Here is a 121,896-nt window from a genome sequence, read left to right as displayed (position 1 = left end):
CACACCCTCATGGTCACGGCCAGCTGAGCACAAGTTTCCAGGCTGGAGCCGGAGTCAGCACTGGCCGAGAGAGGGGGAACCGTGTGTCACACGGCCAAGCCCCCCAGGAGGGGCTGGAGCACACCCCTGCCAAATCCATTCCCGTCAGGGCCGCAGGCTGCCAAGCCGCTCTCCGTCCCGCCTGGAGGTTGTCCCCCCTCGCTGAGGCCCCCCAGCTCCGCGCATGGATGTCCGCTGATCCCTCCCCGTCTCCCATCCCGGGACCACCCAGGGGACTCGGCTGGGGATGGGGGGGGTGCATCCTGCCGCAGGACCCGCCGGAGGCCGGAGGAGGGATGAGGGTGACGTGGGTGGCGGGTGTCCCCCGGTCAGCGGAGGAAATGGATCCCAAATGTGTGTGAGTGGAGAAGAGGGCCTGGGACACGCACGGCCCCACTCCGGGCCCCCACAGTCCCGCAGCCCCTCTGCTGGCGGTGTGGGGGTGTCCCAGACGCCTCCGGGCCGACTCAATTGGGGCGCTGCGGGGTCGGGGGGCCTTTGCCGCTCCCCTCCTCCCCCGGCCGGAGGGGCGGCGAGGGGCCGGGGTGGGGCGGGCGGGCGGAGCGAGGGGCCGGGGGGCTCGGCCGGCCGGGAACGAGCCGCGGGCAGCATGACCGGGTTGTGCCTCTCCTGCCTGCTCTGGGTACGACCCGCACCGGGGGGAGCAGCACGGCAGCGCCGCGGGGTCCCGGGGTCGCGGAGCGGGGCTGGTCCCGGGAGCGGGCGGTGGATGGGACTGGATGCGAGGGGAGCGGGACGGAGCGGGGGCGTTTGCACGGGGACGGGCTAACTGGGAGCAGGGGGAACTGGCGGGGCTGGACCGGCACCAGGACCGGCTCTGGAGGAACCGGGACAGAGCGGAGACCGCTAGGGACGGCCGGACATCGGCGTGGGGCTGGGGGGACCGGAGCGGGAGCGGGGCCGGGAGACCGCCGGGGACTGTGGCGAGCACAGCAGGACCCAGCCCGAGAGAGAAGTGGCGGTGGGCAGTAGGCTGGGGGGTACACGAAGAGGGGGGACAGGGATGGGATGCGGGACATATTGGGCTGTAGAAGGATTTGTGTGTGGAAGGGTTGTGGGCTTGAGGAGGGTGGGAGGCTGATCCCCCATGACGCCCAAGCCTGCATCACTGACTGGGGGCTCCACCATCCCCTGGGGCAGAGGATCTGCTACTCCACTGAAGGGCAGGGAGGAAAACTGGGGGGGATCCAGTTAGTTATGGGAGTTTGGGACTCTGCATTCTCCCCAGTCACTAAGCTGGGTCCTGGGGCCCAGTGGGCTGCAAAACTCGGGGTGGACCCAAGCCTAGAAGACCAGGTGTCGCTGTGCTCACTACCCACCCTGGCTTTGCAGCCTCAGGGAAACTGGGTGTCACAGGTTCCCCCCCACTGCCACTGCACTCTCTGCAGTGCTGGGCAGTGAACCCAGGTCTCCCAGCTCTTGATTAATTTGGCATCTCTGTCTGGTGCCTCTTCCAGCCCAGGACACCTGGGTCCCCTTCCAGCCTCCTTTGGTCTGTGTGTTGGCAGGCCCCACAGCTAGGGATGCCTTTGCACCCCTGCTCCTGCACCATGTGGGTGCTGGTCCCTGGAGGTGGGTACCCATGGGTGGGTACCCATGAGAGGTGTCCAAGAAGCCCTCCAGCCCGTGCCCTTGCATCCCCCCAACAGTTTCCAGCCTTGGGGGCAGGGAGGCTAATTGGGATGCTGCCAGTATGGAGCTGGGACTGGATTGTTTTGTGGAATGGGCTGGTTCCCTGGCTGGTAGAGTGGCACTGGGTGGGCAGAGTGCCCCTCCAGCAGCAGGGTGCTGGGGGGGGCATAAAGCTGGGTGCTGGGTTGGTCCCCCTCTGGCACAGTGATGGTGTTGGCAATGAGACAAACAGAAGAGACTCTGGGGGTGTGGGAATCAAAGGGACAGCTCTTTCACAAGTGAGGATAATTACTGTTAATGAAGCCATAGAGGACAGGGCAGACTGGGGGGTACGTGCATGGGAGATGTGTCGGCATCCCTGTGCATCCCAGTGGGTCCCTGGGAGCGGGGGGCAAGGCCTCTTCCCGGGGCATCCTGCAGCAATGATGCTGCTTTGCATATGCAAAGGAGCTCATGGCATCATTAGGTCTCACTGTCACCCAGCAACTGTGGCGTGGGAGCCCCTGTCCTGGGGGAGCTTTTCCCACGGCTGCCGGGTGGGTGACGCCACGTCTGAACACACACATGTGTGTGTACACACCCACCCAGCAGGGTGGCACCAGCTCTGGGGGCTGCCAAGGCACCACCCGTGAGTGGCCCTGTGGGAGCAGGTGCCCAGGGAAGAGGGGCTTGCACGCACATGAACAAACCTGTGTGAGTGTGGGCACGGTGGCACGTGGACCTGCATATGGGAACAATGAGCCCGTGCCACTGCTCTGCTGTGGCTGCTGGGGACATACGTGCCTGCAGGTGTGCATGTGCACGCAGTGCCATGACACAGACACTGCATGTTGCATGTGCAGCACCCTCACAGCCCCGGGGGTGTCTGCAAACACACACACATAAACACACAAACGTGCGTGCAGTGCACATGCATGGCCCATCTCCTGTCTCTGTCTGCACTGGGGAAACTGAGGCAGAGAATTTTGTGGGGAGGTACCCAGCCCCCTGACACTTTGGCATCATCCCTTTTGGCTCTGGTGCAGTGTGCTGGAGGAGAGTGGGGCGCCAAGGCAAGGGGGGCCGCCGGGCCTCTGCTTAATCTCATTAGTCTTGGCATGAAAAGACGGATTTACAGGGGCTCACGTCTTCATCTGGCAGCGGGTGGGTGGGCAGGGCTGGCATGCTGCCAAGGGTTGCCCCCCTCCAGAAACAGTCAACTGGGAGTTCGGCAGGATCACTGGCTGCCTGCAGCTGTGCCAAGACCCTTCCCTGTCCTCAACCCCCATGCATGAACATGCAGAGTTCACGCTTGCACAGTTTGGATCCATTCTGCACTCAGTCACACTCGTGGCATCAGCTTCCTCTTGCTGTGGGTTGTGCCAGATAGGGTGGGCACAGCTGCTCATGCTAAGGGGGCTCTGTGCCCCTTGTCACCCCTCCAAGACACACCTCAGCACACGCTGCCTGGCATGCACCCCAAAACACAGCATGACAGTGAGACACCCTCAGCACTGGCAGCACTCACACGTACTCGGGTGTGCACATAGGTTTTTGTGCACATATCTGTGTACCCACACACATGCAAATACATGCATGTATTATCTACACATTTATCTTTGTGCATTCACACGTCCTCATGTTCACATGAGTTTGTACACACACATGTGCATTCTAGCATCTTCACCCCCTGTGTGTGCAGACATACACAGCTGTGCCCACACACACGTGCTCACAGAGATGCTTGTGCATGGGCATGTCCCATGTATTCACAGGGATACACGGAGATGTACCCACACGCAGGGAGGCATGAGTGTGCACACATCTGTGCATACACATAATATGTGCTCACACACGCGCATGCACACAGCTGTGCACACCTGTGTATGTGCACACACAGCACATACAGCATGGACACACACATGCACATCTGTGCACACAATCTGTGCGTGCACACACACATGCACACGCACATATATGTGCACATGCACAAACGTGTCAACACACAAGTGTGTGCATGTACACACACACACCCCACAGAGGCACGCACCGCCAGGGGGCGGCAGAGACTATTTAAAGGGGTGGATGCAGTGGCACCCCCCCCCCCCCCCCCCCCCCCGTACCCCCATCCCCCCTCCATACTCCCCATCATCCCTTGCCCTGTACCCCATATCCTATATCCATACCCCGCACCGCAGCTGCAGAGTTCACATTCACAGCTACAGGTTAAGTCGTGTGGGGGACATGGGTGGAGGATGAACTGCCCAGGGGAAACAGGCAGGTCAGAGTTGAGTGTCTGGGACTTGGTGCCACCTTGTTCCTGCTGACAAAGCCCCGTGTTCCCCCCAGCCCCAGGACCTGGAGGCCCCTCCAGCACACTCCTTCAAGATGACGAGCTTCAAGAAGGTGAAGGCCTGCGGGATCTGCCGTCAGGCCATCACACGCCAGGGCAGCACCTGCAGAGGTGAGCTGGGGCTGTGGGAATGCGTGTGCACAGGGACGCGCCAGGCAGGTCAGGACATCGGGGATGTGTGTGTATGCCTGCATGCATGAGGATCTGAATGTGGGAACATGTGCCTATGCCAATCTGTGCACACACATGTGTGCCTGTGTGTTAGAGGGAGGGTTGTGGCTGTGAGAGAGTATGTGTGGTGCCTTTGAGGGTGGGAAGGTGGCTGGGAGGCCAGAGCGGCCCATGGAGACACTGAGGTGTCGCACGTGTATGTGGCTGTGTGTCAGCTCAGTGAGTGTGCAGTGGCCACCACGTATGTGCACATGGGCGGGGGTCTGTGCACACATGCGGGTGTCACCCCTGAGCCGTGCTTGCTGCCCATGGCACCCAGTGGGTCACAGGTGGGGCCGCCAGCCCTCGCACGTGTGCGGTGTCGCTGAGCCCCGTGCGAGGGGCGGACAGAGGAAATGGGAACAATGAGGCTTCCTGTGCTGCAGGAAGCAGGCCCAAGGGGAACAGGGACTCGGGTGCGGCCGTGGCCGTGCTGCGTGGGGGGGGACCCTTGTGTCCCCTTGGGATGGGACATGTGTCTTTGCGGGGCTACTGAGTCAGTGTAGTGGTGCCCTGTATAAGTGTGTGTCCCCGGCAGTGGCAAACAATCCTGCACTGCCCATGAGCACGTGCCCTCTGTGGGGCATGGGTGAAAATGTGCAGCAGCAGTGCACGGGAAGGAGGGAGGGAGCACAGGCAATGGCAGCACCCCTGTGGCGCACTCAGTCATGCCAGTGTCCATGAGACCCCATGAGAGGTCCCATGAGACCTGTGTGTGCATGGTCTGCCTCCACGTTGTTCACCCTGGCGCTGGGGCTTGCACTCACACACACTCACTGGTACGTGGGCAGCGTGTGTGCCCCAGAGCCACATTTGGAGTGCCTGCTGCTGTGCCATGCTGGTGCCACCTGGAATGTGTGCACACCGGTGTGAGGTGTGGGCGTCCCTGCACGCGTGTGCACGTCCTGGCAGTGCTCAGTGCCAAGGTGCTCTGCAGTGCCCTGCAGTGCTGGGTGCCCCTCCTTCCTGCCCTGCATGTGGGGTGCCTGCAGACTGCCCCCCGGCACTGCTCCCCCTCCTGCCTCCAATAACCCTCTCTCCTCTCTCTCCCACAGGCTGCAAGCTCTCCTGCCACACCAAGTGCCAAGCCAAGGTAAGGCCAGTGCTCTAAGGTGTCCCCAGCCCTGCCTGCAGGTGCTGGGAACTCAGAGGTGGATGCTACGGTCCATGCCAGCTGACCCCACTGGATGGGCTGGTGGCTCTGGGCTGGTCATGGTGGCACTGGTGTCACCACTGAGTGAGGGTGACAGTGCCACCCTGCTGCCTGGTCACTGACAGCATGTGCCTGGCTGTGTAATAGGCTGGGTTTTGGGGTGCAGCCCTTGTCAGAGCAGACCAGCAGGTATCTGTGCCCCAGTGCCTGGAGTGGGGTGCCCTTTGCCAGGGTGAGTGCTGCCGCACGTGGGTGCCATGCGCCGCGGCCAAGCGCTGCCAGCTGCGCGCACACAGGCTGAGCAGCTCTGCTGATGCCCAGCCAGGGGCGGATCTTGCTGGCAGGAGACAGTGGAACTGAGGATGCCCAGTGGTGTCTGTCTATCCAGCTGCTGCACCAGCAGAGGGGGACCCTACAGCAACCCAGGTTCTCCGAGGAGCTGGAGGTGGGCACGGTGCCCATTACTGTGCTGCCGGGGCAGGGGAGGCTTCGTGTTCTTAATCCCTGGGGAGGTGTGTATGCCAGCTACCTCTGGGGCTGGCATCCTGGGCGGGAAGAGCCTGGCATGCCCCAGGCAGACAGCGTAGGCTGGGACATGCCTGTTCCCGTGCCCATTGCCTGTACCCAGCTGGGCAGGGAGGGAGAAGGAAGGGGGGGTGCTGTGCCAGGGGCCAGGCACACGTTGGGCTTTGCAGGGTGCCGTGGTATGGGTGGTGGTGCAGGGCAGGCGCTGGCAGCAGCCCTGGCACCGAGCCCTGGCTGGGCTCTTGGGGGAAGTGGGGGTGTGGGGTACCCTGGGCCTTGAGTGGGCTGGGCAAAGGTGACTGGGAGGCTTAGTGGAGCTGTGCCAGCCCCAGGACCCTCTGTCAACTCTGGGCCACCCCAGGACCCGGTGTCACCCTGGGCAGCCTATGCCAGGAAGGCTGAGGCCAGGGAAGGTGGCCTTGCTGGGGTGCTGTGGGGAGAGCTGGGAGGGGCATGCAGGAGGGGATGCCTGTGGTATGGTGGCAGGGAGCATCTGCCAGTGGTTTCCAGGCAGGAGGGAGTGTCATGAAGTGTGTGTGTCTGGGTGTGAACCCAGTGGGGATTCTCTGATGTCTGATAGGGGGTTGTACACCAAGAGGGGGGTCATACCAGGCTCTCAGCATCTGGCTGGGCTGTGCGCATGGGCAGCCCAGGGCTCGCTCTCTCGGCCGGCTGCATTTCATTAGCCTCCATCACCCTTCCCACGCTTGCTGGAAGCTGGAGCCCCCTCGGTGGGGCCAGCTAGCCGAGGGGTTTGCTGCTGGGGGGAGTGTGCATGGGGCCAGGGCCAGGGGCCTTCCGCAGAGCTCCTTTGGGCCAGCGCCCAGGGAGGGGCTCCTCCGGTCGGGCAAATGGCCAGCTGACTCACACGCCAGCTTGTTATTGTAGGGTCTCCGAGGAGGGTGCACGTGGGGAGGGGGCTTGGCATGGAGCAAAAATGGCCTCTTGTTTACCTGAAGTCCCTCATGTTTAACCCCTGCACCTCCAGGATACTTTGGAGAGGGAAGATGAACACACCCCCAAAGTGCTGGCAGCTGCGCCCTGCAGTGCTTCCTCCTCCTGCCCTGGATATGCTGCCAAAGTCCTGGTGTCCTCTGGCTCTGGTGTCTCCTGGCCCTGGAATCTGCCCCACCATGCCACTGGCAGTGTCTGCTCTTTGGTCCCCATATTTACCTCTCTGGGACTTGCTCCACCTCTTTGTTCTGCCCCCTGGCATGGCCAGCTCCCAGCCAGCTGAGTCCTGGCCCAGCTGAGGGAATGCCCCCACTTACAAACCTCAGATGGACCAGGTGAAGGGAAGGGGGGTGTGGGTGGGGTGTAAAAGAGTTGTACTCCTGGTAATCAGTGTGGGGTGCCAGGGGGTTCCATGGGTGTGATGGGAATAATGGGAGGGGAGCACTGGAGTATATGTGGGGATGCCTGGGAGCTTTTGGGGTGCTAGTGAGTGCCCCCTCCATGAGAAGGCAGTGAGCAGGCAGAGCTGTAGCAGGGAGGGCAGGACCTGTGCCCTGGCAGTGACCTGCATCCCTCAAGTTTCCATCCTGCCTGAAAGCTAGTGAGACAATAGTGGTGGAACCCACTGCCCTGTGCTGGCAGTGATGCTGGTGGGATGCCTGGTGCCCGTGGGTGGCTGTGGAGGGGCCAGGGCAGCTGCACACTCATCAGCTGGGAAGCACAACACTGTTCCCATGCCCATGTAAGGCCCTTCTTGCGCCCTGTGCTTCTGCTCAGGGATTTTTCCTTGCTTAGCAAACTTCCCTCCCTCTCTCTGAGAGGGACGGTTGGATGGATGGACCCTGGTATGTATGTGACACACATAGCCTGCCCCTCCCTCCCTCCCTGCACCAAAACTGCCTGCCCAAAGCTGCGGGGGTGTATCTTCCTTTGAAAAGAGGGGAAACTGAGTCACCGAGCCCTGTGTGGGGGCAGCAGGAGGCAGGGAATATGGTGTGGGGTGCAGTACTGTGTCTGCATTCAGGCGTGGGTGAGCTTGTGTTGTGGGTGGCATGTGCTGGCAGTGGCACAGCCAGGATCAGTGGTGACACTGCTCTCTGATCGAGGACGCTCCGAGCAGTGGGGCCAAGCAGGCATGTCCCAAATCAATGGATATACTAGGAGTGTTTCCGTCCCCCGGGGTGCCTTCACTCTGACAGTGGCCAGATTTTGCCATGATGGTTGGAGAGGCTGAGAAAAGATGGGGGACTGTGCTGCTTCCCGTAGTGGGAGCTGGCCCCATGACGGATGGTTTGGCTGGGGGACAGGGAGCGCTGTGGCGTTTGGCTGCCGAATTGCTGGCGATTGCTGGTGCTTGGTTCTGGGAAATGGCGCCTGTGCCAGCCCCTGGGCCTGGCCAGGCTCCAGCCTGCCCTGCTCGCCACTGCCACACAGAGGCCCAGCAGTGCTGGGGGAGTGGGGGTGCTGGGCTGTGCCAAGAGGGGAAACTGAGGCACATCACATAGCATGGGGCAAGGGACCTAGGGGTTGTTCCCCCAGTGTCTCTTCCTAGGGAGGTGAAAAAGTGCATTGGAGCCATGCCACATACATGTGTGTGTGCCTGTGTATGTGAACATGGTGTGTGACCGTGTGTGTTCAGAGATGCATGCACGAGTGCACGAGCTGCAGGGAAATGCACGTGTGTGCAAGAACATACATCTGTGTGCGTGAGCACGCTCACACACAGGCAGGTGGTCACATGCATGTGCTCCCAGTTCACTGCCATCCATCCCCGCTGGCCTTGTGCCAGGCCTGGGTTGTTTTTCAAGTGCCCCCTGTGATGGGACTCCGGGGGGGGCAGGTTTGTCCATCATTAAACCGGGGGCTGGAGCAGGGCCAGGGCCGGGCAGCGAGGCATGTCCCGGCCAGAGCAATCGCTCCCAGTGCCCGTGGCGCTGAGGGGCCCTTGGATGGCTGTGTAGGACCCATGGCAGGGGGTGGTGGTGGGGGTGAGGGGATGTGCCACCCCTCAGCTGGTGCTGGGAATACCCCCTGCTTGTTAAGCTAGTCAGAACTAGGAAGGGAAACTGAGGCAAGGCATGGTTGGACACTTCCAGGAAGGCTTGACCCCTGGTGATTGCCACCCTCCAGCCATGCCATGGCCAGGGGCCCAGGCAGTGTTGGGGGATATGGCCAGACCATGTATTGCAGATTCCTGGGGGCTGCAAGGAGGGGATATCCATGTCCCAGCTGTGGAAGATTCTTGTTATGGGACTTGTGGCTGTGCGGTCCCTGCTCCCTGCCCGAGCCACTCCGCTTCCTCCCCGTGCTGTCGAGGGGATGACGTACTGGTCACAGTGGAGCTGCCCGTCAGGTCCTTGTCCCTGATGGCCCCGTTCAAAGCCACCTCCCCAGTGCTTTGGCACAGGTAATTAGCAACACCCCTGGTCTCCACAACAGAGGGGGTGGGGTGGGGGAGGGAAGGAATTGAGCAGGAATGTGTCCTCGACCCTGGCATGGGCCCATCTGGGGTGGAGGGATGGGGAGCTGTGGGGCTCAGCCCTGCCCCAGTGCTGTTCCAGGTTGTATTTGTGCAGCAGGTCCTGGAGGGAGTTTTTTTTTTTTTTTTCCCCTTGCCTCTTTCCTTTTTCCCCTTCTTTACGTCACTGCCCAAATATTCGGCCTCTCAGCTCTGGTGGGGGGCCGGCTCGGCTGCTTGGAGGACTTGGGGCCCTTCCCTGCACCCTCGGGGTGCTGCTCAGAGAGGATGGGCAGGGGAGAGGGGATGCTGAGACTGCTCATGCTCGCTGCACTGGTGAGGACTGGCCTGGGAGGTGTCACATGAGGCAGCGGGGACCACCAGCCTCCCTCCTTGGCAGCTCCTAGGGCTGCATCCATCTTCCCAGAGCCCTGTCATAGTGGGAAGCAGGGTGCAGGCCTGCCTTATTTCCCATTGGTTTTCTCCCTTCCCAGACCAGTTTGCATCCCCCACGGCCACTCCTCCTGATACCTGCCCTGGGAAGGGTGCCAGGTCCCTGGGAACTCCCAGGACCCTCCAAGAGGTGGCAGTGATCCCAAAATAGCTGAAAAGTCTGGCTCAAGAGGGGCTCTACAGACCCTGCACTGGGGCTTGTCTCCTGTGTTCTGTAATCTCTGGAGATGAACCACACCTGACTGCCTGGTCCCCAGGTCTTTCTTCCACTGACATCTGGGGTAATGATGCTCAAGGGTGTTTGTTTTGGGTCACAGAGGAGCTGTTTCATGTGAGGGGTGGTTTGTCTGGGGGCCTGGCAGTCACTGGAGCCACTTTGCAGACTGCTGGACTTGCTCCCACTGGCACTTTGACCCTATGGCTCCGGGAGATACTTTGACATCTGTAGTTCAGGGATGTTGTCAGGACTTCTCTGGCTGTGTCCTGTGAAAGGGACACGTCATGTCCCCAGGGGACAGTTCCTGTCACTGCCCCGGGGACCAGGACAGGGTTACTCTATCAGTGCTCTTCGCTCACCCACTCATTTCCATCCCATTTAGTTGCTGATACTTTCCCATCTGGCCCCAGCTCTTCCTCTGCTGATGTTTCCCAGGGCCTGGGAGCCATCCTGTGGTCTCCTTCTGAGGAGTTTAGGCTCTGGGGCCTGTGCAGGGGTCTGTGCTGGAGCTGGGCTGGGGTCCATGCTGTGCACTGCTGGTGCAGGATGTTCTTTGCCCTTCCATCCTTGTTGCAGCACTCCCATCTTTTTGGGATGCCTGGTTTTTGCGGGCTGTGGGGATGGTGGGACTTGTTTAGGGGTGTCAGTGGATCCCGGCCATGGGGTTTTTTCCCTAGAGTGGTGGCTGTTGGGATCTGACCCTGTGCTGTTGGGTGCTGGGGAGGGCAGAAGGGCTGGCTGGTGCTTGCCTGGGAGGGGGATGAGGAGATGCTCACCAGAGATGTTTGGCTCTGGTGCTTTGTCCTTGGCAGCAGGAAAGGTCCCCACAGTGCCTTTTGGTGCTCCCATCCCATGGCACTGTTGAAAGCTGAGGCATGGAGGGACTGGGAAAGATCTTGAATTGGAGTGTACTCACAGGTGTGATGTCCCTTAGGGGTACTTGGAGGTGGGCAATGGGACAGCCCCTTACCACAGACCCCTCCCTGGTGACTTTTGAAGGAGTGGTGAGGTAGGAGGGGTGTTGGGGTCCTGCACCGCTCCAGCAGAGCCAGTTCCAGCCTTTTGGCTGAGCCCACGGCTTCGGGACGGAAATGCAAACAGGAACGGGGAGGCGTTGGGTGAGAAAATGTCAACAGCACTGGGCTGCTGCTGGCTCACTGCCTCCCTGGCCAGCTCGCCACTCTCTGGGCTGTTGCTGGTGGGCTTCTCCTCTTTGGGGTCTCCTGCCACTGAGCACTTGCTTGTTCAGCAGGGCTGGGGCTGGGCTGCCCCAGGGGCAGCAAGGGAGGCTGGGGCTCCATCCATCGACATGCAGCCCCCCGAGGAGGAGAAGGAAGGAGGTGGAGGGGAGACAGGAGGAAGGCCAGGGGGATGCTGGGCACACTCCAGGTTTGGGACAGGCTAGCTGGGACTGGCATGACTTTAGGCGCTAAGGGACAGACCGGGCTTTTCCAGCATTTTGGCTTTGATTTTTAGCTGAGAGGCGGGCTGATAAATCTTCATATCCTCTCCAACGCTGGGGTAGTGGGACACCCAAGGACCATTAGTTGGGCATTTGGTCCCGCATATGGCACGGGGGCACCAAGTTGTGCCAGGGGTGCCAGGCAGGCCCCAAGCAGGGCCCCACACACCGGTCCCTGCCACCCCCCCGCCAAGGGCACAGGGACGCCGGTGGCGTCACGCGGGGCGATAAGGCCCCGACCCCGCTGCACCCCGCCGCCCGCCACGGCCCCTCGGCACCGGCTGCGAGGGGCTTTGAAGGCGGAGGTGGCGGAGGTGTGGGGGGGATAATTTTTTATTTTTTTGGGGGGGGGGGCTCTGCCCACCTGCCGGCACCCCTGCCCCAGGGCCAGCTGCTCGAGTCAGGCTCCCGGTTGCCTTTAAGGGCGTTTTTGGGGGAGGCGAGGGGAGCGGAGCGGGGCCGGACTTGGAGCGCGCCGTGCAGCTGGGGAGAGGGAAGAGGAGAAGAAAGAGGGAGAAGAAGCGAGAGAAGGGAGAGGAGCGGTGGAAAAAGTCGACCGGGACCCCATTCCTCCCCAGGGCAGGGGCCGGCGCCCCGGGCTCCCCAGCCCCCGGCCGCCCCGGGGGTGCGGAGGGGAGCGGGGAGCCGGCGGGACCTCCCCGCGCCCCTCCATCGCCGGGGTCCCGCTTCTGGGGAGCGAAACCCTTCGGCTCTCCCCTCCTTCCCTCCCCTCCCTCCTCCCTCCCTCCTTCCTTCCTTCCTTCTCCAGGCTTGGCCCGGGGAGGGAGGGGGGCTCTGCCTGCAGTCTGCCTTCACTCCTGCCCGCCCGGGCGACGCCGGGCTCCCGCCTGCCCCCCGCGGCCCCTCCGGCCGCCCCCCGCGCCCCCCGGGCCAGGTGAGGCTGCGGTGCCGTCCCTCTCGGATGTAGGCAGGCGAGACCCCGGATGGATTTCGGGAGCGTCATGAACCAGGTACGGGCGGGAGGTGAGGGCGCAGGGTCTCCAGGCCCCCCGGCAGGGAGGGTGCTACAGGGGGTGTCATCTCTCCAGGGGGCGGGGGCCACGCGTGACATTCGAGCGGTGATGGGGTGGTGCATGGAGGGGGGTGCTGCCTCCCGGTGTTGGGGGGGTCCGCAGCTGTCCGTCACTAGAAGGGGTCTCGGGGTGCGGGGGGGCTTGAAGAGGGCGATGCGGTGTTCGCAGAGAGGAGGACTTGGGCAGGGGTCGAGGGCAGGCTTGCTGCCGGCAGGGACCTGTGAGCGGCTCCGGGGGCCGCGTCCCCCGTGCCCCTCTCCCCGCCTAGCCAGGGCCGGTGACTCTCAGGGCGCTCCGGAGGGGGACACACAGGCTCTGGGGTTTGCGTCCCCCCCTCGCCTTCCCGAAGTGCGTAGGGACACGTCCCCGTGGAGCGAGGACTGCGCGGGAAAGCGGGGTCCGCCCCCGGCACCCCGCTCCCGCCCCGCAGCCGGGGGGGCGATGTCGGGCTCCTGTCACCCCGCGGGGAGGACACACTGGGGGGCTGCCCTGCGGCCGGGACACCCTGGCAGCCCACGGGTTAACCCCCCCTCCCCGGCGGGACCGTCAATGGTTAAACTCCGAGTTAATGAGTGGCGAGGCAGCCCCGGCGGGTGCCAGCCCCCCTTCCCCCCCCACCCCGGGCAGGGATCCCCGGCCCCTCGGCGCCGCCGGGCCCGCAGAGGGTTAACTCCGTCAGGGCAGGTCCCAGCGCAGATGTTTTTGGGCTGTGCTGCTGGGAGAGGAAACGACCGAGCGAGGGAGGCATCAGTCCGCTTGCGTTTAAGGGGAAAACAAGGGAAAAAAGAGAAGTGCTCCGTTCCCGGGCGCCTGAGCCCGCTCGGCGCTGGCGTCAGCCGTGGTGCGGTGGGTGATCCCAGTGCGTGTGCTGGGGGACAGCTGGCAGGGACACTGGGGTGACAGTGGCTGCACCCCCTGAGTGCTCATGGCACTTGAGTCTGTGCGTTCTGGGGTGGAACCAAGCAGGCACCTCTTGACCCTAACAGCACGATGGCACTGGGAAGACAACGTGTGTCCTGTCTGGAGTCTGAAGCCACCTCCAGGGAAGGTGTATCTGTGGGAAAGGAGGCTCCAGCTCTCACCCACTCTAACGAAGCCTCTTCTTAGTGATCCTGCTGGCCCCGGGCAAGGTGCTGGGCCTTGGAGCTGTGCTCACCCACGTGCCCTGTTGGGGTCTCGAGTTGCAGGGGGGTCCATTTCCTTATGCCCTGGGCAACCCTCCTTGCTTTGCTGCTGTCTGGTTCCTAGCCTTATGCAGCCTGTTCCCAGGGTGTCTGGTCACAGTGCCAGCAGACCCTGATCAGCATTGGAGCTTCCCTGATGGGTTTTGGGACACAAGAGAGAAAGCAGTCCCACAGCACAGCTCCTGGGTAGGGGGAGTGTATCTTTGTCTCCACTTCTCCCTCCAATTCCCTCATCTCCTCAAAACTATGGACTGGGGGGACACCAGTTTTGGAGGTGCTGCTCAGCATTTCAGGTCCCCTGCAGTGTTTTCAGCTCTGTCCTGCAGGGTGAGGACACAGCACTGACTCCAGTCTCCATTTGCCTTGGGCCTTTCCCGTTCTCACAAGTAGAGCTCTTGGGCTCAGTACTGGGGGCTAAGACCCCTCGGGGTAGCCAGGGCTTATTTTGACACCTTAACCACCCCTTGAGGTGGGTCCCAGGCCCATGGGCACTGGCAGATGCCCCTGATGCTGTGAGGCTGCCAAAAGTGTGCGGTGGGGTCTGAGTGCAAAGAAGGGGGCTTGCATGATGCTCCACCAGAGTGGATGTGTGGGAAGGATCCCGCCCTGGGCTCAGGGTGGGGCACAGCGTGCTACCAGGCTGGTGTGCTGACCAGTCCCACAGGAGTGCCCATGCTCTGTGTCAGAATCCATTTGTTGATCAGTTCCATGTGAGAATCCGAGCGCTGGCCAGTCCTGTGTGGGAATCACTGCTCTGACCAATCCTGCATGAGAGTCAGTGCTCCGACCAATCCCCTGTCAGAATCCAGGGCTTGACCAGTCCTATGGGACAGTCTGGGGAGTGATTAATCCCGTGTAAGAATCCATCTCCTGGCCAGTCCTGTGTGAGAGTCCACGCACAGACCAGCCCCAGATGAGAATCCAGTTGCTTCCCAATCTCATGTGAGAATCCATGCATTGACCAATCCAATGTATGAGCCTGTTCATGGACCAGTCCTGATGAAACCCCCTGCAGCAGAGTCTGTCCCAGCCAGTCCTGGTGTGACTCTGTTCCCAGCCTGTCCCTGGTGCAGAAGCTGCTCCCTGGCCCATCCTGGTGTCTGGTTTGGCTCTGGGGAGTTAGTGAGGGGCTGGGGTGATCTTCGTACTTTTTCTGGGGGAAGTCTGGTGCAGAGGGGGGCATGACCCCATGCTCTTCCTTAGGCTGGTTGTGGGGTCCCCATGGGCCTGGGCTGAGGCGTGTCCCCACAGTGGGGTGGCAGCACACTGCATGGTGCTGGGGGCAGAGCAGGGCAGGGCTGGGGCTGGGAGGCCAGAGCCAGGCAGGCGCGTGCTGGCCCGTGGGGCTGGATCCAGACCTGCTGCCTCCAGATGTTGCCTTTTTAGGCACTGGAGCACAGCATATCCCTGCCTGTGGCCGGCCCTGTGCCGAGCCAGCTCCTGCAAGCAAAGTAGGGACAGTCCCTGTCCTGGTCATGTGGAGGCATCTCTGTCCCCCTCCTGACCCCCAAAAACACCCTTCTCCCCCCACACAGGGTCAGGGATGCTACCTTCTCTCCCTTCCCCTCATCTGCACTTGGCAGCACTGAGGCTGATTGCTGAAACCGCCCTGGAGCCGGGACCTGCCCTTATTTGGGTTGAAACCAGGGCTATTTTGGAGCAGCTGCCTCCACTGCAACCCCTTGAAGCTTCTCTGTACATTGTTTTTCCTGTCCTGTCCCATACCCCTGTGCCAGGGCTGCTGGCCAGGCCAGCCATGGGCTGCTTTGGGCCGTTACTGTCCCAGTGTGCTGTGTGTCCCAGGGGGTCATGGGGTGCCAGTGGTGGCCCCCATGGCCACTGTGGGGTGGAATGACTGGTGTCCCCTGTGGCGTTTCATCCCTGATTTGCAGGGCCGTGTGTACTGGGTAACCTCTGTCCTGGTCCTGCTGCCGCCTTCCTGGCGGGGATGGGCCACAGGGCGGCTCCTCATCAACATACCAGGGGAGAGACAGGAGATACCGTTTGTCCCACTTCAGGGGACATCCCTGAGTGGCTCTTTGCCCTATGGTACTCTCCCTGGTGCCCCCAGCATCTTTTGGAGAATGCAGGGGCAGGGTAGACTTGATGGCCTCTGCCCTGGCATGAGTGCTGTCCAGGCATGGAGAGGATGGCACAGTGACAGTCTCTGACCCAGCTGCAGGGTGGGCTGGGGATGCTAGGAGGGAAGCCTGGGAGCAGTGGGACCTCTGTGCCCCAGCATCAGCCCAGTCTGACTCACCCTGAGCTGCTGGCCAAGCCGCTCCCTGCCCTTCGGCGCATCTGCCGGTTACCCCCACCCGATGGAAGAAGTCCCAAAAGCAGCACCCCTGGGTACTGGTAGGAGCAGACAGGGGCTGTGGGATGCACGGGGTGCTGCCTCCTCCCAGGCACCCCCATGCCGGCGGTCTGGGGTTCTCTGTGGCTGCCCTGTGCCTCACACACTGGGGCTGTGCTAGGCAGGGTGGAGCTGGAGAGGGGGGGAGCGGGTGTGCATGGAAACATGCCGTCCTCCTGCCGGGGACATGTTGCATAAACAGGAGTTTTGCCAGAGCTGCAAAAAATGTGAGGGCAGGAGCAGCCAGCCTGTGGTGTGGGCAGAGGGTACCTGACCCCTGTGCAGGGCAGGGGGGTGACCAGAGCACAGACACTATGGTCCCTTATGCCTGGCAGGGGAGAATGATGCTGCAGCTGGAATGGGGAGCAGGGGTGCTGGAGAGGGAAAAACCTTCCCCAACATGCCCAGTTTAATGGTGCCAACCTGTCCCCCAAAAGTGTCTTCTGCTGTGAGGTGCCTGATGGCAGCTCATACTGCCCCACACTGTGGCTAAGAGAGGGCTCGGCAGGGTTGGGTGGCTGTGGCTGGGCTGGAGGGACTGGTAAATAGGGGAAAGGCTCTGGGAATGGCTGGAGAAGTTGCTGTGGCCTATGGCTGTCCCTGGGATCCCCTTTACTTGAGGCAGGGTCTCGAGGTGAACAGAGAATCGTGGGCTGCATGGGGAAGTGATTCACAGCCCAGCTGGGATGTAAGCGGCACAAAGCTGAGATGAACTTGCTTGGGAGGAAGTGGTTCCTCATGGGGTGATGTGGGACCCCATGAGGTGGGATCACATGGGCTGAGCAGGCATTTATGCTGCCCAAGCATTGTCCTGTGGGACGCCAATGTGGCCACTGAGTCACATTCCTCTTTGACAACTGCATTTCCAGACCACAGGGTGGCTTGGGCAGGGGAACCACTTACAGGGCTGGAGGGAGTAGGGTGCCTTGATGCCCTCTCTTGGGGTCCACATTCCTTCTAAATAGTGGGGCCGTGAATCTGGCTTGCTTTGGGAGGGTCTGGGATGTCAATGTCCCTTTTGACAGCGTGTCTCCAGCTCCAACCACACCAGCTGGACTGGCTTGCCAACATCTCAGTGCCTGGCCATGGGAAGCATCTCTGGGGGGTCTGTGTGAGGGCTAGGGTGGCTGGTGCTGCGTCTGCTCCTGGCATAGTAAGGGTCAGCACCAGCCCGGATATCGTCCAGCTCCGGAATGTTTATCGGAGCTCCTGGGGAAGGGAAAAACAAAAACCGCCACCCAAAGGAAGGGATATGCGTCAGCGATGGGCCTGGATCACCCACCGGCAGCCGGCCGGGCCGTGCTGTGGGCTGTGGGCCAGTGCTCGCCTGGCTCCAGCAGCCCAGCTGGGGAGACCCCTGTGCTGCACTGATCCAGCCCGTTCCTGAATCGCAGCACCCCTCCATGGAGGTTTGTTTTCCCCCTGCCCTGCTGGCATCTTGCAGGCTGGGGCTACAACCCATGGTGATGCTCCGCTGGAGCAGGACCTGGCAGTGGCCCTGGGCACTTCCATGGGTGCAAGGGTTGTTTTACTGAGGGAGGAGGAGGGAGAGGAAGGAGGTGCTGAGGGAGGGAGGTGTGAGCAGTGGTTGCAGCATGAAGAAGGCTCTGAGGTGTCTCATCCCTGGATAGGAGGTGGACGTCTGGGATGTCTGCATTCCTCCAGCCTCGCTCAGTTCTTGTGAAATGGTGCTGAAGTCCTGTCGGGATCTGTGGTGCAGAGGTCAGTCCCTGAGCTGCAGCTGGAGGGGTTAGGTGGAAGAGGGGTCTCATGAGCTACCCTGCACTATGGTGGTGTGGCCAGGGACTGTCAGGGGTTTGCCAGCCAGGTGTTTATTTCTGGGCTTGGACGTGTCAAAGGTATCGAGTTTCTCTAGGTATAGTGACAGCTGGTGATGAGCGAGGGAGCCCATCATCGCTTTCCAGCGGAAGGCTGCAGGGTGTGCCCAACCCTTTATGAGACATCAGAGACTCCTATCACTCCTGACCACGGGACCTCATTTACTGGGAAAGTGATTTTTCTGCTTGGCAAAACTCGGGTCTCAAGGCAGCAACTCGTGGGATGTGGCTGCTGGGAGGGATGGGGCTGCGACCTGGGGGGCCGAATGGGCGGGTGGGGGACCATGGGGGGCTGGTGGGGTGGGCGGCAGCCCTGCTGCGCCTCGTTCCTCGCATTCCTGGGCAGGGCTGCTGGGCGGCGGGGTCGGCGGCGGGGGCCAGCCGGCAGGAATGCAAACACCGGTGAGGGGGAGAAGAAAGGCCGCTGTGTCTGCCACGGCAAAGCGAAGCCTGGACCAGGGGTGTGCGGATCTCCCTGCTTTTCCCACCCCTCCCTGCACCGACGGATGCAGGAATCCCTGAGGACAGAGGTGGTGGCTGTTCTGGGGGTCGCTGCAGGGCTGTACGGAGTGATACTATCACCGGTCCCGTGGGGCAGGAAGGGGTGCTCGTACACCTCTAGGTCAGGAACTGGACTTCCCTAGGGAGAGGTCCATTGTCTGGGACAGGGTCTTCCTCCTCCTCCTTGAACTGGGAGCATGTTTGAGCCAAACTTGAGAGTGGGAAACAGCTTTACATTCCTGCAGTCCTTGTAAAACTGCCTTTCTGGGATGCGAGAGTGCCATACAGCCTGAGCTGCTGTCTCCCGTGGATGGGAAGAGTGGTGTCGGGTGAGCACAAGCCCATATTACACATCAGAGAATCCTTAACGGCAGGGAAATAGAACCACAGGCACCCCAGTTTTTTCCCTTTTCCAGCCAGAGGTGCATTTGTAGCCTGCAAACTTCCTCATGCCGACAGCAGAGGAGGACTGAGCATGGACCCTACCTGGCTGTGGGACCCGTGTGTCCCATTGTGGGAGAGCTGTGCATTTTCCCCCATCCCTGGCCCTGTAGCTGGGGCTGGGCGGGGGTCAGGGGCGCTTGTTGAGCATCCCCGGGGGAAGAGCACGGCAGCGTGTGGGGCACGGTTCGGCACAGCTCTCGCCGGCTCGGTCCGCAGCAGCGGCTCGCTGCCGCTGCCGGAGAACATTCCAGGGAGGCTGGCGCGGGGCCAGCGCCGCGGGGCAGGGAAAAGGGCCTTTTATGGAAGCGTTTCTGCATTAGAATAAAATCATAATAATAATGCGCAGGGGAAGGGAACGGGAGGAGGAGGAACCCCTGAAGAAAACAGTGTGACGGGATGAGAACAGGCTGGTAGCTGGAGAGAGGAGCCGGCGCTGGGCATCGTGCTCTGGGAACCAGGATGGGATGGGATAGGGGTGCTCCAAGTGGAGTCCCTGGGGCAAATCCTTCTTTTTATGGCCAGGGGCAGGAGAGGCAGAGTGGGGTGCAGTGGGTCCCCATACTGCCATGGTAGGGGACCAGCCCCTGAGTGGTGTTTGCCATCTTGGCTCCATCCTGGGATGGGTCAGGGGATGGCTCACTGGGGATCACTGCTCCTGGTGGGATTTGTAGAGGACAAAATGCCCTGAATCACACCCTCCCACTACTGCTGGCACCTCTGGGCCAACACAGAGCTGGAGTGCCTGTGCCCGCTGCCCCAGCACCTACGAGGTGCTGCGTCTCCCACCCTGGCACGCTACTGCTTCCCTATGGACTGAGGTGCACACAAAACCCAAGGTTAATTGTCAGTAATTGCCGCTGGTAATTAAGGTAACAATAGCTGGGCTGTTCAGCTGGCGGCTGCAGGAGCTCACGAGGCTGGGCTGGGGTTTGTTCCAGGAGCTGCTCTTGGCACCAGGCGCCCGCCCTGCGCTGTGCCGTGCTGTGCTCGCCATGCCCACCCGGGCTGGGGCTGTCCTGGCTCCCTGGCCAAGGATGAATGGCATGAATGGCACAGCTGTCATGGCCCTGAGCCCACTCCCACTCCCAGGAAGCCAGCCTTGACTTTGGTATGATGCCTTTGCTCCTGCCTGGGGTGGCAAGGCCATGGATGCCCCTGTCATTTCCTTGGTTGGGTCTTGTATTCCCTGTGGCATAGGTGGGGGGTGAATGCTGCATTCCAGTCTCTACTTGTGCCCTGTGTTGGACAGGATGTTCAGGGACTAATCCTGGCTCTCTTCTACTTCCTTGCAGGCTGTGACCCCCTGCTCCCCAACTGTCAACTATGAGCTGGTAAGTGACCTCCACTGTGAGCCATGGGTGACAGCCAGGGCTCTGGGGATGCTGAAGCATCCTGCTATGGGTATGGGGCTTTCTCTGTCCTGGGGCTTCAGGATGTGGGTCCTGTGCTGAGGGTAAGGGCACCCCCATTTTGGATCTGTGCCCCCCACCATTGCTGGCTGAAGGGCATCCCACAGCTGAGCAACAAAAGTTGGAGCAGCCTAGCTATCACAGGCCTCCTGGAGCTGGAGCTGTCAGGGAAGAGAGGCTTGCAGGGTTGCTGAGAGGTACAGGCAGATAGGACGTGACCATCCAGGGCTCTGGGGTCCCCTGGCCTTCCCTCCCTGGCCAGATCTGGGGCGGTTTCTTGCACACCCGGAGATGGCCGTACCAGATGTGCCTTTGGCTTTGGGCGCCCAAGGCCGTGCATTTGAGCTCTTGTTATTGTCACTCTCTACTATTGTCTGTCCTACAGGCCTTCAGTAATCTGCTGGAGCCAGGGTGACACAGGCTGTTCCACCCTGTCCCCTCTTTACGCTAGCAGAACAGCTGGATGCATCATCTCCGTTCACCCTGTGCTGGGGAGGGCAGGTGTGGGGCAGACAGCCCCAGTCCTTTGCCACACATGGCTTCAGGCCATGGCTGGGCTCTGGGGACGCCAGGACACTGGGATGCCACCTGGAGCAGGGCCATGCCCAGCAAGAGGGTTGGGAATCATGACACAATGGTGCCTACCAGGCAGCATCTTGCCAGCAGAGCAGCTCCCCTGCCCCGTCCCCAGCCTGGTGGTGCTGTGGCAGCAGGCAGAGCAGGCACGTGGCAGCAGGGAAACTGGCATAGCCCGGGGCCAGTGCAGCAGCCCTTCCTTTTTGCTCCAGACGTGTGCCAAGGCTTGCTAGGGCAGGCGCCGGGGAGAGGAGGCCCTGGCAGGGTTTCAGCTCATGCTTGGCAGCCTGGCAGTGCCACAATATCTGTGCCTCACACGGGGCCCTGGGCTGGCAGCCCATGGCTGGGCAGGGGTCTCACCTGAAAAGTGAGTGTAGGGGATGACCACCTGCAAGCTCTGAGAGCAGTATGAGAGCCCAGTGAGCAAGGGCACGGGGTAGGAGTGGAACATGCTGCCTGCCCTGGGGCCCCATGGTGGTTATCTGCCCCGGGTTTAATCTCTGCCTGCACCCCTCACCCCTGCCAACCTCCTTGGGCACTTATCGACAGCAAAAATATGTTGGCTTCGAGCTGGGACCGTTACTGTGGCTTTGGTAGGAAATTGAAAGGGTTTGCCCTGCCTCATGGATGGAAATGTCTGCTCTGGCCCTGCTCCCAAGAGTAGAGCCACCTGGTTTTGGGGGTGACCTCCAACCTCCTGGTCCCAAGACTCCCATCGGGGGACCCACTCAGCTGGGTCCTCTTGCTGTGCCACCCCCAGGCACCACAACCACTATTCCCAGACAGAGGTATCTGTCTCCTGCTTCTTATATCTGGGATCCAGACACTTTCCCCCACCCCAGGAAGTTAATTCCTGTCCCCAGCCTCCTTTCAGAGCTCTCTCCAGTGGCATGTCACCAAATTTTCCCCTGTTTTAAGCATCTCAGACCCTGGCTCTGCTCCTGCTGGGGTCCTTCACTGGCCCTGTGGGATCAGGCTTATCTTGGGGAGCTGGTCCTGCTGGTGTGGTGGCCAGTTGCCAGGCTGGGTGTGGGACTGCATTGGGCTTGCCCTGTTGTTTACTTCCCAGCTGGAGGGTCTGACCATGGAGAATCCATCTGGAATCCCAGAGATGTGGGGGGCACCAGGTGCCCATCATGGAACAAGCTCAGGGTTCAGCCAGATGCTTCCCACTGGCAACAGTGGTCCAATGACAGTGGTGGTGGCTGAGAGGCAGAATGGCAGCATCCTTGGTACTTTAGTAACCAAGCTCTGCACTTGGGTTTTGGGGGATTCCCAGCCTTTAGGAAGAGAGGACATGTTGGCAGGCAGGGAAGGGAACGGAACCATGGTGCATTTCCTAGGAAGCACCAGAAATAGCCAGGGGGAACTTTTGACCCTGGCCCCGCTGTATGTGTGTGTTTGTGCGTCCCTCTCTCAATCTCTTCTCTCTCGCTTGCCTTTTTCTCACCCTCTCCTTGCTCCTGTCTGCAGCCATCCCTGGGGGAGAGCATCACCAAGCAGGTAGAAGTCCTGGTAAGTGCAACCAGTCATGGAGGCTGATCTCTGCCTCAGGTCCTCTTGGGGTCACTCGCACCTGTCCCATTGCTGTAAACACTCCCTGCAACCAAAATCGCTCAGCCTGGAGTGCTCCTGTAGTTTCCCAGTGTACCTGGGACCCTGAAGTCCTCTCTCCCAGCCAGCCAAGGTGATGGTGGCCATGCCAAAGGCCAAGCAAGATGCCCAGGGTTGGTGGCAGAGGCAGTGGTGGAGCCCAGCATACCGGGGGCTGAGGCTTTTGCTGCAAAGCTAACTTTCCTGTCTTGGAGCTGGGGATCTGTTATTTAATCTGTGGACATGAAATTGCTAAGACAGTGTAGACAAATGCACTGCCAAAGTCAACGAGGGCAGCTTCCCCCCCGCCTGCAGCCAGCTTGCTGGCCTGCTGTGTTTTGGGGCTGGGACCCAGGGGATGGAGGCATGATGGTTCCCATGAGGAAGAGGATGAAAGCCTTCCTCACCTGAGATCTGGTTTTGCCTAATCCCTTTGGTTGTCCAGGACATGTTTCCAGCCCTGAGAAAGAGCATCCTCAGAAAAATCCAGTTAGAAGCCTCCTTTGCTGGATTTGCTGTCTTTCAGGGAAATTCTTGATATTTCTGAAGCCTTTCTTGTGCCTTTCTTCACCCTTTCCAAGCAGAAGGGACCTGCAGGTTTTGGGTGCTGCCAGGAGCTTGGGGACATGCCAAGCTAGCTTGGGACTGGAAGGCACATTCTTGATGAGGTTGGCAGAGGGATCTTTAACCCAACAGGACTGGGACCAGCCTGTCCTGTGCTGGGCTGGACTGGGTTATACTGGTTTGGCTGGAGTCTCTCTCCAGCCAGGGGACGTTTGCAAGGTCTCCCAGCCCAGTGGCAGGCAGGAGTGTTTAATAACAGGAGCACAGCTCCTATCAGCTGATTGCAGGCTGACTCTTCCTCGTGCAGGGGCTGGCGGCAGAGACGCAGCGCTGCTGCGGTTTGGGGGTGGGGAGCATGGCAGAGCCCGGGGAGCAGGGCAGAGCTCAAGGGCTCTTGCCGGGACAGGGGACACTGGAGGGCCCTGGCTGTGGGCACCCGCTCTCCTGGATCTGGAGGGTGCCAGGAGTGGACCTGCCATGGCGTGGAAATGGATTAGCAAAGGGCTCACTGCTGTCCAGGTATGGGGAGGGAGAAGGACTCTGGTGTCCCCACCTTGCTTGCCCTCCTATGCCTCAGTTTACCCATGTGGGAGCTGGGGATGATTCCTGGTTTCCCCCTGTCAGCTCTCTGTTGGGAAAGGCTGTGGTTTTGGGAAGCTGCTACAGCTGGATGACATGACTTGGACTGATGGGGCTCCCCTGGCTGTGGGTGTGGGTGTGGGACCCCAGAGATCTCCGTAATGGAAGTTTGAGGCACTGCACAAGCCATGGTGGGGATCACATCCTGATCACTGGTGGGTGATGCAGGGATGAGCCCGTATTCAGGTTCAGGCTTGTTCCACGCACCTTGGCTCTCCCAGAAAAGGTTTTACCTCTCTTTTTGTTGCATTTTAACTCCTTATTTGCCCCCAGCAATGCTGGGGGTTTTATGGGGTGAGCAGGCATTTTGGGACATCCTGAGGAAATACTGGAGGGGGAATTGTCACTACTGTTCAAGCACCTCTGGGCACTGAGGCAAAGCTGCTGCCTTCTGGAACTGCTTTGGCTGGGAGGGGTGACATTGTCCCCAGGCCCCAGGGTTGCTGAGTGTGGCTCTGCTCTGCAGGACAACCTGACCTTGAGAGGGGCATGCAAGGCTGGTGGAGGGTGACACTGGCTGTGCATGGGAGCAGCTCTGGGACTGTGCTGGGTGGGCAGAAGGTGGCAGGTGAAGGATGTCAGGGAAACTGCTCTCCCACCTCGTCCTGTGCCCTTTGGTGTGCTGGTTGTGGGATGCTGCAGCCCTGAGGAGAGTAGCAGCAGTCTTGCAGCTCTGGGGACCAATGGGGCATCCCGAGAATCAGCTGCAGGATGCATCTCTTATTTCTGATCCTTCCAGGCATGTTGCCTGCGTGAGATGAGTCTTTAAATGACTTCTGCTTATTAGCTGGAGATACTAAAACTAATGAGGTGCAAGTGTGTTTTTCCTCAGCGGCTTTTTTTGGAAACCCTGCTTTGTTTTTCGGCTGAGGTCACAAAGTCACAGAACAAGCCGGCTGCAGATGAAATTTTCGAGGCCGGAGAACATGCATAAATAGAAGTTTCCTGCTCCAAGAGCTCAAACATTTCCTCCAGGCGTTTGGCTCGGTGGAGCTGGGGCCAAAGCAAACTGTCGTGCCTGGCTGGCTCCTCGATGCTGCTTGGGCAGTGAACCTGCCCCTGCTCCATGCAGGGCCAAAGCAAAGGAGCTCTGTCCCACCAGGTGTGCCCACAGCCTGATGGAGACAAGAGGGACTTGTGACATGCCTGAGACTGTGTCCACCTGCTCAGCATCTTCCCAAAAGGTCCTCTGAGACCCTTTGGCAAGGCACTGGCACCACAGTGGGCATGGCAGCTGGTCCCAGCAGCACTGGGGTTGTGAAAGTTTAGTTTTGCATGTGGGATGTGTCAAGCTGCTTGTGGCATTGGGATGCTTGGTGGGCTTTGGAGACAGTGATATTTTGGGAGTGTTAGGATGCTCAGTGCAGTGTGGTGGAAGTGGGATGCTTTGGCAGCACCATCACACCCAAGTCTAGCAAGACCCATGTGCTGGCTGTGGCTGGATCATGGCAGTAACTTGCTTTTCCTCTCTGGTTCTTTAGGAATCCACAAAATCCCCCAGGAGTGGGCAGTCACGCTGCAAAACATCCAGGTACTTGCCTCAGTTTCCCCTTCTGATGACTATCTCTGCTCTGCCTGAAGCTCCCTCCCACCAAGACCTTCTTCTCCAAAGGTGCTATACCTGGGAGATGCTCCAGTGAAGAATACACAGGAATTATGACCCACCATCCCCAACCTGGGTCCCCAAGATACCCCAAGAGGACTGGGACCAGGGGACAGGCTGCAGGCAGCTGTGTCCCCATGTGCTCCAGCCTGTCCTGCAGGGTGGGGAAGGGTCCCTGTGTCCCCTCCCCGTGCTGTGTCTTAACAGTAGTCCCCTTCCTTGCCCAGAAGCATGAGCCTGACTGCAGCCATGGAGAGCAGCTGTGAGCTGGACCTGGTGTACATCACGGAGCGCATCATCGCTGTCTCCTACCCCAGCGCAGCCGAGGAGCAGAGTTACTCCAGCAACCTCCGGGAAGTGGCCCACATGCTCAAGTCCAAGCATGGGAACAACTATGTGGTGAGGGGCACAGCCAGGTCCCTGTCAGGCTGCTGGAGGGGCTGGGGTGCTCAGCTGCTGGGGATGGATACTGCATCCCTGTCTCCATCTGGGCTCTGTTGAGGGAGGGTCTTTGCACCATGCTGGATAGATTTTTTCTTCATGGAAGATTACCAGTTCCTTCCTGGGAGTTTTTGGTCATTGTGTTGCCGTGTGGCAAAATGTTACTCAGGGTAACGTGTCTGGGGAAGCCTCTCATAGCAGGATTTGGGAAGGCCTTGGGGTGAGGGAGAGGTGAGGTGACAGCAAGGAAGATGTCCTCTCACTCTGTTTTTCATCTTCTCTCAAGCTTTTCAACCTCTCTGAGCGGAGACGTGATGTCAACAAACTTCACCCCAAGGTGGGTCGCAGCTGTGTGGAGCAGGGAGGTCTCAGGGGCAGGCCTGTCTGCAGGACCAGCTCCCTGCTGCAAGATGTCTAGGGGAAAACCAGGCACCTTTCTATTTTATCCAGCTGGGAAAAACCCTGAGAAAAACACTGAGACTTCACACTGAGTTCGTGATAGTTTAGCTTGACTCCCATTACCTTCCCAGCCCCCCTTCTCAGCCCAAAACTGGCTGTTTGGAATCTCGTGGAGACCTCCCTAAAGCGTTGTCCTCATCCCTCTGATAGTGGGGGAGCCCTCAGAAGCTGAGCCAAGTAACCTGGGGTGAGGGGCCTGAGACCTGGGACCATGGTGGCCTCCCTGGACCAGGGATCTGAGCAGTGGGGTTGGGAATGGGAGGGTGCATGTCAGAGTAGCACAGTAATGCCTACCCTGTGTATGGGCTTTGCCTGCTGGCAGGCTCCACATGGGCGTGCCTGTGACCCCAGGCTCTTTGTTCCCCTGTTCAGGTGCTGGATTTTGGATGGCCTGACATGCACACCCCTGCGCTGGAGAAGATCTGCAGCATTTGCAAAGCCATGGACACGTGGCTCAACGCAGCAGCACACAACGTGGTGGTGCTGCACAACAAGGTGGGCAGGACCCACCCCTGGGGCACAGCAGGGGGGCACTGGGGCTCTGTGGGGCTGCAGGGATTGGGCTGAGCAGCCTCAGAGGCTGAGAGATGTGGAGAATGCGGTGGTTTGTGGTTTGGGGTGTGGGTTGGTGTCAGCACATATGTGTAGATTGGTGTGTGTCTAATAAGGGTTGGGGCATTTGTGGGCTGGTGTATGCTTAGAGGGATCAGTGTGTGCCTCTGTGGGATGTCTGTGCCTGGGTGCTCACAGGCCCTGCTGCCCCTGTGACACCCCTTCTGCTGCGTGCCTGCAGGGGAACCGTGGCCGGCTGGGGGTGGTAGTGGCTGCCTACATGCACTACAGCAACATCTCAGCCAGGTGAGAGAGACATGAGATCCTGGGGTGGCCCTGGGGCTCACTGGTGGCCTCCATCCCAGTGGTGCTGGGGTGCTGGTGCCCATACTTTCCTTCAGCCACATCTGCCCTTTCATGCCCACAGTGCTGACCAGGCTCTGGACAGGTTTGCCATGAAGCGCTTCTATGAGGACAAGGTGGTACCTGTGGGACAGCCATCCCAGAAGAGGTGGGTCCTGGCACACCTTTGCAGGCTGGGTTTTTCCCCATAGGGTGGTTGGATGCAGGGCTCCAAGGTGGATGTTCCTCTGTGGGTTCTGCCCCTGAGCTGCCTGTCTGCCCTCCAGGTACATCCATTACTTCAGTGGGCTCCTCTCTGGCAGCATCAAGATGAACAACAAGCCCCTCTTCCTCCACCACGTCATCATGCACGGCATCCCCAACTTTGAGTCGAAAGGCGGTAGGTGCCCCCAGCTGCTTCCCCAGCCTGCTTCTTCCCACACCACCATCCCACACTGCCTGGTCAGGCTTGTCCTCCTTGGGGGATATTTTCCGCCATTTCCTTGGCAATTTGAATTTCCCTTTTCCTCTCAGAGACTGTTCACTCATAAAAGCAGGGTGCTACCCTTTTCTGGCAGAGATGCCCTCCTGACGCTGGGCACTAACCTGAGCTATGGGGTGACAATGTTTTTCTGACAGCTTTTCCAAGGATGGCTCCACACTGGTGATTGGGATGCAGTACCCTATCTGCTGCTGGTACCTCACCCAGATCATCATCCCACCCCTATCCCCAGCCCAGTACTTGCCCTAGGTCCTACAGGACCCAAACTGTGAGGGCTGTGCCCTTTCTCAGCTCATCCACAGCATCCTTTCTGCCCATTGCAGATGTTGCCCTTGGTCGGTGTGGGCTGGCTGGGGCAGGGAGCGGCTGTTTGCTTTGGCTCCCTCCCTGTTTGGATTTCTCCCCCGTGACTAATCCCTCCCCTGGCCCCTCCGCCCAGCCGGCTAACAGCAGTGCGCCTTTTCTCCCCGCCTTGATGTCTTCCAGGTTGTCGGCCCTTCCTGAAAATCTACCAGGCCATGCAGCCCGTCTACACTTCGGGAATCTAGTAACTATCTCCTCTCCATGGGGCTTTCCTCCTGCCCAGCATGGGGGACATGGCAAGCGGGGGGGGATGGAGTGGATCGAGGACAAGTCCCCTGCGCTCTTGTGCTCTGTGCTTAGTCTGTTTGGGGGCCAGGGAAAAAAAGGGGCTTCCTTTTTTTTGGAGGTGGTGACTGGCTGTACTGGGCCATACTGGACCCTTCTGCTGAGAGGGCTGTAGTGACTCCGTGTATCAGCAGAGGGAGCCTGGGGCTGCCGGAGCCTGGGGCTGGGTGTCCCCGGAGGGAGGGGGGGAAAGGGATGGAGACATCTGGGAGATGAAGGCACCCTGGGAGATGAAGGCATTTCTTCTCTCCCTGCTTACAGAACTGCTCTTCCTGCCTGGATTAGTCCTTGCAGATCACAGAGTATTCTTAGTTGGAAGGGACCCACAAAGATCATTGAGTCAAACTCTTAAGTAAAAGGCCCATATGGGGATTGAACCCACAACCTTGGTATAATTAGCACCGTGCTCTAAACAGCTGAGCTAATATCCTTTCTTTATCCAAAAAAAGATTTTCCCCTTGTTTTAATCTCCCCACAATTTTTTTCTGATGCTGATCTTGGGAGCAGGCACTGGCAGAAGGAAAGCAGAGTTGATTTCTCTGGCCTCCAAGGCACTCTGCCAGTGCCACATCCCAGTCTGGATGGGACCCCTGGCTCCTGGTCTCCCTGGAGGGACCAGAGCACCTCACCTCTGGGATATTCCCATCTCAACCCCCAGGACCAGGATCTCACTTCTATACAGCCGTGGGTCCCCGTTAGCTGAGATTTACTGCCATCCCAGCCTTGCCTTTCAGCTTTTAATAGACTGTTTATGGGATGCCTGTAATAAACTCCAGGTTTATCTTGCCTGTGAAATCCTACTCCTTTCTTCCCTTGTTCCTCGCTGCTGACGCCACCGCCCGTCGACAGCCTGTCGGCAGTGCACTGAGAGGGGAGGGCTTCCTGCAGGGAAACTGAGGCAGGGAGAAGAGTCTTCCCAGAGATTTCTCCCTCCTAAGCCCCAGTTGAGCCGTGGGAGCCAGGTGGATGGCTGATAGCCCAGCCTCGGCACTTGGAACCTGGGCAAACCCTCCCACCCAGCGGTTTTTGCACCCTTGCCGAGCTGTGCCTCAGTTTCCCCTCCCCATCCTCCTTCCACTGGGAATGGGTGCTCCTTTAGGTGGTGGATGGGACCCCTCTCAGTCACAGGGAGTGCAAGCTCTGTGCTTTGCACCTTTTCTGCCTGGATTTGGGTGGAAGGGCTGGTTGAGGTGGTGCTAGGAGTTCTCGGGGCAGGGGGGGCGTCTCTGCACCACAGCTCACATCCTCCTGCTCTTCCTCTCTGCAGCAATGTGCAAGGAGACAGCCAGACGGGCATCTGCATCACCATTGAGCCTGGCTTGCTGCTCAAGGGCGATATCTTGGTAAGGATCATCAGCTCAGCTCCTGGAGTAGGAAGCAGACAGGGGTTGTGTGCTTGCCTTGCCTCAGGACCCCCAGATTCCCCCTTGCTAAGACCTGGGGGCTTATCCTGATGGCCCAAACATGTTTCCCTCTGCAGCTGAAGTGCTACCACAAGAAGTTTCGCAGCCCTACCCGTGATGTGATTTTCCGTGTGCAGTTCCACACGTGTGCTGTGCATGATCTTGACGTCGTCTTTGGCAAGGAGGACCTGGATGAGGCCTTCAGAGGTAACTGCCCTGGCACTTCCCTGCTCCAAACTCCCTCATCCTTCTGCCCCTGTAACTCTGGTATCATCATGGGGACATCTGGGCACCCATCCCAGATCCACCCCCGCCAAAACAGGCACCCCTACTCCATCTGCAGGGTGTGGTGTTGCTTGGGAAGTGGTGGTACTGTCATCCTTTCAGTGCCAAAACCATTACTGCTGCAGAGGGGCTGCCTCGGGGTTGTTCTGGGGGCTAAGATGCACTGCCCCATGCAGGGATATCCCCTAGCAGCTCCCAGCCTCAAGCTGGTCTGCAGGCATGTTTGGGGTGGCTGGCTACTACTGGAGCTATGGATGGAAATAATTTGTCCCTTTATTCTGCTCTTTCCTTGCCAGATGACCGCTTCCCTGAGTATGGGAAGGTGGAGTTTGTGTTCTCCTATGGCCCTGAGAAGATCCAAGGTATGGCTGGCTCAGTGCCATGGGGGTTTGGAGGTGGATGCTGTTTCCTTTCCTTTTCCTCAGCTGTATATCCTGGTCCCTCCCTTGTGACCTCCACCTGCCCCATTGCAGTCCCTTTGTCACCAGGGTAGGGTGAGACATCCAGGCAGTAAGGCTGATCTAGGAGCACCTGTGGAAGCCCTATCTCTCTCGCTCTCTTCCCCAGGAGGCTGCTCTCCAAAGCCTTTGGTGGCCCAGGAGAGAGTGGAAGGAATGTTTGGGAATGAAGGACTCCCTTGCTCAGAAAGCCCAAACTCATGCACACTCACTGCCAGCCTGTGTGCTGGTCTCTAGGCAATCCCAAAAGCCCCAGGGAGTCTTGTACACCTTGTTTGTGAGTCTCGATGTCATCTTGTGCTCATCCATCTCTTGATGCTGCCTTTCCTACAGGAGCCTCCTGCCTTGCCCTATGGCTTCTGCACTTTTTTCTTGCATGCACTTTTCTCCACCTATTCCCTCATCCCATCCTTGCTGGTTCCATTGTCATCCTACCTGACCATCCTGCTTCTTTCCAGGCATGGAGCACCTGGAGAACGGGCCCAGTGTTTCTGTGGATTACAACACGTCCGACCCACTCATCCGGTGGGACTCCTACGAGAACTTCAACATCCAGCGCGAGGACAGCGCAGAGGGGGCCTGCGCTGAGCCACCCCTGCCCAGCAAGCACCTGGAGAAAGGTTAGGGCTCACAAGGTGGTCGGCCAAAGTGTCCACATGGAAATACCCCCTACCCCAGGACAGGGGACACTGCTGGGCAGTGGGAGCTGCTGATGGGAGCAGTGTGGCCATGGGATAGGAGAGCAAGATGTCGTGGACTTTGCCTTCTGCCACAGTGCCAGAGAGCTTAGGCTTTTCTTTTCAGCATTTAGCTGTCGAAGTACTGTTTGTGCAAGCAGAGTCCAGCCTTAGTTTATGCCGCAGAGCTTTAGGAAATCCAAATCCCATGTCTGCAGAGCCATTAGTTATCCCAGCTACTTCATCACGCTGCAAGCATGGCAGGATGTAGATGTACCTTAGTTGCTCCGAGGGGATGAGGATGTCTTCCTGACCTTTGAGGGTCTGCTGCATCTCTCAGAGCTGGGATAAGCCCTTTGAGCACCCATTATGTTGCAGCAAGTTGACTGCTGTCACCCACTTGGCAGGAATGGGCACTACTTGTATGTCAAAGGGTGGTAGGCCCCTGTCCTGGAGGCAAGGCCACCCGTGGCCAAGCAGATGCCTGGGCTTTCCTGGCCAGATCTGGAGAGATGTCCCTGGAGCAGGGACAGCTGCGGTCCCTGGTGTCCCTGAAGGTCACCGGCTGCTTTGAGTGGGAGCAGTGGATGGCGGTGCTCGCAGTGGAGGGTGGGGGTGCTGGGTGCCTGGGGCGGCGAGAGTGTCTGTGCTGTGGTGGTCACATGTAGCCAGACCTGGGGCAGCTCTGTGGAGCTGGCACGGGCACTTGCCTTGGCACAGGCCAGTAAACAGGCAACTCGTGATGTGCAGGCTCAGCTGTGGGCTATGTGCAAGCTGGGGAGCTGTGGGTCCAGCTCAAGCTGGCAAGACTGCATGGCAGTCCCCTCCTGCCTGCAGACCTGAGTGCCTCATTGCATGTTCCCCTCTGGACCCTGGGCCAAAGTTTCTGCACCCCAGCCCCTCACAGGGCTGCAGGGGTACCCTAGGACTCATCTCTGTACTCTCATGGGGGTCTTGGTGAATATTGGGGCTGCAGAAGTACCCTAGGGCTCCTCTCCATTCCCCCTTAGGGGTCTTAGCAGGTGTCAGGGCTGTGGAGGTCCCTCCATGCACGACTGGGCTGTCCTCTGTGCTGGGAAGGGTGGCAATAGGGAGTGAGGGCACCTTGAATTTGTAAACACTGTCCCAGTTTGGAGATGATCCGGGACTGTGCAAGGGTGAAGTCACAGGCAGAAGCCTGCCCTCTGACCTATGCCAGCAGAAGCAGCTGCAAGAAGCCCATCTATAAGGGGTCTTTCCCAGCTGTCCCATGGGGCACTTTGAGCAGTGGTGGTGGGAGTCAGTGTGGGTTCGAGGGGCTCCCATCTTTTTCCCTCTCTGTTGTCACTTTTCCTCTTTTCCAGCCTGTCCCAAGCCAGGATGGGGACTCTGGTGTCTGGCTGTGCAGGGGGGGTCCCTGTTTATGGTCGTTCTTGCCTTATTTGGTCAGGGAATTGCACGCTGCATTTTTGGCACCACCAGGCGTGAGCAAGCGGCGTCCGGGGGTGGAGGGGGGTGAGGTTGGCACCAGGACCCACGCCGGGCTGGGATCAGCCGCTGCTCCTTGTCCCCGCCACCGCCCGTCCTGCCACCCGCCGAAGGCTCCCCGCAGACAGCCGCTGCAGCCCGGGCCAACGGGATCGGGATCGCCTGCCACACGGTGGGTTCCCCCATGCCGCCTCTCCGCTGGCCACGGCCGCTCTCACTGGATGTGGATGCCCTTTCTCCAGCAGCTTTATCTCAGCATGGAGCACCCATAAGGGCTGGGGGGTGCCTGCCAGGGTGGGATGGTCCTGTGGGACCCCAGAGCTGGAGGGACAGGCGGGTGGCTGGGGATGGTGCCTGTCCTGGTGTTCCCCTCACCTCTGCTGTGCTTATCTCTGGGGACTTGGAGAAGGGGAATCTTATTTGCAGTGGGGTCATCTGTTGACTAAGTTCTTCCAGAGCAGGGGGCATGAGAGGGGGATCTGTACCATCACATCTTGCTCTCTGGCTGAGGGGACACAGCTGGATTCAACAGGCTCTCTGTGAGCCACTTTCAAGGGACAGGCTGGCCCCATCAGTGAACTCACCCTCCTGCTTTACTCAGGCAGGGTCTCTGCTGCTCACCGTGTTTGGGTTGCCTTGTGGCCCTTAGGGAGAGTGGGATGCCCCCACAGCCAGTCCTTCTGCCCCTCAGCCATGTCCACACAGCCTGGGGAAGGCAAGTGCTCTGCCTGCCCTCCTTCCTCCTCCTTGAAGGGGCTTTGGGGTCAGTGGTGGCTGCTTGGCAGGTGCTTGCTGCAGTCCCCATGGCCTTTAATTGGCTGAGGATGTTTGAAGGCTGAAGGGAGGTGATGGCATGCTTCATCCTCTGGCTGATTTTGCAGTTGCCAGCACTATGGTAGCTCTCCTTGGGGTGTCAGGCTGGCTCCAGAGAGGCAGGAGGAGGCTGGCAGCTGGATGTGGCACTGCTGGGCTTCCAGCTGGTTGGAAGATCACTGCAGAGAAATTTTGGGGTTCTGCAGGTGCTGTAACTCTGTCTGGAGATAATTTATGGCCTGGTTTGGTTTTGCTGAGAAAACCAGTGCTGATAGAGAACAGAGTGCTGAGGCTGGCATGGAGTCGGTGGACAGGTTGTCCTCAAGGTCTGGATGTGTGACTGTTTTGGGGGAACCCCAAGCTCTGCCATCCTGGGGTGGTGTGAGAAAATGTGAAATGGTTGCAGCAGCTCCCTGTAACCACTGGTCCTTGGACCCACCCTGGGCTGGCAGTGCCTGCCCTGTCTCTTTACCAGGTTGGGAAGAGAGTGACCAGGGCCTGGCCAGATCCAGCATCTGCGAGAGAGTTGCTAAATCCCCACCTGAGTCATGGTTCTGGCATAGGACTCCCCTGCAGCTCATCCCTGTCTTCCCACACATCCCCACTTGCAGGGCAGGGCGGGCTGGGGTGGAGACTGCAATGAGCATCTCACCCTTCTAATGAGGGGAGGTCACATCAGAGCCTCAGCCACGTGTGGCAAAGGTCAGGGGGTCCTGGAGCCCCACAAATGGAGCTGGATGCTGATCCTGTGCTTTTCCATGCAGGAGAAAGCCCCTTGATGGCATCGCTGTCATCTGTTTGTTCCCCAGGAGGGCCAGCATCTCATGGGGTACACCTTTCCTAGTGGGGTCAAATCCTGTCCCACTTATCAGGAGGGGCTGGGGCTGCCCAGGAGTGCAGGCCAGGCTGTGCAGAGGTGGAGAGCCAAATGGTCCAGGCCAGAGCTGTTAAATCCATTGCTGGAGCTGCTGGTGGGCTGCTGCTCTCCCCCGGCGGCTGGATCGGTCCCTAGGCCAGGCTTGGTGGGGAGGGGAACCACTGGCTCTCCTTTTGCCTTCACCAGCTGACTAAAGCTAAAGGAATTCACTTCCCTTTCCTTATTCTGCCCCTCTCCACTGCTCTCTGCTCCATCTGCTGCAAGGTAAGGGTGTGTTGAGGTGGGCATTTTGGAGGACAGTGGGAATCTGCATAGGAATTCACAGGGAGTGTCCCCCTTGCTACTGATTATTCCCCACGGGTGAAATGTTGAAGCATCTACAGGCTTGGCTACACATTTTGTGGCTATTCCCAGGCAGGATCTGTCCTCTGACCTGGTATTTGGGGTTGTCATGTAGGGTGGGGAGTGGGGTTTGTTCCCACTGGAACGGGAACCAGGCAGGGCTGGGATACAGGGAAAGAGAGACCAGCTGGTAGAAACTCAGCCCCTTCTCTTCCACCTTTAAACTGTCCTTGAAGTCAAAACTTGTAGCAGTTGTGTGCTTAGGGCTGGGGGTGTCCCACGGCAGGAGTGGGGAGCTCTGCCCTCCTGCAGCTGAGACAGCTGGGACAAAAAATAAGCAGGAGGTTTTGGAAGGACGCTGGCTTGGCGTGTGGGAGCATCTGGGAGCAAACAGGGCTGTGAGTCAGGGGGCCGGCTGGAAACACTGCTCTCATCCCCTGCCGTCATCCGTGGGGGTGTGGGAAACGTGGTTTGGGGGATTAGAGCAGGGGGAGCCTCACGTTTTGCTGAGTATATTGGATCAATTGAGGAGTGGAGTCCTGAGCATGGGTTCAGGCAGGGGCCTGGATGTGGGGCGGGCTTGCTGTCACCTGGACGAGCAAATTGTGAGCACCATTCCAGCACGGATTTTGCTTGGGGTGAAGCAGTTTGGTCTCAGAGAGCTCTGGAGTGGATAGGATCATGCCATACCTCCTGTCACAGAGCAGTGTGTACATCCCAAAAACAGGGCTGGAATGTCCGTGCTATGCTCGTGGTGCTGGCAGGGCAGGCAAGAGGATTGTGAAAATGGGTCGGCAGGGTCGGTGGCTTGTCCATGGCTGGTTTCCACCCCTCTTTAGCTGTGTAGCTATTTCAGATGGAGAAACTCAAGTCTCCAGCAAGACACTTGAATTTGCAGACCCATCTGGGTTTCAGCATCATGTGTGGCTTGGAAGGACATCCCCACCCTGAATGTGTCGCTGCTCTTTGGGGACAGGTGTGGTGAATGCACAGAGGGGCTGGGCAGGGCTGGTTGTCCCAAATGAGGGGGTCACCCAGCGGGGTGATGCTCAGTGGATGGTGCAAGGTGGGCAGGCTGTCCAGCTGTCCGGCTGTCTGTCCTGCCTAGGAAACAGTTAACGCGGCGGAGCCCTGCCCGTGGAGGAAGTAGTTAATATTCATAGCTGGAAGCTGTCTGTCTGGCTGTCCTCCCTCCATGGCTCCCACCCTCTCCGCACCTCACCGAGGTTAACTCGGGCTGGAGCTTGGGCCGCCCCGCCGCCCTCCCCGCGCCGCTCCCCTTCCCCTCCCGCTCCTCCCTGTGGTCCCTGTGTGGTCTGGGGCGGAGGGGAGCACAGCCGCACCTCCTCTCCTCCATCCCATCTCCGGCCTCTCCCACCTTCGGCTCCTCCATCCTCTCCTCCAGCTCCCCGTGTCCCGGGGTTCCCCGTATCCCACCCCTTCCGGCGCCCCGCCGCCGTCCCGGTACCCCTCTCGCGGCCCCGCGGGACACGGCGCTGGAAGGGAATAGCTCCCTCCGCGAGAGGGAAAGCAAAGCCAAAGGGACAAACGCCAGCCCAAGCCAGCTCCAGGCCGTCGGCTCCTGTCCTGGACGGACGCACGGGGCTGGCTGTGGACGCCGTTGGAGCTGCCACCACACCGGGTGCCCCTGGAAGGCTCTGGTGCTGGAAGGGGTGAAGGAAAGGGACTTTGCTGCCTGCTCCTTCCCTTCGTCGCGGATCTTTTAATCCCCGTCCCTTTTGGTAAGTCCTGACTTTGCTTCTCTTTGGACTCGGGGCTGGCTGGTGAATTCATGGTTGTGGTGACCCACGGCTTGGACTAGGGTTGCTCCGTGCCATCCTATCTGGTTACAGGATAAAACCGGAGAGGCTAAACTCTTCCCTGTGAGATTCTGCTCACACCCTACATCCTGCAAGGGGTCCCGCGACCCCAGGTCTTTCCTGCGGGCTGATGCTCCAGAAATGCATTGGGGCCAGAACTCTGAGTGGGGAGTGGAGGCAGCAGGTGGGATGCTGCTGGGGGCACGGCAGGGGGAGACACGGTGATGCTTCAGGCTGATCTTCTGCACCGGTGCAGAGCCGTGGACAGGATTTGGGATTTTGGGGTTGCAAGCTCACCCCCTCGGTACTGTCACACTTGTCTTGGACCAGTTTTTTTACTGGATGTAGTCACAGGGTGCTAGAGAGGGAGGACAGAGCATTTCTCCTCTAGGGCAGCGAGCCTGGCGGCAGGGCTGGGACCAGGCTGGGCTCGGTGCTTCCCGCAGCTGCCTCCGTACAGCTGGAGCAGATAGAGCCGTGGCAGAGCTGTGTACGGGGCTGAGCCCAGGGCAAACCCAGCCCACGATGGGATGGCACAGTCTGCCAGGCAGGAGCTACTCCGACCTTCAGGGATGAAATCTGACCTTGCTGGGAGCTGCAGATTCTTTGCAAATGGGGTGCTGAGAGCCTGCTGCTTTGAGGTGGCTGTTTTGGCTAAGGCGTTCTGTTGCTTTATCCCTCAGTTTTATTATTTTATTTTATTTTATTTTATTTTATTTTATTTTATTTTATTTTATTTTATTTTATTTTATTTTATTTTATTTTATTTTATTTTATTTTATTTTATTTTATTTTATTTTATTTTATTTTATTTTATATTCAACTTCTCAGGTGACAAAGTCATATAGTCATATGAGAGATAGTGTGGCCCAGGGATAGTGGAGGAGGCTTCGGAGTGGCAGCAATAGCAGGACTTCTCTCGTGTTATCAGAGCCCAGGAGGTACATGGGGTTGAGGACAGGATGAACAATCAGGTGTGGGGCAGAGCAGACTTAGGACAAGGGCTTGGCTGATGGCTGAGCTGTCACAGGCTGTTCCTTGCTTACTACCCTGCTACTGCTCTCGGCGGGGTGGGGGGGGGGCCTCCAGCCCCGCTGTGTCCCCTCCTCGTCAGAGGTTCTGGGGAAGGTGGGACGTAGCAGTTGGGGCTTTCTGTCTCTGCCATGAACTGCATTGTGCCCCATTCTCACCTCTCTTGGAGATATTTCTCCCAGCCGTGGGGTAGTACCCAGCCCAAAGAGTAATTAAAGCCTTTCCTGTCTATTTTCTCCCTTGGCACCACGTGGTTGCATTTATATTTATTTATTCCCTTTTCCTTTCTGTTCCTTTGCCGTTGTTCTCCCAGCCCCCATCCTGGCTTTTGCCCTGTTTCTTGAGACCAGCCAGCACCATCACTGCCTTCAGAAAGAGGGGCTGTGCCTTTCCCCCTGTCTCCAAGCAGTGTCTCAGCCTGTCCAGCATTGACACTGCCCCTGGATATGCTGCTTTTCTTTTTTTCCCTCCATGGAAAGGGTTTCCCTCCCTCTCTTACCCTTTTCCCCAGTATGGGAGGTGTTGTGGAGACAACTGCTGCTGGCTCCTGGCTTTACTGGCTGGATGAAGAAGCTCTGAGTCTCTGGGAGAAATTCTCACTCTTTCCCATACCAAGTGCTCAGAGAGGACCATACTGCGTGGTCCTGAGACATCTTCAAGTCAACGGGAGGCTTTGGGGCTCAGCTGCCTCCTTGGGATACTGCCAATAGGGATTCAGGAGTAGAAAATCAGCAACAAGGAGAGGGCCCTGACTTTGTAGGACCCGGGCTCAGTGTTATTGCCCTCCTGTGCTTTGTGGTGAGGGGGGTTGTTGGCATGGGAGCTGCTGGGGTGCGGGTGCGGCGGCGGGGGCCTGGTTAAGCTGTCCCGGCTCGGAAGTGTTTTGCTTGCAGATAGGACCGCTCTGATTTCACCCTATCGTGTTAGGGCCGTCTTCCGTCCCTGAGTCAGCTGCCTGGCCCCCTGCCAGGGAAGAGTCATTTTTTCCTCCAAAAGCAAGTGTTTAACACTGCTCGCAGGACCTTCCAGGAAACCTTGTCGGGGAGCTGGAAAAACAAAACTCTGCAGCCTGGTCCGTGCTGTGCAGCTCTGGCAGGGGGGGGATGTAGCTTGGGAACTATTCCCATTGCTGTCAGTGGCCAAGGTCCCTCTGTACCCCCAAAATCTCTCTGCCCCTCTTGGAAAGGTTTAAGGGGTGCAGCTGGTTGTGGTGTTGGTGCTGACGGTTGTGATGGAAGCTGAGGGGCTCAGAACTGAGTGCAGGATTACTGGTGATGATGCTGCCATGCCCTGGCTGCCCTCAGCCTTTTGGGGCTGTGGAGCAGAGCCAGCTGCCCACACTGGACTTCAATCATGCTGTCACGACCTTCCTGCAGAGGAGATGCTGCATGTTCAGGGTTGGGCTGTGGCAGTGTCGGTGCAGAAGCTCGAGGTCATCTTGACCTGGCCTGAGAGAGGGAAGGGAAAGAACAGAAAGGGTTCTGTTCTTTCCCTGTCTGTAGAGCCTGTCGGTAGTCAGGGAAGAAAAAGTCAGGGATGTCTGTGTGGCTGGATCCATGCATTATCTGGGAGGAGAGTGGGCAGGGGAAGGAAAGGTGGGTCTGTGGTTCATCTGTCCTTCACCTGTGGGCTGAGTACATCCATCCAGCTGGAGACACAAAGAGCTACGAGGCCACATACTGATTGCCTCCACCCGTAGGAGGACGGCATGTGGTGCATCTCCTCCACCCTCCCTTTTTGCCTCCGTGGTGCCACATGGCCCTTTGAGGCTGGATGAGCCCTGTGGAGCAGCGATCGCTGACTGTGTGGGCAGCCCCGGCCCCTGCCAGCCGTGGAGGAGAATTGCCAGGAATGATGCCTGGAAATAGTCCACGGGATATTTGGTGGATCCCAGTGGAGCGGGCAGTGCTTGCGTGTGAATCTGGGGGGCTGTGGGTGCATGGGGTTGGGGAGGACCTGGCTGCGATGTCTCTGCATGGTGGCGCCGGTGGGAGTGTGGAGGGTGCCGAGGAGACATCGATGCTGGTCGTTAAGTGTTCTGGCACACGGAAGAAATCGAAATCACCGGCTAATGGGACCCATTAGCTTCGTGCAGAAAGCCAGCAATTGATCTGGGGTCTCGTGTTCGTTTCTCCCCTTGCAGAGGTTGGGCACACACAAGGGCCCCTGGATGGGAGCCTCTACGCTAAAGTGAAGAAGAAGGACTCCCTCCACGGCAGCACCGGTGCCGTCAACGCTGCCCGACTCCCGCTCTCGGCAGCACCCAACCACGTCGAGCACACACTCTCAGTGAGCAGCGACTCGGGCAACTCCACCGCCTCCACCAAGACTGACCGGACCGATGAGCCGGGGGTGACTGGGGCACCCAGTGGCCAGGCGGTGCTGAGTCCTGAGGAGAAGCAGGAGCTGGATCGTCTCCTTGTTGGCTTTGGCTTGGAGAGCGTGCCGCCCATGCACAACCACGTGCCCGGCCCCGTGCCGGCACGCCTGCCCGCCATGCCAGGCCGCCACGTGGTGCCGGCTCAGGTGCACGTCAATGGGAACGCTGCGGCACTGGTGGCCGAGCGGGAGACGGATATCTTGGATGATGAGCTGCCCAACCAAGATGGGCACAGTGTGGGCAGCCTGGGCACGCTCTCCTCCTTGGATGGCACCACCACTGCCAGTGAGACCGGCTACCAGGAGGCACCTCGGGTGGGCAGCCTGTCCTCTCTGCCCAATGGCCCCTCGAGCTGCAATGGGGCTGAGAAGCTGCTGAAGGAGGGGCTGTACGATGGCGAGCCGCTCTCCAATGGTGGCTACCCCTACAACAACCAGAACACCCTGATGGGCCACCACCTCCGTGACACGCTGCCTTCCTTGCGGGCCTCGGCATCCGCTCAGGAGCACCTGGCTGGCTACCCACAGCGCCTACCGGGCTCCCACGCCCCAGGGTGGCTCCAGCCTCAGCCACTGCCCAGCTCCCAGCCCTATCTGTACGCCTACGACCACCCCGGAACCTACCGCTCCCGGTCCTTCCCGGCAGTGGACACTGCCAAGTACGACGTGAACCCGGCGCTGCCCCAGGCCCCAGCTCGCAGTACCAGCAGCCGGGAGGCTGTGCAGAGGGGCCTGAATTCCTGGCAACAGCAAGGAGGAAGCCGGCCACCTTCCCGGCTGCAGGAAGGTGGCATGGAGAGCCATAGCCCCAGCATCTCTAGCTGCAGCCCCCAGCCCAGCCCGCTGCAGACGGTGCCCCCACACAGCCACAGCATGCCTGAATTCCCCCGGGCTCCCTCTCGCCGGGAGATTGAGCAGTCCATTGAAGCATTGGATGTCCTCATGCTGGACCTCGCACCTGCCGTCCACAAGTCGCAGAGTGTGCCTGCCACCTCCCGTCAGGACAAGCCAGCCGGACCCCTGCCCTCCTCCCTCTCGACCCAGCCCATTGCTGGCCTCTACGCCCGGCCAACTCCACAGGTGGCCCAGCCGAGGTCCTTAGGCACGTCGGTGAGCCCCGTGGTCGCTGAGCCCGGGGGCAAAGCCTATTCTCCTGGAGAGCTGGACTACGGGGTGCATGATTATCGGGAAACCTATTCACCCTACAGCTACCAGCTGGCACCACTGCCAGAGCCCAGGAGCTACAGCCATGCCCCGGCCGGAGCACAGATGGGCACTGCCCCACTCACCACCTTGTGCTACAGCCCCGTGGGGTCTCAGCAGCAACTCACCTCCTCCCCACCTTCCCCCACCGTCCCAGCACAAAACCAGATGCCCTTGAAGGGACCGGAGAGCTATGAAGACCTGTCAAGGTCAGCAGAAGAGCCCTTGAATCTGGAGGGCCTGGTGGCCCACAGGGTGGCAGGTAGGATCCTTTGGTTCCTTGGGGGGATGGGGAGGATCGCATGTCCCGAGGTGCTGGAGCACATGGGGGTGGCATGCATGGTAGAGCTGGGGTTAAGTGATGCGGAGACTCCTTGTCCGTGCTGGATCTGGGCTTGGGACTGAGCCACCTGCCATGGAGACATGCAGGGCAGGGGAGCAGCCTGTGCTGCTCTTCTTTGCTGGGATCCTCGTTTGCAGCTTGCTGTCTGCAGCAGCATTCCCCACAGGTGGGAAGGGGTGGCTGAGAGTGTCAGATCCACTCTATCCTGTTAGGGTAACAGGGCTGGTCTGTCCCTGGTAGCTAGGCCAGTCACTGCATCTCATGGGAATATCTTTCTTTTGGTGAGAATATGGTGAGTTTGGGAAAATGTTTTCATCTCTGGCTGAGGTTGTCCTGCCTGGACCCCACTTGGATATGACGTTCTCCCTGCCTGGAGTGTGATCTGGTATAGGGTCCCAGCAGAGAACTTCACTTGCCTTGTGTTTGATATCTCTGTGCTCATCCCTGATTTCAGTCTCTTCTTTCCCCCCTGAATTTCTGGGTTTGGTGCTCAGACCTCCTCCTTGGGCAGCTGGGGTGCTGCTGGAGTGGGGACAAGGCTTTTGGGAACTAGGCTTTTGTCTGTCAGCTATAATTCTGCCCAGCTTGGCCCAGGGTGGTTTGAATCTGGACCTAGCTGTGGGGCAGTGGTCAGGGGCTGGGAAGACATTTCCCAGCCCTACCAGAGAGGTTTGGTGCTTGGCTGGATGCGCTGCTGAGTGTCAGTGCTGTGGCTGGATGGAGACATTAGCTCTGTGCTGTGGAGGGCAAGCTGCATCCACCAATCCCCTGCCCTCCTGCAGCTCTAGCTTAGGGGACACAAGAGTGTCCCAGCTGCCCAGAAAGAAGGTGCCATGGCGCTGTGGCAACTTGGTGCCCTCCCTTCCCACTGCTTCGGCTGCAGTTGTTCAATTGTGGAGTGACATTTGGGAAGGGTTTGGGGCTGTGGGCCAGCTCGTGATGCTGGGGCTTGGCAGCTCCGTCCCTTCCAACTCTGTGCTCAGTCCAGAAACTCGCCCGGCATTAGAGGGAGGGGAAAAAGGCTTGGCTGGAAAAATCCAACAGCATCAACCTCCCAGGAGTAGGGACTGAGTCACAGGGTGGGGGGCAGAAGGGGTACAAGTGGCAGGAGTGAGATTGAGGAGGGTCATAGAGTTGTTGGAGGAAGTTTGCATCCGTCTGGACCTGACCTCTGTGATCCAGATTAGATTCACAAAAGGTCATGGGGCTTTTGCAAAGAATTTAAACAAACCTAAGGACACTGGATGCCCAAACCGCGCTGTATGTCTGGATTTAATATTACAAACAGCACATGCCTGCCCTCCCCTGCCGCCCCATATGAAGAATTAAAACGGACTGGAAAAGTAGACAGTTCTAAGGAGAGGAGGAAGAGTATTTGCAGTGTGTGGGAAATGGATTTTTGATGGTGTCTACCAGAAACATCCATCCCCCGAACCTTCAGTCAGGTCCTCAGGGCTGGGCTGGGGTCACTGTCGTCCCCTTGTAGCCCCTGGGTTTCCCAGGGAGGAGAGAGGCATGTGGGGGATGGTCCCCAGCCTGTGGCCACCTGTCTCTGCTGGAGCTGGGCCTTCTGTGCTGAGGTGGGGACAGCGCAGGCGGGTGGCCTGACCTCTGGCGGGAACGAGGTGTCCTGAAGCCAGCGCTGGGAGGGGACAGCCAGCGGGGACCGTGGGGCATGGACATGTTTGTTTACATTCCCTGCTGCTATAAATTGCCTGTGTGTCCTGGCACAGAGATGAGGAGCATCTCACACCTCCTCCGTTCTTGGTGGGGGAATGCTCCCATTCCTTTTTCCCACTGATGATGGAGGGGAAGAGATGACACAGGGCAGCGCTGGCATGCCCAGCATCTCCCCACAGAGGGGAGGTGGTCCTGTCATCCTTTAAGACCCCTCTCATCTCCTAGCAAGGCATCTGGGGTCACCCCATCTTGTCCCAGCCCTGAGCATTCTGTGATGAAGGGGACCTGCATGGTGCCATCCCTGAGAGGATGGTGATGGGGCAATTGTGGTGTTACACAAGGCTATATGTGACCAGGAGCCACCACTGATTTCCCATATGGGTTTATGTGGTGCCTGGAGCCAGGCAGGTTGGCTGATGGAAAAGCAGCTCCAAGCAGAGACCGAGCTCCTTCAGACCCCAAATGACCCCAGACTCATCTGTTGGACCCCAGCTAATATTTTCTCTTCTTTCTCTCTCTCTCCCCCCATGTTGTATCTTGTGACATTTGTCCTGTCTGCCCCTTCCTCTCTCTGTGGGGGACTGTGTCTGTCCTCTGTGACCTCCCACCCTCCTTGCACTCCCTGTCCTGGTATGCTGGCAGAGTACAACGCCAAGCTCAGGGAACTGAACAAGAGCACCAAAGTCCCCCGTCCTCCTCTGAGCCAGCAGCGGTCCTTCTCTGGTTCGTTCATTCCACCTCCTTCCTTTTCCCTCCTTCCTTGTTCTCCAGCCTTCCCCATGCATTCTTCTCCTTCCCTCTCTTGCATTCTTTCCCCCCTCTCATCCTTCCTTCCTTTTCCCACCTTTTCTCTCTCCTTCCCCTTCATTGCTCCTTCCCTCTCATTCTTCCTTCCTCTTCTATGCATGCTGAGTGATCTGTGTGTTGCATGGATGCGGGATGGAGGGAGGCTCAAGAGACCATTTCCATGGAGGACTGATCCCTTTTCTCAGCAGAGTGATGGTCAGGGCTCCCATTGAGCTCCTCCAGTGATGGGGAGCCCCTGGCCCTGGGTACAGACTCCCCTGCCCACGCTTGGTTTTGCATCTCATCCAAGCCTGGCACTGCTTGCTGGTGGGGTTTTCATTGCTGGGCCAGTTCTGGACCCTTGCTGCATCCCCTCCAAGCTTTGCCCTGACCATAGCTGACCCCCTTGGGAAGCAAGGGCTGGTATGCAGCTCCACAGAACCCAGATATAGCCAGCTGTCAGCCCAGGAGGGTCTCTCCTATGTCAGTTTAGGGATCCCCATGTCTTGGTGTGCAGCTGGAGGGTGTGGGCTGCTGGGGCTGGATTTCATGCAGTGTGACTTTTGCTCCTTGAAGGTGAGTTTGCCCTGGGTGATGTGTGCTGGTGACGTGCTTGGTGCTTGTGCACCCACTTGTTGCAGGACAAGGAGAAGGTGGGAGATGGAGTGGGGAGTCACCATCTTTCTGTGTGACCTTTCTCTCCCCACTGGCACCTTGGGTTTCTTCCCAGGAGGACCAAAGAAGTTTGAACCCTCCCAGTCCTCAGCACAGAGTAAGGTATTTTATCATACCCATTTGGGGTAATCAGGCAGGATGTGGGGAGCAATCTGTGCCAGGATGGGGTGAGCTGGGCTCTGGTGAGGAGCAGCACAGGACAGCATCTGTTCCTCATGCAGGCAGGGAGTGAGTTTGCATCTTTCTTCCCTGGGTGCTGTGTGTCCCCTACCATATCCCAAGGGCCTTGGGATGCTTCTTTGTTCTCTCCTGTCCACTGTGGGGATATGACCTGGCTCTTGCCAGGCAGTAGTTCTAGAATCTCATGGCCTAGAAGCAGCTGCCTCCTGATTTGGTCTAAAACCTGGCTCCCCAGCTGCAAAATTACCTGGGTTTGCCATTGCTCCTGTTTCCTCCTTCCCCAGCTGTTGTGCTCCCTGCCCTTCCCCAGCCCTGGAGCTGTGCTGAATCTAAAGGCAGTGGGTTGGTACTAGGTTAGGCACTTAAATTAGCAGCAGGAGGAGTGACAGTGCCGCAGGTGTTGGGTGAGAGGGTGAGGAGTCGGGTGCAGGCTCCTGCTCCCCCTTTGTGAACAGGAATCTGCCATCCTGCAGCCAGCCACAGCGTCCTTGGGAGTCCAGTGACAGTACCATGGCTAAGGAGGCTGTGTGTCTGCTGAGGGGGCAAAGCAAGCTGGGGAAAGGAGAGTTTGTTTTTCAAGCATAGTTTCCATCCCATAAATCACCCAGGGGGTCGGGGGAGCTGTGCTCAGAGCCTGGGTTTCCTCCAGGCTTTGCTCCGGGCGGCCTGTGAAGTTTCCCACTCTCCGCTCCTGAACAATGAGTCCCTTTTTTCCCTTCTCCTCCCTCCCCTCCCTGTGGCCCCGGCCGCTTTCCATGTCTGGGGAGTGGAGCAGCCAGGGCTTGCTGAGCTCCTGGGTGTCCCAATGGGCCAGATCCAGCACCCTGTGGTTAGGTGACGTGAAGCCCTGGGGATGGATCAGGGGAGGGAGTCCCGTGCTGCAGATGTGTGATGTGCACTGATAGCCAGGCTCCATCCATCTGCCGTGTTTAGTGCTTCCCAAATGGAAACTGCAAAGCAAGGCAGGCGTGCACAGCTCGAGGGGCCAGTCCCTGCCTCTACGAAGTGCTTGGGCCCTGCAGCTCACTTTGGAATGGGCCAAGGGATCCTCCTGGTGATGCTCCTGCAGTGTTCAGGAGAAACCATAGTGCACAAACTGGAAGGATAAAAAGAAAATATGAGAGTTTGCTTCCCCCCCCCCCCCCCGCCCCATATCTTGTTTTTCCCTATGCTCGCAACTGTGAGCTTCAGTTTCTTCTTTTTTTTTCTTCCATTTAAGTGAAGAGCAGGACAAAAGATATGGGGTGGCCCTATGCAATGCTGCCCATACGTGCAAGACAGCTTCCCAGGGACCCTCCCTGTCCCCCTGTTCTCTCCACGGGTCTTTTTAATGGCCATCTCCCGTGCCGGTGAGCACCTGCAGAAAGGATCGGGAGTTGTGTTTCAAAGCTGCTCTTAGTGGAATTTTCCAGGCCGCCTCTGCGGCTGGAGCCAGCCCCGTTGGCTCGAGTCCCCCGCCTCGCAGCCTGGCCGCCTCTCCCCCCGAGCCGCGATTTTATTGTTGTTGCCATTCACTGGGCTGATTACTTAGAAATGCGCCCAGGCCACCTCCTTCCCCGCTGCCCTCCCAGCCCTTGCCCCGGGCCGGGAAAGCTCTGGTGTGTGTGCCGAGCAGGGAAGAGGGGAGGTCAGCGGGTGCGAGGGTGGGTCCCATGCGGAGCCCCGGGAGTGAGGGGAAGCAGCTGATGGCTGGTTTTCCTCCGCCAGCCCGTGGGAAAGGAGTTGGTGTTTGAAAAGTGCATTTCCTGGAGCGTGATGCTGGCCTTTCTCCTTTTTCTTTTTTTTTTTTTTTCCCTTTTTCTCCTTTTTCTCGTTTTTTGTTCCCTAATGTCCTGACCAAGGGGAGCATGAGTGCTAAACGATTGTGGGAAAAGTAGAAGGGACAGTGTTGTCACCTCTGCTAGTGGGCAGGAGTGTCAGTCTCATGGGGCTCTGAGCTGTGCCCATGGTACTCGGTGGGGTTGCTGTGCGCTGAACTCAGCAACATCACCCACGAGCCCAGATTAACCTCTTAACCAGGTGAGGTGGGATAGAAAGTGTGTTTGGGCACTGTCAGGTGCTGGGAGAGCTGCCCTGCCCTGTGCCAAGTTTGTGTTCCTCGACTTTATCCCAGCCAAGGGGATCTCCACAGCCCAAGAAACTCAATCTTCTGTGGTGACTTGGTCACTCTGTTCTTTCCCCCAGCCTGTGAACATTGGTGGCTTATACTGCTGGGATCTGGGAAAGATGTTTGGGGGGAGATGGAGGGGAGGTGCTGATCTCTCCTTTTAGAGAGGCTTTGGCACTGGGGACAGAGCAGCAGTGTTTTTTTAGGGTTCCCTGCACCATTCCTCTGATGAGATCTTTCTTCTTTATCCAGTGCTCCCTCTGCCTTGGGGATTCACAAAACCAGGCTTTTTCCACTGCTGTGATTGAAGCCACATCTGGCTGTGGGTGCAGGGATGCAGGCTGAATACAGCTGTCCTTGTGCTGGCTGATTTGGTCATTTCCCACTATGATGCTGTCGGGAGGCCCTGTTGGTTCCCTGCTCTGCAGGGATGGGCTGTCTGGACTAATCTCAGGATGCTCTTGCCCCTTGCACCCACTGCTGGAAGTTGTTGTCCCCAAAAATCTAATGGTGCTTGGGAGGGCTAGTGCAGCATTTCAGCCACTAGCTGCAACCCTGCCTTGCTCTATCACCTGGTCTGGGGTCACTGTTGTAGGGTAGATCTCCTCCAGCTACCCATGCTGGTCTGGGGGTTTGATGCAGGTGAGTGAGGAAGCTGAGACCTCTCAGGTCAGGCCTGAAGCATCTCCTGCTGGTCCCCATCTCAGCTGGCAGCTCCTCACCCCTCTGCCGCCCTGTGCTTGCCCTGCAGGGGTGCAGTCCCGGGAGAAGCCTCTGGAGGAGAGCGCTGTTCCCGCCCGCAAGCGGACTCCCAGCGACAGCCACTATGAGAAGAGCTCGCCAGAGCCCAGCTCGCCCCGCAGCCCCACCGTGCTCTCACCTGAGGTGGTCAGCACCATCGCAGCCAACCCTGGAGGGAGGCCCAAAGAGGTGGGCTGGAGTAGAGGACTGCTGGGCTTGGGGGGTGGCTGCCTGGGGAGATGTGTCTCCAGGGAGGGGGATGGCTTGGTCAGCATTCACAGCATCCACAGAGCTGGGGATCAGTGTTGCCTCTTGTGGTGCTGGTGATGGTGGTGGTGGTAGTTAGCAGGGAGAAGATGAAACCCTTCCCTTTGCCCCCTCTGCCCTCTCCTTGGGATGTCCTAGAGGTTTGTGCCCCTCGTAAGGATGGGACTGACTCTTTCTCCTGCTCTCCCCAGCCTCACCTCCACAGCTACAAGGAAGCCTTCGAGGAGATGGAGGGTGCCTCCCCCACCAGCCCACCCTCCAGCGGCGGTGAGATTTCTCCCCCCACCCCAGCCTTCCCTGTGTCACCACAAACCCCTTACTCCAACACCTGTAAGTGCCATGGCTCCGGGAGGCAGAGGGGCTCGGTGGGTGGCTCTGGGCAAGCCAGAAATTTGCCAAGGGTCAGACAGCTCCAGGTTCCAGACACCCACCTCCATTTTAACCATTCCTCCTCTCCATCCTCCTTTCTCTTCCACATCCTGCCACTCCATGCTGCTGTCAGCATTCCACTTACTTCAGCATCACATGCTTGGCACCCTCTTCTTGGCTTTTTCCCACCCTCCACTCACTGGGGTGTTATTTTGGTGGGATCCCGAGGTGGGATGAAGAGAGAGGCATGCTATGACCCCATCCCATCCTGCATCTCCCCATTTTTCCTACTGGCATGGCATGAAGAGAAGCAAAACTGCAGTGGCAGGCGAGTGGGAGGAAGGCAGGAGGGACTGAACATCAGGAGGGCAAACTCACACCACGTCACTTCTTGCTCACAGTTTCAAAGGCAGGAGGGGCAGAAGGCTGGGATGCTCTTTGCATGCAGCTTGTGTCCGCTCCTCCAGCGCAGCATCTCTGTTCTGACTTACCCTGTCTCAGTCACGGTGGGTTTGTGTGGACTGGGTTTGTGTGACCAGCTTGAGCAATGAGCCCAGAGGAGCAGCCACATGTGGGCACAGCACGACTCGGGCCGGAGCAGTGCAACGGAGCACCCAGTCAACTGGGAAACCCATTAAAAAGATGACAGCCCCGCCATCCCCTCTAAAACACTTCTGTAGGCTGAAGGCTGAGGGATGCTCTAGGGCTGGGGATGCTTGGGCTGAGCACAGCCCCTTCTGATGCCATGTTCTGATTGCAGTGAAGCAACCTGCCCCCCACAGCTCAGCCTATGGGGCTTGGAAAACTTAACCGTTTTCTTCTGTGCTTTTGCTCTTCCTTCCCTGCAGTCCTCTGATGTTTGAGTCCTGTCTCTCGGGATGAGGAGACAAGTGTGGGAGCATTGCCGGGGTGCTTGGCAGCTTGGAAATGGTCCTGTTGTTCCTGGGGACTGAGATCTTGGCCCTGGGGCAGCAGCAGCTCCTTTGGCAGTGGGTCAGTGGCTTTGGGAGATGACTCATTTGCAGAGGTGACGGGAACAGCCTGGCTGGGGTCGCGGCCCTGAGACAGTGCTGCTTATCCAGCACCAGCAAAGGAAGCATGGGAAGCTTGAAGTTGCAGCTTTCAGGCTTTGCCAAAGTGGCCTTGAGGGATACGAGAGCAACTCCCCTCTGTTGGGAGATGGTGGTCCCAGGAGAATTCCTGGCCCTGTGAGGGCCCTACTGCTCATCAGCCAGCTGAGGTGTGAGCTGACATTATGCATTGGGGTCAGCTGGATTTGAGGGAATCAAGACACCCACTGGGGAAGGTGCTGCTGTCTTAGTTTCCCAGGAACTTGGCTGCTCAGCTGCTCCAGCCCCAGGCTGCTGGGTGGACGTGGCCTCAGGATAAGGGTCTGGCTTTCCTCTGGACCTCCCACCACCCACTGCCTCCCAGCCTTGCCACAGGCCCTGTGCCTGTGCCACCAGTCAGAGACATTCAGACGCTGCTGGAGGCTCGTGCCCTTTGGTCTCTCTTGCTGAAGGTGATGCCCTGAGATCCCCTGATATGGGAAAATACAGCATCAGGGAGATGGGGCAAACTCAGTGGGGAGGAGGGGAGAGGAGGTGCAGTCTGCTTGGGGTGGTCTGCCCTGCCCAGTGAAACCCCACTGCCATCCATACCATAGCCATACACACATACACAGCTCCTCCTGGTGTGTATGTCAGGGCACAGGGGTGCAGAACTCACATGTGCATTGCCTCCCCTCTGTGTGAACATCCTCATGCACCCACTGAGCTGGTCTGGAGAGCAGGGTTTTTTTGGCAGTTCTTCTGTCCCTTTTGTGGGGTGATGAGCTGCTCTGGACAGCTGGGTTCCAGCTTGGCCAGATGTGGGGATTGGCAGAAAGGAGTTCAGTTGTGGGAGAGCTGGGTTGGGATGGCTGCTCACGTAGGGGAAATGAAAAGGGCTTCATGTCTTTATGGTGGGATGGTGCTGTGAGGTGGGGTCTGGGCCTGTCCTGATGGCAGTTGCCCCCTTTCTCCATCCTGCCAGCTTTGCAGTGGGACAGGGTGCTTGTTCCCAGTCACCTCCTGCCCTGTGTCCTCTCCCAAATGAAGAGGGGGATCAGCTTCCTTCTGCAGGGCGTTGCTTCATACGAGGGCATCTCATGTTCTCAGCAGCCCTTCCTTGCAGCCAGTGGGTGGGATGGGCTACAGGGTTCTGAACCTGTGGGCAGCTCCAGCCTTTCTGAGGCATCACCTCCCACCCCTCCGCTAACGTTCTTGTGTCCACTGTGCCAACAGTGCGTTCTCCCCCTGGCCTGGCCAAGACCCCGCTCTCAGCACTGGGGCTGAAACCCCACAACCCAGCTGAGATCCTGCTGCATCCAGTGGGAGGTGAGTGCGGACATGAGAGGGGACTACAGGCAGATCTTTTTGTGGGGGCATCTGTGGGGATACCCTGGAAGGGTTCCTGGTTTGGAGAGGGCACTTCCACCTCCCTTTTGGGCCCAGGTGGCTGTGGGGGTCCTTGTCGCCTTTTGTGGGGCCTCTGGGAGACTGTGTAAGTGTGGGGGATGTTGGTGCTGCTCTGGGGGGGCTCCACACAGTAGGGTCTTCAGCAGTGAAAGCTAGTAGATAACCCTGTGGGCCCTGTTTCCTGCCCAGCCCCATATTCTTCCCTCTCCCACCCCCTACATTCCTTCTCCTCGCTAGGACAGCTGGAGACAGTTTGCTCTCTGGGAGTTGAGCCTGTCAGCCAGAACAATATCCAGAGCTCTTTCCATCCTGGACAGCAGTCTTTTAAGTGCAAAGGCCCTGCTGTCCTGGGGATGTGTCCTAGAGTAGCCTGCCAAGCCAGACCTTACTGCTCCCCAGCACCAAGGGCCCCTTCCTGAGCCAGCTCAGGGCTGAGTGTGACCTCCTCAAACCCATCTGAGCCTGGGGGCCACAGGCTGATTGAGCTCACACTGCAAGACCCTTATCCCTCTGCCCTCAAGGGTGAGCTGATGCTTTTTTGGTGCTTGCTGGGCTTTTTGGAGCAACCCTTTGGTTTCTCTCTTCTGCACTGTTCCCTCTTTCCCATCTGAAGCCAGCCTCCTGGGTTCTGGACATAATTTCTGGGATGTTGATGTGATGTGGGGATGTCTGAGTCCAGGTTTCAGTTTGGAGCACTTCCAATGTTGGGAGGTGTGGGGCTCTCCTTTGTGCTCTGTGTGCCCCTGCCTGAGCAAGGCAGAGCTGCTTAACTCTGATTTCTCTTTCCATCTCGCACCTCCCTTCCTCCTCTTCCCACTCCCATCACTCCCCTGCCCCTCCATCTCTCAGAGCTAGAAGGGGAAGCAGGCGTTGACTCTGAAGAAGGTAAGAAAGGCTTTTCTTTCTCTGTATCTCTCTTCCTCATGCAGCCTCACTGTTGGGACCGTCCCTCAGAGCAGGCCCAGGTGTCTGTTCCAGCAGCCTTCCCTTGCGCTGTCCCTCAGGGATGTAGGAGCCTGAGTCTTGCCTGTGGTGCTCCCTTTAGAGGAGGGGCACAGCATGCCTTGTGTCGTGGTAGGATTTTCAGTGTCCAAGTTGGACCTGAAGGTCTGTCACACTGTGTGGCAGTCATCCCTTGGGACTGAGAGCTCTTTGTCAGTGAGTCGCACCCTTACTGGTGGCACGCTGGGGATGCTGGCACGCTACAGCCAGCTTTGGATGAGCCTGGCGGGGATCTGGGAGCAGCAGCCCCGGTTTTAGTCTCCTTCCCTCCCTTTTTGGCTTTGCTGTTGCCATTCAGAGTGAAAATAAACCAAAGTGCAGCACAAAAGGTCAGCAGGCGCAGAGGCCACCAGTGTGTTGCCAGCACAGCCAGCTGGGCAGTGGTGCAGCGCCAGCAGCTGGTGCACATCTTCTGCCCATCAGGCAGCTGCCCAAATTCCCCCCACCTCTCCTGTCTCTGGGTTGTGCCACTTTGGGGATGCCAAGGATGGGGCTGAGCTGGGACATCAGTTCAAGTGTGGCTGTGCTGATGGCGCAGGCGCTGTGGGTTCTGGGATGGCCCATCTCGTGTGGGGACAGAGGCTTTGGGAGTGGCTGTGATTCCTTGGCGTGCTGCCTGCTAGGTAACGGTTGTTGGGTGGTTTTGCTTCCTCCTTTAATGCATTTCTTTGCGCTGTGAGCTGGGATGAGGAACTGTATGTTCAGGATGGGTTTTGGGGAATGAGTGTCTCTTCTTGGTGGGTGTGGTGCTTCCTCTAGCCCTAGCAGCCATCAGCATTTCTCCTTGGAAGTTTCTCAAAATGCACACAACCAAAACCTGAACACTGTGTGATAGTGGAGAAAGTGTTTGCTTGAAAAAATGTTCTACTTTCAGAACTGATTTTTCAATTATGGCTTTTTGGATACGTTAAAGGAAGCAAAGCTGGGATAAAACCAGGCTTTAATCCCATAAGTTCCCCCAAGCTTTACCATTTCTGTGCAGCTCGAACATTGCCTCTTCTCTCCTTCCCACTAAACCCTCAGGAACTCAAGCTGTCCTGCATCTCTGTCCCCTTGCATGATGGTTGACCCCCAAGCAAGGATGTCCAGTGACCCTGCACTGCTCAGGCTGAGTGGCCACCATAGGCCTCTTGCCCTGCTTCATCCTCTGTAAAATTATATTTTTGGGCATTGAATTTACAGTTCTGAGAAGGGACTGTTGTTTTGGCTTACTGCTGGCTTAGGGCCCTCTGCACTTAGCCACACATTCCAGGAGCCACACTCCAGGAGGGGCAGTCCCTGCCCCTCTGTGCTCTGCCTAGCAGATCCCAGCTGGAATGGCTGCCCTCTGTATGGGGTTAGAAGATGCTTTGGCCGTGTGGGAGCTCAGAATGTGGCTGTCAGCTCTGAGGAGGCTTTAAAACAGGCTGACACAGTTGCAGCACTGGGGATTTCTGGCCAGCGTGCAGCCCTGCTTGGATTTGGGATTCCCAAACAAATGCCCGTCTCCTTGGTGACTCAGAGTTTCTCTATTTTCCCACCCATTTTCCCATCTCCAGAGTCCCTTCCAAGAAAACACAAGGAGGCAAGATCAGATTTTTCAGCCTAAAAAAATCCTGCCTGAAACTTCCTAACTTTTCTTTTCTCCTGTCCTGTATTGAGTACTGGAACCTGTGCCCATGGCCACACACTTCACTGTGGCACAGCCCACAAAGCCCCTTGCTCCTGCCTTTTTAGAAGGGACTGGCATTTTCACAGCCCTATGGTCTTAACCTCTTGCAGGCTGACTCATATGTACTGTCTGGCTAATTTTAGTCTGGGCTGGGAAGCTGGGAAGGGGAAAAGTGAGTAGCTGTGAAATTAATTTAATTACCTAAGCTGCAATGGATTTCTTGCAGCTGCCCTGGGTAGGGCCTCATCCCTGTCACTCAGGATGTCCTGCCTTAGATGCTGGTACCCAGCCTGTGTAGAGGTCCATGGTCTGGTTTTGGCTCACATCTTTTCCTAGGGTTGTTAGCCAGGGGCATCAGCCCAAGGGAGGGACTCCTCCTCCCCTCTCCACAGACAGATGGGGCACAGAGATGCTGTGGGGGAAGGAGTGGGACCTATGACAGTCTTTTTCCTTGCATGTCTGTGCTCCAGCTCGGAACGTGGAGCTGTGTATTGGCGTTACTGACTGTGAGCAGGCCAGTTTGCCAGCAGGCTGAGCCAGAGCCCAGCTGTCATGACTAATAATAACAATAATAATGTTTGTAATGCTAATTACTACTGCAGAGCTGCTTTGGGCATGGCCAGCCTGGAGCCAGGGACCAGCAAGGCTGCCTGGCCCATAGGATTTGATGCCAGTGGATCTTGTGTAGGGCAAGCTGAGGTGTGACATGGCTGCAGGGCTTGGGGGAATGGGACTGAAGCTGCAGCCCCTTCCTCTGGTGCAGCTTTTGGCAGGGCCTTTGGGGGCTGTCATAGGGATGGGGTCCAGCCTGGGTGGAACAGGAGGTAGGGGGCAAGGTATGAGAGAGGACTGGGTCTGGTGTCTGCCGTGGCTGGTAATGGCCAGCCCAGCCCGCTGCTCCTGGCACGGGACAGCTTGGCGGCTCTAAAGGAAAATTGCTTTTCTTGGTCGTGCTCAACGGCTCCGGTTTCAGGCTGGGCTGGGAGTGAAAGTGTTGGATGGTGCAGTGGAAATAGCTGGAGTTGCCCTCTGGTCTGCTGCTGGAGATGGCTGGCAGAGGTGGGCCACAGAGGGCAGGGACGACAGGGCATGTCATCAGTCCTGTGTGAGTCAGCGCAGGCTGGGCAGTCACTGGCTCTATTTTTAGGGGCTGTGGATGAACAGGGAGCAGGACGTGTTCTCTGTGGCATCCTGGGTGGGAGGGACGCTGACTCAGAGCAGGGTGAAGGGGCTGTGGCAGGCAAAGGGATCATGGTCCCATGTTCCAGTCCCCTCAGGGAAAGAGGTGACTCCCCTCCCTGTGTCCTGGCTGGGGTCTTCAGCATTCTTGAAGCAACTTCAAGGTCTTGAATGAGCCAGATGTGTTTTTGTACAACCCCTGGTGGAAGAGGTAGGGAGAAATGTTCAGCTGGCAGAGGTCAGCTCAAGCACCATCACTTATGTGAAATGTGGGTCCTGGCAAGGGTGTGGCCCCTTTCCCATGCAAGCTGTAGGCTCATCTGTTTTCACTTCTCTCTTGCTGCAGAGCCCAGGAGCTATGTTGAGTCAGTGGCACGCACGGCCACGACGGGCAGGGGAGGGACACTGCCCGCTGCCCAGCCCGCTGTCCAGCCCGCTGCCCAGCCTGGAGGCCCAGAGGTGCCCACCAGGAATGGCACTTTCTCCAACTCCTTCATCGCCCCCAGCCCTGTCTCCACCAGCAGCCCTATTCACAGCATGGATGGGTAAGGCAGTGGAAGAAGGTCCCAGGGACTGGTGGGGCTATGGCTGAACGCTGCCTGGTGCACAGGCTTAGAATCACAGTCACAGAGTCACAGAATCATTAGGGTTGGAAAAGACATCCAAGATCCTCAGAGTCCAGCCTTTGACTGAACACCACCAAGCCAACTAAATCAGAGCACTAAGTGCCATGTTCATTTGTTTCTTGAACATCTCCAGGGATGGTGCTTGTTCCCACATGGAAACTGCCTTTGCAAAGACCCACATCTCTCCATGCAGGGTTTGGGTATCCTGGCCAGCTGTACACTTTGGTGTCCTGAGAACAGAAATCTGGGTCACTTCCTGGTTACTTGGTGGTTACTGGACCTCAGAAACCTCTCACCTGGCCCCTGGAGTGGGAAGAGGGATGAGTTGTGCTAACCCCTAGCCCTGCGTTAGGCTGACCATAAGTCCTCTGGGGTGAAGGAGCCATTGTCCCTGTCCCCTATCTACCCTGCCCATGAGGTGTTCTACAACCACACAGGCTGGCAGGGCAGAATAAATCAGGTGTTTGCTGGGAGCAGAGCTGGAAAAAGGCTCTGTTCCCCAGAGAGTCATATTTTGAGATGAAACTGGGATTCATGGTGGGGCTAAAGCTGTTTGCTTCCATGAAGCTGGCTGGGCTCATCCCACAGTTGACTCTGAACAACCAAGTAGCTGACTGGCTCTGTGCCTCAGTTTCCCTGTGTGCCACAAGCAGAAAGGTGGCAGTACCAGTCAGCAGCAGGAATGAGCGGTGGAGCTGAATTCTGCCTTTCTTTGTCTCTCCCTAGGGCCTCCCTGCGCAGCTACCCATCAGAAGGCAGCCCCCATGGCACGGTTACGCCTCCCCATGCCTCAGCCGAGCCCTTGTACCGGTCGCCTGTTGCCTCACAGATGCCCTCTGCTCACAGCAGCTACCAAAACTCGTCTCCATCTTCATTTGCAATGGTCCAAGGAGGGGTCCCGAGCTCGGCGTACAGCAGCCCTGATTACCTTGATGGCCGAGCTGGCCTCCAGCCAGAACCCCAAGCTCGGCCACAGCCACAGGTTAATGTGGTGGGGGTCCACACTCTGCCAGGGAGCCCCCGCAGCCTGCACCGGACAGTGGCTACGAATACACCGCCCAGCCCTGGCTTCGGGCGAAGAGCCATCAACCCCAGCATGAGCAGCGGTCCTGGCAGCCCCAGCCTGGGCAGGCATGCTGTGGTGGCCCATGGCAACCTGGTGGCCCCACCAGGGAGCCCCAGCCTGTCCAGGCACCAAGCAGCGGCAGCCACATCCCCTGGCAGCCCCCTTTATGGCTACTCCAGCCCAGAGGAAAGGCACCTGACACTGTCTCGGCAGAGCAGCTCCTCTGGCTACCAGCCTCCCTCCACGCCGTCCTTCCCCGTCTCCCCGGCGTACTACCCTGGCACGAGCACGCCGCACTCCTCCTCCCCGGACTCGGCTGCCTACCGCCAGGGCAGCCCCACCTCGCAGCCTGCTCTGCCTGAGAAGCGGCGCATGTCAGCTGGGGACCGCTCCAACAGCCTCCCCAACTATGCCACTGTCAACGGCAAGGTGTCCTCACCCCTCTCCAGTGGCATGTCCAGCCCCAGCGGTGGGAGCGCTGTCGCCTTCTCCCACACTCTGCCGGACTTCTCCAAGTTCTCCATGCCAGGTAAGGGATGCTCTTGGAGGTTCCTGCTTCCCCCTGCCCTACTCAGGGCTCTCCCCTCCTCCTCCTTGCTGGCTGTCAGGAAAGGGATTGCAGCCATGTCCTGATTTACCCCTCCTGTCCATCCGCAAACCAAAGGCACCGCTGGGGCTGGGGCCATTTCCTGCGCTTTCTGACAAATCCAAACAGGAAAAACACCGACTAGCATCTCTGCCATAAACAGCTTCCAGAGATGTGTATGAGGAGATCAAAGCTCCTGGAGGCGATTTTTCTCTGCCGTGGGGATGCACTGACCTCTTGGCCCCGTTCCCAGAGGGCTTTACCCCACTGGGACCCTGCTGCAGCGCTGCCTCCTCATTTCCAATGGTGCCATGCCCCGGGTGCCATCCTGCCTGGAACGCTTTTGCCAGCTCTGGTTACAGACACCTTGGTGACGTCAAGATTGGGCTGATAGGAGCAAGGGAATAAAGCTGTGGGGCAGCGGTGGCTCCGGCTGCTGGGCCAGTTTCTCTGCTGAGCAGGCAGCCCTTTGTGGGCACTCTGGCACTTGTCCTGGCCCTGTGACTCCCGTGGCCAAGGACCTTTCCCAGCGGGGAAGCATGATCAATTAAAACCCGTAACAACTAACAAGCAGCTTGGAGAGCGGAGGGAGCCCCCTGCCTCTCTGAAGGAGACCAGATTGCTGAGGGCTGATAACATGTCTCCAACAGAGATGCTATCCAATCCTCTTAGTTGTTTGCCTGGTTGTTTTTGGAAAGCAGGTGGTTGTAAATGTTGCCTGAGTAAATGACAGCTTCACAGCCAGAGGACCAGCTCCCATTGGGGCTGTGCCTCTGGCGGGCACTGAACAAGGCACAGGCAGGCTGGGGCTGCTTTGCCTAGGGTAGATTGACCTGTCTAGTTCCTTTTCACAGAGCAAAGATAAGGGAAGACATTTATTTTTATGAAGTGTGATCTAAATCTTGAACATTAGAGAGCAGTGAAGGTCCTCTGAAGTCAGGATCTCTCTCGCACCTCCAGACATACCTCTTTCCTCCAGCAGTTTTTTTTTCACCTGGCCAGCTTCTTTTAAATGAAGAATTTCCATTTTGTCTCTGGCTAAGTGCCATGGGGGCTCATCTGACACACAGCCCTTCAAGGCCCCTTGAGCTTGGATTTAACTTTAGATGCCCAGCAGCCCCATAAGCTCCAGGTAGTGATCAACCTGTCTGGGTATGGGAAACTGGGTTGAGGTTAGTGCAGTGTGCTGGATCTGAAAGGAGGTGGACGTATTAATGCTTTGGCTGGATGTAGAGTTTCAGATACAGCAGCTTTTAACTTTTTTCTTGTATTTTCTTCCCTTTCCTGCAGACATCAGTCCTGAGACTCGTGCCAATGTCAAGTTTGTGCAGGATACTTCCAAGTACTGGTACAAACCAGACATCTCCAGGGAGCAGGGTAAGTAGATGACACAGGGGTGGGAGTTGGGATGTGTCTGGGATCACAGGGATTACCAAGGATTTCCTTTAGGGATTGGGTTGAGAGTGAAGGCGAATAGTGACTACTCAGGCTGCTGCAGATGCGGGATCAAAACCCCATTCAGCTGCAGGTTTGTGTGCTGTGGGCTCTTCAAACCTTCCTCTTGGTAGAAGAGCTCCAGTCCCTGCAGTGTGCAGTGGATCTATCTTTGCAGTTCAGGGTGCAAAACACCTGGATCTTGAGCTAATAATGCTCAGAGGTGCCTTGGAAACATGGCTAAAAAGGAAACAAGGAGGCAGCAGGATACCTTCAGAGGCATGGTCCCAGCATTTGGGCCTTGGCTTTGCTTGCTCTCCAGTACTTGGTTGCTCAGACATAGGGTGGGAACTGGAGATGCCCACACAAGGGCAGTGGAGATGGGGGAGTTGAGCCTGTGCCTGGCAGCCCACTCAGACATGCAGGAGGCATGGTAACATTGTGGTGCCTGGCTATGAGATGTGGAGCTGGGGCACCCCATCCAACCCACACCTGCTGGTGTCCTCAGGGTGTGTTGGTTCTCACTATGCCTCTCTGAGCTCTGCCATTCTCTCCTGCAGCCATTGCCCTGCTGAAGGACAGGGAGCCGGGGGCTTTCATCATCCGAGACAGCCACTCCTTCCGGGGAGCCTATGGCCTCGCCATGAAAGTTGCTTCTCCGCCTCCCACGGTCATGCAGCAGAACAAGAAAGGTATTGTGTGCCCTTCTCCTTCCCACGCTGAGATGCTTTCCATCGTTCAGCCAGGGCAAGCGGGCAGCTGGGGCTGCTGAGCCAGTCGTGCCCTTGGGTATGTGCTGATTTGGCAGGATCCCTGCCTCCCAGGGCACAGGGAAGCGCCAGACATCCTCTGCCCTGAGCTGTGGAGGGCTCAGGCGTACCTACATCTTGGACTTCAGTATAATGAAATGGGTACAGCCTCTCCAGCCCACCAGCACTCTGGGGGAGCTTGGCTTGGGGTTGACATGTGCAAAGGGACAGATTTGAGAAGGGTGTGTGTGGTGTTAGGGACCTGTCTCTTGAGCTGGAGGACTGGTTCCTTAATGGTACTGCACAGTAATAGGAGGAGGGTGGCTCTGGTGTGAGAACCTCTCATCTCTTCCCAGGAGACTTGACCAATGAGCTGGTGAGGCACTTCCTCATTGAGACTAGCTCACGAGGTGTGAAACTAAAAGGATGTCCCAACGAGCCTAATTTTGGTAAGTGTCCTCAGCGTGCTTTCCACATGTGGGGTTGGGTTGGGAGAGCCTTGCCTTCGCCATAGTGTCAAAGCAGAACTGTCTGGGAGAGCCTGTTACTGCCTCTTGTCCCTGTGTAACTGAATCCTCTGGGCTTTCGGAGCCTCTGTGTTCATGCACACTCATGAGAGCACACAAATGTGCCTGTATGCATAGGTACATACCTTTCTACACACACATAGGACAGCTGATGCTGCTGGGAGGGTGGAGAACAGGGGCTCCCCTTGTTTCATTTTTTCCATGACTAATGTCTGAGGAGCTGCATGAAGACCTTTGCTGCATTTTTTGTTCCTAAAGTGGCCCTGGCACCTCTGTCCCCTCCCTGAGCCATCTGTGCAGGGCTACATGGTGGTTTCAGTGAGAGGAATTGCCACATGTGGCATTAGGACCATTAGTGAAGAAACCCACCTAAAAGCCTGTTTCCATCTGCCCAGAGCAATGTTGACCTAATCAGGGAAAGCTGGAGTTTCTTGTTCCTTTCTTTGGTTAATGGTTATCATGCTTTGGATTGTGCAGTTCCATAGCCCAATGATTTTGCAAAAGGATCATTGTATTAACCCAGCAGGTGCAAAAAATTCTTCATCTGGCAACACTGGCCCTGTGCTGACCATCTTCCCTCTCTCCTCAGGCTGTCTCTCAGCACTGGTGTACCAGCACTCCATCACACCCTTGGCCCTGCCCTGCAAGCTGGTCATTCCTGACCGAGGTAAGAGCATTGCATCTGTCCTCACAGCCTGCAGGGAGGGGTTGGTTTCCAAGCAGGGAGCACCAGTAACCATCCCATATCTTCTAGATCCCATGGAGGAAAAGAAAGACTCTGCTTCAGCCACCAACTCAGCCACGGACCTCCTCAAACAGGGTGCAGGTGAGTTCAGAGGGGTTGTCATGGGGTGAACTTGGCTTGGAGAACTGCTTGACTCCATGTCTGCTGTCTCCCTTTCCAGCCTGCAACGTCCTCTTCATCAACTCAGTGGAGATGGAGTCTCTGACGGGCCCCCAGGCCATCTCGAAGGCTGTTGCTGAGACGCTGGTGGCTGACCCCACGCCCACAGCTACCATTGTTCACTTCAAAGTCTCTGCACAAGGCATCACCTTAACGGACAACCAGAGGAAGTAAGAGCCTCCATGGCCACATCTCTGGCCAAAAGCCAGTGTTGGCTCATTCCAAAGCCAACAGAGCTGTGATTCAGGAAGTGTGTTGGTGAAGGATGTCCCTGGTCTGGCATCAACCTGGTCATGGACATGGCTGGGCTCTGTCCATGACTCTTGGAACATCCGATGGGGTACCTATGGCAGTGTCCCCTGGGCTGATGGAGCTGGGTTGTGGTCGGCCAGTGGTGGAGCTTCCCCGGCCCTGATATTCCGCACTTTGTGTTTCAGATTGTTCTTCCGAAGACACTACCCCCTCAATACTGTCACCTTCTGTGACTTGGACCCCCAGGAACGAAAGTGAGTGCCCTAACCTGGGGGGAGCCCATGACCCCCTGCCTTTCACCCCTCTAGCCTCCTGGGATGCTTGGAGCAGGGTCTTTGCTTGCTCTCTCTCCTCTGCTCTTGCAGAGAGCAGGAATGCAGGGTCCTCTTGGATACTGTGGTGCAGTCCCAGCTTCTTCTGGTGACTTTTTGGTGTCTCCAAGCACCTTCATGCTGAGGGAGAGGTGCTTCATTTTTCCATAAAGCCAAGCCTGTGCAAAGCCAAGCCTGTGCAAAGCCAGGCTGGCCTTCCAGCATTGGTATGGTGGCCCCCGTCATGGGCCTGTCTCTCTGTGGAGTGCAGGAGGGCTCATCTCTCACATCTTCTCTTCTCCTTGCAGGTGGACTAAAACTGATGGCAGCGGCCCAGCCAAGTAAGTACTTTCTGTGCTTCCCAGCAGATTCCTCCCAGCTGCTGTCGAGGTGGCTTCTTCCTGTGTTTAGGCATTGGCTGGGAGATGCCCTGTGCAGGGCATCCTGGCTGTGTTTGAGGTGGGCTCGGCTCCTCACTGCAGGAGTGTTTCACCCAAGCATGAGATCATAGTCTTGGGAACTCTGGATGCATCTTTTAGTCCCAAATTCCTGGTCAGAGCAGGCATGGCTCTTGCTGAACTGACCAAACTGGAAACTCTACCAACACTGGGAGAGTTGGGGAGTCGTTGGGAACCAGCTTATGGAGCAGAGCTGGAGTTATGCTGATGGCATGTGATCTACTGGTCATCTCTTCCCTTTCTTCCTGTCCTGACCCATGGGAGCACAGAGCTGTTGGCTGAGCCCATTTGCAGGGGCCAGCTCCCACTAATTTTAGCCATTGTGTGAGCGAAGGGGTTTTTATTAGGATGTCCAGCTGCTGGGATATTTCCCCTCCCCAATTAGAAATGCCGTAGCCTGGGCCTGTCTCACATTCTGTTCCCCCTGTATTTATAACTTGAGTTTGCACATTCTAATTAAAAAAAAAATAAGGGACATTTTATTCATCAGGGGAGAGACAGACAGAAATAACCACATGGTCTCATTCAGCTTCCTGTGTCCTTGCATGGCCTTCATCTCTTAGAGGGTCTGCCCCAAAGGCCAGCGCATCTCACCTCTGGCTTCAAGAGGCCAAACCAAGGCAATGCTGTGCTCATCTGGAAGATCCCTTCTTTGGGACGGACTTGGGAAGGGTGGCAGAGATGTTTAGAGCAAGGGCAGTTGGGCCAAGAAATGATTGAAACTTGGCCTTCAAAGAAACTGAGCAAAGGGAAGAGGAGATGGGCCTTCATGCAGGCTGGTTTGGGATGTATCCTTCTGTGTTGTGGGAGATGGATGTTAAAGGGGGAAAGTGGGACAAAACCATGTTGGGAGAGGGTAGTGGTAATCTGTGCAGGAGCAATATTGAGGCTCTTTTCTTCTCCCCACACAGGCTCTTCGGCTTTGTGGCCCGGAAGCAAGGGAGCACCACAGACAACATCTGCCACCTCTTTGCTGAGCTGGACCCCGACCAGCCAGCTGCAGCCATCGTCAACTTTGTGTCCAGGGTCATGCTTGGCTCCGGCCAGAAGAGATGAGCTGGCACTTGCGGGTGATTCTTGAATTTTGGAGAAGGACTTGGAGCTGATCCGAGAAGGAGTGTGAGGAAGTGCATTGTGGGAGAGGGAAGTGAATTGGGGGGGGGGGAAGGGTTGGAATTTTGGAGGAAAGCAGCAAACAACAAAAAAACACCAACAAAAGCCCTAAAAACTCAACACAAGCCAAACACACACGTAGAGGAACCAAAGCCACGCACCTACGGAGAGCCACAAAGTCACGCCAGACAGGACGCATGTCCCATTGCAGGGAAGGTGACCAAAGCAAAGGCGGCAGTGAGGGGTGTGTTTCCAGCTTTCAGCATCATGGCCTCAAGTGGTGACATCCATTTGGGACTGAATGTGGGACCATGACTGGTGTTTTCCATCTGGAAAAAAAAGAGGCAACTGGCAAAACCCATGGAAGAAGCTTCATCCCAGCAGCTCCATCTGCTGTGTGTTTGAACTGACATGTAGGAGATAATGGCATACACTGGGTCTGTGGGACACCAGAGGAGATGCTTTCAGAAACCTTCTCTTGTCCAGCTGCAGAGGAGGGTCCTCACTGGTCCCTGTGCATCCCCTAAAACCTGCTCATGACCTGGTAACTTGCTGGGGACATGGGGAAATTGGTCCTGAACCTTCCACTCCCTGGGAAACTTGGCCATGGGCTGACCTTTGCTGACCCAGAGGCCAGCACCAGTCACAGGTGAGATGCTGTGAGTACACCCGGAGAGGGGGGTCAAGCTGTTTCTCCACTTCCCCAGAGGTTCTTGTTCCCCCAGCCTGTGAGGAGGTGTGGGGGTTCCTGCCACCCAGCACCTGGGAAAGGTGGATACTCCCCAAGAACCTGGAGGATGCAGAAAGTCGCCTCCTCTCCCATCTTTCCCTTTTCCCTCCCATCACTAGTCCTCTTTGACAGTTTTCTCCTGCGGCCTGTCACATTCTCTTAACACAAAAAAAGCAAAACAGAAAGGAAAAGAATAGTTGTAATAATAATAATGATTATAATAATAGCGGATGCTGGCACAGGTGGGTTCCCTGTTCAAAGCAGCAGACCCGTGGCTACCCTTATCTAGCTCTTCGGAGACACGCAAGCGGTTTTTAAATTGCATGGACATTCAAGTTGCACGAAAGGCAAATGAATACAAGTAACTCAGGCGCTTTTTTTCTCCTTTTGTTTTTGAGGCCACGTTAAAAAAACAAAGAAGAAAGAAAATTAAAAAAAAAAAAAAAGTAAGGGGCCTGCAGTGGCTGGGCAGCTTTGGCTCAGTGGGGAGGTAACAGGTCCTCTGAGAGTCACCCTGGTTGATGCATGTGTTGTACCCCCTAAACCATCTGGTTCGAGGCTTGTGCCCCTGAAATGCACCATAGTTTTGCAGTGATTTCAGTGCTGTTGGCTTTTCCCTTAGCTTTGGTAGGTGAGGAGGGCAAGTTGGGTGGAGAGAGGGGCAGAGGGCCTCTGTGCCACTGCAGGGGGAGAGATCATGGTGGGGGTGCAGCAGGTGGAGGTCCCGGCCCTATGGTGCTGGGGAGGGGTCAGAGGATGTTTTGGTCACATGTACAGGTTTAGGGCAGGGGGAATGGTCCAGCTGGAGCTGCGGGGTCATTGCTGAGCCCTCTGCTGCAAATATTCCCCCTGAGAGCTTTTTTGGAGAAAGTTTTCAGTGCAAAGTGGCCCAGATAGTCTTTTGGAGACAAAAATTAGACACATAGCACTGCAGTCCCCTGGAGAGCTTGTCTCCCGTGGACCACCCTTGCCTTGATAGCTATAATATATATACAAGCTATACTGACAAAATACTGTAAGCTAATGAAATGTTAAGGAGGAAAAAAAAAGGTTAAATTTACGCTCCAAAAATATTTATTTTTGCCATATCGCTTTCTGCGCATCATATCTCCCCCACTATATCCCCCCCTTCCCCTGCCCTGGGGAAACACCTGCATGTTAAAAGAAAATCCAGAGCAAGGCAAAATACAGATGGGGGAAGAGGCGGGGGCCCCTGTGTGGGGTGGCTGTGTGTGAGCGGTGCGTGTGTGCGGGGTGTGCGTGTGTGTGTGTGTGTGTGCGCGGGGGAGCGAGCGGCGTGCGCGGCCGCACAGGGCTGCCAGGGCCACGGGCTCTGCTGATGTACTGAGGTGTGAAAGGAGGGGCAGCGAGGAGTTGGTTGTGAGATGGTGGTGGGACAGGAGGTTCTGGGAGGGCTTTCCCCTCCCCGGCTCCCTGGCTGCACGGATGCAGAGATCTTTTAATTTTTGACATTTCTAAAAAGTGATTCCCTCCTTCTGCGAAATTCAAGCAAGACATGAGATGATCTCACCCGTAATCTCCTCACCCTGCCATTCACCCATCAGAGAAAACACTGTGTTTATAGATATATAAAGATATATTTTTGAAAGCCTCTATTTTTCAGACTTGGTTTTCTCACTGCTAAGAAAAGAGATTATAATAATGTAATTTTATTTTAATCTGCTGCCTTGGAAACTGGTGCTTGGAACTCCTATTTCTCTTTTTCTCCCCATACAAATGAAGCAGATCTAAGCACCCCAGAGATGTTACATAGAAGCCAACCCCAGCAGATACCTGCCAATAGCATCACACTTGCTTCGGGCCCTGAGCCTCTCCCGGCTTCCACACTAATCCACTAGCTGAAAATTTAGACTGTATCCAAATCTCAAACACTAACAAAATCATCTGATGATTGTATTATTTTTTTAACACACAGCTAATCACCTTCCAATGATGTAGCCGGGTGTTTATCAGCTCCCTTTAAAGGCACTTTTTTTCCCTTTAGCTCCCTTTTTAAAGAAGGTTTTAAGGTGTAACACCCTTTCTGTCCCCGGGAGAGACCATCAGCAGCATTTAGGATTGCCCAGGTCCTGGGGCTGGCGGGGACCTAGTGTTGATATTTTTTCCTTATGAAAGGGACAGAAAATACCCTTTGGGGTTTTTTTTCCGTTTTTTTTTTTTTTTAAGTGCAGTCTTGCTATTTGAGATTCGAGCTTGCACGAGTTAAGCCCAGCATATGTTTCATTGTAATCACACTGCCATTGTCAGCAGCCGGATGGTATCTCTCTCTCGTTCACACACACACACACACACACACAAACACACACATCCCTCTTTCCTACACAAAGAACTGCATATATTCTTGCCAAAGATATCCTTAAAAACGCACTTTTCCCCACATATATATAGATAGATATATATTATTTTTTTTTTGTGTGTGTGTAAATTTATTGTACGTGCCCTTTCTTGTGTCAGTTTGTTCTTTGGAGAAGCCCGTCCTGCCTTTGCTGTCGATATTGCTGTCTATTGGGAAATGCTCCCTGGGGAGGTAATTTGCTGTCTGTCCTGCTCAGTGGCACCTGCAGTGCACAAAATGTGGGGTTCCCATTCAATGGGGCTGCCTCTGGCTCTGCCCCTGGGAGCTCTTCTGGGAGATGATCCATGTCATCAGCTGGTGATGGGATGTACCATTGCATGGTCTTCACCAGTCCCTCCTCACCGGTGGAGACAGCAGGGCTCATGGTTTTGAGCAGAGTTTGGGGTTGCTCTGAATGCAACATTTGCTGGCTGCCTCCTGGTCAAATTACACATGGAAAACAAACCAGGTAGGGAGAAAAACCCAACCCAGCCTCTGGGCATTGATTTTTTCAGTGAATTCAACCGCCTGAACCAAAGCGCAAAGTAAATCCCCACCCAGCAGGTCGGGCAGGTAAAGAAACCAGTTGCCCCAAAAACCCCAGACAACAGCATCAACAAAAGGCAACCCTTCCCATTGGAGCAGGCAGGATGATCAGACAGCAAAGGAGCCCGCAGGGGCTTGTTTCATTTTGTTCGTTTGTTTTGCAAATTGCGAGGTTGGTTTGGGGTTACTATATTTTTTTCTTTTCCTTAAAAAGGAAAAAAAAAAGAAAGAAAAAAGGAAGCAATATGACGTTACTGTTGGCGGATCCTGTGCCGCCGTGTTATGCGTGGGGTTTTTTTTTGTTGTTGTTGTTGTTGTCTTTGTTACTTTGGGAATGTTACAGATTTTTTTGCTAATCAGTGTTAACAAACAGTTTCAAACTTTTAGACTCGCCCATTTCTGTGTATTTATATAGATGGAAAAAAAATACATTATATTTTGTATCTTTATGCCCATAATGTTGTCGTGCGTGTAAGGATGGCTTCGGTCGCACCATGTCCGTGTGTGAATGTCACTCCGCTGTTGTCTTCCCATTGTACAGATGTCGGATTCTCTGCAGTTCATTGTATTGCTTTATAAAGTGATAAAAACAACAAAAAAAAGGAACCAGTTATATAAAATATACTGTTGCTTGGAATGCCAGCTTGGTGTTTGGATTGCTGGAAATGTATCTTGAAATTTAAGGGAGCATAGCAATAAATGCTCTGGTGTTTTCGCCCAGGGGGAAAAAACCCCAAAACACAAACCCATATGAAGAGTTGGTGGGTGCTGTTTTCTCCGGGCTGTCGTTCCCCCCGTTCCTCGATGGCAGACTGGGGCCCCCGGACAGACGCCGGGCGGTGGGTGTGGGAAGAAGGAGGGGCTGCGCTGCTGCTTGTCAGCCTCCAGCCGCAGCTTGTGTTCACCAGATGCTGGCTAACCAGACAGCCCCCAAACTTCCGACACGGCTCCAGCTCCAGCCTGGGCTTTTGTTTAGCATCAGGGATCTCTCTCTCCAGCTTGCCCTGCAGGCACTGGGTGCTATTCAAATCCTGTTGCTTTTTTCCAGGTTGCCTTTAGGTGCTGTCTGTTCAGCCTTGGGCAACCCTTTTGGGTCCATCTCCAGCAACAGAGAAGGTTGATGCTTGTGTGGGGTCTTTGCCTTTGCCGAGGTGGCAGTTTGGGCTCCGCTCCCATTAAATCCCACTCCCTATGCCTTTCAGAGCCGTCCTGGTCCCTTGTGCCTGGCAAAACTTCCCCCAAAGTCTCAGGCCAGGCTTTTCCAGCATTTGCGGAGCATTTCCCAGCATCTGTCAGAGCACTCAGCCCCTGGCTCTCTGGCTCCTCTCCTTCCCCTCCTTGCTGAGTTGGTGGCCAAGACCCAGCCCCCTGGATGGATTGAGTTTAATTATACAAGAAATGTCAGCCAGAGCAGCGGCAGTTTCTCTGGCGCCAGCACTGCTGTGGCTCAGAGGCTCAGAGTTTCTCCCGGGGGCCGGCAGCACTAAAAATACCTCCTGCCTTTCTCTAAAATAGCTGCAGGGCGAGGGGCGGATTGCGGGGACTGCTTGAGTGGGGACCCCGTGCTGTGGGGCTTGTGCCTGGAGGCAAAGGCAAGAGAGGTAAAAAAAGAAAGGGGTGGAGATGGAATGGTTTCTCTGAAATAGCCGTGGGGCTGTGTGTGGGCACCCAAGCGACCAAGTGCCTTCCAAGCCAGGCTGCACCAAGGAACCTCTGAGGTACCTGGCATCCACCAGCCTTGGCCTCAGTTGTCCCTTATCTACCTGCAGGCAAGACAGGACGTGCAGCCTCCTCGCCCTTTCTGACACTGCAGGGATGGTATTTTCTTTCCAGCTTCTCTTAGTTTTGTTTCTTCCCTTATTCCTACTGGAATCCCCAGGACCCAGCAGCAGCCTCTTTCTGATTCCCGCTGTTCCTGGCTGGCTGGGATGGCCACTGCTGAGTATCCCTGGGCAGGGAGGAGAGGCAGTGAGTGCCTGGCGAGGTGGCGCACACAGGCTATTTGTTGCAAGCCATAAACTGCCTCTCATTCCCCCCCGCCTTTTCTGCAGTTAATTCCCCATTTCCTTTCCAAAATTCCTCCGGAACTTCTGGTTTGTGTTTTTCCTCAACATGTTCTTATCTGCCACTCATTTCCCCTCGCCAGCTCTGACAGCACAGGCTTTCCAGGGTCTCTCTCTCTGCAGATTGCTGCTGTACCCAGGCCAGGCTTGTGGTTCTGGTATGACCACTGGGAAAGGCAGGTCCCACCAGCTTCGTGCTGGGAAACCTTGCCCCCTGTTGCATCTCCCCTTGTCTATTGAGTTCTCACCTTCAGGTTCCTAAATCAGTGTTTTTTTCTCATTACTGCCCCAGCTCTGGGGACCCAGGGCCATCCAGGGAGTGTTTCTTGTGGGTCTGTGAAAGGTGGCAAAGTTTCTTTCTCCTCTCTACCTGCTGTTTTAAGAGAAAAGGGTATGGTGTCAGACAGTCAGGAAACCCTGAGCTGAGAAACCCTGGTGGTGGGTTTGCTCTTCTCTCCCCCCATTTTTTTTGGTTGTCTAAGCTATAAGCAACCCTCAGATCTGGAGCAAAACCAAGGTCACGGTGGTGGGGATGGAGAGGTTTGATCTCCCTTCACTTCTTTTATTCTTTCCCAGGCTTCTCAGCAGTGCGGGGTACCCTTCAGAAGCGTCCTCAAGGGAAACAAGAAAGTATGACACAATATGGCTTTTCCTGAGTATCATGTCTGGGCAAAGGCCAGCAGCCAGACAAATTCCACAGGATGGGAAGGGTGGAGCAGACCTGATGTGGGCAAAAGCCACCCTGGGGCTGGTGTTACCTGTGCTCATGCTATGCCCTTGGGAACAGAAGTGAGCTGCAAACCCTGCAGTGGTGTCCAGGATGCTGCTGCTGCTGAGTTACTGCTTCCCTGGGTGGCTCAGCCAATGCAATGGGGACACTGAGACCAATTGATAGAAAGGCAAAGGGCCCCTTGCCAACTGTCTGGGGTTCCTCTGGCCACACAGACTGGGGCTGAGCAGCACCAGACCAGGAAGAGGGCTGCCATCCAAACCAACAGGGTCTGGAGAAGTCCATCATAAGAAAAGGAAGTAAGAAAAGACAGCCCAGAAATGACTCTTGGGGCATCATCATCATCCCAGGAGGATGTTACTGCTCAGAGAAGGGCATCAACATGCAGCCTGTGGTGCAGGAATTACCCACTCTCCGTGGCTGTGGCGGACAGGAAAAGACAACAGAAAGGAATTTGGGTTAAAGATGGAAGAAAAAGGGACATGTGACGCTCAGGAATGGTTGATCTGGAGAGGGAGGGAAGACAAAACCCTGGATGTGCTGGAGGGAGGGAGGGAGGGAGGAAAGAAGAGAGGGAGGGAGGAGAGGGGCTGGGCTAGTCTGTCTTCAGAGCACAGCGATTGGAGAAGGGTGATTGGTAGGACTGGGCTGTCCTTCTGCTTTGTGAGGTTCTGGCTCCATCTACAGGGATGTGTCTCCAAGTGATGGAGCCTTGGATAGCTGCATGCCCAAAGCCGGGCAGGAAGTGATGTCTCCTGGCCTGCAGCCAGTTTCTTCTGTGGCTCCTCTCCTGAGCACACCTCTGAATTGTGCTCCTGCTGCTCTGCTCTTATCTCACCTGTATGAACCCAGGACACTTGGGTTTGTACAGGTGAGATAAGGAGATGTCCTGAGATGGAGAGATGCTCATAGGCAGATGGGTTTGTACATCCCTGAGATAAAAAGGGCTGGGAGCCAGCCCGGTGGCTGCAGGATGCAAATGCAGTCAGGGCACTTTGAGCTGGCTGCAGGGCACTCACTCTCAGCACTGCTGGTCCCAGACTTGTGTGCTTTGCACAGCCTCTGCCACAGCCTGCTTGCCTTTCACATGAGTGAAGCCCAAAGACTGTCCCTGTGCAGGGCTTCAGTGCCAGAAACTCTTCCCACCCCATAGCAGTACCAGGCAGCCTTGGCTCCCATAGGACCATGTAGTCCAAGCAAATCAGGCAGGCAGCCTAATTCAAAAGCTTAGATGAGTCAAAGTAGCACTAGACAGGTCTCTTCTCCCTGGTTAGCTGATGCTCACCATGTCCAGTGGCATGCCCAGAGAAGGGCAATGAAGCTGGTGAAAGGTCTGGAGCACCAGTCCTATGAGGACCAGCTGAGGGAGCTGGGGGTCTTTAGCCCGGAAAAAAGGAGGCTGAGGGAGGATCTCACCACTCTACAACTACCTGAAAGGAGGTTATAGCCAGGTGGGGAGAAGTCTCCTACCCAGTTACAAGTGACAGGATAAGAGGAAATGGCCTCTAGTTGCCCCAGGGGAAGTTTAGATTGGATGTTGTGGAAAATTTCCTCACCGAAACAGTGGTCAGGCATTGGAACAGGCAGCCCAGGGCAGTGGTTGAGTCACCATCCAGTGAGATATTTAACAGGTGTGTAGATATGGCACTTAGGGACATGGTTACGTGGTGGACTTGGCAGTTCTGGGTTAATGATTGGACTCAATGATCTAAGGATTTTAGGATCTTAGGATCATTTAGGATCCAACCTAAATGATTCTATGATTTTATATCACTGTTCTTCCTTGGATGCCCCTTGTGCTGGCAGTTTTAGGCAGACATGAAGTAGTGACAAAGAAGAGTCTAGGCAGTCCCAACATGCTACAGCCAGGCTAAAGAAAGCAAAGTGAGTAATGCAGGGATATGAAGCAATTTGTTCACAACCCTTGTGCCCCAGCACAGGGCAAGAGGTTTTTTCTAACATGCTCAGTGGTTCTTCATTTGCCACCTCACTCATGCTTTGCCTCATGTCTGCTTCCAGCTACCTCCCAGATGGCCTCTAGCTGGCTGTACCCACAAGTTCTTGGAACTGTCCTCTGCCTCCTCATGCCTTGATGGTCACAGGGTGAGTCACACCCTCCTGCCTCTTGGCTGCCACCCCAAATTTGCCCTGTTCCATTGCTTTAACCGTCCCATCCTTACATAGAGCTCAGGCAGAAACAGGCATGAAGTTTGTCTCCAGTCAAACCCATTCTTCCTCACACATCACATCACCTGGGGCTTGGGGCATCAACGTGTCTTAATGGCAGCTGCTCCCAGCAGAAGTTTCCCAGTTGAAGGCAGGGAAGAAAGCATTCAGTCACAAAATGGGGGTTGTCCTTTTGGATGCCAGGCTCCCTCCTCTCCATGTCTGGGCCTGCCAGGGTGAAAGCACAGCGGAATGTGCCTCTGTCCTGATGACACTGTGACAGCTGTGTGGCTTTAGCATGGGGCATCTTTCTAGTGGTGGTGACAAGGGGTCCTGCTCTGAGCTTTCCTGCCTGTGTCAGGGCAATAAACATGTGCAGTTTGTGATGGTGCTGGACAGCTGGGAGAGTGCAGGTGTGAAACACACACAAGTGTGCTCACATGCATGTGCATTGGCAACAGGAAAGAAAACACCCTTCTGATCTATTTTCCCTCATCCCTCCTAATCCCAAGATCCAGTGCTATCTCCTATGTACCTCTCCTCTCTCATCTAAAAAAAAAAAAAAAAAGAGAGAGAGAGAAGGAAAAGAGAGTAAGAAGCAAGCAAGAGTGCGGGGGAGGAATGAAATATTTGCAAGCTCATTGTTTTAAGCCTCCAACAACTGGATAAAACAAGTCACTAGTGAGCAGCTTCTCATGACTGTGCACAGTGCCCTTGCCAGAAGATCCAGGCTCTAATGAAAACAGCATGTGGGAGGGGACATTGTGTTGAATCAAAGCAGAGAGCAGCAGCGACCTCGGCCCTGGCAGAGCGCAGCTCTACTGGGATGCACTGCACTCACTCCAGAGGGCTGGAGGGGGAGAGAAGAGTGGTTTATTGCTGAGGCACCTCGCTGTCTTGGCTGTCTGTGGGGCAGCTGTGTGAGAGCACTCTCCTAACAGGAGTTGCTTAGCAAACGCCTTTGGCTTTGCTGAGATCTCAGTTTTTCCAGTGCTGCTGGGTATCTTTGTTGAATCAATCTTGCCTGTTCCTCCAGCTGGGAGAGCAGGGGGAAAACACTCATCCACTAGCCTTGGGGTAATCTTGAAAGGCTTCTGCTCTTGTGGGCTCCCTCTCTGGGCTTGGATTTTGCAAGTGCACTAGGTTGAAAAGGGCAAAAACAAGGAGGAAAGCCTGGGTGGAATGGGAGAAAATCGTTATGGCTATTCTCCCTTTGAGACGGCTTGGATTGATCTCAGGACATGAGGGAGGTCTCTGTGGTCCCTCTAGGGTTTTACTGTGGTACTCTGCAGGGTCTCTAGGAGATGCCTCACTTGTGCTCACTCAGGGTGGGTGGGAAAAAATGAGTCCCTGCAATTGTCCCTGTGGACAATTTGCTTAATGCTGTTTTTAGAGACCTTTTAATGTATGTTCTCAGCTCTTGTTTGTGGCACTCCAGGGAAGACGCTCCTCTTGCTCCTCAGATGGGGAAATGGTGCTCAGGGGCCACTGGGACCCTCCACAGCTGTGAGAAGAGGCTTTTTGTGGAGGCAGCGATCTCCCTGGCAGCACCGGAAAGGTTTGTAGGACATGCCTGGGATATCTGGGACATGTGGAGTAGCCAAGCTGACATTTTGGCAGAGTGCCGCTCAGTAAGACGTGAGGAGAAGCAGGAACCTGTGCCAAGGTCCTATTTTAAAGCAGCCCCCTTGAAATCTTTGATATGGATAGCACTGGAGATAGGGTTTCACACGTCTTTATGGCTCACACTTCCACGTGAGAGAAACCTCAGCCTTGCCCCGTCAGGCTGCTCTCTGCCTCAGCCAAGCAAGGGCTGTCCTTCATTCCCAAAGACCCCCAGCTCCAGCCTCAGCCCCTCTCAGAGGGAGATCCTAAATACCTTCCAGACAGGAGAAAATGTTTGGCTGTGAGGTTTCTCAGAGCTCTGGTGCTCATTCCTGGCTTCCTTCCTCTTCACACTGATGAGAGCTAGGAGACGCCCCCTCTTCAGAAACTGCTACATGAAGGAAAGAAAAGTGATTATACAGAGCAAGGGATGTGAACTCAGGGACCCTAAATATAATCATCCTGGTCTCACAAGCCCCCTGCGAAGTCAGCATCCTGCTGTCCCATTTCTGTTCTCTCTCTCAACTTCCTTTTAACTAAATGTCCTCTCAGAGCCACTAGTCCTTGGGGAACATCTGTGGTGGAGATGCTGAAGGGTTTGGTTACACAAGTCCCAAGGTGACACTGGAAATCTGAGCTTTTGTGGCTGCTTTCCTCTGGTCTCCCGGATGCTCCCCCACCCTTTTTGGTTTCTCCAGTTCTGTGGGATTTTTTATAACTCAGGGACGGAACCCATGCACGCAGAATGCGGTGGGTGTGCTGGAGGCAGGCTCCTTCCCTGCTCCTCCTTGCCGGCACCGTGGGCTCGCACCACTAGAGGTCGGCCGGTCCCCACCGATGGGATCGCTGGCAGCAGGAGAAGGGAGCAGCCACCCAAAGATGACTGCAAACAGCGTGGCTAATGGAGCTTTGTGTGGGTGCGTGTCTATGTGACAAACACTTCCTCTCCTGTAGGCACTTCTTCTGGCCTGCGCCAGCTTTCCAGGCTTGGTGCTGCTCCTCTTATACATTGGTGTATTTATTGGACACACTAGAAAAAATGTCGGGTCTTTAAGGGCAGGAGCGGGCTGGAATAGCCAGAGTGCCATCTTCTCCTGGGGGGGGGGGGGGGATGGGAACCCAAAAACCCAGCAGGCAGCTGGTCACACAGAGCTCTGGCAGCCTCAGAGGCAGCCCAGCCATCGCAAATGCAAAGACTGTCGCCCCATGGAAAAGGGTGTGCTCCTCCCCGCCCAGTGACCTGCAGGAGCTCAGGACCTGGTCATGCCCTCAGGACATTTCATTGAGCATGAAACCCTTATAACCACCGGCTCTGGGTCCCACCTCCTGTCAGTGCCATTAGGATTAGGAATTCAGAGCAGGGGAACAGCCAGGGGCTCTAATGAAGACACAGCTCCTCCTATGCTCAGTTCTATGGAGCATCTCTATGTAATATTTGTAGTCCTTACCCAGTTCCACAAAACTGTGAACAGCCAGCAACAGGTTTGTTGTGAATGTTGCATTAACTGGATAGTGAAGGAGGGGAGCTTTGCAACATCAACTACTCCCTGAAATCATCTCTTGTACTACCCTCCTCATCCTCCTGTCTAGCTGGCTTGTGTGATTCCTGCTCTTTTTTCTTGGCACTTTATCTAAATAACATGTGAGACATGACCACAGAGCTGCACTGCTCTGTTAGAGCCAGAAATTTAAGTACAACGAGGCAGAAAACACCAGCAAGAGTGGAAGTGACTTCTTGGGTCAGCACCCAACCACCTTCCAACCTGGATGGAGATGGGCTACTGCCACAGGCAGCCTAGACCCACACTGCTTTATTTATGTGAACTCCACAATGATCTTCCTCACCAGTTCTTAAAATTCAAGATCTCTCTCCTCTTTATAGAACATTTTACCCCCAGCTGTCTGCGCAGGAGCTTTCCTATACTGTCTGCCCACAGCTAGACTCAGTTTAAAGAGTCTGGTTTTACTTTTGTTTCTCTATAGGCTGCTTGTTTGGTTGCATGTCTGGGGTTGTATCTACTAGACTCATAGGTTTCTCAGTGGCCTTGCAGGATGCTGTACTCCAGCAGTGTTGATGAACCACAATTCCATGATTTTTCACCAGATTTTCACGTCTCAGTGAGTTTTTGGAAGGGGGATGTAGTTCCCTTATTTACCTGTCTATGTTTTAGGTCACTGCATGAGTGAACCACCAGGAGGATGTGACTCAGCCTCCCTCAGCCACAATGACTCCCTCTCTAAATGCCTCTCAGATGTCTCTCCTTTAGGAGAAGAGCTTGGTACCTCACACCCAGTTTGAAGTGTGGCTCAGACAGGCTGATCCCTGTCCAGTGCTTCCAAGAAGTCAGCAATCCAGAGGCTTCCTCCAGTTGCTGGGCATTCAGTCCTGCCAAGCCTTCTCTGAAGAGATGGTGATGACACAGCTCACTTCACTGAAGGGGAGAAGCCAGCCTAGCTCCAAATGTCATCCCTGCTAGCCACAGGGAAGTGGGTGAAAGAAGCTGCAAAGCACTGGAGAATTGGACCTCTCCCCTTGTCATTACTGTCCCAGAAGTGGAGGGCATCTCAGGGGATGGAAGTCAACATTCTGCTGCTGGACTTGGCTCTTAACTTCCACAGGGGCTGAGCCTTAGCTGGTTTGAACTCAGTGTCTCAATTCTTCCATTTGTTACCTAAACCAGGCCAATGTTTGTCATTTTTGGAAACTCATTTAATATAATCATAACTCCACGGTACAAAGAAAAAATACGTTAAATAAATACCAGCATGTTTTGTGACACAAAAACCAGATACACTGTATGGAAAATATAACTTCCTTCCATCTGGAAATGGCTTGGGATTATCTACTTTTTCTTGTAACTCATTTTCTATGTCTCTCGACTTTGAGAGTGATTTACTGCAAACATCTCTGTATTTCTTTGCTGTATTGATTCATAAGAAATCCTTTCACAATGAAATCACATTTTCCATGCACCAGAAAAAAGTCAGATAGAAAATGAAGAATATTATTGTAACAGGAAAATGGTTTGGACAAAGAAAGCTTATAATTTTGTAAACAGAGGTTGGGAGGAGGCTTTTGGGATTGAGTTTCTGGGCAGTGATTCAGAGGGTTTTTCTTTTCTTATTCTAAAGACTTTACTGGCAAGATCTACAGCCCTGAAAAAAAACCCCAAAACATAAACAACTGTCCCCTCCAACACGAATTTGATAGCTTAATTAGCAGAACTGAGAATTTGATGAAGGATGTGCTGAGGAACCTTGGCCATCTTGGAGAAGTGTTACAAACTTAGTGGTCTTGTCTCACCACTCCCAGTTTGCCACTGGGGACTTAGACACTATCTTCTACTTTTGTAGAATGTTTAAGTGACCAAAGCCAAGGGATTTCGTGCTGCAGACAGGATGGTGTCACCCATCCTGGGGGGGCAAAGAGGAGGCGAGGAGAGTGTGTTCCAACTGAAATGAAAGTTTTTTGGTTAAAATCCACTGGGGAGAAAAAAGGACAACAATCTCTTTTCCCTCCCATTAGTCACAGTGAGTAACTGGGAGAAGGGAGTGATGGTTGTGGAAGGGAATGACATTTGGCTAAGAAAAGCAGCTTATGTTATTTACAAACACTTAGCAAAGCAGGTGATTACTGATGTTTTGCTTGTTTAAGCCATTCTTCTCTTTTGGATAACCCAACAGTTTTTTTGTGGAACAATTGGGAAAAATATGCAGGAAATTGTGAAATTTTTTTTCTGCTATTTTTGTCTGTTTCTACAATTGCCAGCAATGACCAATTTGGTTTCTAAACACTGCCACTCTGCTTATTGGGAAGGCATGTGTGGAATGACTCCTCCTGAGGGAACCATTCTGTGCTGCCTGTGAATCTTCACTTCAATGCATTTTGGCAACAGGGAATGGAGAGAGAGAGAGAGAGAGAGAAACCGGCAAACAGCTTCTGGGCAGCTCCACACAGCTCACCTGGAATTGATTTTCAAGAGACCCATCTTCATCTGATATAAATCAGTACAGCTCCATCGTCTTTGCTTGGTTGCGTCTTTTCCAGAAGTCTCGTGTCCGTGAAGGCAAAAGGTTTGCATGTCAGAGGTGGTCTGTGTGCCCCAGTGTCCTGCCTTTACCCCCTGAAGCTGTGTCCTCCAGCATGGCTGGAGATGCTTCTGAGTTCTAAGCATCTGTTTCAACTTTCCACACCAGTGGGTGACAAGTACTTTTCTGGGAGATTTTATTTGTCTGTTTGGGCAGAACCAGGGAAATTCCTTTCTGGGGAATACGGCCCTTCTGGGTTCATTGCCAGTGACACATTTGAAGCTGCTGATCTGGGGCCTTCTAAGCTCTGGCTCTCGTTTCACAGCTTTTGTGAGCTGTCTTAGAAATGTCTCCAACCCTCTTGTCTAGGTTCACCACCTCCTTTCCCAGCTGTAAAAATAACCCAGGGGGGGCTGGAGAGCTCCACCCTCTCCCCTTCCCATGGACATCAGCAGATGTCATGATGGATGGTGTAAGTCAACTTTGTGGAGGTGTCATGGAATTTGGCTGCAGAAAGAACTTGGTTATTTCTGTCATTCATCAGTGCTGTGATTGCTGCCTGACAACTGGCAAAATCAGCTCATTTTATTCAACCAACAGTGAAACTCAAGATCTCTCCCTGAGCTCTGCTTGGATGTCTTTCCAACTGTCTGCATGCCCCTGTTCTGCAGACAGCTCCAGCCACCCAGGCATGGCCAGTAAGTAAGATTTCAAACTGATGATGAGGTTTTAGTTCTGACCTAGCAGATGTAGAGACAATTTGCCTCAGATCAGTTTGGCAAAATTCAGAAATCAAATTATTCCTTATGTTTTGCCTCCCTCCCTGCATCTGCAGGGAGGATATTTGTTGCTGTCAGCTGTGATCCAGAAGGATGCAAGTATTTCTGACTGGAGAAAGACTTGGGCCAATAGAAGTCCATGCATTCTTGGACCATGTGTCTGCTGTTAAACTACAGAGCAGCAATGGGGATTCACCCCAGACATTGAGGCAGCAGCGAGGTCTTGAAGTCACTGGTCATTTGGAAATATGGGACAGAGAGAGCTCCCTACACATTTGGGATGAATCTGAGAAAAATTGTGTTTTCTCTAAAACTCTCTCTAGTTTCCTTTGCTGGTTTTCTGATCTTCCCACATGTGCAGGCAGGAATGAGGAAGAATGTCTCAAGAGTGAGACACAGGGGACAGGTTCCACATCACAGCATCATTTTATCTTCTTTGGAAGACTCTTTGGGATAATCTGGGATCTCTCTCTTTCATTTCCAGTGCAGAATCCATGCTCAGGAAGAGGAGTGGAAATCCTAAACAGTGGTAAGAGCAGTAAGTTCCCTCTAGCATGGATCTCATTGCCAGCTGCAATATGAAACAGTACTTCCCATGGTCACTTGCCAGCACTCTCTGAGACAGATTCTTGTCAGATTCCTCTGCCCTGCTCTTCCATCTCAAATCACAGTTGATACACCTGATTTTGACTTGATGAGACAGCTGTATTTGCAGTGGGCAGTATATCAGAGAGCCTGAGGAAGTTGCCTAAGTCCTGTGGATTGACAATCTTCATGGATTTCACTCTTCAGCTCCTTTTCCAGTTGTACTCCCTCTCCCTGCCATGGGCAAGTTTCTACATGCCATCCTAATCCCAGACAGAGCACTGAACAAAACACAGCGTTGCAAGGGTTTACAATTCCTCAGCTCACCCCAGCACCTTAAAATCTTTCACTTTGTGCATCCTGGGAAATGGTGATATTTTGCTCTGTGAGACCAGGCTGCCTAGCCCAATTCCCAAAGCTTGCAGTCTCAAGCGCCAATCTTCAAGCTCCAAGGGCTCCTTGTCCCTTCTCCTGCCATCATTTGTGACCAGCACCTGGGGTTTCTGAGAGAGGGATAGAAATACCATGATGCATAGAAATGAGCAGCACAATACTATGGGAATAGGGGAATCCTCTGATGATGCATCTTGTGCCCAGGATGGTGGTTTGGAAAAGGTTCATCAACTTTGGATGGTTTTCAGGGTCTGAACAGCTAATAACATCCCTGTTCATGTCAGAAGACGTGTCTTTTGGTGGATGTGACAGGCAATGTGTGCCTGTGGTCAGAGCACTTCCTCCTAATTGCCCTGACTCAATCCATGACCCCATCTAGACTTGAGCCACCCACTGAACTTCATTATTTTCTCAAGTATCTCCTTGTTTCAGCTGCCTTCAGCTCTGAAAAATGGGGCTGCTTGAGCAGTGTGGTTTCTTTGACTGCAGGGCAAGGCCTTACATGACCTGACAGTAAGCAATGAAGAGAGAGGTTTCAGTTGTGCTCTCCATTATTGACACAAGGCTGGGGTGGAGGAAGATGAGGGCTCATGTGCTAGCTGGATAGTTTTGCCAAAGCTGCATGTGCACCACAGCTGTAAAGTCTTGATGGACTTTGCTTTCTGAAATGGTTCACCTAAATTCCCAGTCCCTCCAGTCCTGCTCTCCCTCTGTTTCCCATCCCACCATGTGCCTGTCAGTCTCACTGTCTGCACAGATGTTGCTGGGCATCTGAGCAAGCAGTGTGTTCCTGCCTGCAAAATGCAGCCCCACAGCTGTGTTGAGAAGAGCTGGGTGGATGACAGTGCCTGACCAGGGGATTTCTCCCTGTGCTGAACCACATTTCAAAGACAGACCCTTCTCCTGACCTGAGGTAGGACTGAGCTAGGCAAAACCAGTCAGATATGAGGGATTTGTACAGGTGATATGTGAGAACCTTCAGGCCCTGGACACAAAAATGTCTCTTCTCATGGGACTGAAAATGCCAGCCTACATGACGTCAAACTGGTGTTCTTGAGCTTCCCCAAAAACAGGGTCTAAGTGAGCAATCAAGAGATTTTGCCAGGGCTTCAGTGGGACCAGGATTTCACTGACATTGATTGCCTCATTCTGCCAGCACTGCTTTCTGTTTCCTCTCCCAAGCACTTGTGTGTTCCTTTCTCTTGAGCACAGTTCCTGCCCTTTACCTAAGCCTAGGGGCCATTGCTTAGTGTGTGTTGTGTCATTAACTATTAGCACACTTGCTAAAATGTGTCAAATAGCTTTTTGGAGGTCTTCATTAATTCAGGCCTGATTTTGACTCTAGACACAAACTCCCTGCAGAAAGCCCTGAAAACATGACATGGAAGAACGAGCCCCTTACGAGAGGATCTCTTGGACACTGAGATGTGTCCTTAACCCTCTAACCCCCCTGAAGGTAGCAGCTGTGTTCAGGGAGGAGGAGTAGACAGAATCTGCACTCCTACAGCCAATACTGGGGGAAATGGCAGCAACTGGATTGGAAGATCTTCATTCTCCTCTGGGGATGCTTGAGATGGTGGAGATAGCACATTCTTATGACCTCTTTGCTTTCAGACCCCATCTCCACACAGGGGGAAGTGGAACCTGCTGGCCCTCAGGTGCAGAGAGGGGCACTCTGGCCAAGGAGCACCCAGGAAGATGGTGTTGCCACGGGCAGGGGAATGTCTCCCAGCAGCAGATGACTTTAAAAAAAAAAGTCAACCAAAATACTACGTGTTGGAGGAGGAAAGCAGAGAAGTCCCTCAGCTGTTGAAATTGCCTTGTCAGCATCTGTGAGCGGTTGGCTGGCTTGCTGGCTCTGACAAAAATTGATGGGGACCATGTGGCAGTCAACACGGGAGAGGGTGGGAGGGTGCCAAGTTTTCCTACGTATTTGTGTGTGTATATATGTGAGTGTGTGTTTATTATCCCATCTCTTCTGCAGTTGCCTGTGTGACTTGTGCCAGCAAGCTGTGGAGATGTGGCCTTTCCCTGGAATGAGGAATGCGTCAAGGAAAGTGTGGTTGCATATACTTATGAACATATGGAGGCCCTGGAGTCACGCCACACGGTTTGCCACTAATTGAAATAGGCTGACTAACCTCTTATTGTGGCCACCAGGGGCAACCCTGGGGAGGGGCTGGCGGAGCGGGAGGGGACTGCCGTGCATGGGAACAATGCAGCTTCCAAAGCATGACTGGGAGAAACAAACATCTCCCCCTTCTCCTCCGCTCTCCCGGGATGGAGAGAGGAAGCTGCAGGGATGCAGTGAGCAGGTTGCCTGCGCACAGCAAGAGTAGCACAGACACGGATAACTTCTGGCTGCTCCTACACAGCTGAATTTCCAGGGTATGCTCATGTATGGCCAAATGCTGACTGTCCTCCTTGCACCCACACAATGTCCAAAGTGAGCTTGCAAGAATAAGCTGGGTCTAGGCTGAGGGACTTGTAAACTCTAGTGGTGTGGAAGAAGAGTGCTTGTCTCTTCCTCCAGGTACTCTTCCTTCAGATTGCAATGCACCTGAACATTTTTCATTGCTGCACTTTTGTTAAACAGCTTTCTGCTGCTAGATTCCTCCTGCAGGTGCTCACATGGCTCCTGAGTGCTCAGACACATCCAGGCTGAGGTGCTCCAGTGGCTGTTAGAAAGTCATCTGCTTTGTTTTTTGCATGTATTACAAGAAGTGGCATTTGAAGTGGTGGAGGTTTAGCATCACCTGTCCTTGGGTCATATTGGTGATGTGAAATCTTGATGTGAAGACAGCCAGAGATAAATACCTCTGTATATTTTAATCCAGATGTCTCTGGATTGTCCTGGATCCAGCATCACACTCTGTTCAGTTTTTCCCAGCTATGGAGTGGAATATCTACTTGGACAGCTATTACCATCTCCTGACTGCAGACTTCCCATAAAAGTGTCTTGCACCTCAGCCCTCAGAGGTTCAGTCTACATTTCTTGGCCATAGGGGATCTGGGCATGCCAGAAGACTGGCTGCCTTGGGAAAAAGTCTTCCAGCTTTAGGTGGTATGTCAAGCAGAGTGAAAGATGCAGCTCACATCACCCCAACTTCTTCATAACTCTATTGGCAGGTGAATCCCTACCAGCTCCTCTGATCTTTTCCCCCATTGCTTTGTTCATTTCAGAAGAATTTTGTCAGTCCTTCAGGAACAACTGTGGGAAAACATGGATGAGAGGACTATCAGCACCCTTGTGATTTTGTCAGATCCTTTGCTTCAAAGCTCTTATGAACACCTCAGCCAGCTAAGCCTGTCCAGGTTCAAAGCACCTCCAAACCCAAGTCCAGGATTTTTTTCCTGTAGAAATGGAATAGAGAAAGTAAGCTAAAATTGAGACAACTTCTGAATTACCTGTGCAGTGAGGATATAACCTGCAAAGAAGCAAAGAAAGATATAAGGCCTTCTAGGATCAAAATTCACAGGAACATAGGGAACTAACTTAGGGAATTTTCATCAATAAAATGGGATGCCACTGTTACCACTGCTATTAAAGGAAACTAGAATTTTAAGAAAAATCAGACAAAAATTGTTTACAAGGTATCATCAAGAATATATTGCACTTGTGTAATCATTTTTTCAAATGGAAGCAATCATAACATCTCCCAATTTGTTGTTTGATTCTAAAGGGAAATAATATGAAATATGCTTTTCTACTTTTTTTATAGTTTTCATAACAGGCTAAATGAGTATTTTCTTTGAGTTGCTCTAGGAGTTTGCTTAACTGGTTTTGATGTATAATGTTGTAAGAATACTTTAACAAAGGTTCAGAGGGTTTCTGAAATGGATCTTCAGGCTGATCCATTCATCATCAGACTCTGGATGGGCCCAGAATATCTCAGGGTACCTCACTGCCTGTGGTGTGAATCTGTACTTTACAGCTCCTTAAATCCATTTTCCTAGGGCTGCTGAATCTTGGGTGGATCTCTGACTTTCTGCTTATGTAAATCAACATAAAAAGTCAAGTTTGACAATGCCTTTGAATGGAAATGAGCACGCAAACACTATTACAACTATGTATATTAGGAGGCAGCTGAAGGCTCATACATGGCTATAATCATCTTAATTGGATCTCCATGTCCGATCTAAAAGACGAGAGACAGCAGCTGGACAATGGGTAAATAGAAAGGGGGAGGTGACAGAATATGTGTGACCAATAAATATGATAGGAGATGTGCAATTCCCAGCTGGCCAGGGACAGTGACCACAACTCGCCGTCTGTTCACAGCTAGCCCCACACTACACCACTGACAGCACACACTGACAGAGCATCTTTCACCACGGAAATCTTTAGATGACACAAAAAAAAAAAAAAAAAAAACAAAGAAAAGGAAAAAGAAAACTAGTATCTCATATCCTCCCCTCTCTTTCCACATATTTGTGCCAGGTCCAGAAGGAGATCAGGGAAGGAAAAGGCTTTTTGTGCCTGGCATAGCTGGGCAAGGAAGCCCAGGATAAAGTAGCAGAGGTGGCATTCCAGACGTTAACACATGAAGAGTATCGGGTGTGTGATGAGGCACAGCAGGTGGGACTGAGTAATCCTCACTGGCTGCGCCTGTGCGCTGACTCTGGTGGATCTCCTCTTGCATCAGCCTCTGGAGTGAACTGCAGACACCTGTCCTCCAAACCACTGATGTGACCAGTGAAAAGAGAGCTCTTGGGAAGGGGAGAGCCTTGAGGCCCTTTTAAAAACAAGCAAGGAATTCTGTTTGGCATAAGTGCTCTGGTACCTCCCCAGGCATGTGGTGGCGCCAGGTGCTGCCAGGAGAGTTGTGCTTTAGTGTTCCTGTGTTAGCTACAGAAATTGACACCGTGCTGATCCCTTGGGCACTGGGGTTTGCAGCTTCCATTCACTTGCTATGTGTCTTTCCTCACTATTCAAACACAATCTATACCAACGAGCACATACATATGTGAAAATAGTATGATAAAGGAGGCAAGGACACCCAGTTATGGAAAACTTGAAGCCTAAAGTTGTCCTAAATAATTGCGTGAGTGGGAAAACTGAGGAAGCTTTGTTTCTAATGCAGCTTTAAGGTGAGCATCTCTGTGGATTCTCTGAAGCCCTGTAAAGAGCTGAGCTCATGCACCAATAGGTGTTTTTATTAGACCTATACTTTTCTCTTTTTTTTCTTCCACTTGGTCAATCATTTTCATAAAACTCAGAGGAAGTTTCTATTTTGGAGACTTATACTCCTCTGTTATATTTTCTTAAAACTGACTTGAGAGTTAAAAAGCTATTAGGAAGGACCCAGACAAATGTATTGGCAGACTAAAAGACAATGTGATCTCACATGCCTGGTTTCCTAAGTAAACCTGTCTAAAAGCTCCAAGGATCATTAGTACATCATCTGTTACTTCCATCAGCATTTTTTGAATGCAGGAGTGTGATTTCTCCCAGAGCAGATGGGACCTGGCATCTCGTTAGAAAGATTTCTTTGTAGTGATCTGTGCAATATTCGTTCATCCCAAGGGATACACTGAACAGGAAAGGCAGCTCTATTTTCCACATGTCCAACTACTCTGAAACCAATGACATGGTCAGCTGAGGTGGCTTGCAGACCCAGCCTGCATGAAAACTGCAGCTCACCACAGCTCCTATGGCTTTGTGATAGCTCAGCAGCCTCAGAGCATGTTTCTTTGGCTGTTGTGACAGCAATGAGCCAGCCCTCTGGCTCTCCCTTCTGTCTGGAGATTTCCCCATCAGGCGTATTTTGGAGCTCTGGGGGTATCTTTGTGGGAAAAGTCCCTGCAGAAATGGCCCAACAAGTGGCAGAGGTAAGGCTGGCTGACAGGTGCTCCTGTAGGGAATTTTAATTGCCTTGGATGCAACTCCAAGAGAAAACCACATCCAAGATCTCTGAGATGTTAGGCTGCATTAGCATCTCTCAGTCTCTCTCAAAGCAGGGGGTTCCCAGTGTTCCAGGCTAAAGTAGGCTGCTTCCCACTGATCTCAATGGGAGCCAGAGTAGTGCCTGTCACATAAAACACACAAGGAGGCCCAATAGTGACAGAAAATTGAAATGAAAATATTTTCAATGGCTTTTGCTGAGGTTTGAGCTGTGTTGTGGGCAAAGCTTGTTTCTGATTTTCTGATTGTTTTTGTCCCTGCCTGATGAGCACATTACATAGCAAAGCCAAATCCTTAGCCCTCTGGCCTCATACGTCTCCTCTTCACCTCTTGTTTCTTCATGCGCAGATCTCCTCAGTTCCCAGCCAAAGCACACCCTGATCCAAGCTTGCTCAGGAGGTGCTTTCTGCCAGAAACTTCCCCTGGGAGATTTCAGAAACAAACAAACAAACCAAGCAGCCTTCACAACATCCCAATGACAAACAAACAAACAAACAAACAAACAAACAAACATACACACATGTTCCTGTGTTCCTTAAACAGCATCTGACCCTGCTCTCCAGAGCCTGGGGACAGGAGGTGTACCTTGGTGGTAAACACAGAGCACAGTGTCAGGGTGAATACTTGGAGCAAGCTGCAAATAACTGACTTCTTCCCTGTGGAGGCAAGATGAAAACTCCAGAAAAACCTGTTTTGTGTGTCCAAAAAAGCATGGAATCAGGATGTTGTTCCTACAAAAATCTCCTACTTGACAAGCGTCTGTTTCCATCCTTCTCCTTTCCACTGTAAGAAAGACAAGAGCATTGTTGGGTCTCTCTTGGAAACCTGCCTTTCCACCACTGCTGGTAGGATTTGCCCTAGTGTTTCCTAGGGCTTCCAAGCTCACACGCCATGTCTCTGGACTACCTGCATGTTCCTCCTGATCAGAACTGCCTGTGCTTTGGATAGAAAGTGCTGAGTCTGGCAAATGGCTCCTCTGAACCTTGCCTCTCAGAGAAAGCCCCATCCTTGGGTCTGGAAAGATGGATTAGACATTGAAAGTGGCCATGTCTCTGCTTCCTGAGTCCAAGGTCCATGAAAGGAAGAGTCCCTGTTGGTTTGATCCTGTGTGTGCTGGATGGACTAATGTGCTGCACCATGGAAGTGTGTTCCCACTCCTCAGCTTAGCACAGCATGCTAGCTGTGTTCTGTGGGGAGGGTCAGACAAAGCACATTAATGACAAGTCAGGCAAGTGGTTGTCTCTTACAGGTCTAGCTGGAGGGCTTGCTTATTATACTGAAATGATTTTGTGAGTTGTTCCAGTGCAGACTTTAGTCCTTTGCTGAAATCACTCCTCCACTCACAATACCCCTGCCTCTGGCCTCTCTTGGTACAGAAGCTCTTCTGGCATCTCCCTCAGTGTACTAATGGACACTAATTACCCTAACTCCTCCTGGGACCTCCACCCACACCCTCGGGCCGCGCCCCAGGAGCCCAATTTCAGCTTGTCCCAGGGTGTTTAGTCCTTTTCTGTGTTGTGAGTGTGCTTGGCTGTAGTCTTGCTTCTGATCCTGACTTCTGGACAGAATGAACTTGTTCTCCAGGTAACTTTTATCCCATATCTGTCTTCTGATGTGGATTGTAGCTCATCTTTTGCCTCTTAATTGTTCCTGACTGAATTCTTTGTATGAACTTGGGACTGATTAATTGGTTGCCTTCTCTGGGATTGTTCAGTCAACTGGTCAGTATGTGGCCCTGCTCCTGGACATAGTCCAGAGGACTAGCTTCTCTGGGGACACCTTCCGTGGGTGGAAAGTCCTTCAGCTGTTCCTACAAAGCTCCTTCACCCTAAACTCTGCCAATAACAAGCACAAAGCCTGGTCATATATGGGTATTTTTGGTGATTTTTTCTTTTGGTGTTGATTATTTTTGTTTTCTGTGTAGAAAGTATTAACATACTTGTAGGATTTCCTGTGTTAAAGTAGGATTTCCTGCAATATTTTTGACAAAAACTCTTGATAGTTCTACATGCAGGTTTGGTATGTTATTCCAGCAGAGCTGTCTTGGGACAAGGAATGTCTGGTGAGGTCTGTCTTGTTCTCTAAACACCACGTCAGAGTGCAACACCTCCAGGAAATGTTGGACTTATCAGTCTAGCACTAACTGGAGGTGGGTTCTGGTCTTTCATGTTCCTCTTCTGATGCTGACCCACTCCGTGCTTTTGTGGTGTGGAGCTGCAGCACAGGGCATGGGTCCTAGGATCATGCTGTTGTGGCTGGGGTGAAAGAACCCAGAGTTCCTGGTCGAATGGGGCTCACTAACTGAGTGTGCTTTATGTCTGCTGTGGGCACCGGCCAAAGCTGAAAGTGGGGTGAGATAGAAACCTGGGTGGTTCACACTGGGAGACAGAAAAAAAATGTGGATACTGCCACAGAAATACCATGCAAGGATGGATAGAAGAGAAGAAAAATAACATAATAAGGAGTGCATGGACAGACCTGTAATGTGGGAAGAGCTGATCACTATCACCTAGAAATCCTACACCAGCGTAGACCCCCTCCATCTCCCCCAGATCATGCTCCTTCCAGACTCTCAGTCTCAGCCCATGTTGCCCTTTTAGGGGCAGGCAGGGAGAGCAGAGATAAGCAGATGTGGAGCACACAGTGGATTTTATAATAACATGGTGGTTATAGACAATTGCCTAATGAGGACCAGATGGTCAGTTTTATTTTAAGTTGCCCTTTAACAACATTCCTATCTAAGCTGTGTTTTTTAAGTAATAGGTTTTTAATGAGATGCCCATAAGATCTTACAACACATCAGGTTTTAATCATGCCGACCTATTTAAATGGCAGTGTGTGTCTTTAGCACTCCTTTTACGTTTTTATGGTGTTTAATTCCTTCCCACTGCTGTTCCTCACCCCAAACCTCAAATGGGCTGTGTCAAAGGGATCGTTCCTCTCAGCACTGGATGCTGCCCCTGCTGAACTCATCCATGCTATTCCAGACTGAGACTGGGAACAGACCTCCTTCCAGGAGAGAGAAAGCATCTTCCTCCTTCCCTCTGAGGTCAGGGTGTAGCTCTGCTTTGCAAAATAAAAGCTCTGATTATAAATGCTGTTCTTGGATGGGGAAGGCAGGGAGCGGTGTGATTTATCTTGCAAAGATACTGTTATGAAGCCAAGCAAGTGTTTGCTTTGGAATGGTGCCCCTAAATCCCCTGGGCAGCAGCACCATGTGGTGATACAGCAGAGGATGTCTGAGAGCCCAGACACATGGCAGACATTTTGATGGTGATAAGCTGTGGGGAATCACTGAGGGAATATCTAAACCCCTTGCTGTGTTTGCACATCAGGAGGGGGATGTAGCTGCAGATTATCTGCAATTCTTTTAGCACCAAGGTGAGTTACCTGCCCAAGTGAGAACAGGGCAGAAACCTGGATTTCACACTTCTTTACTTGTTTACCAGGCTAGGTCCTGGATAGCACAGGTAGCTCATCTCATTTCTGAGAGCTAAGTTATGATAACCCCATGTACAATTCCTCACTCATCTGAGCAGGGAGAGAATGTGTGAAGAGGGGATTAGGAAACACGGCCTGATAACAACCCCAGGTGAACAGAACTCTCCTGCTTCATATCTCAGTGTGGGGCCAGTGGGTTCCTGTGTTCACCTTTATGATCTGTGTCAGCCCTCCAGCCAGCCAAGCACTCATTCCATGGCCTTCCCGGTAAAGATCAACATGAATTGTGTTTCCCATTGCTGGTGCTCAGTCCAATAAAGAAAAAACACCCTCTTGTAAAAAAGTCTGCTGTCAGGACTCAAAATGGTGGGGTTTTTCTGTCCTGCTCTTAGAGGCTTCAGCAAAAACTGGACAAAACAATGCAGGGCTTTCACCTCTCGCCTGTTTGGGGATTTCATTTTTGCTTCTAATGTTAGAGGCTCTGTGAAATTGCAGATGAGAGCAAGCTCTGCTTTCCTTTCCAGATTCTTGGTTGCCCTTTGGTGGAGCTTACACTGAGACTGTGACTGTGCTGGCTAAATTACATCATGTTTCAAAATTTTATTTGCTTAGTTGTTTTTTTTTTTGCAGTGGTATTTTGTATGTTTACCCAGTCACCTTCAAGCAGCTGCAAACTTGGACAGGTTCCACTCATGGAGTGGAGGGGAAGGCATGCTGGTAAATGACATTGAGATCTGGGGGGCATTCACAGCCTTTCCTGTATTTGAAGTAGTTCACTCAGGCAACTCCAGCAAAATAAATCTTCCCCTTGCACTAGAGTCCATCCTGTTTTCATTGCAGTTCTGTACTTAAGATTCCTCACTGGTAGGCACTGGGAGGGACCAAGAAGCCCATCTTGTGTAGGGCATAAACCAAAAGAAGCCCAGAAGAATCCCTGTAAGGGAGTTTATTTGAGAGTTTAAGTTCAAATGTGACCTTGGTCACACAAAGAAGTGTGCTTCAGGTGGTCACTGTGTATTCACTTCTCAAGTCTCAGCATAGAGCCCAAGTTGCAAGCTGCTTTCCTGGAGAAACCCAGGCTTTGCTGATTTAGCTCTGAGCAATGGCCATGCTGGAGCAAGAACAACTGTGGAAGACACAACAATGCAGGTAGGAAAAGCTGGGGTGTGCATCCAGCTGGCAAAGGGCTGCTTAACACTAGTCTTGACCATCCTGGGCTAGACTTGGTAGCAATATGTGTATATAAAAGGTTTCGGTGGTTTGGGGGGAGACACCAGATTTTGCATTTTGTCTATTTTGAAGGAGGCTGTGAGCACTTTAAAAACAGATCTGTTGAGAGCTTCCCTAGCTGTGTCTCACTCAGTGGCAAGATATTTTACCTTGTCCTTCCTAGGAGGGAGGAGGATGTGGAGTCACTGGTGCTGCTCAGTTTTAGTCTGTCAAGTAGGATAACCACCACAGTTCTTCCCAGTTAACCTCTGGAAGCATCGTGGGCACAGTGTTTCTCTGTAATATGAGTTGAAGGCTAATGGTTATTTTGTCTTTCCAGGGGTCCCAGCTGAAGCATCTGCCCTCAGCCTCAATTCCGGTGCCATTTTTTTAGGAGACCAGAGAGGAGCAAAGCTCCAAGTAGTGAATCTTTTCACAGCTCTTTGGTGAAATAGGAGCAAAAAACTGGTCTTCTCCATCTTAGAGAGGCCAACAGGTACCTGAAGTTCCAGGAAAGGGCTGATGGGTTTCAGCAGGCTGCTGAAAGTTCTTCCAAGGAAGAAAAGAAAATGTAAATACTGTTGTTGATTGAAAATTGTTCTGCAACAAGAGTGGGGAGGTAAAGTGGCTGCAGATAGAGGTTTGTTCTTGAAGTTGCACCATCAGGAAGATAGTGAGAGGTGCCTCCTGTGTTTGTCAGGCAGTGCTGCTCCTTGCTGAGAGGGATGCTCAGGCCAGGGGCTGCCTGCCCTCGAGTCTTCTTCCTTCCTGGCCTTGCCTTTGGAGGTTTGCTGACTCCTGCAGCCTGGCCTCTGGTTAGCTGAGCAGCATCTGTGTGAAGTGGAAAGTGTGTGTGAGTGCAGGGGCTGGGGCACAGAGCCACAGCTGGGCTTAGGGCCCTGAAGCTGTTGTTTGAGCCAGTAGCTGCTCTGTGGGTTCAGGGAGCTTTCCTTGGAGCCGTGGCAGCCTTGCAGGGAAAAGAATCAGAGTTGGAGAGTGTGTGTGTTTGTCACAGAGCTGAAGACCTCTTCTCACCCACCCCCCAGTGATGGGGCATGTTTCTGCAGACACTGGGGGTCAGCAATCTGTGGTGAGCTCCACTGCCTGGTAGTGGATGGAGGAGCCTCAGTGCAGCTGGGAATGAGAAGACACATGACAAAGTGACAGCTAGGGAGATGGAGTCTGGCTGGCAGAGAGGCAGGAGTGGGGCAAACATTGGGATGCCACCTGACTGGGGGTACCCTTTGCCAGGAAGTTGGCTCTCTGAACCACAGAGTTGCTTCATGCCCACAGCACCCACTCCTTGGTGGGTGTGGAGAAAAGGGCAGGGGTGCTCAGCTCCCTTGGTAGTGTGAGGGAGCTGATGGTCTCAGCCCCTTCCTTGAAGCCAAGGCTTGTTCATTTGGTTTCTTGCTGCTGCAATAGGGGGTGGCAGCCTGAGAAACTTGGTCTCTGCTGGTGATTCTGTTTGGGAACATCAATAATGTCCCCCAGGGAAATGAGAGTGCCTGAAACAGTCTTGCAAAATGAGGGAGGCTGCAACAAATCTACTGGTGTCAATCCCAGTGTTTCTGGGATCTGAGCATTGCAGCTGCAGGAGCAATAGGATTCAGAGGGCTCTGCTGGGAAAATGAGGCATGGAGGGGATGGCAAATTGTTGCTAACAGTGTAAGACCTCTGGCCGAGTGGCTCTGAGTCCGACCATGCCATAGATCCATGGGGAAGCTTCTTGTTTTCCCCTTCTGTGATGATGGAAACATTATTGCATAATCACGTCTTCCTTCTGGGAAGAGAGGGGAACTGTCACCCCATCAAAGAGACAGAGACCACCAGACACAGCCCCGAGGTACAAGAACATTAAACCAGGCTGTGAGGAACATTTCTATGAACTGTTTCCTAGGGGCCAGGTCAGAAACTCAGTGAAGAGTCTTTACTTCTGTTCTCCAGGGATTTGTACTAGAGACACACCCCAGAGCACAGCACCCATACAAAGCTTTGTAATGCCTTTGATTCTGCTCTGCTGGAGATGCTCTTCTCTCAAAGAGTGAGGCCACCCAAAAGCATTTACCAGCTTCTGCCAGACTCTTTGTAAGGAGGCATAGGTCCCTTTCTGTCCCCAGTGGGGAACACAGAGACAGCCCTAGCAGAGCAGTTGGGATGCTTAAGATGAAGTCCCACAGGCTGTGGCTTCTTTGGCACTGAGTTTACATTCTGCCTGTGGCTGTTGGTGAGGCTCTGTTAGCTGTTTTACTCCAGCAAAGCTTTCTTGCTTTCTGGTGTTCCCATGGGTAATCCAGAGGCATCTCCAAGCCCAACAGCATCTGGGCTTAGAGAGGTGCAGCACCTCAGGTGCTGTGGGAAGTGGGGTTTGATATTGGCTTGGTGGATAATTAGCTCCTGATCAAGCCTGTGACCCTTGGGCAGCCTGGCCTGAGAGCCTAAATGTAGTGTAGTAAATGAAGGTGCTCCTGTATAGGGATTGATATGGCTGAGTTAATCTCTCACCCTCCTGTGAGATCCCTGATACACCCAGATCCCTAATACAGACTGCATCCTCTCTCTGAATCCTTTTCACATGTCTGACAGTAGCTTCCTATCCTTGAGACCTCTTCCCTTTGAGCCAACTCAGTGGAAAGGGCCTGTGGGTGTCAGAGCTGCTAAGGGGAGGGGCAGATGGAGAATGAGTGAGATTGCATAAGCCTGTTCATTTGGGGAATAATGTTAAAAATAAAAGGCACTTTGTAAAATAGGAGGGATGAGAAGGTGGGGTTTGCAGGCAGTCTGGCGGCCCTCTGGGTTCTCGATTGGTTGGTTTCAGAAATACAAAGCAAAGCTGTCGGCAAACAATAGACTATGAGCCCTCGCCACCCATCCCTCTGTTTATCCTGAGAACAGGGTCATGGAAACTTTCCCTTTCTGTTATTGTTTCAATGGAAACACTTTGCCCTCTTCAATGTTCCTCAGAAAGGACGCATCATGCGTGTAATTAAGCCTCCACACAAAAGATTTTTCCTTTCCTAGCCAAAGCTTTTCCACTGCAGCTCGACTTCCCTGTAAGGAGGCTTTCTGTCCTTCCTCTACATGGCCCTGGGGATGAGCCACTGGAGGGCAGGCTGTGTCTTCCCATGCATGGCTCTTCTTTCATGCAGTTTGAATATGCTCTGGTGCTACTGCTTCCACCGCTCTACCTCATCCTTCTTCCTTCTAAGAGGTCACTCTGCTCTGTGTTGGAAGGAGACAGGGCAGGATAATGGGTACCAGAGTGCCTGCAAAGCTTTGTCTTACATCTGGCTCATGTTACTTTCTCAGAAGGTTCTTGTTGAAACTAGTCCCATGGCTGAGGCCCTTCAAGGAGCATGCGGTGTCTCATGAAGATGCTCTGGTGGCTAATCACATTTCTCTTATAAGAGTAGGATTCAATTTTAGACCCACAGTCCCCAATGTCAGTGTGTGGCTATCACCCTGAGCTCCCATTATGGAAGGGGGTTGAAAGAAACCAACTGGGTTAAAAATTACACGTGGCAGAGCAGACATGCATCACACCAGTTGTGTTTCTCAGGAAGTCCTGGCTATGGCCTGTGACTGCATGGCACAAAGTGAGCATCACCCTCTGAGATGACTGTACAGTCCTCCTGTGGGCTTGGAGGTGATGTGGTTGTTGTCCAAGCAGAGCAAAGCCATGGAGATTTTTGTTTAATCTGTGTCCTCATAGACACATGACATGCTTGTTTCTCCACCTCAGTGATTACACAAGGGGTTTGGCTGGTGCAGCAGATCGTGGCAGCAGGGATCATTGCATGCAGGATGGAGAGCAGACTCCAGAAATTTCAGAAGCGGGGTGGCTTGCAACACAGTGAAGTGCAGATGCAGATGTGCTTGCAGTCATGCAAGAGAAGGAGGGAAGTAATGAGATCTCAGACATCAGCAAAGAGATCATCCTGGAAGCCAGGAAGGAAATAGCCCAATCCTCTGCTTCTTTTAGCCACACAGAATTGGCCCGGTGTGCTGTGGCCGTTTATTGCTTTCCTCTGAGGCATTAAGTTTTGGCTGTTGTCAGAAAAAGGATCTTACATTGGTTTGGGATGGAAATCTTCATTCCTGTGAGTGGAAGTGCCAATATTTCATTGGATGAGAGTGTGCTGGGGCCAGAAAAACTTTTGCCTCAATGAATTTGCTTTTCCTGGGAAAAGTCAGTCTGAAGGGAACACCCATTTGCATCCCATAACTTCCTACCTGCCTTGCTGCTGGATGAGTAACTGTAGAGCGTAGGGACAAGCAACCTCAAACCTCAGTCCTCATCTGATCCTAGTTAGCCACCTTAGCAATGAAACTGATCCCCTTTGGCTCCTGGTGGGGGCTGTATGGGCAGAATTAGGCTCAACTGCCAAAGTTCCCAATGCTTTGAAATACCTTTTTTGCAATGAAAAATGTCTGTGCTTACGTTGTGGGTTCAGGGTTCAGGCCTGTGAGAAGTCCAGGACATGAGGAAAACCACTGACTGGGTTTCCCATTCCTCTCCTCTCCCTTTCTTTGGCTGTTTGACCTTTTTGGAGTTACTTTGTTTGTTTTCTTCTGTTCCGTGAATCAGATTCAGACTTAATGTGACTGTGTAGGAGCTGATGGAGTTGCTCCCAGGCTGAACATTTATTTCTTTAGTCTTATCTGGAGAAAGCAGTTCATATGCTTGTAAATTGAGGCTGTGTATCTTCTTCTCATGCATTGTAGTTTAGCTCTTAAAAAAAAAAAAAAGGGTTTTGTTGGAAAAATGCAAGATGAGACAAATGAGTGCTCAGATGATTCCTTTTCACTGCAAAATTTACAGCTCCCGACTTTTCCTCCTGACTGCATGCTTACCCTGTGAAGCTGCAGATTGTGCTGGTTTCCTCACTGAATAGTGATGGTTCCTCAGCTGAGAAAGAAGAGAGAGAATGGTAGAAATCAGGTGCTGCAGGTGGTTCCTGTTCAGCCTCAATTCCATCAGCCAGCTGACCCATTGAAGCAGGACAGGTCCCACCTCTGCAAGGTCAAGGGGTGGCCAGTTCCCTGTCACTTCTTTCTTTTAATTAAAGAACAGGTCCCCAACACCCATTGCAGTGGGACTGGAAATAAAAATTCCCATTGAAAGTGGTGATGTCCTTCTGCACAGCTGGAACCAACACTATGCTACCACTATGATGGTGGCATGAAGTGAGCTTGTCTTCTGTCACCTCCCAGGTGTCACTGCACCAGAAATTCCTTGCATAGCAAGTCTGAAAATAGCCTGCATCCTGGGTCTGGTCCCACTTAGCCTGGATAGCAAACTCATCCAAAGTGTTGGTTGTTGTTGATTGGGCAGACCCCCCATCTGCTTCCAGTTCCAGGCCCACTGGAGTGGGAGGGCACAGCCCTTCAGGCTGTCCAGGCCACAAGTCACTAAAACTCCTGTCTGGGCTTTGTCCTGCTCAGGTACTGGTCTCAGGCATAACTAGAGCAGAACTTGGGACGCAGAGATCAATGTGAGATTCCTGCCTAGATCTGGCTCTTGGCTCCTTGGATTTTGGGGGCCAAAACTCTCCTGTTATAGGAGGGCACAGGGACCTACTGCAGCAAGGCTCTAAGTAAGTGCATATCACTGAAGATTGGCAATGAGCAGGTTAAAAGTCAAAATGCCAGTGCAGCCTTGACTGTGCCTCCTTTTGAGTTCACAAGCTGGTGGAGTTAAAATATCTACAGACCATATTGGAGCATAGCATCATGTCATACAATCTTGGAGCAAAAGAAAGTAAAAAGGATAGAAAAAAAAGTTGGGTAATGATGAAGTGTAGAGGTCTGAAAGGGAGAAAGAATGGAGAATAGGCATAAAATAGAGCAAAAGTGTGGTTTGGAGGAAGAAGAGTTGGCTTGCCAGGTAATGAGTTTTTTTTTTTCTGCTCCAGTTACTCCCCAGCTCTAATTTATGCAATATAAATAATTAAAAGCTGTGCAGGCCCAGTGCTAATCCTTGTGGTATTCCATAAGCAACTTCCTTCCCCCTTAGAAAGAATTCCATTGAGAATTATCTGTCAGTTCTTGCTCTGCAGCCAATTTTCCACTCCTGTCAGTGCATGGAGTCTGAGCTCTCCTTTTTCTCAGTTCAGCCTTCCCCAAATTGCATGGCAGAAAAAACCCATAATGTCAGGTCTGCTTCCTCTCGTCCTGGACTTATCTCTTCTGCTAAAATCTCACTGCAGACCTCGAGGGGAGAGGAGGAGGTCTTGTGGAAAAGCTGTGATTTCTGAAGGCAAATTCAACCACACCACATCCATTTGGTCACATAAATCAGTTCTACAATGGCCGTGCCTTGGCACGGCAGCCCAGGTTTGACAATCTAAATTGTCATGGTGCTGTGGTATTATCTCAGCAGCACAGGGTGCTAGTGGAGGTCAATTTAACCTGCTCAAATGCATTCTGTGGTAGCAGCAGTAACAGGAGGAAGACCCTCAATAAAGAAGTTGTTGTTTTTTCTTCCCTTCACTGTACTAAATGGAATGGATCTGCCTTGCTGTCACCAGGAAGGGCTTAGAGGAAATTACAGAGAAATAGTAAAACTCAGTGGCATGTATCCTGTGCATAAGATAGAAGATTTCTACGGTGCTTTGGGCAAGATTGATTATTTGTGGCCTGTAAAAGTTGGGATGTAACTCTGAAAAATGCTTCTTAGCTGCAATCCCTCCTTAGCACTGTGGGACAGATCAGCTCTGGGCAGTTTTCCCCCAGTGAGGGAGCCAAGCCTAAAAAGCTATCAGCCATGTGTTCCTGGAATGGCACACATCTAGTCTGGATGCTAACATTTTGCAATGGAGAAGGGAGAAAATAAGAGTGTATTTGGGGATATGGGTTGTAAAAGCTGAAAGAGACTTTTCAAGCAAGAAATTACTTGACTGTGAGCAAAGGTGTAAGATTATCACACATTTAGAAATTGCAGAGCTACTATGCTCAGGCTTTCTAAGAGGAAGTGAGTGAATTCCTAGTCGCTGAGTTGGAGGTTAGTACTCAAGAAATTGATATGAACTGGCTCAACTGCAAGAAGTGTTTTCAATAGCAGGTTTGAAAACCAAGTATGATTTCAACAGCCAGTTCTACACAACTACACCAACCAGCATTACCCTCTGCCCTTACTTACTGTCCTTTAAAGTGCCAGAGCAGAAGAGCCAAGGAGCTTGCTTCTCCATCTGGGCTGACAGGCTGTGGTGGTGTCCCTACAGGTACAAACAATGAAACACATACTTAACCTACAGACCCTCCATAAGGCAGTGGTAGTGTCTGCATTTCATCTGACCTCAGACAGATGGTCAGGTCACCATATCATCCCTGCAGTTGTAGGTTTTTTGGCAGAGGGATGTGAATATTTTAATTTCTTGCCCAGTGTGAAGGATGCACAATTTAAAGGGGAATCATGGGTGCATGTTTTCATTTGACATTTGAGACTCTATTGTTTGATGTGCCACTAACAGACCATGACCCGTTGGTCCAGCCTTGCCTTTGGTATTTCCCATCCTTGAGATGCTGAGCAAAGCAAATTTAGGGGCAAGGCAAGATCTTCCAAGTGAAGATTCAGTAAGGACAGCAGTGAGGCAGCTACGAGGTGAGATTCATAGCAGTGTTTGTGCAGTGAGGACAATATTCTGCTACTGACACAGTGCTCCCATAAAAGCCCAGGACATGTGCTGCTGCTGTGTGCTCTGGCCAGTGGCCGCTAATGAGTCATCCAGCTCCTGGATCACTCCCACAAAGGGGATGGAAAATGGATCCAATCCAGAGAGATCTTGGAGTTCACTGCAATGTGATAACCCTGTTTACAACTTTAAGAACTCCAGCAATTCAGGAGGTGCTGGCAGAACATCTGCTCATTGTAGGATCTTGCCAGCTGCTCTTTGGAATACTAGATCTGTGCTTCATTTGTCCACTTGAGATGCCTCAGAAACAGCACATGGGTCTGGCCTAAGACTAATGGGTCTAGAAAGAAGCAACTCCATTTCCCAGTGGAAACTGAAAGCTCTGATAAACATTCAGCAAGATTTAGCTCAAGTAAATATCCCAGGCCAGAGCAGCTGGGAGTCAGGTGCTATACTGCCACAAGGATTCCTCTTTTATATAATTTTTCTTTTCTTGCTGATCTACCTGGAGAGACTCTGAAATTACTGGAGGAAAACATATCTGAGGAAGGTTTATGATCAGGCCTGAAAAGCTTTCCCAAGCATGTGTATTAAGCTGTTGGTGCACATTTTCTGCAGGAAACAGCTATGGAGAGGGGGTGAATAAGGATGAAAATAATCCTGGGGCTCACCAAAAAAAGATACTGTAGATGCTTTGGGAAGAAATTAAAACCTTGGCTGTACAAGTTGCTGTTATAGAGTTACCCAAGGGCAGATGACCAGCCCACATTTCTGCTGTGCTGGAAAACTCTTGAAGTTCTCAGGCTTTCATCTCTGAGTAAGAGTTGAGTGGCACAGGCAGGACTCTGACAGGGGACCAGCCTGAGGGTGGTCTGGTGAGCTGTGTTGTCTCTTGCAGCCATTCAGTGGCCAGAGAGAGACTTCAATGTGCTTGTAGGGGGAGGCTGGTGCAGAAGAAAAGCTGGAATTTGAAATGGAGCTGCCTGCCTGCCCTCACGCTGCTCCTGACCACTGTTTATTCCCGAGGGATGGTGGGGGTAGGCTGTGCCCACAAAAGGAGGAGAACTGCAAGAAGGCACACCATGTTCCACCAGTAATGCCCGCCCTGTTGCCCATGGCTGAGCTCCTGACTGCTCCCAGGCTGCTGAGGATCTGGTCTCCTGTCAGCCACAAGGGCAAAGCCAATCTGATGTCTGTGGGCAGTTTTCCTCTCTCAGGGAGCTGCTGGTGGCAGGGAGGGCCCCAGAGGGGAGCCCCACAGAATTCAGGGTGACACAGCCAGGAGCGCCCCCCTCCCTGTTCCACGGACCAGGAATGGGATGCTGGAAGCACTGGACCTCTGTGGTCATTTTGGGGAGCTAACATATCATTTAAGGTCAGCCCCAGTGCCATTTGGAGAGGAGCTAGTATTTCCTTGACTGAAACAGTGAGTTCTGAATGTAATTACAGGATTAAAGCCGTGTTCTGGGGCTGTACTCGTGATTTATAGGCAAAGGTTACACTTTTAGTCTGTTTTCAAGGTGCTCTTGGCCCTGCTTAACCCCTTCTTTGCTGAATACAAATGGTGATTGGGTTATTCCTATCATGGTGTTCGTGCATGGAGTGGAGGGATGGTCACCATTGGGGACAGATTAGGAAGTTGTTGGATATGTTCATCCCAAAGAAGGGGGAAGTGACATTCTGATTTTCTCCTTTACTCTGTCCTAGCTGACAAAAACCCCAAAGCTATTGCTCTAGCACAAAGTCCCCTAACAAACTTTTAGCTGATTGCCATTTATCTAGTTGAAAATCCCTCCTTTATCCAAGAACCCTGGTTCTTCCCAAAGGCTATTTGAGTAGTGGTCCCTGTACAATAAGGGTGGAAAAGACAGTTATGAAGATAAATCCTGACACGTGGCAGATAAACTAAACCCTGTAGAAATTTCTCTGCTGATTAATTTGCTGAATTCACTGGTTTGAGGTAAAGCCAAAACCTGTCATGGAGAAAGGCTGCCACAACAAAATGCAGGCCAGCAGTTCCAGGAAACTGACTTCATGTCATGACTCCCTCTCTTCCCTGACTGCATAGGTATCCAATGATCTTATGGCCCTGGAGACAAGACAACAAGAATTTTTTGCCTTTTTTTCCCCCCCTTTTGTGCACAATGTGTGCAGTGACTAAATGAAGCATCTAGGTGATCTGAATATGGGTTCAGTCTTCCTCTGAAGACCTCAAAGGATGGAAAATCTGCTGCAGTTCCAGTGACATTATTCCAAAACTGAGTGTACAGTTTTTTAAATTTGCATTTTATATCCACAGAGGTGTCAAATTTAATTTCCTGCTGTTAGCTCTAAGAATGACTGTCCCACTTTGCTGCTTTTACCATAGCATTTCCTTGAGGCCTCTGGTTGAATTAGAGCTGCTCACAGTCTACGTCACTGCTGCTTTAGATGGAGGTGCACTTGTTGGAGACCTATGGGTTCTATTTTACCAAGAGTATGCACAGAGTAGAATGGACACCAATCTTTTAATCCAGTTTGCAATTTGCTGTTTCCAGTTGGAACAAGATGCCAAAACAAATCAAGAATTTTTCTGCAGGTGCAGGGCTGTGAGTTCAAATTTTCTTTCAGCAAAAGCTTCCTACCAAACTGTGAGTAAAGAGCTACCTTGTGGCTCTGACTGGGCAGGTCAGAAGTGGTGGGGATTATATATCTCTTGTCTTTGGAGGAGCAGCAAATCTACTAGGCAAAGAAGGTCTGAAAATAAATATTATCTACAGTTTACAAGTGGAAATGGGTTTTATTTATATTCCTCAAAATGGTTGGTGGCTCACTGAGGAATGGACCTGCTAAACCTCAGTCTTGTGTCCCCAGAAGCAGGGGAACCATCATCTATGAATACAGCCCATGGTGTGGACAGACAGGCAAGGAAACATTTCTGCAGGAAAGTCCTGCCTAGGCTGGGTAGGCTGGACACTGGTGTCAAACAAAGAACAGCCATGGCAGGTTTTTCCCAGAGCAATTGTGATCTTTCTTTCTTTCTTCCCACTTGAACAAACTTTCCCACTCGAGCAAACTTTCCCACTCTATATTACTACTCTGGAGCTGCCTCAAGCTCGGGGAAGAAACACTCCTGTCCTTGCTTTTGTTTCCACTGCAGTTTTTGAGGAATGAGGAAAATGTGGGTTTTTCTGTAAGCAACAACCCAAGAAGCAAAAAGGAGAGGAGAAATGCAGGCCTGGGAATTCATGTGACCAATGGGCTAAATTGATGTCATGCTCCAAATGTGTGAATTTTTGTGTGGAATCAGTGCCTAGAGCAGTGATTAATGTGTCCTTGCAAACAGAAAGGATTTATGGAGCTGGGAAGCCTTGATGTTTTTTATCCAAGATGAAGAGCATTGTCACATGAGAGAGGAAGCTGTATCTCATGTTCACTTTCTCTGTTTAGATTGTTTAGGGTTAACAAACAGACAACCCAAAAGCTGGATGCAGGTCCCAGTACCCAGGTCACAGGAGTGGTTTTTTTGGGAGCAATATAGACCCATGCTGGGTCTGGTAGGGTAGATTGAAAAAGTTGCAACATTAAGCTGCTTTTACCTGGTCCTTGAACACCTGTCAGGCAGTATAAGAGTTTCTTAAAAAATTAGGAGTTACCCATTCTTGGCTTAAACTGTGGTATTGCTCAGCTATTTTTGTTGGCTGGGCAAGTCTCCAACTATCTAGACACCCATCTATTTGCCTTCTGTAGTACCAATGCCCAAAGTAGCCTAAAGCACTGTGTTCCAATCTGGAAGACCTAGACTTCTAGGGAATGATGAAGCAGAGGACGTTAGAAACCCTATCATTTGTGTGTCAGGGCAATGTTGTCATTACCACAAGTGTGCAGTGGTGTGTCCATCTGGCTCAGTCCCTTTGCTGCTAATAACCAGCTGAACAGTGATAGTTGGTTGCACATGAAAGTGGGTTTTAACAGGGCTACATGCATGTATCCATGACCAAATTATCTCTGAACAAAAAGGAAAGGCAAAAAAAGAAGCTTTCTCCCAAAGATGGTGACTATGCAAAAGACAGAGTTTATGGTGAATGTCCAGCTGAACACACATTCCTAGTGCAATGATGTGGTTAGAAGAGCTGACACAATCCTTTGAGTAATAGAGACGTGAAGGAATTCTGCTCATATTACACCAAATAAATTGAAATTAATAGAGTGCTCTGCTCGCAAACTCAAGGTCAGGAGATCAGAAATATTTGGAAATAGTTTTCCTGTGCACCATTCATTTAGACATGGCGATATGTGTTTTTTTTTCTCCTGTGAGGTTCCTGAATGAGTTGGGGCACAGTGGACATTGCTCATTGGTACATTTGAAATCCATCTCCACTTGAGTTCAGTCACAGAATGAGCACTTGCCATTGCACCTGGGTGCTTCAGCTGGGCTGTTGGGAGCCAAAGAGAGCACATGTGACTGCTGCTGGAAGCTCTTTTTGCTGGACTGGCCCAGCTTGATGCTTTCCTATCCAGGGCACTGTGCATTTCAGCTTCCCATTGCACCTCCTGAACTCTGACACTGACACCCTGATGGGCTGGTATGCTCCTTCTCTTACTGTGCAGATGAAATGGGATGGTTGCGTTTTTTAGTGGTGTGGGAAGAATATTTGTACAGGGTGAAGGAAACTGGACTGCCTGAGTCTCTAAAATCTGAGAAAGAAAGCTGATACTTGGAAGGCTGAAGTACCTGTGGCTTCCTTGGGCTCTGCCAGCAAGCGTGGCACAGAGAGTGTCTCGGGTGGCAGTGAGGGCACATTCTGTGCCGCAGGCACAAGCCCCAGCATTGCTTCAGTCTTTCTGGCAGGTATGCTTTGGAAGTCTACTGTGCCTGTGGGGTTCTGGTATGGCAGGGAACTTGTAGGCCCTCATCTGGGGCAAGTGCAGGAAGGGAAGAGGAATGATCCTGTGGCTCAGCCACCAGTATGGGTATTGGGGGCCATGGGTTTAGTTCTTGGCTCTGCTGCTGTCTCCCAGTGGGCAGGGCTTGGAGTGGCACTCTCTCTAACTCTGTTTCCCAACTGCTCATTGCACAGTATCTTATTATTTTAAAACCCCAACCCATCTGCAGTAGAATTCTTCATATTGCATGACAGCCCACAGCTTTGCTTGTATCTTCAATGGGTAATTTGCAAGGGGACGTCGGCCCCAACCAAAATCCTGAAGCCCCAGGCCCCCCAGCATTGGAGTCTGGATCCTGCAGCTTTGGTGAAATTGAAAATGAGGTGTTGCAGCAGCTGAGTCAGCGATCTCTGATAATGTTGCTGTGGTGAAACTTCCTTCTCAGCATGGAGTTTTCATAAAGCCTGCTCAGTACTTAACTGTCATTTAATGCCACAAAGTATAGCTTGAGTCAGACTTCATGTGAAGCTTAGACCCTGCTGGGATGGGGTACCCAAGTCTGGGCTGGTGGGGTGGGGTGCTCCCTGTAAGTGCAAGAGAGATGAGCAGTTTGTGTTTTTGTCTTACTAAGGTTCATTGATGTGGAGGGAACACTGAGGAACCAGACTCGTTCCCTTCCCCACTCCTCTCTCCTTTTGCCTGTTGCTATTTAAACTGCAAAATTAAGAGTAAGCCAGCAAATTTACAGTTTCCTGCAAGACAAAAATAGGTGGATATACAGAGATGAATGCAAAGGCACAAGACCATATGGTCTCAGAGTTTCATGACAATTTTTGTAGGGATCTCAGTCTTGGAGAAATGTAAGGAAGGATTTGTCAGGACTGATTGTACAGTCACACCTGTACCACAACACTTGGCCTTGCACATGCTTTTGGCAACAGTATGTAACCAAAGCGGAAGAACAGACAAATCTGGAAGTGAGCTGGAGAAACTGTGGAAGTATGAGAAGATCACCAAATTGAAGGACAGTTGGCTGGGGAAAGAAGTGACAGAAATCTGTGCTGCAAACAAAGGACATAACTGTCTTCAGGAGATGCTGAGGGTCCAGAAGAACAGCATACAGTTTAAGGAAAGGATTGCATAGACATATACCATGGTGGGACAGACAAACTTTCTCCTGTATAAGCTGCCATCTGTTGGGACAGTATTTTTGCACCATGGTTGAGCCTTTAGATTCTAAATGAAACCAGGGGCACTTTGCAGCTGACACTGGAACACCCCACATCTCTGGAGCTCCAGCATGTGAGACGTGGCCCCATCAATGTGGAAGAAGGATGGGGCGTGAGAAGCCTTCCCAACAGACACCCCAAAACCCTGTTCTAGTCACACTGTGTCAAAAAAGCTGAGGGGTCATCAGGTGAGTTTTGAAGTAACAAAGTTTTACTCCAGTGGACAGAGTCAGAAGGTAAATCTCCGGCTGTTACATTTTCTGTTTTTCAGGGAACCACCACCATTTGAGCTATTTTGAGACCAGACTGGATTGAGCTCTAGGAAATATACAGTAAGAAGCTGCCCCAGGACTGGCAGGGAAAGATGCCAGCTGGTCAAAGTCTTTTTAGTAATGTCGCTGTTTCTACGACTGTTTATATTTCCTTGCCAGCCCTGTGGACAATTAAGAAAAGGCTTGGCTGAGATGTGAGCTGTCATTATTGGTCTAGATGTTGGATTGGGTCCACATCATAAAAATCTTGGGGATGGAGCAAGCTGTATGAGGCAGTCATTTGCAAACTGTAGAGAACATTCTGCAAATCTGTAAATACAGCTGGGGAGATAAACAAAGGAAACGATGCACAGGAATGCTCTCTTGTGCATCCATGGCCAATGGCTTCACCAAGAGATTGCATGTCAGTCACTGGGACACCAGTCAGCAGCTCTGCTCTCTATACATATGCTACCACTGGGGGAAAAAAAAGGCAGTAGCTCAATTTTCTTTTCCGTCTTTGCTTTGAAAGCTTGTTGAGTTTCTCTGACTTCTGTTGCTGTCAATTGGTGCTTAACACTTCAAAAAAATTGCTAGCAGAATTGCTGGAACTTTGGCAAATATCTGGACTGTTAGATTTGACCACTGGAGAGCGGTTTGTGTCTTACCTCCATAAGCCCAACATCTAACATAAGGTGGAGGAAAGTTGGAAGGGGAGGCTGAGGGGAAGTGACTCATTGCAAGTCACTCAACCATGTCAAAGCACTGCTGGGGACTAGAAGATAGTTCTGAGATAAATGGGAACCTGATCTTTTCTCCCCCACTTGGCCTCTTCCTTGGCTTTGGGGAGACAGTTGTGTTAGCACTCAGTGGTGAAATTCATGGGTCGGAGGCTTGTTTTCAATTTCCTATTTTCACTGTGCTGGTTAGTGAAACTTCCGCCTGAAGAGAGATCCAAAATTTGCCTGGGGTGAATGACATCAGCCTGATCTCATCTCTGCTCATTTATTTGTACTGGTTATCTCTGGCTTCAGTCTTACTTCATTCAGATAATTGCATACACTCTCCTTAGAGACTCACTAGGTCTGTCACCAGCCTTGCCAGCAACGCCCCCTCCTCGTGTTACCTCATTATTATTCATGCTAATGAGGAGCGGGAGGAAATAAACCAGGGGTAAACCGAGGCTCAGGAACTTTTTCTCCCTGCCAGTATCTCTCTAGGCCCTGTCCCAGTACTGCTCTGTCCAGTGGAGAGTGCTTTCCCAGTGCTGTTCATCTGCTGGCTCCTAAGCCCGTGCTTGGGAGGAAATGGCTTGGGTGGATGTCTCCACGAATGCCTGGATAATATATCTTAGGCATTTGTTTGTTTAACCTATCCTGCAGAGGGACTTTGCAGTCACCAGGTTATCTGAGGAAAGTATCTTGCCCCCTGCTTTATGACTTGTGTTTTCCTTCCAGTTCCTATCCGTGTTTTAAAACCACAGAGGTTTCAAAAAAGATGCCCTTTGCAGACATGTTTGTGCTGGCTAGAGGTGTGTGTGTACAAGCTCTGCCACAGCTGGGGTGGGGACAGCCTTGCCCCACTCCCCAGACCCATCAGTGGTGGGACTGACTGATGGGATTTCATACCTGTGTCTCACACCTCTTTGACAGAGGTGGTCAGAAGCAGGGAAGAGCTTTGGTAAGAGACTTAAGCAGACTAGAACTCTTCAGTTGGGAATCAAGGTGGCCAGGAGAAGATTTTATAAATATCTGTGAAAGCAGGAAAAGCATGAAGAACACAAACAAGCAAGGAGAAAAATATAAACTCCCCCAAATTAACCAAAGCAGCCACAGGAAGCTAGGAAGGGCAAAATACTGGCATGGATTCAAAAACTAACTGAATAAATAAAGGGCTTTTAAACACAGAGCCACTGTCTTACTGGGGAGTGGGAGAACACTCTAGGGAAGCATCACTGTGCACTTGCCTGGCCCTTATATTCTCTGGGCACCTGTTACTGCATAATGTCAAAGAAAAGGTATTGGGTCCTTTGGGCTGATCAGATCTGGCTGTGTTCATGCACTAACAAAATCAGCACTGTGTAGTGAATGCTGAGGGTCTGGTCCAGAGCGTGGTCTGCAAGGTAGCTTGGAGCAAGGCAGGGAAATCAGATCTTGCTTGCTTAAAATCAAAACCAGACTTAGAAAGCAATCCCAGAGCAGGAGCGCCGTTCTCCAGGAAAGTTTCCAAAACCAACTCCTGGCCTTGGAGAATAAGATGGCAAGCCACCAATAAATAAATAAGTAGATAAAGAAGTAAATGCAAAACCTGTGAAGAAATCTCCCAGAACAAATGGCAAGAATACTTCCAGTTTTCAAGCCACCTGCTTGTCATCTATCACTTAGAAAAAATGAGTGTTCTTTAAATATTCATATGGGGAAAACAGACCCACCCTCCTGGATTTCCATGTTGATTTATGCTGCGGCATTTTCAAGGTCATCCATTGCCTAAATCTCCTGTCTGTCTGAGGCTTGGGTCCTGCAAGGAACCCGATCCCCATGATCATATATATTAGAAGGGATAGAGCCTGTTTCCATATGTGTCTTAGTGCTGGCATCTGAATTTTAAACGAATGTGCTGATTCCTCAGTCTGTATTCAGACACCAGCATTCTCCTTTGGCTGTTCCAGTTAAGGTTTTTATATGAAGCATTTTCAGTTGAGGAGCTTTCAGTGGCAATATTCTCAAAGACACATCTTGGAGTCGTGTTTCAGGCTCTTACAGCTGGCTCATAAACCCTCCCTGTGGGTTGGAACTTGATATGTCCAAGTTGTGTTCCTGTTCCATAAGGAAACAGAGGTATATTACAGGAGTCTTGCCACTCTGGGGAATCAGATTAAGATAAAGCCAATATATGCATCCACTGGTGTTTTGTTGCTTGCTTGTTTTTTGAAATAAAATTAAGATGCTTAGCATAGGAAAGCTTGAGATCAGTGAATAGAGAATAAAATTATTTTCTTTTTTAGACTAGAAGGGTTAATTGCCTTTCAGGAATGAAGCGAGAAGGGTTGGATAAACTTATCTCTGGAGATGTTCCTTTCCCCATCCACTAACAGAGCTTGCACTCCCAGATATAACAGTAATCAGTCCTGCTCTGGCCAAGGTTAGGTCTCTGGAGTCTGTGACAGGGACCTTAAATCTCTCTCACCTTCAGCCTCTACTGCAACATCTAGAGGTTCTGCATTCTCTGGCCTGCACATGCCAGGCTTTATCCTGGAACTCTTGGAAAGCGGGAGAAGGGCATGACCAAATTCAGCTGCACATTTAATAGCTGTGGTTGTCTTTGAGGTTGGCATATGAAGCATTGCCAAAAAACCAAAGAGAAACCTTGGGTGCTTTGATTTCAGACAGCACCTAGCCATCCTCATCAGAAAAATCCCAAATGCTATACCAAAGCTACCTTGTTTTTTTCTTTGAGTGGAAAAGATAATGGAACTATAATGGATGGGGATTCCCCAGGTTTTTTTTTTCCCTCCCTCTCTTTCTTTCCCTCATTAGGGAAAAATATGCTTTGTCAGTACCTTTTCTGAGCACCCTAACAAATATACCAGGCCCCTCAGCGCAGGCTTTTGTTTTGCTTTGTATGGAGAGAAAAATGCCACAGCAGCAGGGCAGATCTATTAACTCTTTGGGGACTGACTGAGACGTCAGGTTGTGATGAGGTGCAAAGCAAGGGAACCCACACAACACATCCAAGGAGCAGATCATTAACAAGGGGAACAGAGCAGCAGCTTGGCCCCAAGAGCAGCTGGGGGCTGGGTAACTTGAAATTGCCCACTGCAGCCTCCTTTGCCCTCAGCATGGAGGTGGGGCCAGAGCGAGCCTGTGCTGACAGATGTACCCTGCCCAGGCATTTGTATGTGTATGCTCCTTCTCTCTAGGAAGGAGAGCTCCTCCTTTGAGCTCTGCATATCCACTCTGCACCTCTAGCAGAAGGCACACCATGGCATAGAGGAGTGACAGCATTCATTCTGTATGATTGTGCTCTCTGTTTTAGTTCTTCTCCTTTACAAAATCCAGCTTTGAAAAAATTGGCTTATTTAGCTGAGTTCAGATCTGAGAGACTTCCAGCTGAAGCTGGAAAAAATGAAGGAATTTCTTTATTCTCAGTGTTGTTTAACCTTAGCAGCAGAGTTGAAGTGAGCTTAGAGGGCAGGAAGGGAAATTATATTTTTGCTGGTTCTGTACCTACTTGTCCTGACCTCATAAAAGGACTTGTCTTGGTCACCCAGAATACCATCTTATCTATTTCCATGAAATTCACCCCATAAAACATGAAGCCAATGTTGAATTCTAGTTTATATTGTCTGAAATGAAGATGTGTCCTTGTCTACCAGGATACCTGTGTCCTGGTGGAGAACTTTTTACCCCATTTATTCTTGGTATAACAAGCTCTCCCCACCAGATTTCCTTGGTTCTCTCCTGGGATGGATTCATGATAGCAACCATCTTCTCTGCCTTCTAAGTTTCAAGTGTGTCAGAAGAGTAAGGAACAATATTTAGGTGTGAACAAGGGTGTGCAAGGGGACGACTGAGTAAATTAGCAAAGGTTAAGCATAGCTGACAGTCACCCCTGACACCCATGACTAAGAGAAACAGAGATTGCTGTTCCTACCATGTTGAAAAGCCAAGGATCTTGCTCAGGACTTGGAGTTAGCAAGGCCAGCATCCTGTGGGAACATGAGCTGTAGGCATCAGGCACTGCAAAATCCATCCCCTCTCTCTACTCCAGATTAGGACATACATTCTGCTGCTATTCCTTTGATATGTACTTTACTCTGAGCCATCTGCAAATGAAGGAATGGTCTGTTGCTGATGAACTTAATCCAGAAAGCTGAGGTGGAATCAGACTGCAGTTGTGCTGCATGCCTTGTGTATCTCTGCTACTTCAATTAGAGTAGAAAACCAACACAGTGAGGGCCTATTTCCTGTCTTTATCTCTTTGCCTTTATGTGTATGTGGAACAGAACAGAAGCCAAAGAAAATAATCCAAAACTTTCGACGCTATGTTTTTCCTACTCTTTTCCTCCAAGGATACACCTAGAAAGACTTTCCTGCTTTCTGTAATGTTGGATGAAAATCTGAATGGAGGACTTAGGTTAGGCTATAAATCATGCACATGTTTGGTCCATACATGCCTCTGCCATGGCATCATCTTTCATTATGAACACAACTATCAGGAAAAAACTGTGAAGGCCAGTCCATATTTTCTTCTACACCAAGCCATTCTCTTGGATTTCCTCCCTTTTCTGAATTTCAGCTTTTAAACCAGATATCTGTAACACAGTACTAATCAAGCTAGGCGAGTGTGGAACTGACCATAGCCTAGAAAACTCACCTCAGGATCAGGGTGGATTATGCTGAGCTGTGTGCTGTCTCAGCCAGCTGGCACTGACCTCTCTGCCTGCTGCAGCATCAGTTTGGGAAGTGGTGCCCATCCCTTCACAGCAGAGTCAGCAAAGACAGACCAGTGCCTCAGGATGCTGTCAGTGTGTGAAGTGCATGGCCTGAATTTTCCTCTGGCAGGTACTGAACTGTTTCCACTGGCTCAAAGATGTGCCTGAAAATGGGCCATGACTGAGCACTGGTGCTAGAGGGAACAGCCCTTCCCTGGGAGATGAAGTGCCTTTCCAAGTGGCAGTGGGGCTGAGTGCTCTCTCAAGGCACACAGGATGCACTGGCATATCTGATCCTGGGAAACAGGAGACCAGCTTCAGAAGGCTGGAAAAGACAAATCTTGAAATATTTGAATATGGACTTTGAGACCAGGACACAGTCCTTTTTGAAGACGGAAGGAAGGTAGTCCATGAGAGAGATCCATTGATGGATGATGGTGTCCCTGGTGATGCCAGAGAGGCACAGCGTGGAGTCAGCAGGCAGGTGCATCTCTGCACCTCACAGCACTCCTATCACACAGCAGAGAGAAGAGAAGAAACATCAGAAGCAGGTCCTTGGTGTGCCTCAGTGAACCTCGCTCTGACTTCCCGGGCTCCCTGGTTTGTTTTCCCTCCAGTTTGGGACTTGAGCCAGATTGTGCTTGGACTGTGAATGCTTCCAGATGTTCTCAGTCCGTGGGGGAGGGGGGGGCCGAGGCATGCCAGGCTGTAATTGGTATGCAAGCAAACCTATGTAAGGGGCATATAAAACATTACCTATCCCTTGGCCGGTGCCTGGAGGTCTGCTGGTCGCCAGTGGCAAAGGGGAAGGAAAACATCACAGCCTGATGGAATGGTTTCTTTTATTGCCGTGTCCCTTCGGCAAAATGGCCAGTGTGTTAAGTGGCACCTGGATGGAAAGGCAGGAGAATGCAGTAGGAAGAAGCAATGAGAATGCAGTCCAAGCCAAAAGCATTAAAAACCTGAAGGAAAACATTGCTTCTCTCACTGTTGCCAAGTTTATTTCAGTATGTGGCAACCTGGTGAAGTACATTCCTTTATAGGGGAGGAATTACAGAGGACAAGACCTTAAATTCCTCCCATTTGCTCAAGAACTCCAGCAAACACCTCCTCCTTCTTCCCCCTCCTGCTGGTCCAATTTTAAGGAGATTTTAATTTGAACCCAAAGTGCTGGAACATAGACAGGAAACGGCTTATAATTTGCAAAAGTGTATATAGTTTCATGGAAAAGCAACATATATACTGAAACCTATGCCTTTCAAATTCTTCCCAGCAGCCATCTCTTCTGGCCTGGGGACAATGGAGTCTCTGTGTTCAGGTCTGTTTTCGGTCGAGGCGGCCCATGACTGCTCTTTTGTGACCAGACAGAATGCGGGAGTGAGCCGCTCCCAGCGCTCGGTGCCTTAATTACTTGGGTCATGTGGCTGCTTCCACTGCTGCAAGGGCAGGGCATCGGCAACTGAGGAGCATCATGTCTGCTAAAGGGAGACTTGGGACCAAAAAAAACACACAAGGGAAGTTCAGGCATCTCTCAGAAATCAGAAGCAGAGCTCCCATCAGCTTGGAGAGGGCCAGGACTTCAGCCTTTGTGCTTGGATGGATGGATGGATGGATGGGTGTTTGCATTGATTGCAATGAGGTCATTGTGAGTTAGAAATGCATTTGGCTTTGGCTGGTTAGGAAATTGGGAATCCCAAAGGCTCTTCTGTTCAGCCTTTGCATTTGCCCTAGAATTTTTGCAGGCACAAAGACAGGCAGAGCAGACAATGGATTGCTTGATTGGCAAGCACAAATGTGAGATTTTGCACGTACAAAGGATTGTTTGTGCAAGCAAAAATGTCATGCAAAATGAGCAGCATGTGGCCATGACAGGAGGGACTTCTGAGTGAAGAAATCATATCCAAATGCATCACCAGTTTGATTAAGGAAATGAGGGCAAAATTTTCAAGCATGTATGTTGGCTTTGGAGTGAGAGGGAGGTCTCTTGCCTTGAGTGACATTAGCTCTTGGACTGCAGGGCCTGCAGTGAGCTGGCAGTGCTGCTATTTGGATGTGGACATATAAAAGAAACCACCTGTATAGAAGTTAGACATATCATCTGAGTCTGAGCCACATTGCATCCTGCTCAAACACTGATGGCCCAGTAGTGTTGGCAAGCATTAGCCTGGAACAACCTTCTCTAAGAGTACAGACGTGCAAGTGTGCATGCAAAATGCACATCTAATTGCTCTACTTACTGCTTCAAAGTTATCAGAATTACTTAAATGTAAAACAGGGACTTTATTTACTTTTTTATCACCTGTACTTGTAGTAGAGACCAATTATGCTAATTGTTCAATTGTGACCAACATTATGCATCTTCGAGAAGATCTGGTTGGATTGCACTATTTGTCAAGAGTGAGAAAGCCTGGACTTGTTTTCTGGGGTGTGATGTTCTTTGGTTTACTAAAGATACTTGCATGAAAACCCTTTCAAATCCCAGTTTTGAAACCAGTGCCTTAGAGTCCAAACTCAAAATGCTGCTCTTTGAAACACTATGTAATATAAGTGCCCTTGGGCAAAAATCTTAACCTCCATGTTTTTCTCCCTTTTGAAAATGGAAAGTAATTATTCCTAACTATCCTTGTCAATTAGGCACAGCCTAGAGATGGGTGGAATGTCATGTTTTGCCTTTGGAAGGGCTCTATTTCTCTTCAGTTTATAATCCCCTCTTGTTGCAACTGAAGCTCATGTAGCTACTGTTTAGCCATAGCCACCCACGATTTTAGGCTGCTTTCTGTCCTCCCAGAGGCCACATAGGCAGCACCATAATTTCAGGCTGCTTTCTGAAGGCAAGTGCTGAAACTCAAATAAAGGATGCTTGGTGTCTGCAGATGATATTTTGTGGGTGAGCGTTTGGGACTGCTGTTTCATCTTGTCTGGAGGATGGTGGCACTGGGATTCTATGGCTTTCCTTGAAAATGCTTCTCCACTTAAGGGTAGGTAGAGCATCACTCATGCATGGCCTCCAAATTAGGAATCTAAAGCACACATTGAGGAGAACTTGCCCTGTACAATGGTCAAGGTTAATGAGGTAGATCAGGAGTATCATAACTCCTTTTGTGCCTTGAAAAAGACACGGGGACCTATTGGTATTTTTCCAGCTAATTACCTGCAAGAAAGGCTAGGGCTTGGCTTTTGAAATGCAAAATAATGTATTTTGCAGAGAGAACACAGAATTTAAATAAAAAGAACAGTCAGATCCCTGTGGTTTGAGGGGTACTTTTCTCTGCTTGGATTGTCTGAGCTGCTCCCTGTTGGGATGAGAAGCTTTGTCCTGCCTGGGCTTGTGACCAGAGTACCTGCTTAAGGGTTAACTTGCATAACAAACTAACTAGGGACACAAGCAGCTCTGTGTGTGTGCAAGAGGTTAGCAGGGCACTGATGAACCTGGCTTGAGCAAAACAGCTCAGGCTTTCTGCAGCATTGAAAAAAAAGACCCGACTCTGGGCACTTTTCTTGTAGCACACAAATGGTAGAGGCCTCCTGACTCTCCCAGTAGCAACAGGCATTATGTTCCTTCAGAAAGCCTGGTGCTTTTGCCTGAGCAAGCAGGAGACTGCCCCCAAGTCATCTCTGTTCCTCCTGGATTGATTTCTGCTTTTCTGGGGACTGCTGTGGGAGAGCAGCAAGAACACCTACAGGAAGGGGGCCTCAGGAGGATTTAGAGATGTTGCCATATTCTGCAGATGCTCACATGTGTCACAGCACTACTACAGGAGTCTCTTTTAAGGGCAACTGTGCTGCAGGCAGCACAGTCCCTCTTTCCAAGACCTGTCATGAAGGCAAAATGTGTGTAGAGGCGAGGTGAAAAAGGGGTCATAAGGGCCTTTCAGTACATGCTCAGATGCAGAGGTTCTGCAGCTGGGAGAGAACACATGCCAGCAGTTGGAGAATGCTGATATGCAGGAGAAAAGTCAGTGGAACCTAATGAATCTTGTCCATTTCAAGTCAACCTATCCTTTCAGCTGTGAGAGAGCAAGGGTGGTACACAGTTTTGGACATGGGACCAGCCAACTCATGAGTCAGGTCTGATTCCAGAATTTAGAAAGCTGGAGTCCCTGGGTTCAGCTGTGTCATTTCTAGATATTATCATGTGGTTCAGATCTCCAAATAAGCCAAATGGGTCCCAGCTCTGAGCAAAATTCAGTTTATATTTCTTTTGACTAAGGAGATGGGACAGTCTGTCTATTTGTAATTGTCTATTACAATGAGAGAGAAAAAAGGGATCAAATTCTTGTTCTAAAAATCCACAGGAATGGGTTTTATGGTTATTATTTCATTAGTCTGCTTTCCCTCTAGAAACAGATATGAGATGATATACATTTTCACAAGGAAGAGCTTGTTGATGTCTATGGGACTTCTACCCAGGTGACCAGGTACAATGAGATTTGGTGTTTCTTGGCAAGGAACAGGGATTCTCTTTGATGCTCTAGAAACATGTAGCTATCACAGAGATGTTGGGAGTTTGAGTGAGTGTCTTTGAGAACAATGTCAAAATGGCTTTGGTCCTTTCACAGTGAGGAGCTGGAGTTTTCAAAGTGCCATTTTGCCTCTTTTATTGATGAAACTAGAGAAACATATCAATGCTGCTCCAAGCCAAAAGCTACTTGTTGTCCATTCTTCTTTCCTCACTGACCCCACATAATTTAATTCTTGGAATTCAGCAGAAAAATCCAAGCCATTTCAATAAATATACTTGCCAAGGAGACATTATTTAAGCTCTCTAGGAGATTTAAGCTCTGTAGGAGATTTTCCTTTCAGCCTTCTCTAACAGCAAGATTTGAATCAGGAGAATGAACACCAGCTTCTTGGAGACATGTCCTGTGAGGTATTTTAAAAACAAATAAGGAAGTGTTCTGCTACTTTCCTGATGTACTGTGTTATACATATCTACAGCACCATTAAACTGAAATATTAAATGATGCAACTTTCTCCCCTGGCCTCCGCTTTCAAATGAACAGGTTTTTTCTGGTTGTATTTAACCCATAATTAATTAATAAACCAGACCCTAATCTGTTTAATAACTGCCCTATGCTCCCTTGTTGTCAGGAAAAGCTGTAGAAAGGGTTACACTACGATCATAAAAAGCCTTAGCTCTCTCATCAGAGCTAGGATATTCTTGTGTGATGGATGTGGATAATTTTATGGTGAGGATATGATTTGATGTCCTGCCAATAGCAGAGATCTGGATTTTGCATCACAATAGGTTCCCTCACATCCTTGTGCTATTGCAGATATCAAGTATAGCCCTACTGTCAAATTCACAATATTTTCTTCCATCAACATTTAACAGAGGATCTGTGAACCTGTAGCAGAGAAATTCTTGTCTCTAAGGTTGGATAAAAGATGAGGAGGGACTTTTGATTTGTTTCTAAACACAAAATAATTTAATCTTTATTACAAGCAGGATATAAAACCATGTACCTGAGAGAAGATGGGAAGTGGTGGGGGGAGACAAATAGTTGTGTTCCTCATTCCTGAGTCCAATAGCTTTTGGTTGTTACTATGAAGCTGCAGCTTTGAGAATCATGTGTTCTTCATAAGACATTCTTTGCTTTCACTTTCTGAGAAAGAAAGCACACTTCTAACTTTTGCAACAAGGCAGAAAAGCCCAGGTTAGTAAAAAAAAGCACCCAGAGTCAAAGAAATGAAACATTGTTTTGCATTCCTGTGAAGTCTCATGACATCCAAGACAACCCTGTGATTTCTTGGTACTCTGGGTGTGGGAGAGCCCACCTTGGGATGCTCCTGTCTTTGGAAACTGTCCAGAGCCTGAACAGTCAGACTTGTCCTGGGCTGCTCCCAGCCCTTGAAATTGGTACAAATGCCTTTCCAGGTCAGAATTGTGACGAACTAAAGTGATTGTCACCCTCCCCTGGGCTCCAGGCCCCCTGGCAGTGGAGACATCTGGAAGCCTAAGCGTGCCACTGCTTCTCAGGTCTGAGTCCTTCTCCGGAGGCATCACATCATCCTCCGCTCCCAGCCCGCCTGTTCTCTGAGCAATCAGCTGCAGAGGGTGCTCTTGCTCTGCCTGAAAACAAAAAGTTTGGGTAAGTCCCGTCCCATCTCCTCCCTACCACCCCCTCCGTCTCAGCAGAAGCAAACAAATGAGTCTGCTGCGACCTGAGTTCTGCCTTGGAACGGACGGGCCAGCGGTGAAGAGCCCTTTCAGAACATGCTGTGTGTTCTCCCTGCTTGCGTGGGGAGCCTGGGGTCGAGCTCGGAACTTCGAGGGGCTGCATGGATGGGGCCAGGCAGGGAGGGCAGGAGGCTGCTTGAGAGAAATGCTGTCAGCAGTGATGTGGGCAGCAGGAGAGCTGCTCCTCTTTCGCATCTGGCCCGGGAGGTCTTGACCTGGCAGCTCAGTCCTGGGGCTGAGGATGTCCTCCTGTTGTGCTGTCATCTTTCTCTACAGGAGAAATAGGCTGTTTTTGAACCAGATTTGGGTCAGGGTATTTATTAAAGCATCCCGTGGGTGCCTCAGCGTTTCTAGCTGCTGGGCACAGGGATGCAACAAGGCAGTCTGTTGAGAAAGCATTTGCTTGATGTGCTGCTTGCCTCTGGAACGCTCAGGGCACGGCAGGTCTTGTGTGCAAATCTATCTCGAGTGTTTCAGAGAACAGGAAACTTTTGGAGCTACAGAAAACAGATGGGAGGGATCCTGAGAGGCAGTTCACTGCACTGACCTTCCCCATGACAATGGCAGCTCAACTGAAAGTGGCCTTTGCCTGGGCTGCTCTCAAAATCCCCCAGTGACGGAGATTTCACAAACTTTCCAGGCCATCTGTTCCAGAATTTTACTCTTCTTGCTTTGGTGGCAGTATCTGGATTACATTTCTCATTCCTCATGGCTAATCAGTCACCAAAGACACAGAGGACTTTCTCTCCTCCATTATGTGAATGTGCACGATAATTAGTAAATAATAAATCAGTGGTGTATTTTGCATCTGTGTGCTGATTTGAAGACAGGTTAAATAAGCTTTGTGTGCACCTGCTTCTTGTGTTTCTCCCTGTGGAAAAGCACATGCCACTGAAATGCAATGCTGCTGGCAGTGTGGACACCAAATAGCAAAGGGGCCAGTGTGGTGAGGTGCCGAGGGTTTCCCTGAGAGCTGTGGAGGCTCAGCCTTTCTTGGAAAGGTTCTCCACAAAGATCTCAAATCAGTTAGGGACAGTCATGTTTGATGGCAATGAAGTAAAACTTTCCTTCAGTTAAATCCATTTACGGCTAAAATAGAGCATAGGATGAAATTAGAAGTGGAATTTGTTTCACAGCACTTCATCCTGAGCTTTAAGCAGATGTAATCTTTTCTTGTTCTCTAGCTTTATGCTATAATCAGAGGTGAAGGATTGGTGCCTCTAGAGGATCTTCTCCCTTCTAAGACGAATTTTTAAATTAGATGGTAATGGGAGTGAAATATAGTCACTTCTCATTTATTTTTCTTTTGTTTTACAATACAGACTTGCAGAATTCATAAGGCTTCCCATAGCCTGATGTCAGGCTAGCCAAAAAGTGTTAGTATTCTAAAACAGTTGGAGATATTCATAATATGTGGAACAGAATTTGCTTGCCTAAGAAATTCACAAATAAATCCTCCATACTGAACACTTCTGAGAATACTGAAGTCTTGGTCATGACCAGTTGCTAAGACAAAAAGCCGCAGTCACCAAGTAAATCTCTTGTGCATCATTTGAACTTGTAATATGTGTAGCTAGCCCTTGAAAGCAAGCTGCTTTCTGCCATCCCCTGAAGACCTGTGGTCATGGAACATTTATCCATTTTTCTACATGATTTCAAAACACATTATTATTTACTTTGATGAACACTCAACATGAGTACCATGTTTAGGAAATTACAGATATCAAAGTGGAGATGTAATAAAGCAATAAATCTTCTCATCTGTTCTCTCTGTCCACTGAAAAGATAAATCAGTAATTATCACAGCTATATGATTGGTTTAGAATGTTTTAGAAAATGGGACTGGTATTTTTTTCTCTCCTGGGAGACTAATCTAAGGTTAAGTCATTAAATCTAAGGGTGTTTGTCATAGATCTTTTACCAGGAGGCACACTATGCTACTTCTGGTTAATCCATTTTGTAAGTGGGACAGATAAAAATATTCCTTCCAGAGAAGGGGATTCTTATGAAGCCCAACATTACACTTTTGAATCTTCCACTAGTCCATTGCACACTCTAAACTTGCTTTTATTTGAAGAAATAAGGAATTGAAATCCAACACAACCGTTTTTCTCCTCCAAAATTTTCCTTGTCAGCTCTGACCAGCTGGCAATTTCCATTTGGATTTATTTCTATGTATTTCCATCCTGGTGCAGAGATTATGACAAAATATTCTTTTATATCCTTTTACTGCAGAAAAAAAAAGTTATTTTCTTGCCAACTCAGACACACATTTATGGCAGAAACTGTCACACCTACCTTCTCTCAGCAACTTTCAGTCCATCATGTGAGCTGTAGCCGGTAACCTACACAGGGCAAACACCTCCTTTGTATTGTCAAATTTTATATACCACAGTCTTCAGCTGGAAGGTCTTAATTTAGCATTCTGAGATTGGATCTGAAATACAAATTTCCCATAGATATCTACCCAAGCAGTATCTCAGTCCTGGTCAGTGTCCTTTAAAATAATAAGTGGATCTCTGAACCACCTATGCAGGACTTGAGAAAAAAGTATGGCATTTTTGATGGATGGATGGATGGATAAGAGCCACAATTATAGGGGGGTGCTAACTTCTTAAGGATGCTCAAGTCTTGACATAAAGACATCTGTTGTATCTATTTGTCTAGAAGAACTGTGATTAAGGGAATGCTTCCTATCTTGTTCTTTTTGTTCAATATGTCTGTTCCCTGTGTGTGTAGATGCACTGTGTCAAAATGGGGTTTCCCCCCATTTTCATGTCACCACTTTGCCAATGTTTGCTAATGATAGATGCTTCTTCACAATGAAAAAATGATTTCTAAATGAACTGGTCAGTGGGAAGTCAGAAAGGCTTAGAGGAATTCAAGTCTGGTGACTGCTCTTGCTACACAAAGTTCTTTAAATACTTAAAGCTTGAATATTGCAAAGCAAATAGAAGGAAGGTGGGGATGGGCTGTACAAGTTTACCTGCTTTCTTACCTATTCAAATGACCATAGCTCTTCTAGCAAGGGGAAGAATTCAGTATACCTCACATTTCTAGCCCAAGCCTTTTGTTTGTTGAGTCATTATATCTCAGTCAACAGCTTTCTCCCCACAGCTTTCCAGAAGTAAAGATTGTCCTTGAACTCCAAACCCCGCTAAGGAAACATGGAGCAAATGTCAATGTTTCTGAAGTTATTCACCCTCTGCCAAAGCACACACATGGCTTGGACAGCAGAGCTGTAGCAATGAAATCCACTGAGGTCAACAAATAAAGGCAACACAAAGTCATTGTATTTTACAAAGTCCTCTGACACAGGTACAGGTGAAAGATCAATAAAAGTTGGCCAGGTTCAGCTCTCCCCTGTGGGAAACATTTGAACAAATCTTTTTAGTCTGGGTTACTAAAGATGCTTCTAAGTGCATAGGTGAAATGGAACTGGAAAAGTGACAGAACATACACGGGCTTAAATTGTAGACAGACCAATGTTTTAAATAAAGTGTTCCTGGAAGAACTTTTCAGTCTTTTTCTCTGCACCAAGTTCTGAATCCTGCCCCATCCATCCTGTCCTACTTGCAATTTCCACGCAGTGCTTCCTCAGGCATCTCTGTAGCTGGCCTCCAAAGTGCAGTGTTTCTATGTCCAGCACAGCCTTGGGAGAGGAAAGACGGACAAGCCTCTCTCTCAGGTGAGAACATCTCTGTCCAGAGTTATTTTTTTGAGCCAAAAGGACCTCAAGGAAAAAGCATGAAGAAAAGCAGCTGTAGAAAACATGGCTGCTCTTAAAAGAAAGGAGCAAGGAGACATGAAGTGTTGGCCATGGATTTGTCATCTGTTGACAGAATTTTCTCACCTGTCAGGCAAGTTTCCTACAGGCAGCTTCCTTCCTGCTCTCAGCTCTTTTTATACTCAGAATCTTTTCCTCAAGCTGTTAAGTCTCTTTCTCCCTCCTTCGTGTAACGCCCTTAGGATCCTCACAAGTAGTGGACCAACTTGGATATGTGTTACTCAGGTCCTCACACTCCCTCTCCTCTTAGAAGCCTGTTTCGGTGATTGATAAGAACCAAACCAAGCAGGAATTTTCTCCCTCTCCCTACCTTTCTGAAACCAGTATATTGCCAAGGACTGGGCACAAAGACAAGAAATAAAGAAAGATATTTAACAGTTAGGCTTTTCTTGTGCTGAAGGATCTCCCAGTCTCTGGATGCAGGAATCCTGGTTCAGAGTGGAGCACTGCTGCTGGGTGGAATGTGTCGGCTGCTTACCAGGTCCTGGGCAGGCTGGCGTGCCGTCGGAGGCGGTGCTGTGAATGCAGCCATATGCTCAGCGTTAAGCCAGTGAGAAATTCCTCTGAAGTCAAGGGGGTTTTTGCATGTGCTTAAGGGCTTTGCTGGACTGGGGCTTACGAAGAATGGACTGTGGGTTCATCGGATGGGATTGGACCAAGAATCTTGCACCCCTTCTCTTGCCAAATCCTGTAGTATGCCTCTGATTCACAAGTGGTAGGAGTAAATTGGGTCATTGAAAAGAAGGGAATTCAGCTGACCAGCTGGCCATAGGATCTCTGGTTGGAGGCTGCTGTGAAAAAGTGACTTTCTCTTACAGCCACTTAGGCCCTTGCTGTATGATTTGTGTGTGTATAGCTTTTTTTTGATCCAGTTATTCAAACTAAGGTAATGCATGTGGTGGAACAGGATCCCTGCTTGTGTTTTTTTGGCTGTCATTATGTATGAAAACCCATCAAATAATGATTAAGGACAATATTTGCAGAGTCAGCTGCAGAGTTCCCTGACTTGCTACAGTTGCAGAGCAAAAGATTAACCACAAAGACTGTTAAAAAGAAAAGAAAAAAAAAACAGGCTGGATTTGTCAGATCAAAAAAAATCCAACAAAACCTGATGATACTTAGAGATTAAGTTGTCTCAGGATGATAAATGTAGCCATAAAAGCCTATAGGAATAAACTGGAACTCAGCTGCTGAGGAACTGTCAGCAGCCTGGAGGACATTGTTTGGCCTTGACTGAGACAGAAGGCTAAGAGAAGAAGGGGCATTCATAGTCTTAGATCTGGAACTGAGTCACTCCATGGCTACAGATGCATCACTTCTGCCTCTTATTCCTCTCTCCCAGACAAACCGGTAAAATACAGAGATGGGAAAACTGATTCCAACAGAAAAAGAGCTTCATGCTTCCCCATCCTTTGAGTGCAAGGCATCACATGATACATCTCTATTTCAGTGACACTGCTGTGCTTAGAGAAAAGGCTTGCTGATTGTCTTCTGGGTGCTCTGCAAAACTTTTCTTAATTCCCTGTAAGTAAAACCTTGTTTTCCCTTCCAGAGTTCAGTTAGAGAGAGAGATATTAATCCCAACAGCAAGATTTCAGCCAATATCCTAAACCAGGAGGAAGGTCTGGGGTCACAGCTAGCAAATGATGTTGGAGGAAATAAGTTCACAGTCAGTGTGTTCTTTCATGAGCAGATTATGGAGGTTTGGAAACTCTGTCATTGCAGAGGTAGTGAAATACTGCTAGTTTGCTATAGGCAATGTCTAAACTCCGCCCCCTCCATTCTCTTGTGAAATGAAAAATACAATCACCAAGGTTTCAAATAACCGATGAAGAAACAGTCCTCCTTTTCCAGTGGTTTTGAACAAAAGGAAAAGGCGAAGTGTTGGCACTGTGAGCAGAAACATAGACCTATGTAAGCTCAGCTTTTGGTGTTGGAAGTTAGCCATGAAAACAGACCTAGCAGAATTTCAGCAAGCCATTTAACCATAGTACTAGCATTTCTGTGGGACTGACTTTCATCTTTTGGGGACCCTGTGGTGCTTAAAGTGACGGGGCTTTAAATGCTAAGGTTTGTTCATTTTCAAACTTTGACAAACTGGCAAAGTCAGGTGATGAGAGGGATGGATAGACTTAGAAAGAGGTGAAAAGCAGAGATCCAGGCCACAATTCAGCCAGGCACCTAATTTGAGCTCAGGAAAGTCACTTAGCCATGGGATCTGCTGTCTACAGACCAAGTGCCTAAACTAAGCCAGTAGTGTGGACTCCTCACAGAACTGTAGGATGAGTATGGTTCAAAGAGACCTCTGAGTTCAAGCTAATGGAGAGGAACAGGTACATCCAGAACCTCCTCTCACCACTGGTCCTACAGTGGGGCATTTCCCTTGGGGAAATATCACCCTCTTCTAATTAAATTTTCCTGTCTGTTTGTTATAATGCCGTCAGTGAGAAGATATTCTCTCACTTGGTCTGCTTAGTGCACAGCTCATTTAGACCCTGGGTATTTGGTGGCATTTTGCCATTACTTCTCTTAAAGTTATTACTTCTCCTGCTGGAGATGAGTGCTAGATTTGCTGGGCTGCACTGTTCTGTAAGTCAGTGCATCACTGGCTCAGTGGTTTGGAAAAGAGAAGGTGCTGTCTCCCAAGAGTCTTGTAGCACACTGTATGCCAGTGTGAATGGCCTGAGTATCCCAAGCTGCATAAATATTTTCAGGGTAGATTGCAAAGAAAGTAGCTGAGTCTTTATCTGGATAGTAAATAGCAGGTAATTCCATGAACTCTGAGCTTAATTGTTTTTCTGCATCTGATTAATGTAGATGGGCGTTCAGCATCTCACTGCAGATCCAAGGGCTCTGCAGTTTGTAGCGCAGACTCAGATCTTCATGCAGTGGATGAAAAAGAGAAACGGATGTTTGCCTTAGAGGGCACAGTCTCCTTTCAGTCCTAAAAGTACTGTAGAAAAGTCTTTCAGGAAGTGCTTCTGTTGCCTTTACCTAATTCCTGCGTGGATAGCTGCATGCTGCTCTTCCCAAAGACTTCCTGCATCTTTGTCTGGGGGAAGTACTTCTGACCCCTTAATTAATCTGCTCTAAAAGGTCAAGACTGTGTTTAAACACCCACCAAGTTGCACAAGCATGAGATAGTTGGTATCCAGCAGGGAGGAGAGGGTTGCCATCAAACATGTTTTGTGGGATCTCTTGGGAAGGAAGGAGTTGTGGGAGCTCAGTTCACTCAGCAGCCTGGAAGGAGAAGAGAAATGCAGAGGAACACAGATCCTGCCTCATGGTCATCTCTGCCATGAGTGCACAAGGCATAAAGCAATCTTGGACCCCACTGGACTTACCAATAAAGCTCTGTGCTGTGGTATCCTGCAGTGATTTGGTCTCAGATACCTATTTCCTCCTGGAAATACCTCCATCCTGGATGTCCCATATCTTGCTCAGACATTTCCAGATTTAGCCTATGATACATGTGAGAGCACAGACAACTGGAAATTACTCAGATGCAGAGCTGTAGAAAGCCATTGCCTCTCACACAATAATCCCCTGAAGCCTCACATCAGAGAAAATCCATGTGATTTCTTGCAATGTGGTGTCACATGAAAAGACATCTCC

The 121,896-nt window shown here is 52.3% G+C and overlaps 1 protein-coding gene across 16 annotated transcripts; it reads left to right on the top strand.

The window, feature by feature from the left end:
- Positions 1 to 279: 279 nt before the first annotated feature.
- Positions 280 to 66,636, top strand: TNS1 (tensin 1). Of its 16 annotated transcripts, XM_059852814.1 has the most exons (33): positions 280 to 397; positions 4,021 to 4,135; positions 5,290 to 5,327; positions 20,106 to 20,144; positions 25,076 to 25,125; positions 25,425 to 25,596; positions 25,925 to 25,975; positions 26,470 to 26,592; positions 26,891 to 26,955; positions 27,077 to 27,160; positions 27,279 to 27,391; positions 27,980 to 28,040; positions 29,409 to 29,484; positions 29,622 to 29,751; positions 30,126 to 30,191; positions 30,746 to 30,907; positions 39,459 to 41,159; positions 43,563 to 43,643; positions 47,420 to 47,598; positions 47,868 to 48,006; positions 50,331 to 50,423; positions 51,354 to 51,389; positions 54,683 to 54,881; positions 55,689 to 56,557; positions 57,905 to 57,991; positions 58,609 to 58,740; positions 59,154 to 59,246; positions 59,914 to 59,991; positions 60,079 to 60,150; positions 60,230 to 60,398; positions 60,666 to 60,734; positions 61,100 to 61,132; positions 62,161 to 66,636. In XM_059852814.1, exons 1-33 carry the CDS (start codon positions 287 to 289, stop codon positions 62,303 to 62,305), a joined length of 5,631 nt encoding a protein of 1,876 aa, XP_059708797.1. In that variant the 5' UTR covers positions 280 to 286; the 3' UTR covers positions 62,306 to 66,636. The 16 variants fall into 16 exon arrangements, with proteins under 16 accessions (XP_059708797.1, XP_059708795.1, XP_059708799.1 ...); XM_059852812.1 differs by lacking the exon at positions 280 to 397 and having other exon boundaries at positions 25,428 to 25,596; XM_059852816.1 differs by lacking the exon at positions 280 to 397 and having other exon boundaries at positions 47,868 to 47,943.
- Positions 66,637 to 121,896: the final 55,260 nt, after the last annotated feature.

This window comes from Haemorhous mexicanus, chromosome 8, assembly GCF_027477595.1.
Source record: "Haemorhous mexicanus isolate bHaeMex1 chromosome 8, bHaeMex1.pri, whole genome shotgun sequence".
Classification (NCBI taxonomy): domain Eukaryota; kingdom Metazoa; phylum Chordata; class Aves; order Passeriformes; family Fringillidae; genus Haemorhous; species Haemorhous mexicanus.
Note: the sequence above shows the minus strand (reverse complement) of the source record. Positions and strands in the feature narration are given on the sequence as shown.

Coding starts and splice junctions, on each gene's coding strand:
- TNS1 (XM_059852814.1), top strand. CDS start 287: ATGGGGGGGGTGCATCCTGCCGCAGGACCCGCCGGAGGCCGGAGGAGG. Junction 29,752..30,125: donor CCTGGATGAGGCCTTCAGAG/GTAACTGCCCTG, acceptor TTTCCTTGCCAG/ATGACCGCTTCCCTGAGTAT. Junction 48,007..50,330: donor AACCCCTTACTCCAACACCT/GTAAGTGCCATG, acceptor CTGTGCCAACAG/TGCGTTCTCCCCCTGGCCTG.